This window comes from Ammospiza nelsoni, chromosome 11, assembly GCF_027579445.1.
Source record: "Ammospiza nelsoni isolate bAmmNel1 chromosome 11, bAmmNel1.pri, whole genome shotgun sequence".
NCBI lineage: Eukaryota > Metazoa > Chordata > Aves > Passeriformes > Passerellidae > Ammospiza > Ammospiza nelsoni.
In genome coordinates, this window is record NC_080643.1 from 19741819 (window position 1) to 19885997 (window position 144179).

The 144179-nt window shown below is 47.6% G+C and overlaps 1 protein-coding gene across 5 annotated transcripts; it reads right to left on the reverse strand.

The window, feature by feature from the left end:
* Positions 1-10633: 10633 nt before the first annotated feature.
* Positions 10634-110525, reverse strand: FBLN2 (fibulin 2). 5 transcript variants are annotated; one of them, XM_059480305.1, is made up of 18 exons: positions 110378-110525; positions 78594-80048; positions 43078-43189; positions 41026-41155; positions 36460-36646; positions 35509-35715; positions 33430-33546; positions 31696-31797; positions 30193-30333; positions 24787-24921; positions 23597-23734; positions 23175-23318; positions 19021-19149; positions 18109-18234; positions 16998-17114; positions 15917-16045; positions 13632-13755; positions 10634-11563 (listed from the first exon to the last, which is right to left on the reverse strand). In XM_059480305.1, exons 2-18 carry the CDS (start codon positions 79924-79926, stop codon positions 11206-11208), a joined length of 3729 nt encoding a protein of 1242 aa, XP_059336288.1. In that variant the 5' UTR covers positions 79927-80048; positions 110378-110525; the 3' UTR covers positions 10634-11205. The 5 variants fall into 5 exon arrangements, with proteins under 5 accessions (XP_059336288.1, XP_059336287.1, XP_059336289.1 ...); XM_059480304.1 differs by lacking the exon at positions 110378-110525 and adding an exon at positions 104441-104541; XM_059480306.1 differs by lacking the exon at positions 110378-110525 and adding an exon at positions 103550-103717.
* Positions 110526-144179: the final 33654 nt, after the last annotated feature.

The following is a 144179-nucleotide window of genomic DNA, read 5'->3' on the forward strand; positions in this document are numbered from 1 at the left end:
AAAAATTGATGGGACACACCAATAGTTAGAAAGATTAGGTTTGTCAGTTTAGTGAAGAATTTATTCTCCTTGTACTGTGTTTGTTGTCCTTTCTGCAAAGGGGCCCTGCAGAGAGATAATAAACACAGCTTTTATATTTAAAAACAGAAAAGGGGGAGCTGTGAGAGCATACAGCTGGACTGTGTGTGCCATAAATGGAGGAGGGGTTCGCAGAGCCAGCCCCTGACAAGAATGCAGGCAGGCAGCTGTTGGTCAGTGAGCTGGGGGGTAACCAGTGATAGCCAACCAGGTTTGAACATGGAGCATTTTGAATAGGGTGTGTGAGAGCTGTGCAAACCAATGAAGTCTCTGCTGCACAAACCATGAGTGCTGTGCTGTCTCTCTGTCTCCCCCCATTGCGACAGCCAACAAGGCACCTTTTATCCCCAAACCATTTTGCAGCTTTCTCCCAGGACGAGGTGGCCTTACATATATAATTTACATCCCCAGAAATCCATTTACACACTGCTCAGGTGGTGCCTGGAGACCTCAGCATCCATGGAGAGGAGGAACAGGGATCAGTTTCCAGTTCTGGGCTGGCCTCTGTGCCAGCATGGCCACCACCCAAACACAGGGGACAGGTCCCAGACGAACACTGCACTCCCAGGGGTGACCCCAGGCCTCCTGCCAGGCACAGGTGGGGCACCTCAGCTTTGTCTCCTTGTCCCTGTGTGCTCACAGCCATGTGCCAGCCAGGCTCACACACGTAGCACCAGCACCATCCACCCACTCTGCTGGCTCCTTCCTCAGCATTATGCCAGCCTGTTCCACAGCACCGGAGCCAGCCTGCTCCTCCGGCAGAGCCCTGCACCCAGAAACATAAAAATATCCCTCCCTCTCTTCTGTTCCTGCCAGCCTCCAGCCAGGGTGAGTTCTGCTTGGCTCCATCTTTGAGCTGCTCTCATGCCACACTGCCAGGACTTCACCTGAGTCCCATACCTGAGCTGCATTCCCTGGTCCACAGCACTTACAGACAGTGGGATGTGATTCTGGGCAGGGAGCTCCTAAAATGGAGCTTTTCAACCCTTCCTGGGGAGGCCTCTGAGGCCTTGTCTGTCACAGTGTCCCACGTGGGGCTCTGCGTGCGTGGGGGATGGCTCAGCCCTGCTGTGGGTGTGCATTGCTGTGGGTGTGATTGCTGTGGGTGTGCATTGCCCCTGCCATGGGTGTGCACTGCTGTGGGTGTGCATTGCTGTGGGTGTGCATTGCTGTGAGTGTGCATTGTTGTTGGTTTGCATTGCTGTGGGTGTGCACTGTCCCTGCTGTGAGTGTGCATTGCTGTGGGTGTGCATTGCTGTGAGTGTGCATTGCTGTGAGTGTGCATTGCTGTGGGTGTGCATTGCTGTGGGTGTGCACTGCCCCTGCTGTGAGTGTGCATTGCTGTGGGTGTGCATTGCTGTGAGTGTGCATTGCTGTGAGTGTGCATTGCTGTGGGTGTGCACTGCTGTGGGTGTGCATTGCTGTGGGTGTGCATTGCTGTGGGTGTGTACTGCTGTGGGTGTGCATTGCTGTGAGTGTGCACTGCCCCTGCTGTGAGTGTGCACTGCCCCTGCTGTGAGTGTGCATTGCTGTGGGTGTGCACTGCTGTGGGTGTGCACTGCCCCTGCTGTGAGTGTGCATTGCTGTGGGTGTGCATTGCTGTGGGTGTGCACTGCCCCTGCTGTGGGTGTGCGTTGCTCCTAGCTGTGTCTGGATAACGTGCCCATGGCAGAGGGTGTGGAAATGCCTGGAGCTGTGCTGCTTCCCTGGTGGGTACTAATTAAAAGTACATTATGAACGTTCCATTTATTGGTGCAGAGTCCTTAAAGTTTTGCACTGTTAAGGGCAGTTTTAAACATTTATTGTGCCTGCCAGCATTAGCTGACAGCAGGGCTGGGATCACTGAAGCCCATTCAGTTGTTGCTTTTACTGATTTCATTTAAAATAATGTCTTAATTTTTCCATCTGTGACCCTCCCCTCCATTTTCCCCTTCCCCCACTTTGTTTCCCTTTGTGTGTGGTTCCAATATTTATGGTGGTCCTCTCTGGCAAACTAGCAATGATCAGGTGAATAATCCCAGGGAGCAATTTGTCTGCCCCTGCCATCCTTCCACACACCAAGGAAATCCAAGATCATCTAACCTTTTCCCAGGTGTTTCTGCTTTTCCCCCTTTTGAAGTAGAAATTCTGCATTACTTTCATCCCTGAGTTTGTTGATGTCAGAAGTAACATCAGATGTGATTTTGCTCTGTGCTTTCCCAGGATAACCATGGGGAATATTGTTCATACATGCAAAAGCAGCTCACAGACATACTGAACCCAACTGAAATTGAGTCAGGTCTTCAAAACAGACTTCCTCCATACTCAAAGTAAAACACTGAGCTATCTTGAATCATTAAGACTACTAAATGCCACCTTCTCTTCCAATAAACACATACTGACAATTTCAGACACTTTTCTCCTTTTGTTCCAAGTCAAGGAGTTGTTTGTCATTTCCAAGATCATTACAAGAATGCAGGACAGTAGCAATTTCCCCAGGAAGCTCATAAAAATGCTCATTGAGTATATTCCAGTAAATTATTCTGAGGAATAAAAAAGCAAATTAGAGCACCCACCTTCCACATTTCTGTATTTATGTGTATTATGGATCTTGAGATGATTAAATGCCACTGAGTAAGCCAGGAGAGTTTTACTGGAAAAAAACCCAAGTTTTGTTTAAAATAAGTTATCTTTGACCTCAGCATCCAGTTATAAAGGGAGGATTACCAAAGACACCAGTGTTTCTGTGAAGATGGTGTTCATGAGACACATCCAGCCTATCCAACACCTTCCCTCCCGTGGCAGTGACCATGCCAGCCCCACTTTTCCTGGGAATTCCAGCCCTCTGAGTGATTGCAGCGAGCTCCTGGCCCCTTGCCACTCAGCCTGGGATATTCTTGGCAGCACTGATAAGGGCACTGGTTCCAAATACGGAGAAATCTAGAAACTGGTTTGTCTCCAAGCAAATCCACCAAAGCTCACGAGGCCGGACACAGGCGGGGGTAAAAACACCCACAAAAAAACCCAAATGAAGCAAAAGTGAACTTCTGACTGTCTGTCTCACCAGAACCAGCCAAACCTCATTAAAGAGCCACAATGATGAAATACATTGACAGTAAGTGCAACAGACTTGATGAAAGACCTTAAAATGTTTATGCTAATCCAAAGTTTCATTTTCACGTTCCATACAAGCTTTCCACACAAGAACAGTGCCAGAAAGCATGGAAGAACAATCTTAACTTTTACCTTTCTAAAAAAATTCCAAACAAAATATCAACCAAAAAACTCAAGCACCAAATCCCCAGTTTTCCATTTTTTTTCTCACCACCTGCATATTTTGCTGGACAGGTGAAAAAGAAAAGGCATTCCTCAGTTTGCTCAGTTTGCTTGTAAGAAAAACCTGTGTTGGAGCTATGAACTCCTTCAGAGTCTGGAGGAACAACGTGGAGCAGCTGGTGCCTGATTTACACCATGGAGGAACCACCCCAGCAACTCCACAGTTACTCCCCATATACCAGGGAGGCACCCCTGTGCACAGACTGAATAACTCTGCACTTTGAAAACAATAAAAACCCCAAGAAAGCTCCAGTCCCAGTTCTACTCCAAATCCATTATTTAGTCTGACTGCCCCCGCTCTATTTCCTCCACTTTGATCAACTAATGACCAAGGAAAGCAATTACCAGCATAAGGAAAATATATTCTTGGTATCTTTGAACTGCTGTGGCAAGTGTAAATGCATTCCTTTTGTGAGAACAGAGGAAATATTTCTTCAGTGGCTAAGATGAGAAACGAGGGGGAAACAAGGAGGAGGAGGTAGGGGAGAGACTATTATTTTATTAACTAATTAGATCAGCATTGAAAGAAAACGGGCCTGCAAATCACTGCATTATTGATTGTGCAGATATGGCTGCAATGTATAGCAGAGATGATGAAACACTGGGATGTGCATTTGGAAATGGCTCATCCTGCCTGGACAGGGGAGTACAACAACCCACAAAATAACTGAGCTATTGTCATGGGGGAGGGATAAATACATCACTGACAGGTTTGGGGAAATGGTGTGTACAGGGAAAAACTGCTCTTGAAGCCTGCTCTTCAAAGTCTTCCAGGGCCAGCAGTTTGGGTAATGGTGGTTGGATGTGAGGAGGTTTTCCTTGTTTTTACAGCTTTGGGTGGATAGGGAGGCTGTGGGTGTTCACAGCTCTGCCATGGGTGACCAGCTCAGACCATATCATCTGCACCTCACCTGGGTAGTCCAAGTCCCGTGGCAGGTGGTGCAGAGCTGGTTTTCCATGAAGTGTGACCTTCTCAGGACTCTGAAAGCTCTCACCATCCTCACTTCCCAGCCTCCCCACCCCTGGAAATCCAGGAGCTCTCAGTTTATTTGGTAACTTTGGTACCTTTAACCCCCAACAATCTCCACCTCTTTCTCTCAGGAATTCCATTTGCAGCCTGTACTTTCTGCAGCTGCTGGTTTTTGGGTATCTCCATGAACATCTCCACTGTCACTGTTCCAGTCAGCTAGAGCACCACGAAACACACCAGAACAAACCCAAGCAGCTCTGCAATAACTGAAAACTGAACCACTCCAGCACCAGCTGTGGCTGGGCCAGCACTATCAGAGCAGTGCCCCTGACCCAGACTGTTCCCTGGGGGGAGACGATGCTGAAGGACATAAACTGAAAATCCCAACACCCTCTCAAAAACGAACACGTGGGAGCAAATATTTAACATTAAACTCTACATTTCTACAAAAACTCTCCAAGAAAGAACAAAACATAATGCCTTAAAAAATAAAAACAAAGAGTGGAATTTGTGGAAATACAAATCATCCTTTATTAATGATTTCCCAGGGCACTCATTCAACAACACACCCTGGAATCCCAAAGGTACAGAGCAGCTGCCTTCCAAACCTGCAAGGCTGCAGTTTGAAGCTGTGGTGTAATCTACAATAATATCATTGCTCAGGATCTGGCCTGGCAGCTCAGAGGCTCAGCAGGCAGTGAACTCCTCATGCTGGTGCATCAAGTAGGATGGATGTTTCTCTTTCTGAGCTGTGCTCTTTTAAAGGAGAGAGAAGTGATGAAACAAAGATCTCCTGGCAGTGAGGTAAAAGCAGGAGAACCCAGAGGAAGCAGCTGCAGAAAGGACAGGCTGCAAGTGGAATTCCTGAGAGAAAGAGGTGGAGATTGTTGGGGGTTAAAGGTACCAAAGTTACCAAATAAACTGAGAGCTCCTGGATTTCCAGGGGTGGGGAGGCTGGGAAGTGAGGATGGTGAGAGCTTTCAGAGTCCTGAGAAGGTCACACTTCATGGAAAACCAGCTCTGCACCACCTGCCACGGGACTTGGACTACCCAGGTGAGGTACAGATGCTCAACACACCCATGGCAGAGCTGTGAACACCCACAGCCTCCCTCTCCACCCAAAGCTGTAAAAACAAGGAAAACCTCCTCACATCCAACCACCATCACCCAAACTGCTCCAGCACCCCCTCCACGCAGGGGTCAAGGCTGGCTGAAGGCTGGGGAGCCTCACATTGCATTCTGGCAGCTCTGACTCTGCCTCTTGGCTTTGGTGTCCTCCCACACTGCAGGCCTGGCCTTCACCCTCCTCTGAGCACTTCATTTACTAGTGCAAACATATGTTTTTGAGAGAAAATTCAGGTACTTACATGGAGTAATCATGTTTTTAAATGGCCTTCATCATTATTTATGTCAGCATCTTCCAGATGTGATTCAGGCAACAAAGGCAGCACATGTCATTTGTGTGTCTGTTCCTGTCCCCAGGGGAAAATTAAGTTATGATTAAAGCTGTGCCTTCACCCAGCCCATCCACTTCAATGGAGCGCTGCATCAACAGCTGCTTGGAACCTGTGGAAAACTCTTTCTCGAGAATATTAAGTCTTTTCCTCAGCAAGCATTATTTTCAAGGTGATTGAGGTTGGGGTTCTTGTTGTTTGTTTGCAGAGCTCCTGCAGTTAGCAGGAGATGCTGGTGGCACCCAGCACAGCCCAGCACAGCTGCAGGTTTGAGGCACCTGAGAACAAACTGAGCCTCAGCCACCAGCACCACCTCTGCTGTGGGAAATCCTTGGGAGAAGGGAACCAACCCCAGAGGGATTTGTTCAGCCTCCATGTTCCATGGTTCACTCAGCCTCCAGCAACAGCAGTGTTCCACCTCAGGGGTCCTTCATCAAAGATTATCAGCTTTTTTCCCATACTGAAAGTATTCCACATACATGTTCCTCCTGGCTATGAGTGCTGGGGAGGATCTGTCCCCTTCTATGGTGCATCTGGCTGCAACCAGTAACTCTGCAATCAGGGTCAGCCAAAATCCCTTCCTGGAGTGGAGCCCAGTGTTGTCTGTGCTGCTGTCAGGGGCCCTCATTGACAGGGAGAAAGGCATCTCCTCCCTCCCATTCCCTCAGGGCATTCATGTCTCCTTTTTGGATGCATTTTCCTTACATTAGATGAACTGGTGTCGCTAATATATTTCACAACTCCTTTCCAGGAATGGCACAGAGGAGAGTTTAGTGCTCTGCACACTGGACTATTATTCCTGAATAAAATTAGATTTTACATCTGTCCCCTCCACCCTTCCCCAGAAAGGACAGCATTCCACACTTGTTTTATTGGGAGAAGCTTTGACTCCTTCAGATGGCCCTTTCCATAGTCAGTGTTTCTCTTCAGAAACTCAGCATGTCCTCAGGAGGTTGAGTGCTTGAGTTACAGACTGTTAGCAATGAACCAAATCTCATGAACCTTGCACAGAACTCATTTCATTTCCCTTCCCACACATTCTTGGCTCACTAACCGGACCCTGGGTCACCTGTAAGCACAGGGCATCTCACCTGAGACCAATTCTTCACCCAGAGTGAGCCTGGGCTTTGTGTCCCACGGGGCAGTGAGACCAGAGACCCTTCTGCTGCAGCCCAGCCCCAGCATCACCAGCTCAGCCCCTCCATCCCACCACACTGCACCATCCCACGTTCCACACATCCTGCTGTGCACTGATGCACTGAACACAATCCTTGGCTGCCACACAAGAACTCACTGATGTACAAAGGCTCTGCTCCCACCCCTCCGGTCACAGCGAGCAGGGCAGGCACCACAATGGCATCCTCTTCCTCTCCTGCCCCTGCTAAAAAGGGAAAATTCACTGCAGATGTTGTCATTTTTAACCCCAAACTAACAGGAGCCTCAGCTTATGGGAAGAGAACGTGCAAGAGAAAGAACTGTACTTTAGAAGACAAAGGGCTCGAGTTTATGACTTCAGCTTCACATCATTGAAACCAGATATAATTAAATCCTGCTCTTCAGTAGCCACTTCAAAATGAATGTCTCTGTAACACAGAGAACACTGGAAGTGTGAAGACACTTTTTATTTGACCTCAAAATTTATTTTTACTCCACAATCCTAATTCTCCACAGCTGGAACTTTCTCTTCCCCCTGGCATGGGTGGGAGCGATGGAAAGACAAGGGCAAAAAAAGGCAAATGAATGGGAAAACCATCTCCCTAGGTGTGAGGCAGGTCTGCAGAAGGACACAGAGGAACACAAAGGACAATGTGTGTGTTTCTCCACGGCCAGATGTGTGCCAGGGGCTGCCCAAGGGAACAGGGCTGGAGAGGGCTCAGCCCTGCCCTCACTCTCCACGATGCCCTCAGCTGACAGAGGCACTGGGACAAGAGGCTCTCATGCTCTGATGCTGAGGAGATTTTGCAGAATGGCCCTTATTACAACTTTTTGCTATAAAATCTGTCTGAAATTTATTCCTCTCCCGAATCTAAATGATATAATTGACTGAATAACTGGTACAGAGAAATAACAGAGAACGAAAGTCTGTTTGGGATATCTTGGAAGAAATGTAAAACTGTGGGCCCATTAAGAGCTCCCTGCCCTGCTCTGGTCCCCCAGAGTGAGGAGAAGGAGCGAGGCCCAGGCTGAGCCATCCAAGGCCTGTCCCTGCCCCAGGCTCACACAGGAATGCTGGCACAGGCTGCCAGCACCTGCAGTGACCCATAGACATGTGTTTACACACAAAGACATTGTAAACCACTTCCTCCCTGCTCCACAAAGGGAACAATTTAAAATACAAGGTAAAAACATCTCTCTCACCCGTGTTCTGCTATTTCAACTCTGTTATGTACATTCCAGTCCAAGTAAAACCTGATGCTTCTTTCTGGAATAGACTCACTCAAATTTCCAGCAAACACACAGAGGAACATTTCTTCTTCTTTCCAACAGCTCACTTGATCTTGCTCAGTCTCTGGGATCACTGGATCTCCCAAGGAATACAACAGCAGAGTGCAGAGAGGTCAGATTTTATCGAGGCAGGAGCAAGTAAAGCTGAGCAGAGCAGAGCAGGCCTTGCTCCGACAGGTCACAGCAAGGCCATCTCCATCCTGGGGAACACACCAATAATCTGAGTTTTCACACATACAGAACAGATGCCCCAAGTCAGCTGTAATTATTTATGAGGTTTGCAGCTGTTGTCTTCCTCATGAGTTTATCAGCTTGCACAGCTCTCGTGTAGCCGAGGCCTGAACTCTTCCCACTGAGACCTCCTGTGCACAGACACACAAACAGGTTACCCAGCCAAAAAAAGGGAAAGAGCATTCCTGGAGGTGGGGACTGGGCCTTTGGGAGCTGGACCAGGTGAAGGAGACCAAAATTCCAGTGAAAGCCACTGACACCAGTGAAAGCACATCCCCCTGCATGTGGGGCTGAGGCTGCTCAAGCCCAGGCACAGGCACTGCCCCAGGGCAGAGCTGAGGGTGCAGTGCTGGCTGCACCTGCTCCCCCCTGAGCTGACAGCGAGAACTCTGTGGGCTGGGAAAAGGTTAAACCCTCCTCTGGTTCATCTGGAAGCAGAAGAATGTGAAGTTATCTCCTGAAATCCTTGCCCATGTTTTGACCAGCTGCACTGAGCAACCCTTTCTGAACTTTCCCAACTACATATGAAGACACCCTTCTTCCTAGCAGAGCATTTTCCTTTAATAGTATGCAAAGCCTTCTCTAAAACTTTCTTCATCAATTACCTGTCCAGAAAATGAAGAGCTGGTGCTAAGAGCTGCCAGATCCTTAATATGATTGACTGTGGCTGGTTTTAGTCAGCAAAAGGTCTCCCGGTAACAAATTACTTGTCCATTTGTTTTCTGACAAGAAGCACAGTCGAGGCCTGGCTATCATTTGTGCTCAAGCAAATCCTAATGTTGACGGAAAACTCTGGGTTTTGGTGACTCCTGATGTGCCCCAGTGGGGCTTGGAGAAATGTGTCACCCCTGAACGTGTGCAGGATGGATCTGGAAGGCCTGGAGCTGTAAGACAGGAGTTAACTGGAATGACAAATTGCACAAGCCTGCGTTTCTCAGCTGGCACTTCCCTGTTACACGGTTACAAAACTGTTAACTATGGAAAACAAAAGATGGATGGAGGATCTTTTACTAAATGGTTTTTATAGGAAAAAAACAAAGATAAGTTTGATGTAGGCAAGCTCACAAATAGGCCTTGTTTTACAGCTGGGGAACGTAAATAAATTTTCCCTGCTAATGGGGTTTTATGGTCTCAGATACAGAAAGATTTGCCCTTCATTTTAAGGACGTCCAAATTAAAGGAGTGACTTGAAGTGGTAGAGACTGGCCTGGGGATACAGTGAATACCTCTCACCATATAGGTGATGCTTACAAGATTTTTTGATACAATTTTTACAACATAATAAAATTGTTGAATATGGCATAAAAACATGTTAGATTTAATATCTCCATTTCTTTTTGTGTACACATCAATCAAAATAAGATCTACTGTAGAAAAGAACAGGATTTTGTTTTGTCAAGAAAGGTTGGACCCTTGAGGTCCCATCCAACCTAGGATTCTAGTATTATTAAACTGAAGAGAAATAAACCTCCATATCTTGTAGCTATGTTTTTCCTTCAAAACATTTTGCAGAATAATTACAGCTGAAAGGAAGCTCAGAAAATTGCAACACTGGAGCTTTTTGGGGACAGAAAAAAAAAAAAAAAAAAAAAAACAAGCCAAAAAGAAGTTCTGATATTCATTTCTAAGTTCTAATAAATACTTCAATTATATTATGCTTTGCCAGATCTGGCCTCTAACTTTGGACTTCATCCAGTTCCCTGAAGAACCAGAGGAAATCGAGCTCAAAACTTTGGTTGTGCTCTTTTTTAAATGGTAAAATACAACCCACCAATTTCACTGGCATTTTTCATTTGGCACCACCACTGAAGGCATTTTCCTGAAGCAGAGAAGCAAATCCCTTTTTTGTCTATTTAAAACTGCAAGTTATTACTCAGGGACATGCCCAAGCTTTTAAACAAGGAGCAGTAATTATTATTTCATTATTTCCATTTGGACATTCCTTTAAGAATTACAAAGCTTCACATCTGCACTTACATATCATAGAGTGAGGAACAGAGGAACACCAACACTTTCAAAGACAACTACTAAAAATGGCAACGCGAGCTTTTACCTTAAAGTGTAACATTCTGGCAAGGCCTTGGTCTTGCAAATATTCAGCACGTGAGCATTCCTACTAAAGCAAGATTCATCCATAGGCTTTTTCACTGGTGGAGTTTCCTTTTATTCATATATATATTAAGGCAACATATTATGAAAGTTGGAAGGAGGAAAATAACCTGGGAGCAGGAGGTGGGGTCCCCATCAGTGTCCGTGGATGGCCCTGGACTCAGCACCTCAGCAGAGACACCCCAGTGAGGCCGCTGGCCCGGCCAAACCAGAACTTTGTGTCAGAAAGACGAAATCATTCCATGTTTTTTTTCCCAGTATTCCCACATGAACACCTTCCCTCTCTAGTGCAATACCCTGCAGAAGTGACTACACCTAAAAATAATTGCTAAGAAAAGGTTCCAGCATTTATCACAAGGTCTGTACTGCCTTTCTAACCCTTCCTTTGTTCGCTGGCAGATGATGATGTACAGAATTGCATAGGAAAACAGAACATAAAAAGATAAAAATTAACTTAATTTACACAACCAATAAGAAAGTTTAAAGCAACGAAAGAAAAATAATATAAAGGCTAGATACATGAAATGCCAGTTCAATGGTATTAAGCTTTGGTAGAACAGTTAAAGAGCATAGCACCAATAAAATCCAACATCAGCAAAGGCTTCAGTAGGCATGAGCTGTGATGAAAATGTAGATTTTGGCAAGAAAAGTGGTGTAGGTTCCCTGGCGCCAGAGTTTCATTTCCACATCCAGCAGGAAGTCCTTGGGCTCCTTGACCTGGCGCTGCAGGTAGACGATGCCGGTGTAGGCGTTGAGCCGGCGCGTGCTGAAGAAGCCCTCCTCGTTGCCCCGGGTGATGGTGAGCGCGATGCTGTCCCCGGCGTAGGCGGGTGAGGGCCCGATGCGGAAGATGTGTGCGGGCACCACGATGTTGGTCTGGAAGTTGAGCTGGTAGTAGGTGATGCGCACCGGCGTGTTCTGGCACTCCAGGTAGTTGAAGCAGTTGATGCGCTCACACCTCCTGGGGAAAGAGGAGAGAGGCACCTTCAGCGGCCAGGGAACAGCAGGGAAAAACCTGAAAGCCTGGGGGCACTGCCAAGGATCGGACTGACTGATGTTGTGGTGTGATGTAATAGCCTGTCTCAGTCATCCTGGTCCTTTCCCCAGGTGTGCCAATCACCTCTCCCTTCCCCTCCTTTGCTCTCTGCTAAGTGCTGTCCGTCAACCTTGGCATTCCAGAAAGGGCGTTGTGTGATTGGCAGAGTTCAAAAGATGCCTCTCAGCCCTGGGGACATTGGGCCACCAGGTGTCATTTGTCCCCTGAGACTTCTCCCCCTTACCTCATTGGTGGGACCCCTACCCCTTCCCTGCCCTTCTCCCTGGGCTTAAAAGACATTGCAACCACATGGTTCCTTGGTTCTGTTGGAGCTGTTGCTGGATTCAGAGGCCTGTAGGCCAGAATAAAGCTCTGGATCGAAACCCTCCAGCAGAACCGACTCCTTTTCCTTCACCATCACCTAAAGCCTTTCCACCAGAGGTAAACCTGAGCTCCCGCACGCCTGGACTTCTCCCACGCACCCAGCTGCAGCATCCAGCCAGCCAGAGGTGTCTCTGAGGTGAAAACACCACACATCCAGCCAGCCAAAGGTGTCTCTGAGGTGAAACCACCACAGCTGCCGCCTTTGATCAAGCAGCAAGGGCCAGACAAGCCCAGGCATGTTCCATCCGGCTATATTGGTATTTAATTCCAATACCTTAGGATTTCAGCTTTTATATTTTTCATACATTTGTAATCCTGCAATTCTTTAGTGTATAACTCTAAACTCCACACCCAGTGTCAGCTGCAGCTTTCCCATTTTGGGCAGACACAACAATTCCTCTCTGGGCCTGGCAATCAAGGACACCTCACTGCCTCAGGCCCCCAGAAATGGAAACAAGTGAGTTTGGGGGGAACAAACTTGGGGTAAATGACTTCATTATCTGAAGCTGTATTTGGAAGATTAACCCCCAATATGCAAATGGACCAAACTTATAAAAGTATAAAAACCTGTGACCTGTGACTAGACATTTTGGGTGTAGCCCCTGGGGGTTTTTTTTCTGCCCTAAATGTACCTGAAGACCCTTCAATAAATATAACAGCTTTTTATTCTCTTAGTTTTGTCTGGCCTCTGTTGTAGGTAGTCCCACCAGGACAAACGGCATTCCCAGACCTCAGTGTGTGATCACAGCTGCTTGTTCTGTGCTGCCAGTGCCCAGGACACCTCTGGGTGTGCAGCTGAGAGCAGCACAGCCCGAGGCACAGATCACAGCCTGGGGAGAGCGAGGGGAAGCTCCACAGGAACAGCCAAGCCAGGCTGAACGGCGCAGAGCTGGGCTGGGGAGCCAGGGGCTCATCACCAGCAGGGCTGGGGCACTGCTCCAAGAAAACAACGAGACCCCTTGAAAAGGTACCTAAAACACCTTGGGAAACAAACTCCTCAACTGGCAAAGCTGCTCAGTTCTGTAAGGCAGGAAAAGTATGTTTTAAGCCATAAGCAACTAAATATTGTTCCCAAAGCACTGGCAGCCACCAAGGCAGAAAATGGGCAGGGAGATTTTGGGGCTCCTGAGCCCCAGCTGCTGAGGAGCTGGGGATGTGCTATTCCCAGAATCCTGTGGCCTGGCAAGCTCAATATCCTGCTCCCTTTCAACATTCCCTGAGGAACTGCAATGTGAGTATTGAGCAGGGAGCCCCAAACCCCCTGTCAAAGTGGAGCACTGAGCAGCCTGGCTGCTCCTGCTCTGATACAAACAGCACAGAAGATCGTGCTTTAAAAATTAATTATAAACAGAGCCATTTTAGAGCTGCAAGGAGAGCTGCAGGCTCTGGTCTCTGCTGTTCCAGCAGCAGCTCAGGGCAAACAGGGGCTCCAGGGCTTGAGAGAATGAAGGATAACCAGACACAAACTCTGCATGGGGAAGGTTTATGAGCTCCAGGTACCAAAGCAGCCTTTCAGAGCTCTGAGCACCCACAGTCACCCACAAAGGAAGCACCACAGAGCAGCAGAGGCACTGGGCTGGCTCTGGTGCTGCCCCAGGGCCATACTCACATGTCAGACACCTTCCTGTAGTTGGAAGGGCACTCGAAGGACAGGCAGCGGAAGCTGCCCTGGATGTTGTAGCAAGTCTCTGCAGATGAACAGTTGTGGCTTCCTATTGCACACTCATCAATATCTAAGAAGAAATGCAAGAAAAAGATGTTCTAAGTTCAAAAGTAAGAATTAGTTCCTAGTATTTTTCAGGAATAAACAAACCCCACAGGATATAATTGAGCCATGCTAAAAGACAACAGGAACTTCTCACTGATTTTGAGACTGGAGAAAGCTGGGCTGTGCCAGAAGAATGCATCTGGGCATGAAGGTAGCTCTGGATTAAAGCAGAGCAACTAAAATAAATATGGAGATAAAGCAAGCAAAGGCAAAGTGGTCACTGCTGTCCTACAGGATCCAGGAGATGTGGAACATGGGAACTCAGAACAACCCTTCAGAACAAGGCACAGAGTTCAGAAAACCTAAATAAAAGTATCTCCCCATAATGAGATGTAATTACAGAAAACATAATAAAGAGCACTTAAAAGCTCCAAAGAATAATGTGGCTACCTAAATAACACACAGCCACAAGCCCAAGCCATGGGCCTGACAATGCTGGAAGCCAGATGCAGAGACAAGGATCCAGCCTGAGCAGGAAGCATTGGCAGAGCCCTGGCAGTCATACTGTGTACTCCCAAACGTCTAGACAATGCACAGAGGCTTTAAAATGAAATAAATTCCAACAGACAAGGCATGTGGACTGTGTAGGGCCCTGCAGCTCTGCCAATTCTCACAGAGCAGAGACTCTTAGAGGGAAATCACAGCCTTCCACTCCCTCCATTCCCCTGGGATGAGAACTGATCTCACACACTGAACTGGCTGGTTTAAAAGTCTTGCAAAGAAAAGTATACAATAGGAAATAGGAGGGAATCAAAGTCAAGTAAATCCCTTGCTGGTTCTCAGCAGTGCCCGCAGGTGAAAAGAAAATTTCTTCCATATTGCAATCATTGTCATGAAAGCACTCCCTGTACCACTCTGGCTGAGCTGCAAAACACCACAGGCAGTTTCTGCAAAAAAGATCCATATGTTGGGCCATGAGATACAACTCATCTTTTGAAAATAGGGTACAAGGAACATTCCACCAGTAACTCTTCAGAACTGGTCAGATGATGAGCAACTGGAGCCAGATCTTTAGCTGGGGGGGAACCAACATCATCTCCCTGCACGAGGAGCCAACAACAGAGCCAACACCAACCCAGCCTTCCTTTGACCACATTTTCAGACACATCTCAGTATCTGCCCAAACCTGTGCCTACAGACCTGCAGAGCTCCAAAAAGGGGTATATCCAGGGGAGCTGCAGTTTTCTAAAGGTGAACTTTATGTAAGAATTTAAGTGCACATGGATATTACTGCAATCATACTTAAAAATACATTTGAAAATATTTTAAAATGTTTCTAAAGGATCTTAATTGTCATTTCATCTGCTTCACTGCTCCACAGTCGTGATTAAGTATGCTCATGCTGCTCAGGATTTACACAGAGAAAATTCACTGCCGTTAGCAGTCAGAATTCAAGCACAGGAGATACATAACCAAATTCTTCATTACATGAAGGGTTCCTGAAAGAGCCAGGGCAGGAAATGCCTGGCAGTTGGTGTAAGGGCTGCAGGAATGTGCAGAGGACTAAAGGTAATCAGATCCTCCATCAGGTTACACAGGCAGTGCATCGTTTGCAAAGGGGGGCTCAGCTCAGAACCACACAGCTGCACACCAGATGAAAACCACCCGACTCCCAGGAGACATCTCCACAATTCTGAGGAAAAGGGGTGTGTGAGGGGAGGGTACTTGTCATTTCACTAACATTTGTTAATGCCAGCACGATTAAGCTTAGGTGACACTGCTGGATGGCCAAGTTTCAATTACAGCACCAACATTTAATCTCCCAGTTTTCTGGAGAGGAAAACTGTAACTCATAAAGCAGCCACAGATTTCTGCATCTGGCACCTCTAATACCCCTGATCATTGAGTGCTGTTCCAAGGTGCACACACAGCTCACGTGAGCCATCAAGTGCCTCAGTTTGAGGGATGAAGTGGGCTCATGGGGAATTCACTGAAGCAATTAGCTCACGCTGACAGCTCAGTTACCACAGCGCTTTCCTCTAGCACAGGAAAACTGACTTTGCAGACACCAATATTTGGCAACTTTGTCGAAGACTGACTTTGGAACAGCGACTGATCCAAAACATGGGGGTCTGACTGAGCAGCTGCAATGGCTGAGCTCACTGCAAGGCTGTGAGTGCTGTTACCTCTGCAGGTCCTGCCGTTGGCTGCCATGGTGTAGCCCTGCTCAGGACAGGCGCACTGGTAGCTGCCGGGCACGTTGACGCAGCGGAAGGTGCAGAGGATGCCAGCGCTCTGCGCGCACTCGTCAATGTCTGTGCAAAGATCACAGTCACAGCCCAGCACACAAAACAGACAGAACACACCAAAAAAAAAAACCACAGATCTGCAAAGGCAGGCTGCAGGACACCAGGAAACTCTCACCTGACACATTTATAACATATTGCTAAATGTGAGCATAACCATGGAGGTCTGGCATTGCTCTGGTGCTTTCTGAAACGCTGAACACCAGCCTGCTCCCAGAAATACTGGCTGCAAGCAGTACCCACTCATGGGAAGGAATAATGAGGGGGGGCATGTCTGAGTTTGAAGCACTATCTCTCTCTGGTGCCTCTGTAATTGAGAGAATCATGGAATCACAGACTGGCTCAGGCTGGAAGGAAGCTCAAAGCTCATTCCCCTCCTTGCCATGGGCAGGGACACCTTCCACAAGACCAGGCTGAACCTGGCTTTGAACACTCCAGGGATGTTAAATCTCTCTGGTCAACCTGTGCCAGGGCCTCACTCCCCTTTCAGCAATGCATTTTTCACCAGGCTTCCCTGTGCTAGGAAGGGTGTTGGCTTCTTCACCATTCCTTAAACAGAGACTCCCCAGTGTGTCAGTGCTGGTAACTTCAGCTGAAGAGGTAAACCATTCCTCTCCATTCTGACACTCTGCTCCTCATTCACTACAAGCAGCAGCCAGAGCAAGCCTTCACTCAGCAGTGCAGGTGTTCATTGATGCAATACAGGAATATCTTCCCACCCGATTTCTTCAGTCAGCTCTGCCCCCATGAAAGCATTACAACAACCTCCCTGGCTGTGCAGTCCCACAGGTGTGCTCCACCCACTGAACTGCCCTGTGCAGCAGCTGAGGGACCTTCTGCAGCCTCTGTGGCAGCTGTAGCTCACAACAATCCTCAGGCACCACCTGCAGCATCAGGGGTCAGAGAGTTCCTGCTACAGAGAATAAACACACACCCCTGCCCTGGTGAGGCAGCACCTTACCTTTACAGGAATGCCCATCCTCTGCCAGCTGGAAGCCTTGCCTGCAGTAGCACTGGTAGGAGCCATACACATTGGCACACTCCTGGCTGCAGGGACTGTTATCACATTCATTCACATCTGCATCCAAAAACAAACATACAGAGATAGTCACAGTGCCTCAGAACAGCATCTTCCACCCTTTCCTGCCCCTGAAAACCTCTACCTTGCAGCCACAGTGACTAAGGAAGGACTAATTTGTCCCTATTTTTTCTGCTCCCTAGGCAGAATGCCAAGAAGCTGGAGCATGTCTGTTGCACCTGAATTTCATTTCTCCATATGCCAATGGAAACACACACACATGCAGACATTTGTTTCAGACTTCACAGGTTTCAGTTCACTAAAATATGTAACTGTTGCCCTAAAAAAATCATGGAGAACTCAAAAATTTTCCATTCAATTCAAAGTCGCTTTTTGTAAGTTTTGTCACTACCAAGTTTCATCTTTATCCAAATTTCAATGATTTCCTGTTTTAACTTTGTTCTGTTCTCCTGTCATCTGAAAGGAAAGCAAAGAGTACATGGGGAAAGAAAGAAAAGGGAGAAACTTGCTGACACTCATCTGACAACTCCAGTGTTTGAGGAACGTTTGAAGGAGCTAAGACTGTTTAGCCTGGAGAAGAGGAGGCTTAGGGGTGACCTTATTGCTCTCTACAACTTCCTGAAGGGAGGTTGCAGACAGGTGGGGTCAGTGTCTTCCACTGGGCAGCACTGACAGAACCAGAGGACACAGTCTCCAGCTACGTCAGGGAAGGTACAGGCTGAATATTAGGGAGAAAATTTTCACCAAAAGAATAAAGTACTGGAATGCTCTTCCCAGGGAGGTGGTAGAATCACCATCTCTGGATGTGTTTAAAAAACAACTGGACATGGCCCTTGGTGCTATAGTCTAGCTGAGGTGTTAGGGCATAGGTTGGACTTGATGATCTGAGAGGTGTCTTCCAACCTCATATTCGGTTATTCTGTGACTGCAAATCTGAGCACACAAAGGTCACTGCCTTTGTATTTCACCTCAAGGCCTCCTCCCAGGTCCCCAGTTCCCCAGCAGCTCGTTCCCCACGGAGGAGCAGCGGTACCTTCGCAGTGCTTGCCGTCGTAGGAGAGGCGGAAGCCAGAGGAGCAGGAGCAGTGGTAGGAGCCAGGCGTGTTCTCACACGTGTGCTGGCACAGCCGCCCAGGGTAGTTCCAGCACTCATTGATGTCTGCAGCAACAAGAGCAAACCCACAGTCAGCTGAGGGACACGAGCAAGCGAGGTGCAGGAGGGGATTTTTTAAAGTGTCAGAGATTGGTTTTGTAGAGCGTGAAGTGCCGAAAGCTCGGGTTGGAGGCTGTGAGACTCCGAGCTCTGATTGCTGCACAGGGGGGACAAAAGACAAAGTGCTGTATCATGGCTCTTGGGAGGACAGTGCTGGAACCTTCAGACAGACAAACTGCCACAGCAGAGAAGCACAACCCACAGGGAAGGACTCTGCAGATGGTTTAAGTGACAACCTGCGGTTAAGGCAAGCCAAGGGCGGCTGGTCCCAAATCCCAGCTGGGAGTGACAGAGCCCTGCATGTGCTGCACAGCCCAGCCCTGGAGGTGATGGCACCCTCTTCTGAGGCACTGCACAGCACAGCCCGGGCTGCAGGGGTGCTGAGCACTGCACAACATGGACTGCAGTGGTGCTGAGCACTGCACAACTCAGACTGCAATGGTGCTGAGCATGGCATAAATCAGACTGCAGTGGTGCTGAGCACAGCACAACTCAGACTGCAATGGTGCTGAGCATGGCACACCTCAGACTGCAATGATGCTGAGCACTGCACAGCTCATGCTGCAGTGGTGCTGAGCACTGCGCAGCTCATGCTGCAATGGTGCTGAGCACTGCACACCTCAGGGTGCAGAGGTGCTGAGCACGGCACAGCTCATGCTGCAGGGGTGCTGAGCACTGCCTCGGGCCCAGGCCCAGGCAGGGGTCGCTGCCTGCCCTCCGAGCCCCACGTACCGATGCAGCTGCGGCTGAAGGCGTCGTACTGATAGCCCGTCCTGCAGTCACAGCGATAGCCCCCGGGCAGGTTGTGGCACAGCTGCCCCTCTCCACACCGGTGCACCCCAGTCTGGCACTCGTCCACATCTGCGGAGCCAGAAAGGGCATCAGCATCAGTACAGTCTGCTTAAAACCAGTGTTTGTAAAGAGACACAAAAAGGTCCATTAATGGCAGGGTTAGAAACTGGACAGGAGAAATACCACCAGCTTCTCCCTCCGTGCTCTTCTCAGGGGCAGTTGAGTCAAACCTGGGAAAAGCAGAGCCTTACCTTCATAGTGAAAATGGTAACTGGACTTGCAATGGGGTTCTCCCAGTATATTCTGCATTTCAGTGTAAGCACACTTTGATTATGATCAAACCATGACATTTAAACACCCCATTCTGATGTTCTGCTATTCCATGAGTCACACTAAGCCATTTAAAGCAAAACAAGAACCAGCCAGAAATTCTGCTCATCCCTTCAATTAAAGCAATTGCTATTTTCATCTTCACCTGCCCTCTCAGTCTGCTCCTGCTGTCTACCTTTTGCTCTTTCCCAATGTTGATTTTTTTCTTTTCTCAATCAGCTCCCATTTTCATATTCCCCACGGCCTCTCATCCAGAATCCAATACCAACAAATTAGTTGCTTCTCCCCTCACACACATCATTTCCAATCTCATTCAAACATCCTTGGAGGAAGATGAGAGTTTTCAATACAGGCTGATTTACAAGACTTGCAACATAACTAAATAGCTCGTCAGCATCTAACAAATCCCTCTTACCATCTGTGACAAGAAGCATCAAAAAGTCTCATTAACCCTCAGAACTGTGTTTTACTTCAAATATTCCAAGCTCTGCCACTTTCTCAGCCAACATATCCTGTTTTTTTCCTATTGTTCACATCTTCAATTACTTTTACAACCCAAATCCCTGTTCATGTAATTGTGGAACCTCGTCCAACTGGGACTCCTGCTTCAGATGCATTTGCAGGGGGCTTTGGCCACAAGCCATGGCAGGCAGGGCACTGAGGAGAGGGGCACCTGACCAGGCCATGGTGGGAAGAGTGGGGTAATGGGAATTAGCAGTATGCTAACAGGACTATCCTGTATTTGGTCAAGTTTCCAGTTCTTGTTTCCAGCTGGCTCTATGCCTAGTTCATGTAAGGTCAGGTTCTGAGCTCACCTTTGTGATTGTACCTGTGTCCCTGTACCTGTCTGCATTTGCCCTGCCCAGGGATCTTTGGAATCCAGCCTCTGTAACCTGCACCATGTTTTGTTATTTTGGTTATTACAGTTTGTATCTTCTGGGCTATTCCACTGTTCCCATTTCTCATTTATCAGCAGCTCCTCCCGGCCGAGCTCACAGTGAGCTTCTGAGCCCATCTGTAATAATCATCAGAATGGATCTCTAGGCTGGAAATTCACCACACTGCCCTATTTGAATTCGTAAATTTGAGCACTGAATCACTTCAGAGGGCTCCTGGGCAGTTCTCCATCACACAAGAGCCTTGGAGAGGCTGCACCCACACAGTCCCTGCTGGCACCGGGGTCAGGGATGGCAGGGAGGGCCCCTCACCATGCAGGAACTCCTGACAGCAACTGAGATTTCTGCTGGAACACCGAGTTACCAGCTTTCTTTTAATCAGAGGTAGCAGCAAAACCAGGGAAGTCTCTAATGCAGATAATTTGTAAAGTAGCAGCTTTATTTGTAACGAACTGATGTGTGCACCCAGTTTGCTAGTTTGTCCAAAATTCTGCATTCCATTACATTCAGACTTTAATTAGTTCTAGGGCATTACACTATCAGAACTGTGCCATATTTCACACTTAGAGCAGTTTTCAGCTAAATCTAAGACGCAGGTTTTAATAACTCATTTGCTAAATCAGAAAATCTGAGCATTTTAAAGACAGATGAATTCTCTAAACAGAGGAGATGACCCTACAAGTGTCGTCTGCTGAAGAAACACGTGCAGATGATGTTTTTACTACTGTGAAATGAATAAATCTGATTCAGGGATCTAATTAGCTATTGTAATGCCTCACAGACACCAGTCTTTATCACAGAGAGAGGAAATTAGGACCATATGCTTTTCTTCTTTCTTCTCTGTGCTCTCTGCCTACTTAAAAAAAAAAAGCCATTCAAAAAAAAATACCAAACAACACAGACCAGCAATAGGGACAGAGTGCACACAGCAAAGACAGAGAAATCACTAATTAACATCAGTTATGTTTTCCCAAAATCAAGCTAAAGAAGCCTCCTTATGGCTGCTCCTGAAGAGTGCTGTAAAGCAGAGACTGAAGGCCATCAGGAATCACAATGCATTGTGTTATCTCACTGTGCTCTAGAGCAGAGATGCCGGAGGATTAATGGCAATTTCCTCCTCTCTCCTGGATTTACACACAGTAACTTTTGTTTTTAAGAACAGCTGGGGAGAAAAGCTGGATTCTTTCTGTCCCATCATTTTGAAATTTAGGAACATAACTTGCCCCAGCTATTAGAGAATCACAGAATCATTAAGGATGGAAAGGACCTCCAAGATCACCAAGCCCAGCTGTTGATCCAGCACCACCATGTCCACCACTAAGCCATGTCCCCAAGTGCCACATCCATGTGGTTTTTGGCCACATCCAGGGATGGGGACTGCACCCTTGCCCTTGTGTGCAGAGCATGCAGGGCAAAGGCTGCTGGCACTGCAGCCAGGACAGCTGTGCTGCCCAGGGCTGCCTTGGGGAGAAATGGCATTCAGGGAGCCTCTGGCATGGTGGTCACCCTAAAAACAACCTCGGGTAACCATGCTCCAGGTGGTGCAGCCATCCCCAGCCCAGGTGGCCTGGCTGAGAAAGGACTGATCAAAAGCAGCTGCAGAACTGTGTCTGCACAGAACTGAGGGGGACAGGGCTTTTGGAGCTTCTTTTTGTAAGAACTGAAATATCCCAGGCTGTAACAGGACAGCAAAGAACACTGCACTGCTTTGCCCTGAACTTACAAAACACAGTATTTGGAAGCTTTCTCAATTTCCTCAGTTGCACACATAACCTGTTCCTTCCAAATCTGCTACATCCAAATCTTCTCCACCTTTCCACTGGCCATGCATGGTCTGGATAGTCCAGGGGGCAAATGAGGGGAGGCAGAGGATAATGAAGAGCAAAAAGGTGAATGCAGAAATATCTGTGGAAATGGGGTCTGGCTGTACCACCGGTGGGCACTACAAGCTGCTCACCATGGCCAAATTAATGGCTCTCAACACAGTTCCCACCCACCTGCAGCACTACAAAGCACATTTTGTTAATCTGCTATCCTTCCTTTATTCCGGGGGAAGGTAGGTAAAAACCACTGGGATACCACCACTAAGCAAACTGCTGCTTTGTCATTACTTTTTTTCTTTTCCTCCACTGTCATTTCAGGATTTCCTATTTTATGTAACCTGAAACATGGGGAATCTGAGAACACCCAGCCAGCCCTGCCTTGGGCACCAGGGACTGAGCTTCCCAGCCCTTGGTGCCTCATGTGCTCATTTACAAACAAATGCTAACAAGCACTGAAATCTGCTATTCTGAGTCAGTAACTCCCTAAATACACTGTAACAAACACAAATCAGGATCAAGCTGCACGCCAGCCTATATGAATATTTCATATACTCATTCTCCTCAGAACTTTTTTCACACAGTGAGAATTTATCCTAAACACCCTCACAAGTGGATGTAATGGGGAACACCACGCGCAGAACATCCCTACAAAGAAAATCCACTTGGCGCTAGTCTTGTGAGCCCCCAAAACCAGCATGCCCTGTTTACTGCCGATCACTTCACTTCCAGGGAGGTACTACAAAAACCACCTAGGCATTGTGGTCTTGACTGACAGGATGAGCTTAAAAAGTATAAAAACACACTCTCTCCAGAGTGGAAGTCAGTGAAATCTGCAGCCAAAACCAGTTGCTGAGCATACCAAGAGAAACTCCATGGAGCAACGAGACATCAGGATCCTGCAACACAAACAAATCCCAGAGCTGCAGGGACAGCAAACTCCCACTCCTCAAACACATTCAGGAATCTGGAAGTAACCCCAAATATCTCTTTGGGAATGAAACAGAAGTTTCCCCTGGGAGAGCCCCCCAGCCCCAGGCTGCCTCACCGACGCAGCGCGTGCCCTCCTCGTTGGAGTGGTACCCTCTGCTGCAGCTCAGCGTGTTCCTCTGGCACGTGTAGGAGCCCACCGTGTTGATGCAGTTGAATCCTGGCTTACAGGGCTCAGGGAGGGATGTGCACTCATTGATATCTGGTGAAGAACATGAACAGAGCAGTGAAAGATGCTGTGTAACCCTTCTGGTCTGCTTTCTCCCAGCTGTCACTTCTTTTTCTTCACTTCAGTTTCTCGTGCTACAAAGACAAGGCTGATGAAGGTCTGCTGTGGGGATAGCTCCAAATTCAACATGCAACTATGGGCAGCAGCATGAAGCTCCCAGCAGGGTTTACAGAAAACTCTATCTCCAAGGGGTCAGTGCACAGCTGCCAGGAGCTGCAGCACAGGGCACAGACCCTGCTGCCCACACTCACCCACACAGTTGCCCTCGGGGTCCTGCAGGAAGCCATCCATGCAGCGCTGCTTGGACTCACAGTAGAAGGAGCCCTCTGTGTTCTGACAAACAAAGTTCACCTTGCAGCTGTGAGTTCCTCTCTGGCACTCATCGATATCTGTTCAGCACACAAAACACCACACTGGGGTGAGCTCAGCTCTACCTTTCAGTGACCTTCATGGACAGCTAACCCCCAGAAAGGAAATTAGGAGGCTTTATTTTAACAGACACGTGTTACCAATGGGAAATCTGAGGGTTAAGTGTGTGTGCTGCTGGACATCACTTCAGGATTTGTAAGGTCCTACAGCAAATTTGATTCAGGTCCCTACTGCCTCATTCACAGCATCTCTTGCAACCCCCAAATACCAAAATATCTGCAGTTTTTTGCAGGCTACTGTAAAACACTTTGTAAATATAATAATCATCTATAATCTAATTTCAAGACTAGAAAGTAAATTAGATTAGTAATAAATGTTAGAGATGCTCTAGAATCGGCCAACAGAACAAGGCATTCACAAAACAGCCTCTTCAAGTAAACCAAGCTTTATTTATGACAGCTGCTTATAAAGGGAGATTTCTGGTAATTTCTATTTTATGGCTTTATGTTCTACATCAAAAGCTAAGCTCTTTCCTTAGGCATCTCTTACTGCAGCTGTCAGGAAACTGTAAAACGTGTAAGTGTAAATAACAGTGAGTTTAGCCCTGAAGGCAGGGCACGTGTGTCCCTTGCACACTCCTGTGCTGCTGTGAGCACTGATGTTCCCTTCTTTGACCCCTACAGGGACAGGGGGTTGAAGAACAACTTCTTAACCCATTCCAAATGGTTACATGTAAATGTAAATTAATGGTGACAAGGATTCTGAACACAGGGAGGATGGGGCTGTCAGCCCCATCTTCCATTCAGGCTGGGAATTTTTGCTGGAATCGTCAACAAACTGCACCAGCTGAGCCAGGTAGAGGAGCTATGGGGGATTCCTCCATCAGGGAGATGTCAAATCCTAATTCAGAAGGTTTTATCCATGTTCTAAGTAATTTACAGTTATCCCTGGAAACCATTTCAAACGAGTGAAAGTGCAGGAAGAGCCTGTAAAGCCCAACACTTCTGTGATGAGCAGCCTTTTCTGGCTGCAGCAAGACCAGAGTGCTGTGCAATCCTTTCCCTTCCCTTACCCACACACTCGCCGTCCTTCAGCTCGTGGCCGGGCTGGCAGCTCAGCTCCTGCAGGCAGCGGAAGGAGCCCATGGTGTTGACACAGTGCTCTCTCCTCTGGCAGGTGTGTCTCTCTGTCACACACTCGTTGATGTCTGTGAGGAAGAGGGAACAAATCAGTGCCACAGGGTGCCGAGGGATCTCCCTCTTCCTGCTCTGCTGGAAGGAGCAGAAAGCTCACATGAAGGACACTCAATACAGGCTTTGTTACAGGGCTCTGATGATGGAAGATGCTTTTAGTCCGGGCTCTTCAGTTAGCACAGAGTGACTGAAGAAACACAAATCCCAGGGGGATTTATTTCCTCCTTCTCCCCTCTCCCCAAACGCCATGGGGATGGTGCAGGCACTGGGGACGGGGATGGACAGAACTGAGGAAAGGCAGAGTGGGCAGAGGATTGATGGCCAGCTCGTGGTGAAGGGATGGGAACTCCTGGACAAGGGAATGAGAAAGGGATTAATGCTCCTTGCTTCTCTCCAGGCTTCCACAGCCCAGGGCACTGAGCAGCCCTGCTGCCTCAGGCCAGGCTGGCACTGCCCAGGGATGGAGCTGAGGCTGCCTGTGAGCTGGGCCATGCTGACACCTATTCCCTAAGGAATCAGCACTGGGACTGGATAGGCAGGAACTCATGGAGAGGAACCCTGATAGCTCAATCAAGCCTGTAAATCTGTATTTAGAGCTTTAAAAGAGATTTGATTTCAGCAAGTGGAATAGTGAAAAAGTTCTTTTTAAGAAATCACTTGAACACACGATTGCAGAGCATGGGACAGGGAAGGAATATGAAACACCTTTAAAATTATATGTTTTGATAGGCTTGGATGAAATAATCTAAAATTCAGGTTTTGCTTATGTTAATAATGAAAGCTAGAATAGCATGATGAGCAAATACTTAGAAGCAACAAAAAGGGGCAGAGACTAGGAAGAAATTTTCTTGCCAATCTCCACAAAACCTCACACATTCCCAGTTCTATATAAAGCTAAGAATTGCTAGAGCTAACAAAAGCCAAATGTGACCAGCACCATTACCAGTCCTCTGGCTGCTCTGTGCATGAAGCTGTTTTCATACTACACAATAAAGCAAGTATTTTTCGAATCAGATTTTCATTTTGGCTGTAGAACCTCATTCTCAGATAAGTACATCAATATATGACTTCTCCTGTGGGGCACGAAAACAGGAAAAGCCATTCGAAAAGATTTTTGTATTTAAAAATGTGCCAGCTGGTTTTCTAGCAAAGAAATGAGGAGAAGCACCAAAACCCTTCAGTTCCTGGTGGGTTTGGATAACTGGTGATGTGCACTGAGTTTTGCAAGACCTGCATTACCTTGGTTACATTCCACTTCTCACTTATTCCTATTTTCCTTTTGTGGTTTTTTTTTCTCACTGTTTGCCACTGCCACTCTCCACATGCTCTGGGCTTGCTTTCCAATGCTCCTGGTTAATAATCCACAGCAAGGTCCTGCCCATCACCTGGATCTTTCTACCTGTCCCACATGAAGTCTGAGCTCCTCCACTGAGGGGCAGCTCCCTGCCTGCCCCAAAGCTCCTGCAGGGTTGGTTATGTCCCCCAATGCCTGTGCAGTTTCCCACTTTCTATTAATTGGTGTTATCACAATGGAGTAGAGTAAGAGTAATTTCACAAGTGATCTTGTGGGGGTAGCAAACCTCCCACACAGGCTGGGAGAATATGAGGTGCTGTGGTAGATCCCTCTCACCTACTTAGACTTAGTTCTTTAAAAATTTTTATTTTTTTAGAATTTATTTTAGAGGAAACCAGCAATGGATGGCCACTTAATAGCACCCAAAGCACAGCACTTTCTGCTGGCTGTACCACAGATCTGAGATTATCTGCTCTTGCAAACCACAAAAAGGCTCTCACATAAACAAACTGACAGCATCACACTGCAGCTCATGAGCTTGAGTCAGTGCAGCACACGTCAAAAGGGAAAGTATGTTTGTGACACATGAACCAAAAGGGTAGGAGGCATTCCATGTGATCAGCAGGTGGATATTGAGTAACAGGCATTAAAAAAGTTGTGATTTAACAGAGAGAAAAAAAAAATCTAATTGGATTTCATGTTTCATCTATATTTTTGATTCAATTTTCAAAACTCTGAGTGCTTGAAAAACTATGCAGAACTAGCTGGAACACATCTGAGGAAATTAACATGACGGAAACTGGCAGATTACAATGCAGTATTCTCATTGTCAATGAAGTTTTGCGCACACGAGACACTGTCAAATCCTTCAGTCTGACTGTGAGCTGGGCTGAGCTGCAAGGCCTGAACCCTGAGCCATGGCCAAGCAAAGTTCTGCTCTGCCTGTCCAGAGTCAGGGCAGGAGTCTCTGGATGTGCCACCAGGCCAGCTGCCAGCCCACCACAGCCCCCTGGCCAGTTTAGCATGCAAACATGCCTGGTTTTGTTAATTTTTCTAAACAAATTCCCAAATTTTCCATAGAATCCAGAGTGCGTGTGACCTGTCTCCCTCCAGTCCTGGAGCCAACTCCACCAGTCAGTAAGAGATGCCTGATAGAGCACTAGGAATAACAGGAGTTATGTTTGCAGTCCCAAATACAGCTAATTCAAACACTGGACCAGCTGTGGTATTCATCCAACCCAATTAAGGCTGTGAGGGAGGGTAAGATGATGTTTTCTTTAAAAAACAGGGGAAAGAGGAAAAATAACACAGTACTATACTGAAAACAAGTCACACGGTTAATTTTTGAGGAATCTACTCAGTCTCTGTGTGTGGCAGCAACATTCCTCACTCTGTGTCAGCAAAACCCAGAATGAAATGCAATCATGTAATAACCCTTTTTTCTCCACAGAACTGTTGCTGAAAACAGCAACACACACATGATCCCTGAGCACATCTGCTGCACCCAAGAGCTGGCATTCCTGCCATCAACATTTTACCTACTGCTATTTATTTCAATATGCACTTTGACATCAAAACCCCACTTTGATGCACCTTCTATTAAAAAAGTGAAATGCAGACTTTTCTTGTGCTGCATCTGCGGTTTCTCATTATTTTTTCCTCTCCAAATGGCCCCAGCTCTGTTGGCTTTATGGGACACATCTGTGCAAGGCAGGCACTTTGTTATTTTGCAGCAGCCACCCTGTGGGTGCAGGAATAAAGAGACCATATCGTGCTCCCTGTCAGGAGGGAACTGAGGTGGGAGCAGCAAGGACAGGAGCAGAGCTGTCAGTGTGCAGTGGGTGGTGGGAATGACTTTGCCTCAAAGTCACCAGAAAAGCAACAGTCAGCCTGGCTCTTGTCTCTGGAGAGTACAGAGCTCCTAGCCCAAAGGCATTTCAGTGCCAAAGACACAGAGGGGCTGTGTGAGAGCTGTTTGAACAGCTCTGGGGGGACTCCTCTCTGTGCATGGCTGGCTTTTGGGGAATGCTGGCTGTCTGCTCCTCAATGCACCTGGAGTTACAATTCCCCACCTCTGGCTAAAGGGCACTGCACAGACCACAGATTATCAGCTGCTTTGTGGCTGTGCAAAGATTGCTCCTCCCGTCCCTAAAACATGCAAAGAGTAACATCCTTAAACCAACAAGAATTTGCTAACTAATTACCAAAGGTTTTCTGCTGGAGTTTGAGACAGTTCAAGGTGGAGAGCAAGCTGTTGGGCTGGAAAGGATGCCCCAGGAGAACAAGGCAGTGAGCAAAACACAAACCACAGTGTATGCCTGTGGCTTTCCCCTTCGACTACAAAAGGTGGAAAAAATGTTAAACATGGCAAATGTTCTGGTGGCACCACACACGGAGCAGAGCTGGATGGGAGCAGGCAGCACACACAACAAAGGGAAGTTTTTTAGGTTATTTAAAAGGATACCTGTAAAAACTGCCCTGCATTAGAGGAACACAGAAGTTTGGTGTTCAGTAAGGGAGAAGAGCTTCACAAATGAGAGTTGTGGCTTCGCTTTCATGAGTAGTGCCCGAGGTTTATCTGGTATCAGCCATAATCAAACTGTTCCAATGTCAAGGGGCAGAGGGGGAACTGAGGCAAAGGAAGCACCTGGCACCTGCCCCAGCAGCTCCGGCAAGGCTGCAGACATAGGCACTGGCTTAGCTTCAGAGCACTCCTGGGAGAGGTGAAAAAGGACAGATCCATCCTTCCTGCACCGTCCAGGGAAAACATCAGGGGCGTCAGTGGCAGCAGTCGGGAGCAGAGCTTGAGCAGGGGCCGTTCCTGGAGCTGCAGGCTCCTGAGCAGGAGTGTGGTGCCTGGGCACACCCTGGGCACCTCCAGCACCAGCTTCAGCTCAGGCTGAGCTGTCTCATAAAGGCCTCTTTCCTTCCAGTGCTGCTCTCTCAGCCATTTCATTGGAATCAAATAATTTCATTCATTTCCCATTCTTACCAGTACCTCTGATTTCAAAATAAATAATAATAACAACTAAAAAATAAAAATCCAGTGCCAACAATTTAAGGATCACCCAAAAGGTGGTAAATCACAGTTCTTCTCTGGATTCTGACACTGCAGAAGTTTTCCTGCTGATGCCCAAATGCCACACGGTGCTTGTTAACCAGATGGGATCACTGAGCTTTAAAGAGAGGAGTAAAACCAAAGCTGTGGTGGTCAGAAAAACAGTGTTATACATGTAGGGAGGAGGACAGGGGTGGAAGAGAGCTCTGCATTCACACAGGACAGTAAAGCCACGGGCACTGATGCTTTCATGGATGACTGGAGGTCTCCAAGTGCTCCATTTTTCCAGGAAATGCTCCTGCTGCCACCTAACCCAGACTCTACAAAAATACCCAAAAAAAGAAACTATTTCACATAAGCTGAGGTCCTGGCTGCTGGGAGCAAACTAAATCCTCATAAATACACTTGTAAAAATTGATTGGTTTCTTCCATGAAGTCAAACAGCAGGGATGATCCAGCAGAATTATGATGCACCTTTGACTTTTACACAAAGAAACTTATGCCAGAATCAACAAAGGACTCATATGAATTTTAAAATTCCCTCCCTTTGGAAAGGATCTTTTCTAGACTCACACGGATTATTGAGCTGTATTTCTGAAGTTCTGTGGTTTGGTGGTGTCTAGAACTTGGCAGTGTTGGACTGTGCAGAGGGATCAGCTGCTGTGACCCCTGAGCTCAGCCTGCAGCCAGCAGAGCTGCTGTGCTCCCCACCCTGTGGGCCTGGGGCTCCTGCTCAACGTTACCTGCACCTGACATGGCTGGGGAAACACCAAACAGCACAGGACTCATGAGGTGAAGAGCTGAGCAAATGGGGCACGTGCGATGTGTGTTTGTGCTGGGTGGCTCTGAGATGCCAGATGCAGGGATGGTGGGAGGTGCTGCAGAGCATGGAGAGCTGGGATGCTGAGGGAGGCCGCGTGCCTCTCGTCTTACCAACACATTTCCTATGCCTGTTGAGAATAAAGCCCTCTGCACACATCCCACTGTGGCTGACACAGGAGAATGATCCCAGTGTGTTCTCACAAAACTGTCCGCTGGAACAAGCCTGAGCACCTGTCAGGCACTCATCCAAATCTACAGCAGCAGGGGCAGCCAAAAGGGAAAAACAGAACTCCATTAGAACAGTCCTGAAATGGAACAACATTTCTGTCACGCCGGGGATGCCAAGATGAAGTGTGCTGGAGCTCCCACATCAGCAGCAGGCTGCAATACATGCAGTGTTACACTGAAAATAGGGCTGGAATAAAACCTCAGAGATCATTCAGTCCTTGATCACACTCCTGTGCTTTTGCCTTTCCAAAAAGAAATATCCTTTAAAAAATCCAAAAAGAAATAGCCTTAAAATGCCTTAAAAACAGGCAGGCATTCACATAGAGACAGTGCACACTCCTTAAAAGAAACCGGTCACAGTGCACCACCACCCTCACCATCAGATCCTGACTTCAACAGAGGTTATAAATGTCCCTTGCCAATGTTTAAACTCACTGCCTCCACTGACAAATACAAATTTTTTCATTTCCTGTAGGAAAACGATTGCCTTGAAATGCCCCTTTTGATGCTGACATTAATTAATCAAATTAACTTCCACCATGCTTGGGTAAGCAGCGCACTGTGAATATTTCATCTGGTGATATTAAAATCCCATTTTCTTCACAGACTGTCTGGAATTTTATGAAAATGATTTGTTATTCAATAAGATCTAAGATTAAGAGTGATGTGGATCATTTGTGAGCAATTCTGAGCATTGGGAGCTCCTGCTTGTATTTCACTGTTATTGCTCCCTTACTTAGAGATTTATAATTAAGGTTTGTCACAGGACATGGCTTCTGACCCCCGAGCCCTCCCTGGGCAAACACATCCTTTGTGACTACTCAAGAACATCCATTTAAAATGTCTGCAATGTGAATGGTGAGGATGCAGCTTTGGAATTCACTGCTCATCTCCCCAGCAGCAAATGAACACCTGGAGCTGGCCCAGCTCCCATGGCATGTCCTGTGAAGCTGTGAAGCCTCCCTGAGTTCAGGTTTCCAAGGCAAGAGGAGCTAAAAGCAAACAGAGCAGATGCCAGGGCAGAGCTGTGCCCTGAGAGTGCCCAGGACAGCAAAGGTGACCTGCTCGCTGCTCCTGCTCCCAGCCAGAGTGCTGAGTGTCCACAGCTGTGCACACAGGGCCTGGGGAAGAACCTCAGCGGGAAGAGAAACCAGAAGGGCTGTAAAAAAGCCTACAATGTCAGAGGAAAAAAGCACCAGCCCAGGCTTGCCTCCACCTCACCACACTGTGCTTCAGGAGGTACCTGTGAGGCAGAACTGAGATTCCTTCTGCCAAATGGTCTCTCTGATGGCACTGCAATTCCCAACTCTGAAAATGAGGAACAGCCAGGGGTGTGAGGTACACAAACATTTAACCATGGCTCTGTGGGGAGCCCAAAGCACTCACCTTCACAGGAAACCCCATCAGCCATGAGCGTGTAGCCAGCCATGCAGGAGCACACAGCATCTCCGTCCACGATGTTGCACAGGTGCTTGCAGGGGCCGTTATCTGCACAACACAAAATTGCACAGTGCATTGTCAGAACTCAGTGCATCCCTCCGGGTGTCCAGAGTTGCCAGGGACCCTGTAGAGGGGCTTGGAGACCCAGACATGCTGCCCAGACCACCTGGGGATTTGATTGTGACCCTTGGAGCAAGTTGCCAACTTTGTGTGAGGACATGAAAGTCACACAGGTTTGAATGGTGTAATAATAAAATGATCACAGGGTGAAAATGTATATTTTAGGATTTTTGGTATGGGGGTTATGGGAACAAGATGGAGGAATCAGGGCGTGTCCAGCCTTTCTCCTTCTTCTTCTTGTTCTCCATTTTCTGCAGTGAGGCTGGCACTTTGGGATTGGTTTGGAATAGAAGTGCACTGTCTAACATAGATGACAGGTATTGAGAATTAAGTGTAAATATGTTATACATAGTTTGTAGTATAAAAAGACAACACGGCCTCGGGGGCGGTCAGAGTGCCTGTGGCTGCCCTGCTGAGCAGATCTCGGCTGGGCAGAAAGAAAATTTTATAGATATGAATTAATAAACAACCTCAAGACCAAAAAGTGAAGAGTCCAGACTCGTTCTTCAGTTGCACGGGCCGAAGCAGAGACATCCTGCACATCTTGGCTGAGCAAATATCAACAGCAACCCAAGAGTACATCAGGACCCCCAGCATGGATCAGCTGCAGTTCCACACTGCCAGGCCAGCCAGGCACAATCCCAGCTCAGGCCAGGGGAATCAGCCAGGAACCAACCTGTCCAGGCAGCCCTGAGCACTGCTCACATCCTGCTGCTGCACACAGACACAGCTGGACTGCAGTGCTCCCCCTGCCTGCCCTGCTCACACCTCCCTGCCTGCCCTGCTCACACCCTGCCGTGCTCACACCCTGCACTGCTCACACCCTGCCCTGCTCACACCCCATCCCCCTGCACTGCTCACACCCCATCCCCCTGTACTGCTCACACCCTGCACTGCTCACACCCTGCACTGCTCACACCCCATCCCCCTGCCCTGCTCACACCCTGCCCTGCTCACACCCTGCACTGCTCACACCCTGCACTGCTCGCATCCTGCACTGCTCACACCCCCTGTACTGCTCACACCCCCTGCACTGCTCACACCCTGCACTGCTCACACCCTGCACTGCTCACACTCCCTGCACTGCTCACACTCCCTGCACTGCTCACATCCTGCACTGCTCACACCCCCTGCACTGCTCACACCCTGCACTGCTCACACCCCCTGCACTGCTCACACCCTGCACTGCTCACACCCCCTGCACTGCTCACACCCCGCTGCCTGCCCTGCTCACACCCTGCCCTGCTCACACTCCCTGCACTGCTCACACCCTGCACTGCTCACACCCTGCACTGCTCACACCCCCTGTACTGCTCACACTCTGCACTGCTCACAACCTCTGCACTGCTGCACTGCCCACCCCAGCCCGAGGAGCAGTGGGAACAACCCTGGAAGCAGAGAGCAGCCTCACATTTCTCCCTCACGTTTCCCCTGACAATTCCTCAGCCTTGTGCCACAGCTACAGGTTAAAGCTGCACACTGAAATCAGACTGGAGGAGGGATGAGAGGGATTTTATTCTGTCTCTAAACATTCCTCTGCAACTGACACCTCCAACGTACCTTTGCACTTGTCCTGCTCTTCCTGCAAGGACACCACGAGGATGGGCTGGGAGGGAGAAGCTACTGGAGGGATGGTGGCTTCAGCTTCCAGCCTGGTCATCTGTCCTCTGTCAGGATCTGCAAGGCAAGGCAGGATCAGGGACAGCACCATCCCCACCACACACCCCAGAGCAAGGGGTGATCCCACTCATCCCACTCCATCATGGTTTGGAGAAGGAAACAAACATCATGGACACAGATCAGAGAGCCTGGCTGACAGTAACTTCTGTAAGTACTACAATATCTGAATAAACTACAAAGTACTGTTTTCATTTTTAAAACACTTGCTGTATTTTAAATACACTGCCTGTCTTTCATTCGGTATTTTATGGGAAAAAAATCAAGCTTTGACCTTATCCTGTCCATCCTATTTCAACACAGACAAACAACAAACATCATTACAAGCACAGGGTACTTTGAAATGACTTTTGTACAGCCAAGTGGAAAACATGACAGCTGCTGTTTGCCACTAATATTTTCAACAGACAGTAATGTAAAAGGTATCAGGGAATAAAAGAGCTCTGTTACATCAATAAGAGTATCAGTATCATCAAAACAGAAGCCTAAATCCATGGGGCCTAAATCCTTAAGAGGGATATGTCCTGTCCCCACTGAGTTCAAGGGTCACCTGGAGCAAAGTGTGATCCCCACAACAGTGACAGCCTTAAGTGACTAAGGGTGACTGCAGTGCAGGTTTGGGGTGTGGGAACAGTGATTTCCTTAAACAAATGAAGTCAGCACAGACACATGACAGGCTGTGGAGCAGAGACAAACAAAATTCACCTGCTTGGCACACAGCCTGAATCATTTCCCCAGGAATGCCCAAGATGGGCACAGCCACACAGGGACAAGGAGAACTGAAAGGCCACTGTGCCACGTGTGGTTCAGCCAAGCAAAGCCCCTGAGCTTCCCTCAGCCTGGCACAGCACAGGCAGCACCAGCCCTCCCTGCCCTGGCCCCTGCCCTGCCCCTCTGAGCTCCCACGGGTGTCCCCTGCCCCTGTGACAGTCCCATTCCCCTGGTGAGCTCTGCAAACCCCTGGGCGCCCCTGGGCACAGCCCTGAGCAGCACAGCCCTGCAGGTCTGCAGGAACACGACTTCCCACATCACAAAATGTTCCACCCAGAACCTCAGCACAGAGAGGCACTGCTGGGAGAAGAACAGCAAAGCAAAGCAAAACCATAAATTAAACCATAAACCATAAAAAAACATTGCTCCAGGTGAGCAATGAGGCCAGATCCTGCAGTGCTAAAATAAGAACTTCTCTTTGCCTCTTTTGGATTAGGTTCCTTTCCCAGAATTTTAATATAAGCAGAGCAGACAGCTGCCACAGGAACAGTCAAATGCATTCTTGAGGTAAATGCTGTAACACTACATTGAGAAGGATGACATACAGACTGCTCATTGTTTGGCTTGGGCAGAGGATTAGAAGCCTAAGGAGTTCTGTCATTGGATGGAAACACTGCTTTTGCTTGTTAAATAACAGAAAGCACTTGTAACTAATATGAGGTTTCAACTTTCTGGGTTATCTGACTTGAAATTGTGCCATTGGAGAACTCCACACATCAAAACAATTACAGCACAGGTGACTTTCTTTTCCAGACTTCCACCACACCAGACAAATTTGGAGTTTGTTATCACTGAAGGATGTTAATGATTTGAGATAAAAATCAAATGCTGTCTGTCTGAACTGAGTTAAGTTTATCTAAACTTATCTAAAGAAAACCTAACTGTGAAATACAAAATCACTCTGAGAAGAACAGCTATTTCTTAAAAATTCTTTACAAATCCCCTTCTGAAAAGTGCAAACAGTCTTGATTTGAACATATGAAACACCACCCTTATCCCATACCACCAAACACAAAAATAAGGTGTAACTGAGTGTCCTAAATTACCATTTTTCTTTATATTTTACAATTTCTACAGAACACATCCATGCATTAACACCCATTAAAAAAGAGAAACTGCATAGAAACTAAAGAAAAGCTTGGCTGGTGAGTGCAAGTATAAAGACACTGCCCTTCATGTGCCTTTTCTCACCTGGAGAGCAGCTGGTGCCATCCTCCTGCAGGGTGAACTCAGGGAAGCAGGAGCACTTGTAGGAGCCCACGGTGTTGATGCACAGGTGCTGGCACAGCTCCCCCCCGTAGAGCAGGCACTCATCCAGGTCATCCCCGGGCAGGTTATTGGAGAGCTCGGCCTCACTGCTGATGGACAGCGCTTCGTGGTGATCCTCCCTCTCTGAAACTACAGCAGAGCGTGTCTGACAGCTGTTCTGGCCTTGGCACAAAATGCCAAGGAAAGCCAGATCCACCCAGAACAGTTACTGCAAGGACATTACAAAGGAACCCATCCTGGAGATAACACTGTGGTGCTGGAGGGCGACCTCCTCCTTCCCTAGGGCTGCAGGGACAGATTTTACAGAGCCACTGAGAAACAGTCACAGGGGAGGCCACAAGCTGACCTTCCACATCACTGCCAACCCCATTCCCACTGACATTTGAACTGTGCTGAGCCCCAGCTGAAATTGGCCCCATACTGAATTCCAAATTTCAGGAGAAGTTATCCAATTGGTTTGGTTTCCAACATCACAATTTGTCGGCTTCTCCTATATCAGCATCAGCAGCAGCCTGGGAGCCACTGAGCAGTGACAGGGCTGTCCCTCCTACTGCCTTTAAACACCAGCCAGAGCTGGAGCACCACCTGCTTCCACTCCTGACCAAGGCTTTCTGTGACATTAAAATTAAATCCTTAAGTGAGTTTCTCAGTCAGCTTTTCCTGAACACACAACACCAAAGCTCCTCTCTCAGTGAGGTCTCAGGTATATTTAGGGATGAGATTCTTTGCTTTCTCCAACCTGCCTTAGGAAGAAGGCAATCTGTGCTAGATCTGAGAGGAAAGCAGCTGTGCCCCTGATGCCCTGCTGCCTCCAGCAGCTGGCTGAAGGCCCTCAGGGTGAGGCAGAGCCCTCAGTGACAGAAGGACACTCACCCTTCTCGGGGGTCACCGTGGGCACGGGCTCCGGGTGCCGTCTGATCTCGGGGTGCACGAAGTGATCCCCCCCTTCACAGCAGGACAGCATCACGTGGCTGCAGGGGTAGCCCAGGTTGATGTTGGACTCGCAGCTCTTCCCCTCACTCCTCAGGCGTAGGCCCAGGCTGCAGCAGTCACAGCATTGCTGCAAGACAGGGCAACATCAGCCACCAGCTCTGGGAACATTGGCCACCAGCACTGGGAATGTCTGTCAGCCACCAGCACTGGGAATGTCTGTCAGCCACCAGCACTGGGAATGTCTGTCAGCCACCAGCATTGGGAATGTCTGTCAGCCACCAGCACTGGGAATGTCTGTCAGCCACCAGCACTGGGAATGTCTGTCAGCCACCAGCACTGGGAACATCAGCCACCAGCACTGGGAATGTCAGCCAACAGCATTGGGAATGTCTGTCAGCCACCAGCATTTAGAAGCCCTGAGCAAACTGCCAGGGCAGTGGTGGAGTCTCCACACCTGGTTCAAAAAAGTGTGTGGATGTGACCCCTGAGGACATGGTTAAGTGCTGCACAGGGCAGTGGTGCTGGATTTACAGTTGCACTTGATGGTCTTAGGGGTCTTTTTCCACCTTAACAATTCTATTCTGTAATTTAACACAGTTTCAGGGATGAGCCCACACACACCTGGAACTGATTTGCAGTTTCCTAAGCAGTGGAGCATCTGGAAAAACATTTGGAGCGTGGACAGTTGTAAATATCAAAGTTTTACTTGTGCTTGTTTTTGCCATTCTGCACCAACGGGTCAACTGCAGCCACAACAAACACAAAGTCTGGCTGTGCCAGTGATTTCAGCAGCTCCACATGCCAGGAAGGCATGGTGCTGCACATCTTGCTCCCTCCAGGCCTTGCCTGTGTGTAGTATGAACAGAAATTATAAACAAAATAATAGAAATCTGCAGCTCTTTGCATTAGAGCTCAAAGCATGGTCAGTTTGGAGCTGTGTGAAGTGGAAACAACGTGCACAGATGTGAGGGCCAGAAGCATCCCAGCCTGTCAGTGCCAGCACAGACTCTCCTCTCTGCACTCCAGCCCTGCTCTGACCTTTATTTACCTGGTTGTGCTGCACAGCATCCTGCTGGGACTGCCAGGAGGGACCCCAGGGTGTCTTTGATGAGCTCTGTGCCTCTTCTTTCCTTCCTCAGAGTACCTGAACAGCAGCTTCACTGACATGCTCATCTCCCACCTCTTGCAGTTTGCTCTGCTGCAGGTGGCAGGCAAAAACTGTGTGCTGCTTTACTCAGTCCCAGACAAATCTCCTGCACAGTCAGGCCACAAAAGGGCATCACATAAATGATACCAAACTCAAGAAGTCCACACTGTGGCTGCACAGTGGATACCTAACCAAGCTGAGGAGCTGAGTCTGCTGCAGAGACAACAGGGGTCACACCTGAGCTGGAGATGCCTTTGGGGATTTAAGTGTCCTCTCACCCCTAATTTATTTATTTGTTTGTTCATGTATTTTAGCTAAAATACCATGTTTCACTGCCAGAAAAGCAGAGTCTCCTTCCCTCTGCAGCTCCTTTGACATCACCCACTAACTCAGAGCTTGCAGCCACACTGGAGGAGCCTCCCTGAGCCCAAGAGGAGACTCAGCCTGCTCAAACATTCGGGTACCCTGTGGAAAGGGTCAGACACAGGATTTGAGCTGGCAGCAGGAGCTCCAGGGACAGAGCAGTGGCCAGGAGGGAGATCCCTGAGCTGGGAAGGCACTAAGAGAAGCAGCGTTCTGAGGAGCATGGGAATGAGGAGGGATCACTTCCCATCATTAGAAATCCTAGGTGGGCATTCCCATTAATCCAGAGCCTATCTCCTGCAGGGAGATGCACCCACTGCCAGCTCAATGCTCAGGAACTCTTGTGCTGAGCCCCTTTTTTCAGGGCAGCACTGGGGTTCTGTGAGCACTTCACACTCACAGCACAGCCTGGCATGTGCAGCCAGCACTGAGGGCTGCAGCTCTCATTTTATGGCCCTGCTTCCTAATCTGAGAAATCCCCAAACACCATAAACAGCAGACATTACTCACATCTGCAAATATGCACAGCCATAAGGAGCTCCCTTCACGTGCCCAAATACATTTGTGAAAAATTATTTACACTATGGGCCTTGAAGAGGATGAATTATTTTGTACACTAAATAAGCTTAAATTATGTTTTCAAATGAATATTTAAAAAAAAAAACCCTAGCAATAATGAATTGTGGTCATGCTAGGAAAGGGAAAATTCCTCTTGCCATCCTCCCCAAATCCAGAACCCTCAAATTCGAATTTTATGAAAACAAATTCTCTTTTTTTGTCTTTTGTTTTAACTCAGTTTTGTCACCTTCAATATGCAAAATAGAAGTTCAAGATAATACATGTTTTTACTGAAGTAAAATGTGCAATATTTGCCTTGAAGAACCCAGCTTCTTTCAGTCATAATTTGATTAACAATTTATCCCATGTGCAGGCATGACAGAGAGTATTAAATCAGTCATACATCTTTGGGCACACATATTTTCCAGGTGAACAAAACTGTCTCATTTTCCAGTGGAAAAACTTGTTCTCTGAAAAGTTCCTTCTAAAATGAAAGAATTTGAATGTCTTGACTTTCTGTTAGCTGCTTTTTGAACTTCCCAGGAATTCTCCAATTGATTTAATAGCAAATATGACTATTTTTACCTTGCAATTGAGAAACCCACCTTGAGAACCACTCATTGGTTCACAGCTTTCTGCATTCCCCTCAAAACTATCTTAGCTGGAATTCTGCATAATTGGATTTACCATGGTGGAGTCTGCATGCACTAGGGAAAATCCTAAGCCTGAGCTTTTGGTGTTAAGAGTAAATAACAATTAAAGCACCCCAAGATTGGGTTGATTTAGCACAGGCTGAAATCCTGGATCTGAAAAACCAGCACTGCCACACTCACCTTGAAGCAAAAGGTGAAAACATCTTAAATGCCTGAAGACCCACGAATGTTTGTAACCTGGAGATAAAACCCTGGCTTTTGGCAAGACAGTGTAAATATCTTGCTGGGTTTTGAGGCAATTAATGAACCTTTCCACATTCCAGACAAATTTTTTTGATTTATGCCACAGGATTTACTAAGAGCAGACAGATCAGGGGAAACACCACTATGGACTGTCAGCATCCTCTCCCAGATCCCCTCTGAAACAATGTTTAACCACAATAAAATTAGAAAACCTTTCTTGTAATACAAAGCATTAAAAAGCAGTAGAAAGTTGGATTATTTTGTATTACAGCAGCACATACTGTAATGTTAAAGTAATACGAAGTCTCAACAGTCTCAATATTTATTGATTTTTTTTCAAGCAGTGGCTGCAATGACTCAAGAGCTAAACGAGCTAAATAGGTGAGCAAAGCTGCTCAGTAATTTTACTGTCTCAGACGGTTTATCTTAAAGGAAAAATCCCACTGGAACTGGCATGAGGAACCATTCCACGGGAGTATTTAGTCACTGGTTTCAGCTCAGCCAGGAATGATGGAGCTCTCCCTCCCCAGCCCTGCCTGAGGAATGGCATGTGTAATCAGGTTGACTCCACAGCCTGGCTCTGCTGGGCATGCAAACAACCCCTGGTGAAAACCTAAGAATAACAATACTGTCACATTTCAGACATATTAATGTCTTCTCCTGAATGCACAAATTCTCCTTTTACTCTAATGACAGACTTCAGACCGAAATTAGCAATGGTTCTGAGGATGACAAATCAGCACAGCTAATTAACCCTTAAAGCCTGCAGTGGATGTCCACATTCCCTGCTTTTCCAATGAACAATTATCTGGGAGAATCTGCGATGTAAAAGAACAGATAGAACTAATCGGGTTCCTGCTGAGCCCGGGAAGCTGTACTTAAGCTGAGCTATAGCTATGTAAATGATGATCAGAGGGAAATGACTTCTGAAAGGCACTGTTCTGGTGAAAACAGGACAAGCGAGCTGCTGAATCTTCAAACTGGTTTAAATTGGTTTGGCTCCACTGGTTCTCATAAAGCAAATCTCATTTATCTAAGCAGAGGCTGTTGCTCAGGATTTGTGATTTGTGCTGTCCATTAAGGGTTTGCCTTTATTTATGAACAAAAGCTTCCATCATCATCTAAATGCTTGTTCATCTAGTCCAGCATTGTGCAGAACTGGGAAAGGGGGCTACAATTCAACACTGGAGCCAAGCAAAGTGCCCAGTAATGGCTTTCACATTATATCTTCAATTAAGTTTTGCCCCATCATTTTTTAAATTCTTCTACACTATAGATATAAAAACTAAAATGGACTTTTCAGCTACTTCCAAAGCGAGGAAGCAAAAGCATTAGAGCCAGTTAGGTCTCCAAAACGGAGATGGAAATTAATTCAAACCAACATTACAGCAAAGTTTTAAAAGGGGCTGCACACTGAAATGCAAACAGCACCATTTCAGTGCCACATTCCTGCAAGTTCATAATTTCTGTGCCCCACAGGAATGCAGAAGCAGATGCCTGCTGAGGCAGGAGGACACCCTGCACACCCACAGGGGAGCTCACCTTGTAGGAGGAGCCCGCGCAGGGGTCGCTGTCCTCGGGGCCACACGTGTCCCCCTCCTTGGCAGCCACCATCCCGGCCAGGCAGCTGTTCTCCCTCACCGTGGACACGCAGCACTGCTTCTGGGCAATCCTGCAAGGGACAGGGCACTGTCACAGAGTCCAGGGCACTGTCACACACACACAGCCCAGGGCACTGTCACACAGCCCAGGGACAGGGCTCTCTGACACCCCTGCAAATGTCCCAGTGCCACCTCAAGTACCCCACTCGGAACACCTGAACACGTGCAGAGAACTATGCTGGCAGAACAGGAATACTCATTTCTTTAATGAGTATCTCCTTTGTACCTATCCCCCGGATCCCTGGCAGTGCCCAAGGCCAGGCTGGACAGGGCAGCCTGGAATAGTGGAAGGTGCCCTTGCCCATGGCAGAGGGTGGAACGGGATGGGCTTCCAGTCCTTCCAACCCAAAGCAGACCGGGATTTTACAATCTTTGGGCAGTGAGTTGAGCTGGAGCAGACTCCTGGGAGCTGCAGGAATTGCAGGGTTCCAGCACAGGGAGTGCCCTGGGGCTGGAGAGGGGCAGGGTCACCGGCCCTGCTCACTGGCACAGCTCCCCGTGGCAGCAGCAAGGTTTTGTCCTCACTTTCCAGGCTCTGAGGCCACATACTTGAATGCTTTTTTACATAAAACATTTTGTTTAGACCTAATATTTAGGGGCAGGCTTAAATCTTTAAAACAGGGACACAACTGAAATTTTACAACTAAGACAACTGAACCCCTGATCTCTTATTCCTTTTAATCTCAGTAGGTTCACAGGGACTGAAACATTTAGGATGTGGCTTTTTCATCTACAACCAGCCTCAGATGTGCAGGTGCAACTCATTCATGTACTGGATTTGCACCTACTTAGGCCGAGGCTGGGATTTTTAATCTGCCTTCACTTCACAGACAGTTGGTATGTGTCAGTTATGTCAGCCAGATCCCAGCAGAAAGGATTTCAGTCTCCCAGTAACTTCAGAAAGGTGCAGTGATACTGAATTTGATAAAAGGGATCATGCCAAAGCTTTTCAATGCTCTAAATGACGGGATCAGTCAGTGAAAATGTGAGTCTGGAGTGGGTTTGTCTCCATCCTCCCCAAGGGCTGCTCCAGGCTCGTGGACAGGGAAAGGGATGAACTGCAGCTGGTCCGGGTTACCGTGCACCCATCCCTGTCCTCCTGCCGTGCAGAGTTCCCTCTCAGGGCAGCAGGATCAGGGTATGGTCCCACTCCAGCAGAACCAGGGCCACTCACAGAGCAATCAACACACCCCTTAACACACGGATGGATAATCACTGCACTCAGCACTTGCCAGCTCTGCCCTCCCACTGAACTGCAACTCCACAGATGGGCGGAATGTCGCAGACATCTTTTCATGAAAAATCCTTTCCTCTTAGTATTTTTCCTCCTGAGAAGCTGAGAGGCCTCAGGAACAAAATGTAAACAATGGTTATCTGCCGCTGTGGAATGCAACAGGTGCATCTGTGATTGGCCATGTTAATTTGTTTGTAATTAATGGCCAATCACAGCCAGCTGGCTCGGACTCTCTGTCAGAAGCCTTTGTTATCATTCTTTCTGATTCTATTCTTAGCTTAGCTAGCCTTCTGATGAAACCTTTTCTTCTATTCTTTTAGTATAGTTTTAATGCAATATATACCATAAAATAATAAATCACGCCTTCTGAAACATGGAGTCAGATCCTCATGTCTTCCTTCATCCAAGAGCCCCTGTGAACACGGTCCCAGGCGGAAAATGGGAAATAAAAACCTGTGCTCTGCTCATGCGACAGACAACAAAAAGAAACCTTGAAAAGCTTTTGTCCAGATTACATTTTGGGCAAATGGAGGGGGAAATCCTGGCTTCTAAGTAGCCATGAATATTGCCAGCCCACAAATAATTCAGACAATGAATGACACAGTTTCCAGTTTCCTGGACATCCCATGAAGAACACTTTATTTCTTTTCAAGGGTTACTCTTTATGCTTACCAAAATGTTCAGTTTTACCTTACGTACCTGCAAATATCACCATCCATGCCACTTACAGGGATTTCTGTGCATTCCCCGTTGTCTATTGCCCACTGCTGGCCAGCTCCACAGCAGCTCTCAATCAACTCCTTTGTGGAACCTGTACGAAGCATACACACAGATTTTTTAAGATTATTTTGTATGGAATGGATTTGGTTTAACTCTGCTTCTTAATTGAGAAAATCTTAAAAATAACGATTGTTCAGGGTGAGGTTTTTCCCTTTATTTCCACATTTTGTTTGGTTAAGGAAAAAAAAAATAAAGAGACAACTGATACCTAAAACATCTGATCACCTGGTGACGTCCTTCAGGGGGGAACGGCAGAAGGAAATTAAGCCTTTTAAATGTTATAAATTACATAAATGGTTTGAAGGACATTCTATATTTGACAACTGTGAGCAAAATCCTTGAAAAATCATGCTTGGCCACTTGGCAAGTTGATTTAGTCATCATGCTGCTGTAACAGTGCTCTCACTACACAGGCTGGGTTAGCACAGAGTGCCCCAGCCTTGCATGGTTCAGCTGGCTTAAAAATACTGTGAAAAGAGTCTGGGAGCCATAACTCTGACTGTTACACTGGCACTAAGATGCAGTAAGAGAGATGGACATGGAGAATGCTGCTCTGGCTCCCACGTTTGATTCTGTGGGTTTGCACCCAAGATGTAAATGTGCAGTTGCAGTGAAATGGGATTTGCTGGATCCTCTGCACCTACTGCACAGACTTGGGGCACTTTGTTCTCTTCAAGCCTTGGGGCAGGAACAGCTCAAACCAGCCCTGCAGGTGCAGGGGTTAATGACCAAAGCCATTTGTGTCCCCCCACCCTGCCCAGCTCCTGCTCACACACGGGGCAGTGGCACCACAACAATCTGCACATGGCCCCCAGGCTATGCAATGCTCTCATTTTACACAACACATTAACAGCCTTAAAATACACTTGAGTCCTGAGAGCTCTATTAGTGTAAGAGCTGCTCTGTGACATTGGAGGGCTGATCTATGCAGTTAAACTGGCAGGAAATATATCCAGTACCAGATAATTACAACACATTGCTATAAAACAGTGAAATTTTAACATAGTTCTAATTCACTCCCTCGGTGGAAACTCCATTCATTTTACCAAGTGCTGAAATACATTTGTTGCTCTTGCTGGAACATGGGAATAGAGCAGAATTTAACTATCTACATTGCAGTAATCTACATGATTTATAATTCAACTAAAAGCGAGTTACTCATTCCTCACTGAGGATTCAATATCAGCTTGCTCTACTGAAGTGCCATACTATTAAACAGTCATATTTGCAAAATAGATTACCTTTGCTGTGATCTTATGAATAATTAAACCCAGAATGAAGTTATCATCAAATAAACAAACTACTGCTTTTTATCTTCATCAGAAATTTAAAAGAACCTGGAATAACTCATAATAGGACTCACAGACATTAGCATAGATTTATGATATTTTAATTCTCCATTAGGGAGAACAAATATATACAACTAAATATATGCACAGGACTGGGGATCACAGAGCTTCTATGCTGGATAGAGATTTTTCAGCTCTGTGTGTAACAGACTTTGAAATACAAAAACATTCAAACAGAGCTTTGTTTATTTGGGGCTTCCATGATATTAGCCGATTTAGAAGCAGATTTGCATCTGCTTATGGAAAACAAAGTAATTTTGTTTGAGAACTCTGTGATCCCGGTTTGTTTTTCTATATATACTGTGTGAATGTTTAAAGATAAAGTCACTTCACAACCCACCTGCTAATAGATAATTTGCTATTTATAGATGTCTTCACTAAGGAAAAAAATGAAGGCTGCACTAGAAAATAGCAGCAGTTTCCTCACTTGTTTGCAATTCAGACACTCACCTCCTGCAATTATCACTCTGCATCAGCCTAAAGAGGTGAACTACAGAACATTTTGGCCTAATCTCAAAAACTGGTGTATTGTCTTTTAAAGACACTTAGAAGTTAATTCAAGTATTTTAAATAACACTTTTCCTTTTTAACCCTTCCCTGCCTGTGCTTTAAGGTTGTCTCAGTGCCCGATCCAGCCCTGAGCAGCAGCCGGATGGCCTCAGGCTGACCCAGGGACACATCCAGGATTTCCATGGTCACACAAAATCCACACAGCTTTTACAGGTTAAGAATTTCAGCTACAAAAATCTGCCGTGGGTGGGTGTATTTTAAGAAGTTTCGTTGAAGTTCAAACTGAGAAAAACACACAGTTAAAGGCTACTAAATTATTTCCTGACACTGTCACAGTGAACCATAAGTTCGTTAAAGCAGCAAAGGAGACAAAGTGGATTTTCATAAACTTTCCTCCCCTTTTTCCTTCCCAGTGTTCACGAATTATCTTTCCAGAGCGATAAATCATCAGCCAGCTCTAGAAGGTCAAGAAGGGATGGAATATCTCAGTTTCTTGCCAGAGCTTTCTTGATGCTGAAGTTTTCCTGATTTCAGCTTCACCTGAATTTCCACTCAGACCATTTCACACCTTTAACACCTCCAATTTGCTTCCTCCCATTCTCACTTCGGGTCTGCAGCTCCGCAGAGCATTTGCATCGATTGAATAACTCCTGTTATGCAAATGCCCATTCTCGGAGGCAGCACTCCTGACTGAGCTGTCAGCAGCTTTATCCATCATTCCCTTCTAAGGGTTCTTTTGTCTCAGTACAAACACAGACAAACCTTAAGACATCAGCACTTCCTCACTGAGCCTGATAAAGCACTGGCACAGGGTGCCCAGAGTAGCTGTGGCTGCCCCTGCATCCCTGGCGGTGCCCAAGGCCAGGCTGGACAGGGCTGGGAGCACCTGGGACAGTGGGAGGTGTCCCTGCCATGGCAGGGGTGGCACTGGAGGGGCTTTAAATCCCTTTGCACACAAAGTGTTCTGTGAGTCTGCGACTCCTCACACGATGGGAGCAGCAAGGACTGACCCACCACACCAACCAACCCACCCAGGCCTCCCACGCACGAGTGGACAATTAATTCCCTTTCCAGTAAAATTACTCCAGGAGCTGTGACATTGAGGAGTCTCAGACAGCAACTTCAACTACAGAGAGACCCAAGTGAGGCAGACACAGTGCAGGGGCCTGGACAGAATCCCTTGACTTCAGGCAGAGGTGAAGCTGAAAACTGGTATTAACACCAACACCAACACCAACTATCTATAAGCCAGGGAAAGGCAGAGCACTGCAAGAGCCACCAGGAGGATCAGGGTGTTGGGCAGGGCACTGCCGGCCCCAGGCACCCACATCTCCTCCCTGCTGGCTTTAATTCCAGCTGTTAATTGCTGGATCAGCACTCACATGGGAGAGAGGCAAAGGGAACACTACCAAACTGAGCTGAGCTCTTGCTGTTATGATGGAACTTCCTATTCCATTCCTACACCTGAAGAAAGTAGTTTATCTTCCCCAAACCTATAGCATTTACACTTGCACCCAGCACATACACTGAACAAGAACTCGAGAAAAATAAGTTGTACTTCCTTATCAAATAACTGCCTGAAAACATAAAGCAATACCTTATAAAAATAATGACAAAAACCTCGCAGGACAACTTGGGGGAGTTCTTAAAATACTGAAAAATAACTGTTTCCAGTGAGTCTTTTTTTCTGCTCCAATCTCTTCACCATTTAAAGCTCTAATAAATAAATAATAAAGTACTGTAGCTTTACCCCTTAACAGGTTGTCATTTCCTATCTTATCAACAGCCTGAGAGGCTTTATTAAACTCCCTCCTTGAATTTCACAATCTAGGTGTGCACTGTAACATGTTCTCAACTTGGTTTTTCTGGGATGGCTGGGAAGACGTTTTAATGAGTAAGGTAAAGAGGAGAGGAACATTTATCTTGGCAAAGGCAGGGCAGGGGAGAATGACAGCAGAGCCCCAAAGCCAGCTGCTTTCACTCCAAACTGAGCTATCACTTACGTCACTGGGGCTGGTTAAGCTCTCCCAGGAGCTGTTCCCAGATAAATGAGCAGAGGGTTTTGCTCTGTGCAGGTTCCTGCAGGCTCCTCCAAGTGCCCCAGTGCTCAGGACGCGTCTGACTCTAAATCTCCCTGAAATGAGGGCAGTGCTGGAGCGTTTCCATGGCCAAACCACAGTCAGCTCACTGCTCAGGATGGGGCATTAACCCACGTGCTCTCCTCAGCCTTTGAGGCTTCTCTCCCTGGATATAATGGAAGAGCAAATTGCAGGAGAAACACAGGCTGAGCCGAGCACTCAGCACACACCCCTTGGATTCAGTTCAGTGCCTGATCCTTTTCCACCACACTCTTCCACTCCTGCCTGCCATGCCATCACCACAGCAGGGCAGGGGAGGTCCATCACACTCGGAGCAACCTGCCTTCATTTCAAACCTCTTGCTGCAAAGTGTTTTTCTGTGCTCTCCTCCATCCTCTGAAGGTACCCATGTCTCTTTGGGAATCCATCCCACCACTCATCCAGGACAAGTTCCTGTTATATTGCCTTCACTCTTTGGGAAGCATCTGCTTTCCATTTCGACATGAAAACATTCTGTTTCCTATATTACTCTTTTTTTTCATAAATTCCTTATGCTGGCTTGCTTGGCAAAACATAGAGAGCTGTGTCTGCCCCAAGGCACAATGAAAACTGGATAACCCAAGCTGAACATTCATTTTGCTGTGCACCATACAGTGGAGACATACATCAACATAGCCTCAGCCAGGCTTGTTTGGCAGATTTTGTTCAAAGTGTCAATGAATAGCAACCTAATACTCCCTCAGGCTTTAGTTCTGGATAATCCCTGTAAGTCAAAACTTGTATTACCTGTGGCAGAGGCCAGATAATTTAGACAATGTTTGGTCTTTAAGGTTTCCATGACAGCATCCTTTATTGGATCCAGGTTGACAGAAGGAGAGGGGAGGCAACTAAATAAATTCTTTAACCCTTTTCACCAGCTACAAACCCAAGCAATTGCTCTGCCTGCCTTGCAGAATGTGTCTCATTTTGCTGTATCCTTCTGCCCTGGAGTTTGAGGCAGAACAGTTCATGCACAATCATCCTTCCATCAGTTCAATGATAACTCAGAGTAGGCAGAATGTTTCTTGCCCTTCAGCCCTTCAGTCTTGGCTGTATTTCCCCCCTCAACCCTCCTTCCCCAGATATTGCACAGAGCATATTTATGCTGGCTATTAACTTTCAAAAGAGCTGAGGCTTTGGAAAGCCTGGTTCCGATTATTCCTGTAATTCCTGTCTGAAGAATTTTATCCTGGGGAGAGCAAGCTCCTTGCATGATCTGTTTTGTGGTTAGGTAGGCTCCTTTCTCCAAAGCACTTCCACCAGCCCTGTTTAATTTTAAAGTTAAAATTCTGAGGAGTAGTGGTTATCAGGGAATGTAGTCAGGGATTGCCTGTCAAAGCACTTGGGAAAATTAGGCAGGATCACTAAATCTGCTGCAACTCCAACACTGAGTAAGCCAAGCATTTCCAGGATGTTCTTAACCAATTACAAACTCAGCTGAGGTTGTAATGGTAAGTAAATTACAAAAAACAATATTCCTTTGTCTTAAAAAAATATAATGGCAAACAAACATAAAGCAGCAAATAGATGTGTGTGTAAGGCCTTCATTCAGAATATATGTTCCCCTTATGTCTGAGTGCTTATCTACAGAAAAAAACAAACATAAAGCAGCAAGTAGATGTGTGTGTAAGGCCTTCATTCAGAATATATGTTCCCCTTATGTCTGAGTGCTTATCTACAGAAAAAAATGCATTCATTTCACCATTACCCATTCCCACCCCCACACTGCAGTGGTAGGGACAGCCATCCATTAAGACACGTTTCTGCTTTAAATTTTAAAAGTTTAGCAGTGAAAAAGGTCTTTGTTCTGGACTGGGAGTGTTGATCAAGGACAAGCCAAGTTACTGCGATATTTTAAAGCCCAATTGCCTAAAACCACTACACATACTTTAATCATGCAATCCATATAAATACATTATTCATTCTCACACCAAGCACATGGAAATTGTATTTTTGTTGGAAGCCTGAAGGAGGATTGTACATTTATATCTGACTTGCTGTGGCACAGACTGCACTGTGCACCCCCTAGCAGGGCTAACAGGGGATGGGGAACTGCTCACGGATGCTCCATGAAGCCAACCCCAAAGGTCAAACATCCTAAAGGCTGCTGTTGTGAGCCTTTAGGGTTCTGAGTTTTGTAACTCTGGCAACTGAAAAGAAAATCCCTAGCACCTGCCCAGTGCTCAGTCTGCTTCCACCAGTTCAGCACACACAGAACAGGCTAAAAAATACACAGCCTCATTGTCCCCCAGGAGAACCCACTCAGAAATTGTTCACAAAGTCTCAAATCCACTGGGGAGGGGGAAGCCAAGATTTTTATTTTCCTCATGACCAATTCACCCAAAGTAGAAAAAGTGTAAAATTCACCAGAGTGAACTGAGCATTCATCTCTGTTCAGAGCATCACTGAAAACGGGGCAGATTCACCCCGGCTCAGCTCAGCTGCTGCTGCCAGCTTGTTTGCTCTGCCACATTGCTCAGCACAGCTTTCACTGCAACACCAGCCTGCACACCTGGAGAAGGCAAGCACAGAGAGGAGAGGACATGGCAGCAGCAGCCAGTGACCTGAACAGCCCCAGGAGTGCTCCTGACCAAGTATGTGCCCTCCAGCTCTGTTGGGCTGAGGGCTGTTGACAAAAGGATTCTGAATAGCAGAGGAAGGAAACCTCTGAGTTTCACTGAGCTTCTAATTAGTGAGCAGGGATGCTTAAACTGAACAGAAGAGCTGTTGTAGAGCTCCATCTCCTTATTTGGGAACCCTCCAGGATTCCTTGCTGGTCCTTGTCAGGTTTATAATCATAAATTACATTGTTCCTTATTTTACGATGATGTTCTGAAGAGATCTCTCATTTCCTCAGGCTCTCCTTTATGAAGTTTTGTAATCAGGGTTTGGGCAAGAATTCCATCAGTATTGACTGTGGCCCAGGGCATTTCCTGGATTAATGACAGGCTGAAAGAGCTGATGGCTCCCAGTTCTGCCTTGATCCACTAACCCCAAGGAGGTTTGAACTCTCAAGGATGCACCCAGTGCCAGAGCAGTTATTGTGAAGGAATTTCAGTGGGACACTTAAATCAACAGCAGGGAAACAAACCTCCTTTTATCCCTTACAGAAGTAGGAGGAAATACTAATTTGAATGGGCTGATAATGATGTTTAGATTGTTCCAGGGGAATTTAGCAGCCCTAGCAGGAAGCACAGCAGGAAATCTCTCCTTTGCCACACAGCATGGCCTCAACCACAGATGTCTGGAAAGAAGGGGGTTTAGTTCCCTAAGAAAGTAATGGTTTGGGGTACGAATTGGGCAAATGGAGTTTTTAACTTCTAAGTGAAGCACCTTGTTTGATGCCGTTACTGTGGTTTCACACAGCAGGGATTGGGTGAACCATTTTGCTCATTCCCACTTCAGACTTTGCCTCCAGCTCAGTGTAACCCCACAGCACACCAAGAGAAACACATTCACATGAACTGCTCAATTCCCAAAGTCCTCTCTCCCGGTGAAAAACCTACACCACTCAGATCACACACAAAATTCCTACTTTTGTTTCAATTCTATCTTCCTAATTAAAAGTAGTGAGTCCCTCACATATGTGCTCATCAGGATAAATGACACTCCTGGAATACCTGCCAGCACTGCTACTGAAGTCACTTTCAAACAAGGTAACACTTGAAAATAATTGTAAACTATGGCAGAAGTGGCTGTTTCCATCTAAAGTTGGGGTTTGACCCCATGCCCATGGAATCCTACAGGCACTGCCTGCTCCTTTACCAAATTCAAGCACAAAGTCCTTGAATGCAGAATCACAGATTCCTTAAGGTTTCTGTGGAAAAGACCTGAGATCAAGTCCAGCCATCAGGCCAGCACCACCACCACTAAACCATGTCCCACGTGCTGCACCCACACCTGTTTTGGAGCACTTCCATGGACAGGGACTCCACCACTGCCCTGGGCAACCTTTTCCAATGCCTGACAACCCTCTCCACCAAGAAATTTTTCCCTAATATCCAATCCAAACCTCCCTGGCACAGCTTGAGGCCATTTCCCCTTGTTCCTTGGGAGCAAAGCCCGAGCCCTCCTGCCATGGAATTGTGGAGAAACAGAAGGTTCTTCCTGAGCCTCCTTTTCTCCAGGCTGAGCAGCTCCAGTTCAGCCTGGGGTTGTTTATACATGGAGTAAATATAAATATATTAACATTTTGGCCAGTCCTTAGTGCAGCAGCACTGCTGGAGCTGCTGATGGCCACTGCTGACCCCAGTCCTGCCGAGGCACAGCAAGAACGGGCGGGACAGCGATTCCTGCAGGGAGCAGCCAACAGGCAACAGCTGCATGTGCAAAGCATGAAACAATCAGCAGGATGCTGTGGGCAGATCAGCCTGTTCTGGATCAGTATTTCAGCCTGTATCTGTCTCTACAGAAGCTGTTCCAGCTGCAGGGACAGCCCCAGTCCCTCTCCCTCCCCATGTACCCACCACTGCAGCCATCAGGCTGGCATCAGGCTCTGCTCACACTCCTCCTGCTGCCCCTGAGCAGCCAGAGACAGACAAATCTGCTCTGGGGCAGGCTCCACACCCCACATGCACAGCCTAAAGAGGCACAAGCTAAACCCCAGCTGCAGCTCCATCTCCTGCAGCGCACTCTGGCTCACATTTCCTACTTGGACAACACAGGCTGCAGCCACTTGTAAAGGAATTTACATTCCCAATCACATTCCAGTTTGGAATCAGAGATGAAGAGAGAGAAAAGGCACTGACTTGTGAAAAGCTCCAACTATGTGATTTAAATGTGTTTTGGAGCATTTGGGATAAGGCAGCAAATTCTAATGAAGGGTGGAGGAGTCTTCATCTCTCCCACAAAACTCATTACTGTTACTTTCTGCAAGAGACACCTAAAACAGAGTAAAGGAAAATATTAAAAGAGACAGAACTTCACATACCACTTCATCAATGCTTTTTCAAAAAACCCCAGTCTTTATTACTTGTGTGTAAATAAGTAGAGTGCACTTCTCAGTTTCTCTCTTTTTCAATATTTAACCACACGCCGGGAACGTCCATTCCCACACAGCACTTGTGCAAATTATAAGTGAATGATCAAAATACCAGGATGGTTGAATTTTGAAGGTTTTTACCCAGGTTAGAAACAGCTCGTGATGAGAGCAAAGCCTTGGTGCTGCCCAGGGGCTGTTGAAAATAAGATCCATATGAGGCCCTTTGTGGTGACGCAGCAACAAGAAAGGAACAAAGTGTCTGGACACTTAAAGGCAGACAAGTCTGGACATTGTGGAAAAAGACAATAACTTGCTGATTCATCAGCCAGGAGGAGGGATAGAAGTGATTGGAACACTGGGCTCTGGGTGCCTGAGAGGGCTTGGAGCACCACCAAATTTTGCACACCCACACACACACAAGCACAACACTGAGGAAGGCCAGAATACCTCACATTTTTCTCAGAATTTAATTCAATAACACAAAATAGGTATTTCCTAAACTACTCCATAGAAACAAGTCTGTTATAAACTACTCCATAGAAGCAGGACCCTGCACACTATTTGCTCTCTCCAGCCATTGTTACAATTTTGACTTCTTGCTGCTGAGATCCATTTTGTTTATGCTTGGGTTCAGTAGCTACACCTTTCTCTGCTGTGTCTGCAACCACAAATGGATGTGAAATGGATCTTTAAAAGCAAGATACAACACTAGGGAGCACTGACGAGCAAACCCATAGATCTCAGTAAAGTGCCAGTGGCATCCCCTCATTTTCCTCATCAGATGCAATTTCTTCCTATTAACCCCCCAAAAGTCCTCTTGTCCTGAGAAGGGGCTCTGACAAAGCCAGCAGCACATCCTGCAGGTGACTCCTTATAACAATTTGAAGTAAAATCTCAACATTTTCAACACTCTGGAAGGCCACTGACCCAACCAGCACAAGCTGCAGGTATCTAAGACACATTTTGATTTGAAAGATATTTTCCACTCTTTCCATAGATAAGATAAAGCTTTCTGAGGTCTAGCTGTCCCTGTGGCTCTGATGCTCAGCACAAGGTCATGGGAGAAGGTTTTCCTGTAACAGCAGCACAGTTAAAGGCTGAAGTTGCCAGGCAGGGGCAGCTCCAGAGCTGTGGACAAGAGCTGGGAGCTGCACTCCCTTCTGCAAGGGTTAGGACCACCAACAGTGTGTTGGCAAGGCTGCTTTTAGGGAGGAGTTGTTTGTTTATAAACTCAAGTAAAATGTGCTGTAACCACATTATAGTGAAAGATTGGCTATCTGACAAAAGCCAGTACAAACCACATTGGGATCACAAGCCTTCTAGGCAATTTGTTACAAAAGCTCTCATAAAAAATATGAATATTCTGTTTTCAATAACAGAAAAGTGCCATCCACATCTTCCAGGTTAGGACCCCTCTCTTCAATCTTCCTGTGTGAGGCATACTGCAGGGGCAGAGGCAGGGCTGTCACACAGGGATGGCCTCACAGTGACAGAAGCAGCAGTGACCCAGCTGCTGGGACAGACGGCAGTAACTACAGCAGCCTTACAGCACTAGCAGTCTCATCTGCGTCCAGCTGGAGTCCTGCAGCTCTCACCCTTGAAGGTTTTCCTGTTTCAGTACTGCTTTTCCTCTCTAGAGTCACTTAGTCTTCTCCCTTTCCTACCTGCACACATCATCCCTATTTTTCTTGACCCTTTTTCCTTATCTCCCCCTCAAACCCTATCTCTTTTTCCACATCTCTTCGGAACATCTCCAACAAGAAAAACCCCAAAAACCCAAAAAATAAACAAATCCATTTCCCTCCAAGTTAGGACACAAAACAACAGTCCAGCAAGGCCACCACTACTGATGCTACGTTTCTTACCCAGTCTGCCCTTTTCAGCCCTAAACCTCTGTGCACATCCACTTGCTGACTCAGCAGAGGCTCTGCTTTCAGTCAGGACCAGAGCTCAGAGCGCTCTCCAGGTGCCATTAACCCTGAGCTCATGTTCCACAGGGACTGGAGAAGAGCAGATCCATTATCCTGTTTCAGAGCAGATCCCTATGTTGTTGGAGAGCAGATCCCTATCCCATTTCAGAGCAGATCCCTGTCCTCTGTCAGAGCAGATATCTGTCCTCTGTCAGAGCAGATCCCTGTCTCGTTTCAGAGCAGATCCCTATGCTGTTGGAGAGCAGATCCCTTATCCTGTCTCAGAGCAGATCCCTGTCCTGTGTCAGAGCAGATCCCTTATCCTGTCTCAGAGCAGATCCCTTGTCCTGTCTCAGAGCAGATCCCTGTCCTGTCTCAGAGCAGATCCCTTGTCCTGTCTCAGAGCAGATCCCTGTCCTGTCTCAGAGCAGATCCCTTGTCCTGTCTCAGAGCAGATCCCTGTCCTGTTTCAGAGCAGATCCCTATGCTGTTGGAGAGCAGATCCCTTATCCTGTTTCAGAGCAGATCCCCGTCCTGTCTCAGAGCAGATCCCTGTCCTGTCTCAGTGCAGATCCCTGTCCTGTCTCAGAGCAGATCCCTGTCCTGTCTCAGAGCAGATCCCTTGTCCTGTCTCAGAGCAGATCCCTTATCCTGTTTCAGAGCAGATCCCTGTCCTGTGTCAGAGCAGATCCCTGTCCTGCTGGCAGCACCTGCCTGTGCTGTGTCTGTGCTGCAGCACCTCACTGCACCATTGCTGTGTGCAGTCCCTGGAGCCAGGGATGGAATCAGGGTAATGTGACACTTGCACTGAATCCATGCAATTGGAGCAGATGTCATTCCTGTGCAGAGGCTCAGTGACTTCTCAGTGATTCCTAATTCCCACTGTCAGCACAGGAACTGACTGGCACCACAACCCAAGAGTTAACATTTCAGGAACCTGAGAGAACATGGAAATCTGAGTTCAGAGCTTCATGAATTCCCAGCAATGTTAAAATGACTTACATTTACAGTGCACGCAGTGTAAAGCACCGCTGCCTCACACAGTGTAACCATTTCTGACTGAAGGCTAATCACTTTTCCTCACCAGCATCTGTTAAAGTTATGACCAGCACAACTCTATGGACTTGATTCATGGAGGAAAGTTAATTTTTAGGAAGTAATGTTCAATACTGAACAGAGTGAAAAGAAGCCTCCTAAATACAGTTCTGCTTTCCACATCCTTTTATCTCTACCACAGTTCCCATGTTATAGTTCCCTAATTACCTGTGAGTGGAAAAACTGCTTAGCCACTTCAAGCTTTCCAAGGCTTCATGTCAATTTACAATGACACAAACAGGCTCAATGACATCAACTGTCACCGAGAATTAGTCATAAAAAGGGTTTTGTTTTTTTTGCAAACCTCTGTACAGTAGACTTGGTACATAAAAACCAACTGCAAATGAGGAAAACACACTGGCATTTTAACACAGAAGGTTACATCAGTTCCCAAGAATCAGCAACTGCCTTCAAACAAAATCACCCCAAAAGCCCAAACTGTCCTGTTCTCTGCCAGCACCATGCAGATCCAACTGAAACACCATGGATAGGTAAAACTTTCCAAATGCTATTTCCACAGAATAGCTCCAAAACACTTGATGTGTTTAACAAGTCAATTAAATTTGATATGTTCGCCTGACATCCAGTGATGTTTGCTAAAAGGAAAGACTCAACCTTTCAAAGTCTTGATGTAGCATTTTCCCAATCCAGTCTGGTGCACAGAAACAAGTTACAAACTGAATTTAGGAACTGTGTACCCAACACCATCCAGCACCAGCCCTGCTGGAGGAATGCAAGGGATCTGACATTCTACTGAGCTATAATCACTGATAATTATTTTAATTGCTGATCGCAGGTACAACTCCAGCCACACCTCCACAAATGCCCAGCCTGTCCTGATTCCTCCACACTGCAATGCGTCCACTTTTCTAGCAACAATTTTATGACTTTAAATTCTGAGGACAGAGTGACCTGACATCAATTAAAATGGCTTCAAGCTGAGGATGCTTTCCCTTCAACATGGCCATAATTTAATTCCCAGCAGTCTAACTCACAATAATCTCTCTCTATGCACATCTTGAAAATCTCCTCAATGCGTTAAGAAATGTCGTGGCTGCTAGCAAGAGGTATCTCTAAAGATATTCCCATCTCTAAAGATATGTACAGCACAGCTCAGGTCATCTTCACATCAGACAGATCTCAGATGACTTTTTCCTTCCTTTTTCACCTCAGATAAACAAATGGGTCCATCACACATCACAGAACACTTTTTTTCCTTTTTTAAAGCAGGACCCAAGCCAACATGCATTTTTGATATGTTTTTAACTGTTTTATCTCTTAATAGTGGTAATCTTCACTTACCAGAGCTGGTACAATACAAATTCTCCCTTCCAAACCTTCTTCCCCCATCTATGAAAAAGGTGATTTTTCATGTTTTACAGAATCACAGAATCATTTTGGTTGGAGGAGACCTTCAAGATCATCAAGTCCAGCCACTACCCCAAAATCCACATTAATTTTCTCTCTGTAGCTGGCAGGATTTGAGGCATGCAGGGTGCAGGGATGATGGCAAAAGACAGAAGTGTGGCAGGGCCGATGTGCCCTGGGCTGTGGCAGCAGCAGGGAGGGCCCTGCTCCTGCAGCCAGCCAGGCCAAAGGTCCCGTTGGAGTTCTGCTCCACGTCGCTCCTGCTGCCAGCCCTCGTGTCAAAAGCCTCGTGCCAAAAGCCTGACTGGTGCCAGGCCACAGGGAGGGGAGGCTGCAGCCACGGCTCTGCACAGCAGTGCCAAAATTCCCTGGAGCCGCGTGGCTGGACACACCCGGGGCCTGGGATGGCCCTCCAGCCTGGAATGGCTCCCAGTGCTGGTCCCAGGGCAGAGCCCAGCCCCTGCCAGGCCCGGGGACACTGCAGGCCCCCCAGCAGCCCACACTGCTCCTCCAGCAGGTCAGCCCCTCCACGCTGGAGCCTCTCAGCCATCCCAGCTGAGCAGGAGGGGTGCAGACTGTGTGCATTGTTTGCCTGATTTAGCAGAGTCCATCAGCATTCCCACCTCCCTGAGCCCTGGCTCAGCCAGCTCCAGCTCACAGGTATGAGCATCTGAGTGAGCATTTACCCTCACACAGGTATGAGCATCTGAGTGAGCATTTACCCTCACACAGGTATGAGCATCTGAGGGAGCATTTACCCTCACACAGGTATGAGCACTCTGAGTGAGCATTTACCCTCACACAGGTATGAGCACTCTGAGTGAGCATTTACCCTCACACAGGTATGAGCATCTGAGGGAGCATTTACCCTCACACAGGTATGAGCACCCTGAGCATGTACCCCCACACAGGTATGAGCACTCTCAGTCAGGATTTACCTCCACACAGGTATGAGCACTCTGAGTGAGGATTTACCCCCACACAGGGATGAGCACTCTCAGTCAGGATTTACCCCCACACAGGTATGAGAACTCTCAGTGAGGGTTTACCCCCACACAGGTATGAGCACTCTCAGTTAGGATTTACCTCCACACATCTATGAGTTTATTTCAGCAGAGAAGGAAAAAACCAAAGAAAGAGGCCAGCCATGTGTCCTGTATGATCCACTTTCTACAGCTTAGCCTGACTGGGTGAAAAATAAAAATCTGCCTTGTCTCATTGCACATGGCTTTTGAATGACATTCCTGAGGAATACATTTGTAAATAAATTATAACTGGAGTAACCTGAAGGACAAAAAGGCTTTAAAAAAAGGACCATTGTCCTGGCAAGAAGCCAACACAAAGTAAGAACTACACTTACTACCACACTTCTTTTTGACTTCCTTAAAAAATGGATATTGACCAAAAAATCCCCCACACTTTACACACTATTCTGTATTTCTTTGAAAATATCTGAGAACTTGCACTGCCAAATGTGCCTGTGTTTGTAAAACAGAGAGGAAGCTGCAATTACTTGCCCATTTCTATCTCCTTAACCCAATACTCATTTTTCCCCATTTCCATTAGGATTTCACAAGATGCAAATGAGAGAAGTGAGTTTTTTACCTGTAGGGATGGATGCTGTTCATCATAACTCAGGACCCAGAGGTAAGTCATTTTGTGTACAGCAATTGTTTGTAGGAAGAGCAACCTTAAAACTGAATGACAGCTGAATCAGGGGTCCATCACCCCACTCTCTGTTCCATAAGCCTCATGGCAGCTTTCAGCCCAGTGTGATGAAATGCTGGTAAATTTCCCAGGCTGGAAGAAGAGAGAATTAGCTTTTCCTTTTCCTTCCTGGCTGAAGAGGAATGACCTTTCATTTGAGGATGCCAAAGTGCAGGCAATTCCCACAGCCCTGTGCAGGACTCCCTGCTACTCACTGCTCCCTCAGCCCATGTGTCATGTACAGGCTTTGCAGCAGGGACTTTTAATCTTTTAATTGTAAATTCTGATTAGAAAACGAAAAAAAACCAAAAAAAAAAAAAAAAAACCCAAAACAAAACAAAACAAAAAAAAAAAAAAACCAAAAAAAACAAAAAAAAACAAAACAAAAAAAACCCCACCACTAAAAGCTGTTGGCAGACCCCACTGGATCAGCACAAAGATTCTCCTCTGCTCTTCTGGCTTTTCCCCTTCCACGTGGTGTGTGAAAGAGAAATGCCCCACAGAGCTGCACATCTCTAAAACAACCTCCAGGCTTCCATTCCTCTGTGTTCCATTTGGAGCCTGGAGGAGGAACACCAGCTTTGCCTGGCTTTGCAATCCCGTCTCACTGAGAAGCTCCCAGGCTCTGGCAGAATTAACCATGGAATCATTAAGGTTGGAGAAGTCCAGCCATGAGCCTGCAACACCCTGCTCCTCACAAAGCCATTCCCAAGTGCCACCTCCACACGTGTTTTGGAACATGTTCAGGTGACTCCCCCACTGCCCTGGGCAGCCTGCTCCCAAGCCTGACAACTCTTTCCATGAAGAAATTTTTCCTAATATCAAACCTAAACCTCCCCTGGTGCAACTGGCGGCTGTTTCCCCCAGAATGGAGGAATTTCCTCCTCCCTAAGCTGCACCAAGGGAAATATAGGCTGGATATTAGGAAAAAGTTTTTTACAGAAAGGGTGATAAAGCTCTGGAATGGCTGCCCAGGGAGGTGGTGGAGTCCCCATCCCTGGGTGTGTTTAACAAAGCACTGGGTGCCAGGGTTTAGTTGAGATGTTGGGGCTGGGTTGGACTCTATGATCTTGAAGATCTCTCCAAGCCCAGTGATTCTGTGAATTCTGTGATACTCTCTGATCTGCTGTGGAACCTGTAACACACAGCAGAGAGGGACTGAGAGCCCAGCTGCTGAATTCACCTCCTTCAACTCTGCTCTGTTCCCTTCCTTCTGTTCAGACAACCTCAGCTGCACATGTGCAGTGTTTCAGCAGCACTGAGTTAAATCCCAGCTAGTCCATCAGTTCATAAACCACTTTTATTTTCCACACAGAAACATCATGTTGCTCATCCTCTGTTTTGGTCACATAAATCCTTGTCACGGAGTAATACCTCTGTTTGCCTTGGCCCTTCCAAAACCAGTTATTACAGTGTCAGAGGCATCCCCTAACAGGGAACAATTTCTTCATAATATCAAATCCAAATCTGCTCTTTTTCAGTTTAATACTATTCCCCCTTGTCCTATCACAGTCTACCCAAGTAAAAAGTCACTGTTCACAGAACTGAAAATCATTTAGTTCTGGCTGTGTAAATTCCATCTAGCACAAAATACACAGTAAAAGAAATATCTCTAAAGAGAAAGGTTCTTGTCCTTTTAGCTGGGGTATTTAAACTCAAGCTCCATTAAAACCAGTGGAAACTACCACAGCAGGCTGATACCTATCCAAGAGATAACAACTTCCATTTGTAAAAACAAAGCCCTGAAGTGACAACCCACAGTTTCAGAGTGATAGAGAAACCTGCTTATCTGCTCATTAAAAGACAATTCAGAAATAAATTCCTCATTCTGATGAACCAAATTGCTAGCAAACAGAGAGCTGTTAAATGCTACCTAATAAATCTCTGCAAGCCTCAGACTCTTATTTCTTGATTGCATATGTAATAAATACCAAGAGCTCGAGGTAATACAATATACAAGAGGACTGAATCATTTTTTGGCCCTGGGAAAGGAGATAATTTTAAAATGTTATGTAATCCTAACAGACTGACAGCTGAGGTAACCACCTCATGACAATCTAAGGAACTATATGAAGCATGGCACTGTCCCAAAAACTCCCCTCTCTGTCATCATTCATTCAGTGAAAACTCTCATCCATGTGCAACTTTTAATACTAGAAACTGCTTTCAGGATGGAAAGGAAAACTTTACCCAAATATGACCTAAGAAGCTTGAAGTACTGCCAGAAAAAAAAGTGGAGAAGTCAATTAAAAGTGAAGAGGTTGTGGTGCAGCGAGTCCCAGCTGCATCCTGTGGTACAGGAGACAGAGGGCAGCTCCATGGCAGTGCCAATTCCACGGGCTTCACCTGAGTAATGAAAGCCCCAGACAAGCACAACCAGTCATATATTCACTGCAGGGCACCCTTTACTGAACACCAGGTTCCATTTTGCTCACAGGAGGGTGAGGTTGACTTCAGAAAGGAAAAGAAAGCTCACCAACATTACCCAGGAGTTGGAGAGTGAACCTCCAGCCCAAACCTCACTTAGAGCAGCACAGAGGGAGCACTGGGAGGAGAAACAAAGGCTCATCTGTGCAAGATTCCTCCTTGCACACATCCCACCGGCCTCCTGGCAGGAAATTTTAGTGTTTCTTCAGGATCAACAAATTCTTGTAGCCTTTAACAAGAAGCAGAGGGAAGTCTTAACAGCCTATTTACAGCCAGGTAATTCTGACGGGAGTTAGAGCTGGGAACACCTGCACCCTCCTCTCCTTTAGCCCAAATGGCAGAGAGAGGCAGAAAAGGCCCTGCTGTAACCCCAGAGCTCACAAACATCTCCCCTGGCACCACAAGTGTCATGCCAGCCCTGCCCACAGCTCTGAATTCACACATGGAACATTCTGCACGGACCTCATGGCCCCTCAGAGCACTGCAGCCCTCCAAGCTCCAGCAAAAATTTCTTTGAATCCTGTGGTTTTGTTGCTTAGCTCACCACCCACCCATCAGCCTTCTTAAAACTGTATATTTACCTATAAAATTCAGTAGCAGCAGCTCAGGCCCTGTTACAGAAGTGACAGCTGAGGGGTACAGTGTCCATTTAGACCCTTGCACCCCATCACTTTTAACCCCTTGAAGTTTAATTAAAGCTGTAGAAGGCACACATCACATTTGGGAATGTTTTATACAGGCAACCATTCACTGAAAACCTGAAAGGAAGAAAGATTGGTTCCTCTCACAGATACACACAAGGACAGACACACACATTCTGCAATGTGGGCTTCTCAGCTCCAGATCCAAGACTTGAGACAGCCTGAAATTTTGACATGTGAATTTTTAACCAAAAACCTGTTAAAAATGGGAGTTAAATTTAAAAGCACAGCCAGGAGCAGCAGCCATCCTTAGGCTGAAGGGCTCTGCAGGCAAACAGTCCCAGAGCTGCACAGCAAGGGGAGGAGATGCTGATACACAGGAGCTGAGTCAGACGGGGAACAGGCAGCTTGAGAGCATCTGCAGAGCAGAATGGATGAGAGCTCTGCTGTGATGAGTCACCAGAGAGACGCAGGAAATGAGGATTACTCAAAACAGGAACCATTATCAGAGTAACATTATGTTTTATAATGGGAAATTAATGTTTTATTCAAGTGATATTTGCTAGATATAATTCCTTGTATCTAAGTGAGTCTAGAACTCCAGCTCCACCTTGGATCTGATTTTCTGCCCAGTTCTGAACTCCCCCATTTGCACAAGGCTCTTGATTGAGCTTTTTCACAGGCTGGGAAGCTGAATGGCATGAATGGGATTTATGATATATAATGGGATGTAGACGTGAATGAACGGGGGTTCTTAATAGATACAAGCTCTTTGGGAACAAACATTTGTTCCAGTACATGGTACAAAAGCAAAACAAGCACTATGAAATCTCCCATAGATTTTAGGAAGGACTGAACCTCAAAGAATATCCAGCTCTAGCCTTATCTAGAAATGTAAACAGTTTAAGGGGGTGGTTGTTGTCCACAGCCAAGGGGGTGGTTGTTGTCCACAGCCTGCAAATAATTAAGCACTAATTCTCTACCGCCTACAGAGAAAGAAACTGGAGAGGAAACATGGCACATTGCTAAGTGTGCACTTTTCAGTCAGATTCCTGCATCTCCATCCTCCTCACCGAGCCCTGCAGATCTGCCCTCCCCATCCAAACCCAGAGGTGACACCAGAGATCCCCAAAGGCAGAGGGACAGATTGTTATCTCAAAATGAGGCATTTCCAGAGTCAGCTGCAATTGTCCCAAAACATCCATCCAACCCGAGGCTAGGGAGAAACGTTCTCAATTCCCCCAAGTGGGGCTCTCATCTGTGATAACTAAATCCTTGAAAAGACCTTCATTCATTTCACCACAACATTTTCCACATTATTTGCAGTTTTTTTCACCCAAAGAAGATGAAAGGCTTAGTTGCCTTATCTGTAATTAGACGCGCATTTGCTACACATTCCACATTGGACAAATAAACCAAATTTACCTTAATAGGGTGCTTTTATCCAGCTGAACTACTTTAAATTTGCTGCTGCTTTGTTGCACAGTAACATTTTACAAAAAAAACCCAAACCCAGTGCCACGAAAGCAGCATTCCATGGCGTTTTTTCCAGCTCTGCAGACCTCCCGGGACAAAAAAGGAGGAAAGTGTTTGAAGCATGAAGGATTTTTCCCTTCCCAGTCTCCAGGCCCAAGCAGAGCCTTGCTGGAGCCACCTGGTGACATCAAACACATCCAGACATCCCCATCCTGGGCTGAATCCCCACAGTTTTGTGGGGCTCCTCTAGCCCACACTAAGGCTGGCTTTGGAGGACACACGCCAAGCTTGGCCCAGACCTCTATTTTTCGTTTTAGACCAGTATCTATGGCAACTGTGGGGCTATTTTAAACCATTCCCATTTAGCCACCTCCAGGTTGAATGTTAAACAGACACAAAACCCCAGCCCACCCCATCAGGAGCTCCTTTAACAGCTCAGGGCTTGTGACAGAGCAGGACACTCCAGTCTGTTCCTCTCCCTTCTCCTGCAGAACATTCCAGCAAGCCTTCCTTTGCCCTCTCCAGTGACTTCTGGGGGTCTCAGCAAAAGAAATGCCTTGGTTTGTCTCCCATCCCTTCAAGTTGTCTGGTTGCTATTTGGTTCTTCCTTGTTGCAGTGACCTCAGGTGCTGAAGGTGCACCCAAACACTGCTGGGAGAGATGTTCCCAAACCTGCTGGAAAGGTGTTCCCAAACCCTGATGGGAAAGATGTTCCCAAACCTGCTGGAAAGGTGATCCCAAACCTGCAGGAAGAGGTGTTCCCAAACCCTGCAGAGAGAGGTGTTCCCAAACCCTGATGGGAGAGGTGTTCCTAAACCCTGATGGGAAAGGTGTTCCCAAACCTGCTGGAAAGGTGTTCCCAAACCTGCTGGGAGAGGTGTTCTCAAACCTGCAGGGAGAGGTGATCCCAAACCTGCTGGGAAAGGTGTTCCCAAACCTGCTGGAGAGGTGATCCCAAACCTGCTGGGAAAGGTGTTCCCAAACCCTGCTGGGAAAGGTGTTCTCAAACCTGCTGGAAAGGTGTTCCCAAACCCTGCTGGGAAAGGTGTTCTCAAACCTGCTGGAAAGGTGTTCCCAAACCCTGCTGGGAAAGGTGTTCTCAAACCTGCTGGGAGAGGTGTTCCCAAACCTGATGGGAGAGGTGTTCCCAAACCTGATGGGAGAGGTGTTCCTAAACCCTGATGGGAAAGATGTTCCCAAACCCTGATGGGAAAGGTGTTCCCAAACCCTGATGGGAAAGGTGTTCCCAAACCTGCTGGAAAGGTGTTCCCAAACCCTGCTGGGAAAGGTGTTCTCAAACCTTCTGGAAAGGTGTTCCCACACCTGCTGGAAAGGTGCTCCCAGGCTCCCAGCCACCCCAGCCCACCCTGCCTGAGAGCCTTGGTGGCTGGGGAAGGACTGCAGCAGCAGAAACATGAACCACAGAACCCCAGAATGGCCTGGGTGGGAAGGGACCTCAAAGCCCCTCCAGTGCCACCCCTGCCATGGCAGGGACACCTCCCACTGTCCCAGGCTGCTTCAAGCCCCAGTGTCCAGCCTGGCCTTGGGCACTGCCAGGGATCCAGGGGAAGCCACAGCTGCTCTGGGCACCCTGTGCCAGGGCCTGCCCACCCTCACAGGGAGGAATTCCTTCCAAACATCTCATCTCAACTGTAAAGTCTAATAAATAGCTTTTAATTTGCTCTCTCTTTACAGGGTTCGTGTGTTTTATTTGGTTTTAAACATCTGAGATTTAGTTTTTCTCTCTGAGGAAAACTGTGAGTCTCCTATTTTTCTAAAAAAAACGTGTTTTAAATGAAAGTTCATCGCTTAGGACAGCCACAGGACTCCAGGGAATGGACCCTAACAAATAACCTCATATATCCAATTATTTGAAACATGTTGTAGAATTTGGCACTCCTTTAATTTCGTAGGTGATGTCCAAGGCATACATTTCCATGCTGGGAAGAGTTTATTCATCTTCTTTACAAGCACAACAACTGACAAGCAACTTTAACCTCATTCCAGATTAACACTCTTCCTTGTTCTGAACATGACTTGCTACAAAAGGCAGAAATCTGTCAAATTAATCCGTTTGCATAAGTGGCAGTTATGGAAGAAAAATGCAGCTAAACAGGAAGCCAGGTGCAGTCTGTTTACACATTCCTGTTATCAAGCTACAGTCACAAATGCATTTGCTGTGCTGTGTTTGCTTTGCAAACCAGGCCCTACTTTTCATCCCTTTGAGGATTTTCTGAGCCCTGCGGCTCAGCTCAGCTCCCCAAGCAAAGGTTTCCCTGTTTCACCTCCCCTGGCCTGACCTGCAATGGCCAAACCCCTGGGGCTCTGCAGCACCTCACTTTAGGGATGTGCCACAATTTCCATCTGTCTATATTCCAAGTGTTTACAGTGAGCTAGCCAGCATTCCCTCAGCACCACACACACACCTGTGGAGCAATTCTGCCACTTCTAAACTCCTGCTTACAAAGGTTTTGTTTTCAATTACATCAATTGTGGCAATAGCCATCACTGCTGCAGAACTGAACTCTCCCCTGCTTGACAGACTAATTCAGGGAAGGTGTAAGGAGCTATTTTAGCATCTGATAAAGGTGCACTTTTAGTCCACACAAGTAGTTAAAAGCTGCTCAGCAGTTTGAAAGTTAACAACCAAGTCTTACTACCAGGGAATAAGAGGGCAAACAAGATAAAGGCATCTTCCAATCTTAGCAGGAAGCTCCCTAGCACACAGCTGAAGTTCCTCTGCTCCTTTTTTAAGGCATTTGATACCCAACAGGCACACACACGTGCCCAGCAGTGTTGGCTGCACTGACACACTCATCCTGCACGCTGTGGGCAGTGTCTGTGCAGAACACCAGCTTTAACTCCTGCTGCAGGGCCCAGCCTGCACATCCACACATGAGGGTACAGCTCTGTGCACACACAGCCAGGCCTCTGAGCGGGGCTGAGGGAGCCCACATGGAGCCACCTTCTCTGAATTACACCAAGATACTGAATTAATAAAGGTTAAACTTTACCTTCTCTGCCCCATGAGAGGCAGGGCCCAACAAACCTGCACTGTGCACTAGAACTGATGGAGCAGCAGAAAGGGGACAGGTTATGAGAGCAGATAATTTGCTTTTCATCCTTGGGAGAATGCACAGATAAGGCAAGGCATAGCCCATACTGAGAGTGGGCTACTACACCAAAAACATCCTCAACACCCATTGCCAGCCTGGCTTCTCCTTGCACTGCACCAACACTTGCTCCCTCTCACTTGCCATGAGCTTTGGCAGCTTTCAGGTTCTGAATATGGAGCAGATTCAAGCTGCAAAAGGAAAATCTCAGCAAGGTGGCAGCAAACAACCAGCCAAAACAAATGAGAAGGGGTTAGGAAACCTCAAGGGGAGGTTCATCTTAGAGAACAGAATCAATCACCATGGCATCAGCAGCGTGGTCCCCTGGCCCTCCAGGAATGAACTCTTTCCTGAACCTTAGGAGAATGAGAGAGAGAGAGATAGAGAGAAGAGAAAGCTTGGACTTGATGATCTCTGAGGTCTTAGTTTCTAACCTTATTGATTCTTTGATTCTATTATATATATACGTATTATATATATATATATGTGTGTGTGTATGTTTCTTGTTTCTTGCCATTAAAATATAAAATAGGAAACTGCTGTGAAGATCTCTTCACTAATACCAGGACTACAGCAAACTAAGCCAAGACTTGCTCAAGACAAGCAGCATTCTGACCTAGTATGAATGCAGCGCACAAGGACAATTCTCATGCTATATACTTAGAAAACTGTGCAATTCCTCTGGGTCTAAAACTGACCAACTTACCATATGGCACAAAACCAATCATAGTCCAGATATTTATGTTCAAGGGCAGGATTAACTTTCTGTGGGAGTCTGAAGCTGTCTGTGCCACATTTGAAACAGAGCAGTGGGAATCTCAGTTCTGTGACCCTGGCAAGGGTGGGGGAAGCATATTAATCAATCAACACCAGCTCTTCTTTCCCAAAGGAATGTGTTTGGTGATGCTGGATGAGCAGGCATCACGTCTTTTCCTGCCTGTCATGGGAAGAGGAACTCACTTGTGACCCTCAGCACCGTGTGGTGCCAGGGGCCCTGTGCTATCAACTGCATGGCCATAAATGTCCATTACGCAGACATCCAGTTTGGGGAGTTTACAAACAAAAGAGACAAATGGCTAAAATAATGTATTTATATAGTGATCGGATGGTTTATGAGGTTTACTATAGATTAACTCTAAGTTCTGGGAGAGGAATTTGAGTCTGACCAGAAAATATAACAAACAACTAAGTGTTTTGTTACTGCAAATGATGCCTTGTGTGAAGTGAGAGCAACTGCTGTATGTCTATGGGAGATGTAAGGAGCTCTTTCTTAAAGACAGCATTTCATTTTTAAAATTTCAGAGGCTTAACAGTTGCCCTTCACCATTTTAAAGTAATATCAGAGGAGCAATACAGCTAAAATGAGTGTATACCTCACTGAAACTGATGGAGTTAACATGGCATTGACAAGACAGGGTCCGACCTTCAGAGTCTTTTTTCAAGGAACATTATTGACTCCATTTAAAAGCTGACTAACAAGCAAGCACTCTCCCTGAAATAGCAGGGTCGGATTTCAAAGCTGTGTAAATCTGTTCACCATACCAAGAGGAGACTTCAGTATTGCCTAATGAAGGTCAGGTCCCGTGGTTGAAGGGTTTGTGCAGACAAACAGCAGTGCTGATGGTGCACTGGCTCTCTGCATGGTCCAAAGTGAGAATGGGGACTTGGGGCTGGAGGCTCAAGGAGGCTCAGGCTCAGCCCTGCAGTGCTGACCTGCTCATCCTCCCACGGGAGGTACCAGTGCTCAGCCTGCACTGCCCTCTCAGCCGCAATTTCTCTGCATACCAAATTATTCACACGGGAAAGCAAATGTAACAGGCTGACTCCAAAAGCTCCTGATCATTTTAACTGGCTGGTTAAGTTCCTTCAGAATGAGAAAACCAGCAGTGTAATTCTTTTTTCATCTCAGCTGGTTAGCGTCACATGGTACCAGGGTGTGACAGTGTTCACAGGAGTTTTCAGATTGGGGAAGAGATGAGGATCTGACTCCATGTTTCAGAAGGCGTGATTTATTATTTTATGATATATATTACATTAAAACTATACTAAAAGAAGAGAAGAAAAGGTTTCATCAGAAGACTAGCTTATAATAGAATAGGAAAGAATCATCACAAAGGTTTGTGGCTTGGCTCTCTGTCTGAGTCAGCTGACTGTGACTGGCCATTAATTACAAACATGCAACATAGCCCAATCACAGATGCACCTGTTGCATTCCACAGCAGCAGATAACCATTGTTTACATCTTGTTCCTGAGGCCTCTCAGCTTCTCAGGAGGAAAAATCCTAAGGAAAGGATTTTTCATAAAAGATGTCTGTGACACCAGGGCAGCGAGAGTCCCTGCCGGGCCCACAACTTGTTCTTGGCCACGCCACAGCACAAACCTGCTCCTTGGGGCCCTGGCGGCCAAGGGTGAAGGAGAAAGAGCAGAGACACCACCAGGAAAATTTTCCCAGGGCCATAGGCTGAGCAAGCCAAAAGTCTGTACTTCAAGAACATATGCAAAGCACATTCATCACTTTAAAGCATCGTCCAAAACTTCTGACACCACAGCACAAGATTTTGGAAAGTCTCTGTATTTATCTTCCACCAGCAAAACCACCCTAGTCAATCCAACTGAAATTCAACATTTATAGAAGCTTCTAATGTAAAGCCAGCCATCATTGATGGTCACTATGCTTTTGATTTCAATGCCATGAGTTCAGACAATGCTTATCAACTTTGATCCAGAACCAGGAAAAGTACAAATTTTATCATTATTACATGAGACATTACTTAAGTGTATGTTATCTTCAATGAACACAGTTCGCTGGAGTGAATCTCTTAAAAATCATTCAGCTACAACACTGTAGGTTTGAATCCGGAAATGAAAACTACACGTAATACCATGCAAGGCAATTCCAACACCAGGAAAATTAATGAACATTGCAGAGAAAGGATTCTTGGATAAGAGGGAGAACCATATTAATCTTCAGCTGCTTATGGGCCATAAACAAGATGTTTTATAGACAGAGCTGCAGAATTACAGTCGGGTGTAAGGAGGTTTTAAAGACATCAGCTGGAAGTTTGGTAGCCAAACCCTGACAGCACTCGGCAGGGATGTGGGATGGGTGTAGGGCTCTCCGTGCCACCAAGTACACAGTACATTGCCTTCACACTCTTATCCAGAAGCCTGCTCACAATCATTATTAAAAGTAGAAGAGAGAAAAATAAAAGACTCCTTAAACACCATTAAACTCACTCAGAGCTTCTTGTTCTGCTTGTTCAACGCAGAAGAACTCTTTAACCTTACGGAAAGAACTGTAAGAAACCACCACTATATAAGCTCCATTTTCATGACAAAGGTATGCTTTCACATATTTTCATTTTGCAGTCATGAAGTTCACTTTTGGAATGACAGAGCAGACAAGTTTGGGCAGGAGTCCCCTCCAGACAAGCTCTGCTCTCGCAGCTCGGCCGGCCGGAGCACAGGGTGTGCTTTGCTGTTCAGGGTTTGCTTTCCAGGGAATTCTCCTCCCCACCACGGCAACTTCTGTGTGCCTGGAATGTCTTTTCCCTGGCATGCAGGAGGTTTGCTATTGAGTATAACAAATGCTGCGCTACAAACCACTGACAAAATGTAATGGGCTCCTAAGTCCCTGCAGGATGTCCACCTTAGAACACGAATACAAGAAGCACTTTAGATGATTCACTTCATACAAGATGCAGAACTCCCTAATATTAATTTAACTTGTGCTCACAAAATTATTCCAGCAAGTTGCATATACAATGTCTTTGAAGACCCAGACTGAAAATAACATAAAATAGTGAGAGCCTAGAAGAGAAGGAAACTGAGGTACAGCCAGATGTTCTTGTTGCAAGAGCTCATTCATCTTCTCAGTTCTTTTTCCCTGCCTAGGAGCCAGCACCAGTCAACCCCCAGCTCCCCTGCTCCAAACACAGCTGATGCTGCTGCTCTCAGAGAACGTAACAAGGAGTGAGTGTTATTACAGAGCAGTGCCAGACTGGAGCCCTCACACTGTGCTAGGGGGATTATTACACAAAAAGCATCACAGTGCCATTCCAAGACCAGAATATATTGCATCAAATTGGCTGAAAATTTTCTGGACCATGTAGGACATCCATGGAAAATTCCTTTTTTAATATCCTGTACTCTCTTCCTTTTCAACAGCGCTCACTGATGATCCTGACTGAGCACACACTTGCTTTTCCAGTGGTTTGGATTTTGGTAACCTGTTGACTTCCCTTACACCACTGGAGGCATGTCTGCCTGCATTTCTTTCCTGCAGCTCTCACAGAAGAGTTCCTGTACTGGTCCCCAGTGTCTGGTGGTCAGCCCCAGGCTGCAGGGTCCCCATGCTGGGCAGCAGCTCCCCCACAGCCTCTAGAAACAACATTCCTACAGAGTGACCTCATGCAAAATAAAGCTCATCCTAAGAATGCGGCATCCTTACCCATGAGGCATCCTCATGTGCTCAGTTGAGGTAACCTTGGTGGAAGGGTGTTCAGGACTAACACACACTTATTTATTCCTTGGGCAGTACAGGTCACTGCAGCTGCAAGGAGTCACTTGCCCTGTGCATGGCAGCAGAAAGGCCGTGAGATCTCATCTGATGATTTTCATTATTTTTAAGATGTATAGTTTACACACAGGAACAGCTCACAAGAGCATTAACTTTTACACCTTTTAAAAGTTACTGATGCAAATCCTCCCCTTTCAGGCAACTCTTAGAACTGTTAAAAGCTTTTAAACCCAGAGCTGTTGAAGCCATAAACATTTATTTTAGTACTTGGTAATTCAAAACTATGGTCAAACAGCTCTGAGCCCTTCTGAACACAATCGGCCTCCCTGGGATTCACAACAGCTCCACAAAAGCAAGCAGCAGTCAGACACCAAGGGGAAGGAATTACTGCTCGGGGGTTTGTGTGAATGGCCCCAATTCTGGTGAAGGAAGGGTCGGAGAAACTGCAGCCAGAAGGGCAGCAGCATGGACAGGCTGGAGAGGGACAGGCAGAGCTGGAGGGGACAGACAGGGCAGCCCCAGCACGAGCCCCCTGCCCACCCTGGCTGCCCAGACTCCCTTCCCAGCCCACTGCACCCACCTGAGCCACTGCCACCATCTCACAGGCACCCCATCAGCATCAGCCGCCACATCACCACCAGAGTACCCCAGGATGGAGGGAATGCAGCAATTCCAGCAGGCAGTGACCTGCTGCAGGCAGGTGACTCTGGAATGCTGCTGCAGGGTGCTTGGTGTGTCCCAGACACCCACCCTGGCGCTGGAGCAAGGCAGGTGGCTCTGGGAGGCTCTGCAGCCCCCTGGCAAAGGCAGGGAAGGGGGACATGTGCAGAGGAGGTTTGCTGGCCCTAAATACAGCACAAATCCTTCTTTCTCCTACCCCTCTCCCAGCCTTTGGCTGAGCATAAATATCCCCAGTGCTTTGGGATGGTTATTTAGGACTTTCTGGTGGCTTTGGAAAGGAATTGATCATCTCAAGCAGAGCAGAGACAGACTGGGAACAGTCAAGAAAACATAAAACCTGCTCACACATAAGAGGATCTTTATAAAATTCCAATTACTTGATGGCGTGTTACCTAAGAATCCCTGAGAGGTAAGAGATATTGCTCGCTGTGAGGCCTGGGATAATGAAATTACAAATCCTTTCATGAGTAAGCATATGCTGGAAAGCTACGTTTATTTGGCCTACATATTTGAAACTGTTCAAAAGGTTATTGTCTCACAAAATCTGGATCAGGAATTACTACTTATACTTTCCTTTCTCTAACAAGGAGCTACATTCAGAGTCAAGGTTTTAATTCCTTGGTGATCGATTAGAATAACAGACACATTACTGCAAAGAAGTCTCATTTAAGTTCTGTTTTCTGAAGGAGTATCAATCATGCATACCAAAAAAATATACTCTCAGATACCTTTATAAATAGCCAACAAATGGAGTCCCCTCAAGAAACCTGGTCAGCCCAACAGCCTCATCTGTTCAAGTGGGCAATTAATTTATACAAAAAATCTCCCATCTTATGTTCATACTTTGTCTGCAGCATGTTTGAATTTCAGAACTGAGATTCAATGTTCTTGTTGCAAACCATGGATGGAGCTGACTTTGTATAAATAATGATTTTTACCTCAACAGAGCAGGTACATGAGATGGGTTTTCAAAGGTATTTTGGTGCCATCCTAGGTTGGGTGCCCAACTCCAACAATTTGAGATTTAAACTATCTTTGTACCAAACCCCTGAAGGCAAGGCTATGTGAAACCCCCCGTGTTGAGTGTCCCTGTGGGAAGCCTGTCCATGCAGGCACTGCCCTGGGTTTGTGCTGCAGGGAGGATAGGTCTGCCCTGAACGCCCCAGCCAGGTGTGAATGCTCCATCCTGTTCCACTTTCAGTCACCCTCTGTACATTCCATTGGTGCCAGGCTGAGCACAATGCATTTCCTCATCCAGAACACTCCCATCCAGCTGTGAGTAACTCCCTGTGCTGCAGCACCGACAGCCTGGTGTACAATGCACTGTCAGCAGAGGAAGTCTGGCTGCACCTCAGCAGTACACGGAGCTGTGTGTGGGACAAGAAGTGTGCTCTCCAGAGGGTATTTAATGGAGGCAGAGCTGGCAGGAGCTCCAGGAACACACGTTTCTCCCACCTTGTAGGCTGTACCTGCCTGTCGTGGTCCCAAGGGATTCACACTGCAGGCAGCAGATGTTACCTTAATTTTATGAGTGACACAGGAAGATGGAGAGCCACCTTCTTACACATCTCTGTTATGAGATTGGCAGGTACTGGGGTTTGAAAAGAAAATAACTCAAGATCTGAGTATTTCTTAAATTATTTAGGTTCTTAGAAGTCGGCAGACGCCTGACTGTGACAGGCTACACAGCTTTTAGCAAAGCATGGCACCCAATGCTGGCATTCTGCATACCAGGCTTGTGCCTGCATCAGTGCCCAGATCTTTGCAGCTTTAAAAACGATCATCTAAACGATATTTTCTAACTAAAGACCACTATTCAATATACAGCTATGGCTTAAAATACTCTTTAAGATAAGGAGCAAAACAGCCCCATAAAAGCCTGACACAAAAGCATTGGTAGCCAAGAGCTCGTGACCTGTGGTTAATATCTCTGTTTTAGAAGGAAGATGCACATGAGGAATGGGAGAAGGACGGTGCTGAGGAGGGTTTGGGCTCTACAAGGGGAATTCCTGCAAAGAATAACATTCCCAATGCAGAGCCTGCAGCCCTGAGAGGCGCCCTGAAGCCCAGCCAGCTGGAAAAGCAACAGCAGAGTCTGACCCAGAACAGCTCCCAAAACACAGCCAGGTGAGCAGCAGCCATGCAGCAACATGCCCAGAGCCATCACCCAGACACAAACCCCAAAGCACGGGCACTGACCCCGAAAGCATCCCCTAGGACAGGTCTGGACACCGGGAATTCGGCTGCTGCCTGCGTGCCTGGGGCCCACAGCCCCACTCCCATCCCTCACATGGGACTGCTCCAATCCCTTATACAGGACTGCTCCCATTCCCCACATGGGACTGCTCCCATCCCTCACACGGGATATGGAACTGCTCCCATCCCTCACATGGGATGGAACTGCTCCCATCCCTCACATGGGACTGCTCCAATCCCTTATACAGGACTGCTCCCATTCCCCACATGGGACTGCTCCCATCCCTCACACGGGATATGGAACTGCTCCCATCCCTCACATGGGATGGAACTGCTCCCATCCCTCACATGGGACTGCTCCCATCCCTCACATGGGATGGAACTGCTCCCATCCCTCACATGGAACTGCTCCTGGGACTGCTCCCATCCCTCACATGGGATGGAACTGCTCCCATCCCTCACAAGGGACTGCTCCCATCCCTCACATGGGATGGAACTGCTCCCATCCCTCACATGGAACTGACTGCTCCCATCCCTCACATGGGATGGAACTGCTCCCATCCCTCACACAGGATATGGAACTGCTCCCATCCCTCACATGGGATAGAAGTGCTCCCATCCCTCACACAGGACTGCCCCCATCCCTCACATGGGATGGAACTGCTCCCATCCCTCACACGGGACATGGGATATGGAACTGCTCCCATCCCTCACATGGGATGGAACTGCTCACATCCCTCACACGGGATATGGAACTGCTCCCATCCCTCACACGGGACTGCTCCCATCCCTCACATGGGATATGGAACTGCTCCCACCCCTCACATGGGACTGCTCCCATCCCTCACATGGGATATGGAACTGCTCCCACCCCTCACATGGGACTGCTCCCATCCCTCACATGGGATATGGAACTACTCCCATTCCTCACACAGGACTGCTCCCAGCACTGGGTACAGACCCAATGGAAAGCACGAGCTGAGGGAGCAGGGAGCCAGGTCACATCTGGGCCTGCAGATTGGATACTCTGGCGACTGTTTATTGCAGAATCTGCCAACATCTACTCTGAGTGCACTCCTCTGTGTCATTTGGGTATGTTTGGGTTTTCCTTGCACCCTCTGCACATAGATCCAGGCCTGAGGTGACAAGGGAAGGGTGCAGGGAAGGCTGTGCAGCAGCAGCTGTGAGGGCATCAGCCCCCCATATCATACATGGGATGTGTTCTTTAATAGAAATGGTTGAATTATTTCCATTTTTCCATCTAAATTAGCATCTGGCTGCCTAATAAAGTACAAAGGCCACTTTTTGCAGAACAGATAGACATTTTTAAATTTTATACTATTTTAGTCTTCCTCTTTCTGCACATATCTCAAACTGCCTTATTCCCATTCGTGCTACCTCAGAACTCCAACTACCAAAGGAACCACTGAACACTACCACCCAGGGCTGTAATTCATGCTGATTCACACTTGCTGGCCCAGAGACTTCTCCTCATACACCAGTCTCCTGAGGTTTATTTTTATTCCTCAGATATCCTATTTTGAGGCCTCAAAGCTCATTTCTTCCTGTTACAGAAAGGACTGGGATAAAGTAGAGAACACAGGATTAAGCCTGAGGTAATTCAAGTAAAAATGAGACAATACTTCACCTGATAGCAAAAAACCCAAATTAATTGCAAACAGAGTTTGTTTCTGAAGGACCCTGCAAGCATTATCCCACCTCCACTGCTTTTTATGGTGGCAGTAAGAAGAACAAAAGATGGGTGAGCTCAGGGAATGCTTCCAAACCCTCACTGCAAGTCTGCTTTCACAGAGTCATAGAATATCCAGGAAGAGACCAAAAGGACTGTCAAGTCCAGCTCCTGGACCTGCACATGGATCTGTCTGCCCTCATTTCAGAAATTCAAGGTCATCTTTCTCCAAGAGTTTCAGAATCAGCAAACATGCAGCAGATGGGTGGGTTGGAATCTCAGCTACATCCTCAGAAGTTTCACAGGAGCCCCCCCAGAAGCTCCTGCCTGGGCAGGATTCACCTGCAATAAATGCCACTCTCACATCCACTGATTTCAGCTCCCAAATTGGTGCAATTTACTCCAGCTCGAGAACAATTATCTTTATCTCTAAAAGCCACCATGGGAAAAAAAATCACCAGTCATGGAGCAGGTTAAGTGGAAAAACACCTCCACTCTGAAACATGACAGGTCCAGCTAGATCCAAACTGCTGCTGAGCCTGCCAAAACCAGAATGCAAATCATAAAACATTCACAGTGAGGCTGCTTGCTACCTGAGTTACATTTATCCAAGGAATAGCACTCTACTGCCAGAGCATGGGGAAATGGAAGAAAGTGGGAAAATCTTAACAGAATTTGACACTAAGTTCTTGAAATATATTTTAGTCAGCCCTACCCTGATCAGGGTATTTTTAGGATGAGGAAATAGGCAATATAGAAATTAAAATTCCCTGCATTTGCTGCTCTTGCAGTAAGTGACAGGGTAAGATCAATGTTTGGAGAGAGACTGTATAAAGAGAACAGCCTCCATTAATCTCATCCTTTCCCATGTGAAAGCACTTAATTTGCACTTTCTCAGCTGAGTAATTACCTCAGCTGTACACTTACAGCTCCTTTAGGAATGGAGCAGCTGATGTGAACACAGGGCAATATGACAGATGAAAAACAACGCCAAAAAGAAGAAAGAAAACCACACCACTAAAATTAACCTTTCCTGAGTACCAAAGTGTTCCATGTTGTTTCCACCATTAGATTACATATGAACCAGCAAAGTTTTGGGAGATGAAAACTCAGCTACATATAAAACCAAAGTGAGATATGTAAAATACAAGTAACAAAGCCATGTTTTTAACCAAAGGCATCAGGACCCAGCACAGCAGAATTCTGGGGCCAGGATACAGCTAAACAGTAGGAACAAATGCAACAGCCACCTAACTTGGGCTGAAAGCCTCTCTGGAAGCTCACAAACTTTCCTAAACTCTGGGGGAAAAGAAACACTAAACAAAATATAAAAATAAATCTAGAATGGCCATAGAGTCACAGAACTGTACCCCAGAGCCCTCTGCTGAGAGCTGGTCAAACAGAACCCTGCACACTACCAGAGCGGCTGCAGCCTCATTAGGGAACAGCACAACAGCCCCACAGGCTCTGAAAATCAGGGACTGATGTAGTTTACACCACGCTGACAATTCCTGAAAGGAGAAAATAAGTTATTTGGCAATTCTGGTGGATTTTGCCATTTTATAGTTGGAAATACATGCACAAAATTTATGTTTTCGTTCTGTATCTGTAGGCGAGATTAATTTTCCTTTCAAGCCTGACTAGTATCTTTACTCCCCCTCCACCACTGGCTCAGGAGTCACCGAAGACACAAGATGTATGTGTTTTATTACTTGAAACATGTGGAGCTACTCCCACGAATCACAACCACGTCCATTACAGCAGCATAACGAGTGGAAGCACTGCTGTCCCTAGGCACGAGCAGTGGTCATGGCAAAAGACAGCCCTTACTTTTTGAGAGGGTGCTGCAGTTCCATACAGATCTTCCACCAATATTCCTGATGGGAATGGTGGGGCAGATGAGGGGCTGCCTGTCCAGGTCCCACCTGTGAGTGACTGTGGGTGGTGGACATGGTTTGCTGGCTCCCAAAACATGCAGCAGCTCCGTAGGGCAGGGAAGCAGCAGCCTTGGAGTTGCAGCATCTACAACCAGTCAGAGAGTTCTGTGCTCCCACGGGACATTTATTTCCCATTTCTACCTCTGCAATATTTGAAGGAAATCACAGGTATCTCAGCTAAGGGCAAAATGGCACCCGGTGATTCCCAAGCCTGCTTCTGCCAGCTGAACAATTCATGCCTGACATGCCATCCATCACATCTTGCTCCAGGCACCTCAACCTAATCCATCCCCCAAGGAGACCTGTCTCAGCCAAGCAGTTCCTGGGAATCACAGACTGCAAATCACCCAAGCAGACTCTAAAATTCAGTATTTAGTTCTGGTGCTGAACACTTTCACCCCAACAGACTTTCTTAAACCCTCTCATTGAAAGTCTCAGGGTGCTCCACCCATTTTCCTTTTTTGAAAGAAGAAGAAAAGGCAATTTTATTAAAAAAAAAAAAATCTTCTTTAAAGTTACATCAGTAAACAGGTTATTGTGTGTCAGTCTTAATTCAGGCCCATGTATCATACACAGCCTTGGTGCACAGCTCATATTTTGAGGGAGGCTGAAGCAAATAAAAGGGAAGTCAAAGGAAAAGGAAAAAGCTGCCATCTCCATCCATGGACCTGGCACACTTTCTGTTTTAACAGCCACGAGGTGCTGTTCGTGTTGGGACTTAGAGTCTGAGCTCCAAATCTGCTCTCCTCCTGTCTGCCTTAAGCTTCTCCAGGAGATGGACTGGACAGCTCAAGATTTAAGGGCTACTGACACAGCCCAGGAGAAATGCCACTGCCCAAGGACTCATCAGCATTCTCTGCAAGCATCCTCCAGCTGAGTCTTGGGAGAACATTTTGTGCCACATCTTGAAAGAGGAGGTACTGCTCTTGATTTGATGAAAAATGAATTGGAAATATGAGCTGTGTATGTGCTAATTTACAGTGATGAAGTTTGCATTCATTACAGTAATGAGCATTGCATAAAGTGTATAATCAACATTCCCTGCAGATGTCAAGAGGAATCCAGAGGCAGGGAGGAAATACGTACACTTGCCACAGCTGATCATAAACATCATAAACTTCCAGCCCCATGAAAATATAAAGAAAGAGAGAGCCCTTTTTCTCCCTGCTAGTCCTCAGGGGTATTTGAGTGTATCTCTCGAGTTCTTGAACTAATGAGCTCAGACAGCCTTTCAACCATGAGATAAATATTACAAGTGCTCTAAATATTTTTATTTAGAAAGTGAAAGCACAACTGTTTCACTTCCTTTCCAGAAGAAAACAAAAGATACAAATGTGATTACACTGAATTGGTAACTGGAGATAAATAATTAAATCCTTCTATGCAGAGGAAGAGGTTTCTTTCACATCACTACAGAAGTTAAAAGTAAGTGAAGAAAAATGCCGGAGTTCAATAAATCATCATCTGAAATAAAGTTAAAATACCAGAAAACCCCATCCACTGTCTGTGAAATCAAAGCCAGGAGGGCAATAGTGAGATGGTACCTGTTCTGTGAAATGAAACACAAACCACCTCCTGAGGGGATGGAGGAAAGGTTGGTGGTGGTTTGGTTGATTTCAAGGCCATGTGCAACAGTAAGAACAGCACAGCAGAGGATGAGCACCAATGCTACCACGAGTAAGAGTTCTCTAGACACCCACACCGGAGTCGTTCTTACCTTCTGGCAGCCTGGGGTTGGCGTGGATGGAGTTGGGGTCCCCGTCCTCCTCAGGATGGTACCGGTACAGCGTCTGTGACTGCTTTGGGGAGGACGGGCTGCGGTCTTCCTTCAGAGCAACAGGAGGAGAGGTTGTTGCACTGAACTTCACCTTGGGGAAATCATTCCCCTCAAGGCCTTCAGGGGATGATCTTGCTGAGCTCGGCTCTGTGAAGTTCACCTCTTTCAAGCCCTGATATGTGATATTCTCTGGCTCTTCCTTCCTGGCATGCTTTTTCATTTTAGAGCTGGGGGCTCTTTCTTGCTCGTGCCTCGCTTTGTTCCCTTTTGGCCTCCTCTCCAACTCCTCTGGGTGCTGGGGTGCCTCGGTGGTGGCCGTGGTGTGCTGGGGAGGAGTCCCGGTGGTGGCTGGCGCCTCCCTGCGTGTGCCCTGCTGGAGGGAGGGTGTGGTGGCGCGGGGCAGCCTGCGGCGCTCGCCGCGCTCCGTGGCACTGCGGGCCTCGGCGGGGCCCCGGGGCACTGCGGTAGTGCTGGGCACTGCGGTGCTCTCGGTGTGCGGGTCAGCCAGGGCTGGGGCTGAGGGAGCCACGCTGGCCGCCAGGTAGTCATAGTCCTCACCCTGCTCCTGGCTGAGGCTCTCGTGCTCCAGGTGGGACGAGTAACTCCTGTACTTCTTTGGAGACTCCACCTGGGTGTTGTCTCCCTCGGAGGCCTCCTGGTCGTAGCTGTAGGGATCGTCGTAGTGCCGCTCGGGCTCGCCGTCCTCGGCGTCTCCCGGGCTGGCCGTGTTCAAGGGGAACGTGTCGCAGTCCGGCAGCTGGTAGCACATCAGCTCCCCGCCGGCGTTGGGGCAGTGGCAAACCTTGCAGGGGGGCATGTGGAAGGTGTGCCCTGCCACGTACTTCTGTCCCTCGTGCAGGCAGCCGATGCGGCCGCACTGGGGACAGCCGTCCGCCGGCACCACCGCGTCGATGCAGTTCGGGGGCAGCTCCGGGCACAGCATGAACTGGCAGCTGATCTTGCCCCCTCCCTTGGGGCACGAGCACTCAGTGCTGCCGAAGTCCACGAAGTAGGACTGTCCCTCGGGCACCTTGCCGTTGACGAAGCCCACGTTGACGCAGTCGTAGTACTGGTAGCCCTCGCAGGTGCAGCCGTGCTGCAGGCACGTGGCGCAGCACTCGCCGGGCTCCAGCACGTCCTCGATGCAGTTCTCCAGGGCCTGGCACTCGGCGCCCGTGCAGTCCCTCTGCGCCTGGCAGCTGCCCCAACACAGCAGCACCAGGAGCAGGGCGTTCCAAGGGCTCTGCTGCCAGCTCCGGGCCCTGGCCATCATCTTCCCGAAGGAACGCGGCGCCGCTCCAACCTCGCACGTTCAGCCTTGGCTGCTCTCCTAGAAGGCCGGGGCTTCAGCTCCGAATCTGCAGCGGCCTCCTAAGTTAGCTTTTCTCATAGATCCTGGAGTTATGAAAGAAAACTCTGTTAAAGACTACACTCAGCACATATCCTGTTAAACATTAGAGGTCTTTAAAAGTTGGGACGAAGTCCAACATCTGGAAACCTAAGGACAAAAATTAATCATAATGTCTTCCAAGCATTAGAAGCACTAACTTTGGAGCTGGATGCTTCCCCCACCCCTGTTCTGAAAAGGAAAGGAAGAAAAAAAATGGTTGTGACTGCTCTGTTTTGAATCTGTTGACAAAACATATATATTTCAATAAAAGGAAGGCCCTTCTTTATACTTCAATGCCTTTTTGTTAATCTTTCCAGCTAAAAAGATTTTTTGGCAGGGCATAAGTAAATACACTGTTCTTCCTCTGCAGATATCAGCTTAAGATAATTATTCTTTATGTTTTAATTACAAAGACTCAAATCTTAAGGAATTTTTATAGACAAAACTTAGCCTTGGGACGTGAGAATTTGTCTGTACACATGTTAACTCAAAATCTGGATTTTTTTCTGCCTCCTTCCCCCACTGAGCAATCTCTTGTACTTCAGTCTTCAACATTAACAGTTATTTCTTTGCTCCAGCAGGGCTAAAATAGAACTTCTTTGTGTGTTGTGGTTACTTTGTGGTTACACATCACACTAACTATCCTGTAATACATATTAAGGGCCGGATTCTCTGCTCACAGAGGCTGGCACAGCTCCACAGCAGGACTGTGGTGCACAGAGGGATTGATTCCAACTTCACTGGAGGACATTTACAACAACTGAGGGTGTGCCACCGCTGGCAACCACTTCTTTTAGTTTTGACAAAACCAGCCTAGGTACTTTTTAGTGAATACTAAATACTATACTACACTATGAACACACAATATACACTATACATACATGAACTGCCATAACATCACTGTTAAAACGCCTTGAAGAAGAGAAAATTGTTTGCTTTCTAATTACTAAGCCCTTTGAGCATCAAAAAGTTCAAGCATCAATAAGGGTTAATCAGCTGTTGTCCTTTATATCAAAATTCTGCTCACAAAGCTACACAATTAACATGGAAAACCACTTACAACAAAAAAAAAATTGCCTATAGAAATTTTATAGAACCAGCAATCTGATTATTTTCCCAGGACCAGGACCCCTCCCATCATAAAAAAAAAAAAAAAACAAAAAAACAAAAAAAACCCTAAAACATTTATCTAGGGGGTAAAATACAGCCACATCACCCAGAACAATGAGCCACACACGCAACAGGGGTTGTGCCAGAAAATCCATTCAGAAAGATTACTTCTCCCATTCAAAGGGGGCTTCCAATAAGTCTGCTCAGTCCCTCTGGCAAGGGCCAGGCTGTGGGAAATGCCTGCCTGTTCTGATAAGATATGGGCAAACCGTGCTAAGAATTTCCACAGTTCTGCCCTGGAATCCCAATTACTTCAGTACCTTATACAGAAACAGAATTCTTACAAATATAGGTTTCCTACTACTAATTTGAGCATATTAGCTGAGTGTGCTAAAGAAGAGTGACTGAAAAATAAATTTATCAGAAAATACAATAATGGCTTGGAACAATTTCACTTTTTCAAAATCTCACTGCTCTCAAAACCAGGCTATTTCTCATGAAGGAGAATTTTCAATATGTGGTGCTGAAATTAATTCCTCAGAAGGTAGCCTGGGAATTAATAATTTATCCTGCTTTCAGCAGCTTTTCCAGGTAATCCAAATTTGTAATTGTTACATTGCTTTAGCTGGGAAATAATGAATGGGAGAACAACTCCAGGTGACTTCTGAAAGGGGCTCACAGTAGGATTTTGTCACATCCCCACCCATGGTACCTCCTGGCTGTGACACCTCAGTGCAAGCCCCAAGGGGAGGCAGCTGAGCTCAGCTATGCCCTGGCCACATTCCCTATTTTACATCAGGCTTCCAGAGAGCCCCAGCACCCAGAATGGGCCGTGTGGGTGTCAGAGACACAGGTGTGGCACCTCAGTGTGCACCAGGGCAGGGCCAGGCATCACCTGTGGGACAGGTAAGGGGGGAGCTGGTGTGAGCACCCCTGCCCAGCCAGCCCCAGGTAAATGGTGCCCCAAAACGCCTCAGGCACATGCTCCCAAAGAAACCCCTGTGCTGAAGCAAGAGGCAGAGAGCAGCCATCCCTCACAGGGACAGTGCTCAAGGACAGCTGAGGGTTGACCACAGGACAATCCTGCTTTGGAGAAAGGAGCTGCTCCCCTGTGCTGTCACCCCTGGCCCCCTCACCCCTACCCGTTTCCATCTGAGGGTTTGTTTGCTTGCCTGGGTCACCGCCAGTCCCTCCCCTGTTCCCATCCTTGCTCCCTTGCCTCTCACACTCTGCTCCATGCCCTGCTCAGTCCCCCATGCCTTCCTCTTCCCACCATTTCCACATCCCTCAGCATCTGGGTTTTCAGGCTTAACTGATAAGGCTGAAATGCTTATAAGCCCTTCCTCCATGAATGACACCACAACCTTCCCTTTCCTCACCTCAGGCTCACCTTCCTTCCTCAGAGGCTGCTTGGTTTTGGTGCAATGACTCCAACAAAAGGTATCTTTTCATTCCTTTAAACCACTGCGTTTCCCTGTGCTTTCTCCATCTGTTTCCCACACCCCTCAATCCCCCCAAACCATAAACTCACTTATCAAAGAAACAGCCCCTACTTGAGGCACAGGGAAAACCATCTTTGGGGGAAGCACAGACAGGGCTGCTGAGCCCCACTGAGCCCCCATCCCTGCACAGAGAGCCAGCCCCCACAGCTGGTGTGCTCCACCTTGGAGCCCTGCCCTGCCCCAGCACTGCAGCGATGCTCTGGAGACAGCAGCTCATTACCGGGGAGAGGCACCAAAAGCTGGAGCTGTAAATAAAGGTCTCTGAGCTAAGAGGGTAAAAACAATACACTAGCTCTGCAGGACAGGGGAGTTTAATACCAGCAGATGTTATTGCAGTAATTTGTTTCCATTAACTATTTTAATGCTTTCCTTGATGTCCTTTTAAACAACTGGGGCAATACACAAGGGCTCCACTAAAATGAGAATTGGTTCTTTGTACTCCCACCAATGTCCTTCACCCACTTTTACCAATGTCACTGACCTTTGCTGTTCCATTGAGTGACAAATTACGCCCTGAACACCTAAAAGAAAAGTCTTTCAAAGGCTCTGTTGAAAGCTTTACAGAGCTCTACAGCAAGGGAACCATATGCCACCCATGCCAGCCCTCATGCACTGCTTCATGTCCCAGGAGAATTCCATTCATGTCCACTGTGGAACCCCCTAATCTGTATATCCTGCTCTGCTTTGGTTCAAGGGCTGACCCTGTTGGCTTTACTGGGCCATTATTAGAGAAATTGTTGCCATTCCTGTGTCCATAATACCTCCTGAGCAAGCAGGAGTGCCTGTGCAAGAGAGGGGCAATGCTCTGGACTGAGAGTGAGTCCCTCAAATTCTACCTACATAAACATGTGAGGTAAACCAGCAGTAAATGGAGGATGGTCACCCTGCTGCAGTTCCTTATGCCTCGATTCCCTCTTTAAAAAGTATTCCTAGGAAAAGCAGAGTAAAGACACTTTATGGAAAACCAGCTTTACAAACAGTCCAAATAAGCATGAACTGCAGGCACACATTTTCATGGGAAAGGAAAGCAGATGAACCCAGTATTTATGTGATGGGACATCCAGGGCTAACAGCAGCAGCCATCAAAACTGTAACTAGTCCTGGCTGAAAAACACCATATTCCTGTCTCCTGGCAGGGGAATAAAACAAGATTTCAAGACGCTTATTTCAATTCGGTTTAGGGCCAAAAAGTTATAAATTTTGACATTTTTTTCAAAACAATATACTCCAAGTGATTTACTTCTTTCAAAGCCATAACATAAAACCAAAAGGAAGAATGTTGACTTGATTAAAATTGTTCAGTCGTATTACTCTAAAATGTTGATGAAACCAGTGTGTTCCCACAGGAGATCTAGACATTTTAAATGTGCAAGTTCTTTAAATTAAGAGGAGCATTTTATTGGGAGATTCTTTTTCCAGATGGTTTCATTTCAGTGCTGAACCAGAAAGCTTATTTTAGGTAAGCAGAGGTGACAGGAGGCACTCTCCTTCAAAGATTTCACCCAAAGACAATGTCTCTGTGTGAAGGGTGCCCCAGAGACATACAGAAGGTGGGCACATGTGGAAGAGATGCCACAGGAGGAACACAGGAGCATTCTGTCAAATGTTCACTGAACAAAAGGCAACAGCCATTTATAAACAAAAAGCAGTAATGAGAATAAATCCAGTGCACTGTAGGAGAACCCACTGATTTCCATCTTTAAGATGTACGTGCAATTTCACCAGCTGCAGATCCCTGTGAAGAGGCTTTGACAGAACAATCCTTTTCTCTGTCCCACCCCTCAGTCCCTCACTAAACTGCCATGTTCGAGGACGACAGTAACAGAAATGCTGGTTTGATCTGTATCTCCTGCTTCTGAGAGTGAGCAGGGCCAGGTGCCAGGCTGATGTCAGAGCAGAAGGTGGCAGCCATCTGGGCAGTCCCTGCCGTGGCTGGGTACTGGGAGCACACTGGTGTAACTGGGCTGCCCAGGAATCCACACCTAAGGCTCAGAGACAGAAAGAAAAACCCTGTGGGACAGCCAGCGCAGGGCTGGCACTCACTGCCTGTGCACAAAGCGAGTTCATCAGCCCACAGAGCTGCCATGAGCATTCTCCTGCTTCCCCAGTGCCAGCCAGCTGAAACTGGCCCTGCAGGTTCAGGCTGTGCATGAGCAGGGACCAAACACAGCCTTGCTCCATGCTGGTGAATCTCTCGGTGATGCTGAACCTATCTCACAGCAGTGAAAGCTCTGCAGAAAGCAGGGCAGCAGCAGAAGCACATGTGCACACCCGTCCTGAGGAGCAAGGGGAATGTATTTCCCCAGTCCAAGCATTTTCACACCTCTCCCCAGCCAGAGCTTGGGGCTGCTGCGGCTGCCAACAGCTCTCCCTGCCTGCGGTCACAGTTTAGACTGAGGGAGGAAGAAGGGAGGGGACGGAAGGAAACAACAATTTTAAAACAATCCCTTTTAAATGCAAGAGAAAATGGAAATTTGTGAGAGCATTTCAATCTTGTATGAAAACCAGAAAAGAAAACCCTAAACCCAGTAAGTCCTGACTGGGCTGTGCCAGCCCATGGATTAGATCTTCCTTTCACACCCTCTCAATCCGGAAATTTGTGATCTCAGCAGGCGCTGGAAGGGATGGCTGCTGGAAGGGAAGGGATGGCTGCTGGAAGGGATGGACTGCTGCTCTCCTCGCAGAGGGAACTGCAGGCTATTCACCGGGAGCATGAATGAAAAGGGAGGAGCGTTTCCATCACTGCACTTATGCAACATTCAGGCCCAGGGCTCATCATCTGTGCCTGCAAATTGTGGAATCTGAGCTGAGCTGAGCCCCTGTGTTGGGCAGAAGGAGCAGAGGGGTAGGATGAACCTCAGGGTGAATCCCAGTCCAACAAGCTGCTTTTTGTTATTGAGAGTAAAGCACTCTGGAGTTGTCAACACTCTGGTTCTTGGCTAAACAAGCCTCTGTTCAGGAGTCATAGCTTTTGCAGGCAGTTTTTCTCAGCTTTGTTTTCAATAGGAAATCAGTTATCATTAACCCTCTTTTCATGGAAAAGCTTTTAAAAATGGACATTTGGGAGTCTGGAGGATTTTTACTTAATTCAACAGCGAACTCAAGAGGAGACAAACAAGAAGAAAGCAGGATGGGATCAAAACTCACACAGCCTCCCAAAAGAACTCCGATGAAAACTCCCTTCCCAGCAGAAGCACCCTTGGGCAGAGATGCTCCAGAAGCTTCCCAGGACATTCCCCATGCTCAAATCCAAACAGGAACCTGACATGCTGCACTAATGGAAAAGCATCACCCGAGGTATTTCAGCTGAAGTAGCCAACTATTAACAGAAGTGACCAGGTAGCTCAGGGACTTATTCTTCCACAATGTGAAGGGTTTGAAGGCTTTCTGAAGTCCCAGAGTGCAAAGGCAGCCTTTTTCCAAGAGAATGACAGAGCCAGGGAGGGGAGAATCATGTCTTGGGGCTATTGTGTCAATGCTCCCCTTCAGCCCAGCCCAGCACAGCAGGGCAGGTACTTGCATTCCAGAGGAGTGAAATTCGGTGTCATTGGGAGTCGCAGGTGCAGCAGATCCAAAGTGACTCAGTGGGAGCACAGCAGCTGCCCAGGAGCCAGAGAGGAAGGGCTCACATGGGACATGGGGAACTTAGCACAGGGACCAGAGCAGCAGGGACAGGCCCAGGACTCTGCCACGGGGACCATGACAAACCCACCACAGGATCCCTGACAAACCCACCATGGGATCCCTGACAAACCCACCATGGTATCCCTGACAAACACCATGGGATCCCTGACAAACACCATGGCATCCCTGACAAACCCACCATGGGGACCCTGACAAACCCACCACAGCATCCCTGACAAACCCACCATGGGATCCTGACACACCCAGCATGGGATCCCTGACAAACACCATGGCATCCCTGACAAACCCACCATGGGATCCCTGACAAACCCACCACGGGATCCCTGACAAACACCATGGGATCTCTGACAAACTGACCATGGCATCCCTGACAAACCCACCATGGCATCCCTGACAAACCCACCACGGGATCCCTGACAAACACCACGGGATCCCTGACAAACCCACCATGGGCTCCCTGACAAACACCATGGGATGCCAGACAAACCCACCATGGGATCCCTGGCACACCCACCATGGCATCCCTGACAAACCCACCACGGAATCCCTGACAAACCCACCACGGAATCCCTGACAAACCCACCATGGCCAGGTTCCTCTCTGGACAATGCACAGGAGGCTCAGCAAGTCCTGACAGTGGGGCCAGGGTCACAGCTCTGCTGCAGAAGGAGCCAAACTCTTACACTGGAGTGAATATAAATCTCTTTGCTGTTGATACACATCTTTTCTCTTCTTTTTACATCACCAAGTTTCAGGTGACTACATATACTCCTCAAAAACACAATTAAATAATCCAGCTATTTCCACACCAGCCAAAGAAATCTGGGAAAAGATTAAAGCAAACTCAGCAACAGCCACTCAAAAATGTTTCCCAAGGCACAGCCAACAAAAACTTGTCAAAGCTCATAAGTTATGAACTAATTTGCACAGGGAGAGCTCTTTTGGCAGCAGGCAGGTCCCTGAGCTCCACAGCACCTTGAGCAGCCGCACACATGTGGAGACAACCTTGTGATGGGGTAGCACAGCTCCCAGGAACCAGCACCAGCTCTGGGCTCTGGGCTTGGGTCTGCACTGTCAATGCTGGAGGCTGCTCTGATAAGTGAAATAAAGAATTTTTTCTCATTTATTTAAAGAGCTGCACTCCCCTCTTCCCTCTCAGGAAGGAACAAAACCCCTAGTTTCCAAGATGTTCCCCACTATTTAGATATTTACCAACTCCCAAAACTAACCCAAGCACAACCCCTGCACAATCTCACAACTGTGCCCCTCAAACATATCCTTTCAAGATCCTGGATTAGATTTCTCTCTCTCTTCCTTCCTCTAACCTCCCTGCAGGATGCTCCAGCCCCCTGCCCCTTCCCAGAGTTTTACAGAGCTCCCATTTGCAGGGCTGCAGTGCCTCTCACCAAGGAAAGAGCCTGCTGCAGGGACATGGCATGCAAAACCTGAGATGTCACTCCCATTCCCCTCTGTGATTCCCTCTGTGATTCCCTCTCCCCCTTTCTCCTTTCCTCCATGAAAGTACTTAGAACTCTCTGTAAGCAGCACATTTAAGTTTTGCATTTGTTTCTTTTCTGTAATCCAGTCTCCTGTTATGCACTTTGAACCCCACTGCCCCCTAAGCAGTGACAGCAATACAGACCTTTTGATGGGAAATGCGTTGGTTGGAACATCTGAGCACTCCCTACCTATTTCAGGCAGCTCTTTCCAAACAGTTCAAACAGAAAATTCCCCCACCCCCATCTAAAATCCAAATTAGGCCAAAGAAAGCCTACTATTTAACTGACAGCTTAGCAAGTGGCCTTTCCTGCCCTGTGTGCTGCCATGTGGCAATTTGGAAATAATTAACAATGGTTTTCATCCCAGGAAGGCTGAAGGGAGCTGCCAGGCAGCTTTGCACAGAGTACCTGTGAGCCAGAGCTGCCTCTGAACTCCAGCTTCAGAACGGAGGAATGCATCTGAGACCCTCCAGAGGAACTCAGAGGGGCTTGCTTCAGTCTGCCAATTAATTCCAGATCAGTGTCAAAACAAAATGTCAATACAGCAAATTTGCAGCAAATAGTTTTTTCGTAATTGCGTCCTGACTTTGTCACTTTTGTGATTAATGGTGAAAGTCTAGCTGTTGGGTACTGAAAAATACCCAATTACTGAATCTGGTTGAGCGTCCGACAAAATACATGATTTTCTGGTCTGAAGAAAAGGAACTCAGCATTCCTGCACATGCCTTCTCAACCTCCATGGACTGCAGACAAGAACATATCTGGAGTATGGACTGGACGTACCATGAGGCATATTGCCAATTATAAATTAATAAAATCCATGAAAAGCAACAGTGATCATTCCCTGGGAACAGTTTCCTCTCACATGGTGACAAAACAAAGTCCATATCAAAGTTATTATATATAGCAATTAAATTCTTCAGCTAAAACAAAACTTGGTTAAAATGTTTTCATTGAAATGTTGGTTACCACAGGCATTAAACAAATGGAAATCAAAGCCTACCATTTGTTGAGCACTTTGAAAAGTTTTAATGCAAAAAAAAGTGCTGGAAAGAAACCTTCAATTTTTCCTCATGAATGAAAGTAAATCCCTGTAAATGAAGTTGCATCTATCATGCTGCTAATCAGTCAGCAGCCACAGATGTAATCCCTCAATCCCAAGTGTTCCTGCACAAAATTTCCATAAAAGATAATGGAATTAATTTGTTTTGGTGGGTACCAAGCTGAAAAGGAAAGAAGCCGGCTCTGCTATTCCATCTCGGAGCCCATCATGCAGAGACAACAATAATTCCAGGTGGAGCTTAAAGAAGTCACACGAGCATGGCCCCATCTTCCACCTCGGGCTTATCCTGCACTTTTGCCTGCAGCACACATGGAATCCTGTATCCTGACTCCCCTCCTTTCATAGGGAACAGATCCAAACTGTCCAGGGGGTAACCTTAATTTGCAGAATAATTTCCTGGAGATAGGAGCCTAGGTTTTTCCTGTTTCTGCACAGAACCCCAAGCTGGCGCACTCAGTGATAGTTTGCCAAGTGCCCAAGTGCCCTGGGACAGATTCTGCCATCAGATGCACACGTGCACTTCTTGTGTTCAGAACAACTTGTGGTTGTACCATATTCAGTCTACAAACCAGAATGAGATTAGGAAAGCAACTCTTACTTTTTCTAATACACCACAGGAAGTTACAGTGATCTGCTGGGCAAGCTTGCAACCCAGACTCTTGAATACTTTAATTTACTGATCATCACCCAATACAAGTAAACCCATGATCACTTGCAACCACAGGTGGAATATTCAAAACAGAAATCCCAGCAAACCAGATGATACTGCATTAACAAAAAATGCTGACTGAATAAGTGTATATGTTATCTTATAGACACACACATAATTTAAACAAGAATACTTTTTTTCCTTTATCATCATCTTGGTTTTGTTGAACACACTGACAAAACAGTAAATTCAATCTGATTCTCATCACAGCAAACAATACTCCAGCTAAAGTGGTATTGAGTAGTACAAACAATTTGCTTGGTCTTGGCACATTAAAATACATATTTATGTTTTGGTCAATGATCTTTTGGAAGGGAAGGAAACTATTTTATTTTCCAGCTGAGGAAATCCTATTACTGTAAAGATAATTAATACAAGGGGAAGTAAATAATTAGTACAAGGGGAAATAAATAATTATTACAAAAGAAAAAGAATGAGTTTGTAGTCCCTCCTTCCACATTAGTTATGTACAGTCCAGCACATGACTGAGAAGGAAAATTAGGGATGGAAAAGTTACTAACATGAGAGATGAAATGAAATTTCCCAAGAGTAGAGAATATTCGGTATTTTAAACAATGAAAGAAGGACAAAAGCCCCACCAAGGAAAGCAGAGGGGGTGCAGTGGGAGGAATTTCAGCTGTCCAGAGTCCCCGGTCAGCGCTCCCTGCAGCTCTGAGGCAAGAGGCACCTGCAGAGCCCCTTCCTGGGGCACGGCCCTGCCTCACCCGCCTGATGGAAACGCTCTGGCAGCCCAGCCAGACGTGCACACCCAGCTGGCTGAGCTGGAGCCGCCACGGGGGAGATTCCCACCGGGTTTCAGTAATAAACCGTACACCGAATTGGAAAGCTCAATTCTGAAAGCAAGGGGCCGATAGCACAGTCCTGGGTATCCCAAGTACAAAGAACAATAACAGAACAAAGAGGTGTGTGAGTTTAAGTTCTCAGAAGATCACTGGTGCTGTTTAGCACCATTTTTCTAGAAGTCACCTTGCTGATGAGGTTCTCTACAATCAGTGGAGGGCTGGGTAATTCTCCAGAGGGCAATTAATAAACTTGGGATGGATGCATTGTCCCTTTGCTCCGAGCTTTACCACAAAATTCCAGGCTGGTTTGGGCTGAAAAGGACCTTAAAGATAACCCAGTTCCACCTTCCACTACCCCAGGTTGCTCCAAGCCCTGTCCAGCCTGGCCTTGACACTTCCAGGGGTGGGAAGCCCACAGCTGTGCACCACACCATACAGAGACTATACATGATTTACATGATACATACCTTAATTTTGGGTGGATAAAGCTGCAGAGCCTGTGATTTTTCACTTTGCAAAGCAGGACTCTATGGGCAATATGAACAAAGCTTACAGAATTGTAAGGAACAGAAATAAACTGAAGGGGATATTCCTTCACCAAATGTTGACCACAACACTGCAGAGGCCAGGGAGGAGAAAGCAATCATTCCCTTGGAGGTCAACTGGGAGAATCCAAGCAGAGCTCTGAAAAAAAATATGGACTCCATCACTCCAGCAGTTCCTGGTCATCCAGAGGAATGGAGAAGGAAAATGGTGCAACACCCCACAACTCTGCCAATCCTCTGTTTCACCTACAAGACAAACTTCTATGAAGGTGCGAGGTGTGCATCCAGATGGAGATGCTCCTCTCAGTAATGTGGGGGTGGCCACATTACACATGGGCATGATAAGGACTGTCAGGATCTGGATTTTCATTGTTTCCATGCTCTTCTCAGAGAGCCAAACCTCTATAAATCAAACAATATATAAAAATAATGTGCTTTTGTTATACACAGTACACGCTGACCACTCACACCCTGACCACTGCCTCCCAGGGCCTGTTAAAGGAGATTTCCTGTTTGGGATGTTTCACCAAGAACAGTGTTCACCTTTAAAATAATATTAAGCAGTACCTTTCCACATTACCTTCCAAACTGTACTACCATCTCAGCCCACAGGCACTGTTCTTCCTTCAGCAGGAGATTTTGAGTTGTTTGACTTTATCTTGTTTGCTTTACACAAATGCTATTCCTTTCTTACAGATGGGTATGATCTGGTGAAGACCTGGAACATTTTATCCCATAGCAAAACTCATTCGAAAGTACCATCTGTTCTTCCTGCAGGGGCACAGTAATGCCAGAAATTGTTTAACATTCCATAAATTCAGACCATAGAATGGATAGCTCATTGTTAAAGTGAAGCAAGGCATCATTTGAAACCCGATGACAGACATTTTGCTGGGGTTTTGCCTCAAGATTAGTATCCAATGTATTATTTTTGGTTTGCTTTTAAAACTTCACATTGGACATTAAACAGCAAAGGTGGGTCACAACGTGACCTTAACGTCTGGCTGAATCCCCACTTCCAGCATGGTCCTGGCTAATAACTTCAGGGAGAAAGAGACTTGGGAGTGGGCCACTGGGTTATAACAAATTCACTGCAACACCAAATTCTGCTCTCCTTGCCCCTGGCATGTGTCTGCTGTAGCTTCAGGATATACTTCCTAAGAGAACAGAATTCAATCTTCAAGTTTAAGAGCCATTAAAATATGTTCTATTTTACAGATATTGCACTTACTGCCCTCACACACAGCTCTATACTCTGCCTTTCACTGACTGGTAAGAAACCCCATGTTCATAATGGTATGAACTGCCGTTTGCCATTCCTTTCCACACCCCAATGCTACAATATTTAATCAATAAAAATGCTGGACATGAAGTCCTGCTATGAGTATGCACCATCTGAGTCAACACTGAAACAGCCTCCATTTGCCATTCATACAAGAAAACCACAGACTAAAGAAGGGGGAAAAGGAGAATTACAGCAAAAACCCCAAAACACACACACAAAAGGAATCGGCAGTGTTTAACTGGAAACAAAGGGCTCTGCAGAATGCTGTCCCCAGAGTGGGACACAGTGGCCCCGTGCCCAGCTCCTGGGGTTTGCTGTCCCCTGTCCCCCTCAGCTGTGGGAGCCATGCTCCAGCACACAGCTCACCCTGCTTGGAGCAGGAACCAGCACGGACCGTCCCAGGGACACAAACCAGCCCACAGCCCTTGCACGCTCCCAGGGACAGCAATGATCCTCTCAAAACTCTGTCATTGCAGCCCAGAAAGTTGTCATTTCAGACCCTTTATGTAAGAGTATATAATCACTGCCGTGTCTCTGGGAAGCTCTCACACCGCTATAATAAAATCCACAGAAGCAAAAAGCACAATTTTAGCCCAGCCATTCCTAATCCTAGAGACAATGCCTGTATTTTTCCATCACATCAGATCCTGGATGGTGGGGGAAGGGCAGGAGTGTGAGGAGACGGGGGAAATGCAACTTGAGAAGTGGTAAGTGTGTCAAAATCTAAATTACTGGGAGATATTTTGCAGCACAAGTCTCCTTTATGCCTGTGCAGCTCGGTTCATATGGCTCACATTCAGCCTGTCACAGTGAATCACTGCTACTCCTTCACTAACATTAACAAAAACAAACCTAACTTTTCGCTCCAGCCTGTGAGGTAAAACTTTGAATTCCCAGTCAAAAGGCCAGAAGTGGCATTAAAAATAATTTTTTTTGTAAGAAGCTCATTTTGAGGAGAAAACAAAAAAAAAAGCCCATGAAGATCTGACTAATAGCACAAACACATGTGTTGCTTACGGAGAATTTTGCAAAAGAGCAAAAAGCTTTGTCCACGAGCAGCAAAGACCCAGCTTTAGCAGCCTTAACTAACAAAGCAAACACGCCCCTCTGTACTTAAGTCTTTAAACTGCATCAAACTGGAGATATTAAGCCACAGCTTTAGAGCCTACAGAACAGTTAAAAAGTAAATCTGGAAAACAAAGTACAAAAACCAAAGTGAAACTCAGCCAGACACAAGCTCTGCAACTAGCAGGACGCAAGGCACAAAGCAAAGCCAGCACTCAAACAAAGTTATTCTACACTTCTCCCAGCAAATTTGCAACAAATGTCCAGTTAGGAAAGATTTCTGCTGACCTGTGTATGAGCAGCAGTGCAGATGTGGCGAGTTCTCCTGTCACCTTTTGTTCCCAGCCATGTCAGCTGTGCTCTGCTCCAAGTGCTGCTCACACTCCCAAATCCCCTTTTCCAGCTCTATCTTAGGAACTGCCCAGATTTTGTAGTGTAATCTGAGCAGGGAAGTACCATGTGCCTATGATATGGTTAATTCACTTTTTACCCCCTGCAATGCTTAAGGAAGCTGCCTCACATTTCAAAGCTGAGCCTAGGGCTGCCTGACCCAGGTAAAGCCAGGGCAATGCTGGGGCTGCCTCCTCCACCCCAACGGGGCCCTAAAATAGCTCATTTCCCCCTGCCAGAGCCCAGGGGGGACTGAGGGGCCGCTGAGGCCCTTGTCTCCCTTCCCCTGGGTGCCTGGTGCAGCAGAGACCGCAGTCCCAGCACAGAGGGGACTCCTTGCTGAGGGCCAGCACCATCCCCAAAGCCAAGGCTGGACACTGAGGCAGCTCTGGTGAGGCCCTTGAGACCCAGCAAAGCCCTGGGCATCTGGTCTGGGATCTTTGGCAATGAAGATGTTGCACATGTTGGGATGGAAGAGGCCCATCTGATCCTCTCCAGGGTTGCCATCAGCTAAGCAATTAACAGCGTCCAAAACCCACTAAACTTTATCAATTAACTCTTCTGTTAATATTCTTCTATTGTTATTGATCTACTTCTGGTTTGAATTTGCAATTGCCATCATGCTTGACAAGAACACTACTCTGAGAGGAGGAGGAAATGCCTCTTCTTCCCAAATTGTGCACAGGGGAGAGTTACACCCGCTGTGGAGCTGCCAAGCATGAATGCACCAGAGAAGGTGCAGAGGGAGAATAGTCCCCAAATCCTCTCCCTGCTGCTGCTACAGCCCCAGCCCCACACTGAGGTCCAGCCCCAGGAATAACAACCAGCACCAGCCTGATGCAGGCATTTCCTGCGTGTTTGCTCAGAGAAGGGTGAAGTGCAAACTAACACGGGCTGTGCTATTGCCCAGCTTTTGTGCAAGCAGATTCTGTGTTATCCCAAAGTCAACATGGTCAATGGCCCAACCACTGCTAAATCAGGTCAGGGAGGCCGAGGCAGTCCCACTTGGCAAGGGGAAGAGAGGTCTCTGCTCCTCTCTCCACCCACCAGCCCTGGGCAGATGGGGAGCTGCTTTTCAACAGCCAAGAGAGGGCCCCTAAAAGAGATTAAAGGGAAGAAACAGTCAGGGATCCTGGAAGAGGAAAGATGTAAGACAAAAAGATGGCAGAAAACAGAAAACCTTTGGGGGATCTTTTAACTCTTGGCCAGAAGGCAGGAAAGCAATTTCATGTAAAGAACCTGCGTTTTAAATCCTTGCCCTGATATTTAACATCTGCAAATACCTTGTGTGGGATTTCTAACAACTGCATTCTTCATCTTCGAGCTTTCCTGTCTTCAAGCTCTTGACCTTTACTCTAAAGCAAAGGTGAGAGCTCTATCTTCCCTATTGCATAATTTACCAAACCCAGTTTGAAATTAGCATGTTGGAAAGGTAAAAATTGGAATAATGTAATGGACTATTTCAGAGAAAAATATATATTCTTCAAGGGTGAATTCAACATTGAGCTCAGAAGTTTGATCTCGACTGGGGTGACAATTGCTTACAAAACAAAAGCAACAAAAAGGAAGTGAAGTGACCTCAAAGGTTAGGAATGGAGCCAACAGTTGTCTCTGTCGATGGCTGTGTTTATAGCACAGTGTCATGGAAGGGTTTGAGTTGGAAGAGACCTTAAAGCTCATCTTGTTCCCCCCCTGCCATGGCAGGGACACCTCCCACTGTCCCAGGCTGCTCCAAGTGTCCAGCCTGGCCTTGGGCACTGCCAGGGGTGCAGGGGCAGCCACAGCTGCTCTGGGCACCCTGTGCCAGGGCCTGGCTTTGGGGAATCCCGAGCCCCAGGCAGCCCCTGCCCTGTGCCCAGCAGCACTCCCTGCTCCTCACCACCACCCTGGGGTGCCCCAGCCCTGACAGGTGAGGGTGGCCCCGGTTTCTGTGCCCCTCCAGCTGAGGCCACGCAGGGCCGCAGGGCCAGGGCAGGGCACAGCTCCAGCCAGCTCTTCACTGCCTAATTCCATTAGCCTGCAGAACGGGCTGTAATTTGCTGAAATGATGATTAATCTAACCTTATTTTTCTCTAAAGCAGCTAATGAACAGCCAATTAAGTGTCTCAGTAACTCTCAAATAACAAAGGAACACTGAGGGAGTGACAACTACCAGCTATTTAACAGCACGGGCCCAGCAGTGAAAGCCAGCCCGGCTGGAAGGGCAGGAGGTGTGGGACCACCACAAGGCCCCAAAGCCACCTTTCCCTCCCACTTCAGATCTCCACCATCCCCCCGACCCCACTGCTTGCTCCCATGCCTTGTGCCCACTGCTGGGGAGGGACAGGGAGCCCTTGGGGTGCCACAGAGCAAGGGAGTTGGGGATGGGGTGCCAGGGGACAGGAGATGGGGTGCCCAGGGGACAGACAGGGTGCCAGGGGACCCCACAGCACCCCCACATCGAGCTGCAGGCGCTGGGCACCCAGGGCCTGCCAGCTCCGCCCGTCTCGTGGTTCAGTTTCACATCCTTTGCAGACTCCAAACAAATCTGTGAGTGCTTTGTTTTGATCATATCAATCAGGGTAAGATTAAGATACATAAACACAGCGCGATTACCCGAAAAGCAAGGAATGACACTTTAAAAAGAATCCATAATCTTTGTTTTTTGAAGTATTTCTTCAGTGGGAATTGTGCTGGAGCAAAGAATGCAAAACCTAGAAGCTTCCAAGAGGGGGTCATGTGAAATTACTCTATTTCAAAATTTTTCCAAATCACTAACATTTTGACTCTGAATATATTTGTAAGAATCTGCCAAAAAAACATCAAACCAGTCAATTTTTTTTGCAGTTCGTAACTGTGTCCTTTTTTCCCAGGTCTTAAAAATATGTTTTTGTAGAGAACTTATGTCATTTCTGTAGAAATTTCTGCAATCCACAATGACATTGCATATTTTTTTTCAAGTAAAAACAAGCCTCCCAATAAAGAACAAAGAACATCCTTTGTTTCAGACGAAGAATTTCAGGAGAAACCACAAAATGTTCAAGCAAAACATGAAACATTTGATTTTCCACCCATTTTGCCAACAGTCTAAGTTTTCCCATACTTCTAATATCAGTGTCACTGAGGAGGGGAGGGGACGGGAGGCAGGTCAGATGGATGACAGTCACTCTGCAACTTAAGACCTGGTAATTAAACAAAGATGAAAATAGGAGGTTTTGCAGAAAGCATTTATCTTCTTTCACTTAGCTTTTCTTTTTAATGAGGAAACAAGACCTGCTTGATTTACCCATCAGGAAAAAACAGCATTGAGGGAAGACTGGAAGTTGTTACTCGAGTTACTAGAGAAATCCTCAGCTCTGCTCCTGAGAACACCCAGCTCTGCAGCCCTCTTAGTCACCAATGTGAGAGTCCTGCCCATTGTTAAGGCCCAAACATTACTCATGGCAGATGTTATTTAGACTCTTTAAACGAGTTTTTGAAAAGCAGGCTTAAAATCAAATGGAAACATTTAATTTTGAACCCATTGGAGATTATGTGAAACACACACACGCTTGCCTGACACACTCCACTGCCTGTTTTCACAGGATGATTTGGGTTGGAAGGGACCTGAAGATCACCCAGATCCAACACAATTATCGAGTTCCAATTTCCAGTTAGTGGGGGGTTTTCCCAGTGCAAAGCCATCCCCCAGCTGTGACAGCAATATGGAACTTTGTGCGGCTGCATGTTGGAGTGCCACAGTGCCCAGCACTGCACAAAGACACAATTTACACAATTTAAGTGCAATTTACACCCTCAGAGACAAGCAACCCCAAACCACACAAACATAACCAAGAATTACATACATGAGCTGTCTGGTCGAGGCATATGCTTCATCTTCATGGCAAACATCATAATGTGCTGATTTATTTTTTAAATTGTCACAGAAAGAGAGATTTTAGTAAATTTAAGTAAATCCCAGTGAGTTTCTTTCACTTCACTCTATTTAAATGCAGGAATAGAAGTGATGCACTCAAGTTAACCTGTTTGCCCAGACTGGAGAGACATTATTAAATGTTCTTTTACACATCCTAAATATTCAGACACTTGCAGCACCCCAGGGCATAGTGTGCTATGTCAACACCTTGAGAAGAATGCAAACATCTTAATAAAAGCGAGGAGAGATTGCTTATCGTGCACTCTTGCTGTTAACATCTGCATTTTAAAAAAGCTCACGAATTATTACACACACTTTCCACAGGACATATCCTCCTGGATATGCAGGCAGCCATGCCAGGAACCAAACAGCATGTCAGAAAGCAGACTGCATTTTTGGTTTTGCTCTAAAGGCAAAGTGTTTCTGAGCATTCTGCAGCTCTCCTGAGCAGAGCCATTTACTCTGCTTCACCAGCTCAGAACTGAGTGGTAAATCCCCCAAACCAATCTGCTCTGTATCACATTATATCCTTCCCAAACAGCCATCCAAGTGTTATACATTAATCATGCCCAAGATCCTTCATTCAGGATCATCAGACTGGATGTTGTACGGACTGCAGGACAGAGTTCCACGCGTGAGCAGAGGAGATCGGAACAGGACGTGCCGTGCCACCAGATGTGAGTGTCCTGCTTATGGAAACTGAATAAATAAAAAGTTGGCCTCCACAGAGCTGGCAGAGCCTCTGGGCAGGCTCAGCAGCCCAGCTCCTTCAGGTGGATGGAGGAACAGCCTCTCTCAGTCCTCGCTGATTCACGTCAGGAAAAAAAGAGACAAACCCAAAAGGCAGCAGGATTATCTTCAATAGTCTAATTAGTGGCTCGAGATAATCCACTTGGCTTTGTCCAAAGCAAATTAGGGAGTGCTGGAGGGAACTGTGCAGAGGCAGAGGCCAGCAGGGCCGGGAGCATGCAGTGGTCAGTGGGCTCAGGGCTCTGCACCAGCTGCCCACCCTGACTCTGGGCCCAGCAGAGCTGCTGCCATCTTCTCTGCCAACTCCACTCTGAGCCGCTTAGTTTAGCAAAGCAAAACTAGATTAAAAATAAAACAAAATTGGGCTTTGCTATCAAAACTAAAATCTGGCAGCCTGTTCCCATGCAAAATCCCTCACAAGTGATACATTTGTGGAGGACAGCTGGAATAAATCCATGACATTTAATGACATACTAAAAGCAAACCTTGAACAAACAACTTTAAATCATTTGAAATACTACTGTGAGTAGATGAAACTCTGCAGCACTCACATGCTACAATAATTAATCATTTCTAAACAGTAGAGTTTAATTATTTTTTAAAAAATCTTTTGCAGAAGTGGGTGTTTTTCCCCATTCCAGACGTATATTTAAGTAACACTCTCCTGTGAAAAGGTTTCACTTCAGAATTTTAAATGCATTCTCTCATTCTGGTCTGATTCATGACACCAGCAAAAGAATTTTTCCAGCTTTCACCTTAATTTTTTTTATAAGTAACCTCATCTCCAAAGCAAGAACATAACATGGAAAAGCAGCAGTCCTAGAAGTTTTTTTCTATAAAACACTTCAAATATGATTGCCACAGAAACTGAGACAACACATTGCCTTATAAACTTAAATGGGAATTCAGATCCCATAGGCATCCCCTAACCCCCATGCAGCATCATCCTAAAAGGTTCACAAATGCTCAGGCAGAAGAACAGGTCTGCCATTCCCTGGGTTAAAGAGCTGTTCACTGATGCCCAGAAGGATTTCAGCTGGCCCACCCCGAGCACCAGGGACCTGTGGAATTTCCCATGAGACGGGGGCAGGCACCAAGCTGAGATGATTTAGGACAGCGCAAACAGTGCAAGGGGCACATCTCAAGCAGCTGCTGGCCAAAGAGCCCAGCTCTCATTCAGTGAAGCCGGGGACACACAGACGGTGTCTCTGGCCCTGGCCACAGCAGGAGCTGGCTGAGGACCAGCAGCTGGCTGGTAGTCCCCCACCACACGTCTGGCAGGAGGGACAGAGGGAACATTCACTGTGCTAGTGCAGACTCAGCTACTTCAAGTCAAAAACAAAGGTGGTTTGAGCTAACCTGGCTGGATTTGCAGTGAGGTGGATTAAGAACACCCATAAGACCCCTTCTGCCAGCCCTGGTGGGGATATAATCTTTGCTGGTTGTATTTTCTGTTTCCAAAATGTCATGTATGCCTGCCCCAGGAATTGCTTTTTCTCTCTCCCTCTCCATCAGCAGTCTAGACAAAACTGCATTAAGATCCTTTCTTGACTTATGTGTACAGGTGTAAGGGGTTAGCAGTTACTAAAAGGTTTTCTGGATACAGGAAAAAATGAGCTCCTTATCTCCGAGGTATTCTCAGTGAATAGAGTCAGGAGCAAAAACTAGAACTAAACTAAAAGAAGTTTCCTGCCAAGGATCACAAATGAAAAAAAAAAAAAAAAAATTCCTACCAAAATAGGCAGAAAGTCTGCGAAGTGTGGAGGGCACTTCCTCAGCCTTCATGTCACAGAAAGAGCAGGAGGTACCTGCTGGGGTGCCTGAGCCCAGCCCATGGCAGCTGGCTGTCCGTCTGTCTGTCCGTGCAGCTGTGCCAGGGACCCACAGAGCACTCCTGGCACCGGGCTGGGCACGCCCTGCCTGCCTTCATTCATAAAAACCAGCCCAGGCTGGGAAAGCCCCAGGCTCCAGTGCACCCAGCAGTAAATGCCAGCGACATCTCTGCTCACACACACTGCCCTGGCCTCTCTGCAGGCTGCAGCCAGTGATCAGTGACAGGGCTGAAACCTCCCCCTGCCTCTGCTCCAACCCACAGAGCTCGTTAGCAAACAAGACAGACAGGAATGTACGCCTGCCGCAATGCAAAGCAAGGGATGCAATTAACACAGCTTCATTTTCATGAATAATGGGTTAGGTTTGTAATGCACTAGAAGGAAAACGTAGCTCAAATTGTCTGGTCTTGCTCTGGTCATGTTCAACAGGAGGAGGAGTGGCCAGGCCATAAGTGAGCTGCATTTCTTCGTACCTAAGCTTGTTTTGACTGTTTGATTTCCAACAGAAAGACCACAATAACATAAGCAGGAGAGAACAAAGTGCTTTTTGGAAAGCCCTTTTCCAAGTCTCTTCTGTTTAACTCCTGATCTGTACGAACATGGAATTGGAAAGGACTTCTTGGGATATTAAATACAGGCCCCTGTTATTAAAGGCAACATGTCACTTCCAGCAGAAAGAAAGGTTAATGTTATGCCAGTGAGCTGGAAGGAAATCCAAATTTCTAATGCATGAGAATGGGGGGAAAAGCTAAACAAAAGTGAATGCATGAGCCCATATCACGAGATCAGAGCCTTATTCTAAACATATGGGCGGGTGGCACATCGAAGAGGAGATAAGAGGCACAATAATTAAGAGTCATGGTTCTTTCTGTCACTAGAGATCTGCATACAACTAAGAAAAACACCTCAGCACACTCAGCCCTGGGACCGAGGAGGAAGGAGAGCTCCCAGGGCACTGTGAGGCCACCTGAGATCACAGTGGCCCCCAGGTCAAAGGCCCATGGCAGAGGCAGGCAGGCCCCAGCCAGCAGCACTCTGCTTTCCTCTGCTCAACAGCCAGAAGGCAGCTGGAGGAAAGTGTGTGCCCACGGCAAGTCTTTCAGCAGCCACCAGAATCTCTGCAGAATGTAAGAGACACTTCTGGTTTTGGCAGAAGCAGCTAAATCCCACCTTGCACCCACAAACTACGGGAAGAAACTCCCAGGCATGGAAGCGTTTCCAAAGAACAGCTTGAAAGGGAAGAGCAATCCTGTAAAGATTTCTCATCTCCCTGGATTAAGGAAAGAAAGCAGCGGAGAGAGGCGAGGCTGGCAGGAGGCTTGGTTTGGTTTACATGGGGACACAGGGACGATGGGGAGGGACAGCCAAGGTCCCTTCCTTCCCCACAGTCTCCCTGCAGCCTGAGAGCAACAGGAGCCCTCAGAGCTTCCAGTACACACAAAAAAGGCACAAAATCACAGTGTGGAAGCAGCCTGGAGAAGGCCTGCAGCCACTCTGCTCCTGCACATCCAGAGGAAGGGATGTCCCGCAGTGCTGGAGAGGTTCTGGCAGCGTGGCAGCCCCAGCAGTGTCCCCTCCTGGAACTGAGGAACTGTCCAGCAAAGCAGTTTCCAAGCAGTCCAACACCAGGCCTCCATCCCAGCTGGGGACAGATGATCACATGCAGAAGATGCCACCTCCTGACTGTGCTGCTGTTCCACTGCCATCACCACCAAGCCCCAGGGAGCAGCCTGGGGTGCCTGGGGGGCTCCATCTCACACACCTGCAGCAGTGACTCAGCAGCACTTTGTGAGGCTCCCTGGCACCTCACGAGCCTCTCCCAGTGGGATCCAGCTGATCCTCAGCCCCACTCGCCCCCAGCCCCCTGAGATGGGGGATTGTTGTTGCCCTCCCACTGCTCATGCCTGAGAGGGACAGAAAGAGCTTTGTTTGGAATGTCATCTTTAATGCCACCCAGCACTGCGGGGGACTCTCTGCCCAACATCACCTCTCAGAGGCCACCTACACTCAGTGCACAAAAATGCAGAACACCATTTCTTCCAGCTTCGAGCAGATCAGAGAAATTTACAAGTGTATAATATCAAATAATTATCTACTGCAACTGAAAAGGTATTAAAATGGATGGATGGAAAGTAAAGAGAGATCTCTTCAGTCACAAAAACTGACTTAAACTAAAAGAAAACCATTTTACTTGGTATTTATATACACTGCAAGGCTACTGTTTACTCATTATTTATTCCACTGCCACTTGCAGAATAGCCTGATGCAGTGTGTTTAGACCAGCAGTCCCACAGAAGTGGGGCACCTGAGGAGCTCTCAGAGCTCCATGGCTTTGCCATCAGTTTCTTGTCTTTAATGGAAAAGTTAAAGGTCCAGGCTCTACACTGAACTCAATAAACCCTGCTCAGAGCACTGCCTTCATGACAGAATACATTGATGCAATTAAAATAACATTGCTCTTGAAGAGTAAGGCAGCACTGGGAAAGCTTTGCCAACAAAGCAATGCCAATTAAGAGTGTGATTTTTGGAAGATATTTTTGGGCCGACATCAGCCCTATTAATGCTGGTATAACTGTCTTCAAAGTGATTTTGAAGGTCCAGCTGATGCCACTCGGGAGAAGAACTAGTTAAAAGACTAGGGTTTGGCCTCTATAGGCTCCATTCTGTCATTAGAGGAAAATCTTTCATAATAAAACTAATTTCATCCATTCCACTAATAAGGGGGGGTTTACGTCCAAAATCTTCTCAGACGATTTTACACCCATTAACTGTATAGCACGAGCTGTAGTTTTTGTTGTTAAATGACGTAAGCTACAAGTAAAGACACATTTATGGGATGTATCCATAGCTTGCATTTGCATCTGAAAGGACCAGGATGCCTAAAGCAAGAATGTGTCATGAGGAGCAGGAGGAAAGGAGAGAACCGGGGTGCTGACGATCTGTTAGAAAACCACACAATCTCCAAACACCGCCCCTCTACTCATCGCCTATAGGTGCAAAGAAACCAAACTCGACGCTAATATAACTTGGCAATAACGGCGACTTTCCTTTCCAAAGAAAACCCAAGGCTGAGAGAGAAAATTCGATACCAGTGGGGCACACACCAGCTCCAAGGCCCTTCCTGCAGGTGTTACGGACCGTGTGCCCAAATCCTCCTCCTCTGACCTCATCCTGGGGCGGCTCGGCTCGGAGGGACCGCCAGGCTGCTGCTCACGGCTGCGGGCGATAGGGGAGGAGATAAGGCGAGGGGAGGCTGGCTGGGGCTCAGCCCTGCACGCACACAGCGGTTCTGCAGCTCGGCTTCCCCTGACCCCACGAGCCTGGTGCCCCAGCCTTCCCCGGCACATCCCTGCCCTGTCCCGCACAGCCCCCGGCCCGTCTGCACGCCGCTCACTCCACAAATCCGAGCGTACCAACGAGAGCAGGCACAGAGCGCTTTTCTCAGCTCTGCCATCTACCTTCTCCTCTTCCTCTCGCACTCCCCATTGGTTTTCGCTGGGCTCAGGAGCCTGCCCGGCTCGGCGGACGCGTTTGAGGAGCAATGCGGGCAGCTCTCCCCCAGCGCCAAATGACATTTGCTGTGCAAACACTCCCCCCGCCCCGCTCTCGCCTCCACCCAGCGAGTTGTTTTCAATAAACCGACAGCTCCGAAACATCCACAGCAACTTTTTTTCCTTTGAAAAATTGCCGCTTTCAAACCAACAGGGAAAAAAAAAAAAAAAAAAAAAGAAAAGAAAAAAGAAAGAGGGGAACAGCACAAGGAAATATCCGCGCATTTGTCCCGGGAAGGGCTCTGGGTGAGGGGCTGCAGCGGGCTCGGGAGCGCCCGGGCTCCGCGCCCCGCACTTACCGGGCCGGGCCGGGCCGTGCCGCTCGCTCGCTCGGCGGGGAAGGGGCCGCGGGACCCCGGGGCCGGAGGGAGGGACCGGAAAGCGGCGCCGGGGCCGAGCGGCGCCGGGGTTTGTCCAACCTGACAGCGGCCGGGCGGGACGGCAGCCCCGCGGAGCGCGGCCCCACACGCCGGGACAACGGCATGGAATGGGATGGGCTGTGCGGGGAGGCTCACGGGGACCGGAGCAGCCCCCAGACGGGCTCCGGGGCACCGCAGCTACCAAGGAAAAGAAAAAGCCGGGGGTGAGAGATGAGCGCTGCGCCTGTCCCGGGGCTGAGGGGCCTCACCTGGCTCTACCCAGGTTAACGCCGCTCTGTCGACCAAAGGTGGTTTCGAGGTTGTACTCTAAGGGCTTTTCAATTTCTTTTTGTCCCACAGCTGCTTACTGAGATGTAAGCAGCCCCAAACTCACCTGGCCGTAAGCCCTCAGGGAAGCGCTCGGTGCTCGGAGCCCGATCTGCTCATCGAGAGCGTCCCGTCGTTGTCGTGTGACAATAGCGACTGTTTATAGAAACCCATCCTGGGATAAATTAGAGACAAGTCCCTGGGACGAACCAAGTCCCCGCAACAAACACTATGTCATCGGGAAAGCATCCCTGCTCAGAGGGTCTCGGGAGTGAGGCAGGAGCTGCTCCCTGCCAGACACGGCCGTTCCTGTGAGCCCAGGGGGCTCAGCCAGAGGGAGCCGCCTGTCCTGGATCCAGAGCTCTGCCACCTCCTTAGGGCACCAGGCTCGGCTTCACCCTGCCCTTCTGTCCCCTCAGTACCTGCTGCTTCCAGCCGGGCCCTCAGGCCAGCCCTGGAGCTCTGAGACACTGCTGGGATGTTCTCACACGGAAGGGCTCCTCTGTCTTCCCGGGCATTTGGTTATGGGAAGGAGAGACCCTGTTTGGTGCCCGTCGGAGCTGCCCAAGCCAGCAGGGCAGAGCAGCAGGAGCATGGCAGTGTCCCACCGAGGCCACCTGCCCAGCCCAGCAGCACCAGCCTGGCCTGACCTGGGCCTGGGCACAGCTGCAAACAGCTGGTGGAGGCACCAGAGCATCCATGGCCCGGCTGCCAGATTTGCATCCCCAGCAGCCAAGGCATGCAGCAGAATCCACTGCTGCAGTCAGGGCCGGGAGCTCCCTGCAGTGCTTGGTCACCTTCCTCCTCCTCCTCACAGCAAAGGCAGCCTGGCCCGATCTATGACACTGTAAATGCAACATTTGAGGAAACTTTGGAGCTGGTCCTGGCTCTCGACTCCCATTCACAGGCAAGACTGAAGTCTGCACAGACAAAATGTGCATACAATTAGGGAAAAGTAGCAGGGTAAGAGTTTCCATTTCTGAAATGTGGTATCCTGTCTCCATCACAGCCAGTGCTTGGGAAAGTGGGACTGTGTTATTGTGTGATGCTGCAGTGTATGTGGGAAGGGTCCTGCCGATTGCTGCTGGACACCCTGAGGGATGGACTAACTACACAAAATCATTGTGTAACTTTAACCAGGGAGAAAAATGCTATTTACTTTGTCAGCAAACAATCAGCCCTCCCAAAATGTTCCTACACAGTCTTGAATTTCATCTGGAAGAAAAATGAAAGCACAGAAGGAGCAGAGGACTCTGATTTCTCTCTCCACGAGTGGAGATGCAGTGTGAGCACTGCTGCTCTGAAAGCAGAGTCACAGTCCCCTTAAATTGTGTGAATTGTGTGGTGAGCCCGTGAGTGCCCCTTGCTGGCCCCACTGAAGCGGCAGGAGCAGAGCTGGGGCAATGCTTTGTCTGGGGTTTGCACTGAGACTGGGACTGAGCTGACAGCAAGCCCACACCTGCCACCTGTGTGTTCCTTGTGTGTCTGAGGAACACCAGGAGAGACCAAAGGAGTCAGGACTGTGATAAAACTAAACCAGGAATTACAGGAGACTCCCAAAAATCACTCCAGCAGCGGCTTTTCCTATTAAAAGCCATGATGCCCTAAGCAAGGTAAAGTCTGTAGGTAGGTTTAAATTCTCTCATCAGACCAATTGATGCACATGGGAGATACTTTCAGGCTCCCAAATCCTTCCTCATATCAAAGAGGGGGTGCAAGCTGCACCTCACCAGAGCACCACACACCTGGATAAATTCAGGAAGTCCTAAACCTAACCCAAAAATTGGAGCCCTATGCTGGTGGCCTGTGCTTTCACTTAATTTGTCCAAGAAAAAAAAATTACTCTGTTTCTGAGCCATATTTTTAAGAACCTAAGATCACTTAAGATATTTTGCATTGACTTCAAGTGACACTGAAGAACTAATACATCCAGGATTTAATGAAGTGAGGCTAAATGGAAATATCCATAATTTCTGAATGAAAGAAAACCGACAACGTTGTCTGGGGACTGAAAGGATAAGGCAGGTCATGTGAATCCACACAGCCATCCTCATGGGTGGGATAAGCACATACCCACTCAGGGACTAGCTTTGGAAAGCACAACTAACTCTTTGGAAATCTGATTTCAGGAGAAAAGTTTGGACTTGAATCCAGCCCTGTATTTTTTGTTGCATCTCCAACTCTCCTGAAGCTCTGAGCTCTGCACTGTGCACCAAAGGAGAGAGAGGGTAGCACTGTCCCAAGGGACAGACAGGGAATCAGAGCACAGAGAAACCTCTGTACATGGGGTGGTTAATCCTTGACCCACCTAGAAACAACTTATTTCCCAAACAAAAGCCCCACAGAAGTGGCACCAAACCAGAAGAGAGATGTGCCATTTTAAAATTCCAGAGCTAAGAGATGATTAAAACAAAACAAAACAAAAAGGTCTCTAGTGATTCCTAAGCAACAATTTCCAACTTGCAGACCAGTGCAACAACACCACCGGTGTCCTCTGCCCCTTTCTTCTGCCCCTGTAAGTTGTAGGACCCAAATTTGCCACATCTTTTCCTCCCTTCCACATGGCTCTGGCATTCCCACTTTAAAGTGGTGCTGCTCTGGTTGAACGGCCATGGAGCAGAGCAGGCTCAGACTGAAATATTTGTTTGCGTGTCCTCATCCAACCACGGTTTTTCAGAATTTGGGAAGATGTCACAAAGCCACAGAAAACAATGCCCCCTTGGCCAAAGTCAGGCCACTCCACAGCGTGCCTTTCATTGCAGTGTATGGTTGAGAAACATAAGAAATGCACAGCTCACACAGGAAAAGCTTTCAGCAGATGTTGCTGCTTTAGAATACCAGAGAGTCACTATTCTAGCACATTTCATACAAGAGAAATGGACTAGCTCAATCCAAACAAATCCATTACAGTCTGTGCATACTCTGAGGCCGTGCAGAACAGCTCACACCATTCTGGGGATATCTCATCACCACAACCTGTAAAGGTTTGCTGGGACCTGCACAGTTGAACTTGTGACAGGGAAAAGGTAAAGAAGCTGCTCCCAGGAGAAGATTCCTGCAGTGTGAAAAGTACCCACAGTAATTACTGTGGTTCTGAGCCATATTTTTAACAACATAAGATTACTTAAAATATTTTTCTTTCACTTCAGGTGACACTGAAGAACCAATACAACCAGGATTTAATGAAGTGAGCCTAACTAGAAATACCCAGCATTTCTGAATGAAAGAAAACCACAGTTTAGGAGGGAAACTATCTCCCGTTCTTTATCATCAGCCAATTTTTCTGCAGGTATTTGGTCACATTTACTCTCTGCTACACCCATTCAGTGCCCTGAGAGGAAAACAGGTCGTACATGTGAAACAGAGTAAAGTCTAATTCTTCAAGCCAGGAGCGAGCATGCTTGACAGTGACTTGCCATTAATTTAATGTACTGGCAAGGCAAGGGCACTTAAAAGCTGCATTTGATAAAGTATTCTTTCAGCTTCTTACATTTTACTGCCAATGTCTGAGAAATGTACCCAAATCTAACATCAAAAGGCTCTTCAAGGGAAATAGCACAAAAATTATCCCCGTCTTGGAACCTGACTTGAAACTGCTCCTGGTTCTCAAACTTTTCCACCACTAGTAATTGATGGGAATCAGCATGTGACACCAGCAGATGTCACCTCAGTGAGGAGGTGGCAAAGGCTGCAAGGACAGCCAAGGCGAGCCCTCCTGCTGCCCCATAGCTGCAGAAAGAGCCCCTCTGGCAGGGCTGGTTACCTTCAGCTTTGTCACACGTAAAGCTGCCAAGGAACCCCAACCAAGCACGTCAGACATGCTTTAGCTTGGACTGATTTCCAAACACACAGCAGAGGCTCAAGTCTGACAGCCATGCAGGTGTGCAGTGAGCAGGCAGAGTGGTGGTTTTTCCCAGTCTATCTCCCATTTCTCCCTGGCCATCCCAGTTCCTCTCACTGGATCCTCTGTACCTGAACATTTTGAGAGTGAGAAGCTGAAGATGTAACTGAAACAACGCATTTCTTCTTATTGTTTTCTCTTTTGAGACTGTCAGTATTGACCTTGAAAGTTTTCAAAGAACAGGGGAAGCTCTGGTTCTTTCCATGGTGGATGAGCTGGCTAATGCAGACTGTCAAAACCCACTTTAGATTTGCTGCAGCACATTACACACAGGTTGTAAACAAAACAAATATCCAAGATAAGAGTGACCACCAGCAGGCTGCATCCCGTGGAGCCACCGTGACTGCCCTTATGACTCTGAAACATGCTCCTAATTTAGAAAGGATAAAGCATTGAAAAACCATTTCAGCAGAACGTTACAAACATTTAAGGTTGCCAGCCAGGACCCAGAGCCCACGGGCTCTTTCTGTGTGGGCTGTTTTTATGTGGCTTTTTTGTACCCACGCCCAGCTCTGCTCCATCAGCAGGATCCTCTGTGGGTGCAGAGATCTGTCAGCTGGGTATGGCAGAGGGTAGGGCACAGGAGAGACTCCGGTGGGAAAGCCAGAAGGGATGCAGAGAGGGGGGAGATAGGAAGTCTAGAAATTTGTAAAGGCATCATTCTGAGCCTGGGTATTCCCACCTGGATTCCAGCTGCGAGTTCCCCTCCCCTGTAACACACTCCATTAGCCACCCAAAATGAGTGGATTGTGTTTTCATCCCTGAGGTGGGGTGTGATTTCCATCTGCTGTTTCTGCATTTCACTGCACAGCAAGTCTCATCTCCAAGCTCTGCTTTGCTGTCTGGAGTTCCCTGATGCCTTTGCCCACTCACTGAACTACCAGAAACATCAGCCCATAAAAACCACTCAAATCATGAGCAGGACTACCTCTGTCTCATCCCAGTGCTCACAAACACAGAGGGAAACCCTGCTTAAGCCTGCCACAGCTCCCTGCTCTGCAGCAGGATCTCAAATCCCAGCAGCACTTCACAGCACCTCCTTCATGAGGCTGTGGCTTTGTCTCATTCCCTCCAGCCCGGGTGCTGCTCTGTCCTCCCACAGGACTCACACACGAGTCTGTCCCAAGCAGCACCTGCATTTTGGAGAGGAGCCTGCTGTGAGCCCAGCCAGGTGACACACAGCACATGGAGGGGCTGTCACTGCTGAGATTTCCAGCTGAGCCCACACAGGCAGAAACCTGCTGCCAGTGAGTGTGGGTCGTTGGCAAGCTGGAAGGTACAGCAAGGTCCCATTGACAAAGGAGTGCACAAACCCTTAAAATTACTCGTCACAGATAATTGTTTTCCTGGTGAATGGCTTAAATAAAAATGTTTACACTGAGGCCAAGAATGCAGGGTCTGAGGCCAGGCAACATCCTGCAATGGTAATAAATACCTACTACACAAATAAACTACCAGAATGGCTGCTTCCCCAGATGTCATGAAGTTATCCCGTGCATAAGCTGCTCTTTGATGCTATCCCAGCCTCAGGCTTGCAGCACCTCTGCCACAGAAAACCGGTTTTCTGTTAAAATAAACCAACTGGGATAGAAACTGAAGTGGTGTTATTGAATATGCAGTTATTGTCACCACTATTGCCTCACTTCTTTGAAAATGCAAATGATCCAAAGCAGAAAGCAAAGCCATGTTTTGAGTGCTGTGGGAAAAGGGGTGACAGTCACCGAGTGCTGGCAGACCAGCTCCCTCCTCCAGCCAGAAGGAAGGCCTCACATTAGAGGCTTTGCAAATTGGATAAGGTGTGGAGCTAATAAAAACTTGAACCGGCCTGGCAACCTGATGATTAAATCTTGGAAAGCTGAAGGCCATGTGAGGTGGTTAGTTCTGACTTGTGCTGTGATGGATCTCTAACAACATGTGAAAGTTATCATCTCATGAGGCAAACATCCCTGTTGTTGGGCAGCACAGACACACAGACAGCCAAGTTCTGAACAAAACCAGCTCACAAGCCCCACAGGGACTATTTGGACATCTCATCCTGCACAAATATAGCCAGTTCACACAAAATCATCTCTGTTCAAAGTTAAAAATGACTCCTAACGTTACCTGCTCTGGAAAGCCCAGCTGCAATGTTTCATTTTCTGCTTTTCCACCGTAGCTGAAGCTGCAGCACTGGGGCTAGATCCATGTGAGAGGCATCCACATACAGCACTTAATTCCTTGCTGAATTTATGGATGCTGCTGTGCAGGAATACAACAGGGCTGGAATGCTGTGCAGCCCTGGTTAGCTCACGCTCCAAGGCCAGCCCATGATTGCCTTGGACATGGCTCCCATTCCTGCTGAAGGGAATAGCTGACCCCATAAATCAGACTGCAGCAACGCCCCTTTCACAGCTGTCTCCAGGCTCCCTCCTCAACTTTGGCTGGGTGTTTACTTTGAGATTCAGAGCACACATGTAAACTGTTTAGGGATATTCCTATATCCCTGTTTCTCATTAAAAGTGCCAGAGAGAATGAAAAATGTAGCCCATTAGTGTTATAACCATCAGAAAGAAAAAAATAAATAAATAGGGAAAAAAAAAAAAAACACTGTAGTGAGGGTTTGACCCGTAATAGCCCAGTCTGCTTCCCCAGCACGTTCCAGTTTCTGGGCCAGTGCTGCTCTGGAGAGGTTTTCAGGCAGCATTGGGCAGATCCCTGCTGCCCACAGGTCCCACTCCAGGGGTCTCCAGTGTAGGCCATGAACATCTCTGGGAAAAATAAAGGGTCATGGAGAAATCTGTGTTTGTTTATTGTTGTCCTTAAGGTGAGATCTGAACAGCCCTGGGGTAGCTGCTCATCAGCACAGACCCCTTCGGTCACGCTGCTTTCTTGCTTTTTCTTTGGAAACACCTTCAGAGCAGCGTGGCAGTTTCCATTTCTTATGGTTTCCATACACAAAAATGATCCCTTTCCCCTGTTCCCGAGGCTGAGGGAGCAGAGAAAGGTTAAAATGCCATGGGGCTGTGAGGAAAGAAGTCTCAGAAGCAGCCCACTGACGCTCAGGAGAGAGGAGGGGGCAGAAGGTGATTTATGTTTTTGTTTCTGACCACCTCTGTTTTAATCAGCAATAAATTAAACTGTTTTCCCCCCAAACTGCAATGCTAATGCTTCTGTGGCAAATTAGCACCACTCACAGAGAACCTGGAAGAGATAATGGCTATTTCCCTCTTCAGTGCTATCTACACAAAGAGTAGCACAAAGTGTAGTCAGGAATTAAAAGCCTGGTGACATTTGTGATGAGAGTGGCCACAGCTCCTCAGTCCAGACAAAGCCATTCGGGGCCAGCACTCTACATATCCCCCCACCCCAGGGGATGCCCTCAAGGTGTGGGGAATCCCTTCTCTAGCACAGAAGGGAGCTCAGGTGTTCAACCAGAGCTTGGGAGCAGCTGGGGGATCCTCTGGAGCCAAGGACACTCAATTCCCACCCCTGCATCCAGGAACTGTTTTGCCATAAGTGGTCCAGCAGAGGCTCAGAAGGGCTACATTTAACAGCTACCTTGCTGTTAGTTATGAATTCTTTTATTTCTTGTTTTAATGAGTCTTATCTGTGGGCAAAAAAGCTCTTTGCAGAAAGAGTGTGTGGGTTTGAGGAGTGGGAGAGAGCTGTGAATAGATTCAAGTCCTTCAGCAATAACCAACAGTCTGCTCGAGATGTAAATTCATCCTTTTAGCACTGAGATCTTTAGAACTTGTGGAGACCTGAGCTGGTACTGGCTTTTTAAAATTCTGCGTAAACCTTTATCTTCAAATAATAAACCACCACTTTGCCTTATGCAAGGCAATGAAGAAAGAGTGAAAATATCCTTTATCACCTACATTCTTGTTATGTGGCATCAACACAGCATTTAATAAAAAGCATCTTGATATAATAATAGCTTGAAGTTTATTTTCCAAACAGAACTGTTTGCCTATAGTAATGTAAATTTGTAGTTCTTCTTTACACTTCACAGATGACAGGAGAAAAAGATCTTAGGATCTCCCCAAAGGAGAGATTTAATTGTAAAACAAAGCACTAAGTATGGCATTTAGCTGAGGCTGTAAAGGCTACAGTAATTAAAAAATACTAAAACATATGGTGCACTTCATGAGGCTGGTTAATATCAGCTCCCAAACTGAACCTTTTGGGTGCGTGAGAAGAAACAGGAAAATGCAAATATTCTCCTCTATCCTGAACCATAAAAAAGCCTTTGCTGTAGTCCTCATGGAGCAGGAATAGCACTCCCATCTCCATTCCCTTAATCTGGAGGAGGGGGATTTCCTTTCACCTGCTAAAAGCGAGATATGAGCAACTGTTGTGATCTAATAATGCATTTACCATGATATGATATGATATGATACGATATGATATGATATGATATGATATGATATGATTGATATGCTATGATTTGGTATGATAAGATGAAATTATTGATATATGATATGATCAATATGATATGATATGATATGACATATATGCTATGATATGCTGTGATATTATATGATTGATATATTATATGATCAATATGATATATGATTGATATGCTATGATATTGATATGATTGATATGATATTATATGATTGATATTATATGATAGATATGATATATGATTGATATGATTGATATGATATGATTGTTTTGATATGATATATATGATATACAATATACGATATACGATATACCATCTATGATATATGATATGATGGAAGGGAATGGCCCTCCATGGTGTGTACTGGCCTGGCAGCCCATGCCAGCATGGGGCAGTGCCACACTTGGCTGGAGAAGGGTCTGATAAGCAGCACTCAGGTCACCCTTGGAGCACGGTCCCTAAGCCCACGTGCTGGGTCATATTTCAGTGATTAGAGAAGCACTGTGGACCACAAGGAGCCCTTTGCAGCAGGCACCAAGCTGGAGATGTTGCAATATGGTCAAATCCCAGAACAGCAGAGATAGAAACAAAACAAACTCAAACCACAACAACAGCTTGTGTAATCAGATCATGCAGAAGAGCTGGGAGCCAGGGCCCTGGCTGGTGCTAACCAGCATAGCTCTTTCTACACTCAGTTTCTCCATTTCAGCTTCAGTTACTATCATTTCATACCTTTAAAGCTCTACCTTCCCACTTCAACATTCAGGAAGTCTATCAACAGCAGGCTACCAGCCTGAAACTGTGTTTTTTTAGGATCTCTGCTCGGATGAAACCCACAAATGTCTTTTCCAAGCATTTCCATCTCTTGCTGCTGTGGGTGCTGGGTGCAGAGTCTGTTTCTGTCAGCTGTGCACACCTGCCCAGTACAGCCTCCAGCTGAGGGGGCACTGGCAGCTGCACTCAATCTGATGAGCACTCACAGCTTGGTGCCCTTCAGGAACATAGTCCAAAGGGAAGCCAAAGAAAAGGGTGTCTTTCTTTTTTCTGTTCCCTGAAAGGGTGGTCAGAAAAATAAGAATATCAAAAAAAGACAAAAATACATATATGTGGGAAGAAAAGCAGATTAAAAAACACATCTGACTGCCCTGGAGCCAAACATTATTTAGCACCCTCAGCTTGCTCCCATAACCCAGGTGTGTGGTATACTGTAGAATTACAGAATCACAGAAGGTTTAGGGTTGGAAGGGACCTTAAAGCCTATTTGCCCCAAATCCACAATTCAATTCTCAATCACAAGCAGCAGAACCCATGAGCCCTGCTTTCACAGCAAGTACATCACCATGAGTAGCCCAAACCTTTCCCAAACGAGTGAAAATTCTCCCTGAGTTACACCTTTACTGAAAAATAATAGCAAGCTCATTAATGCTGGTGATTTGTTTCTCTTTTCTTTTTTTCTCTTCCGTACAAGGAATATGGAAACAGAAGAAAGAGGATAATTTCTCTGGTACTGAAGTGCTTTCTGACTGAAATTATTTCTGGATTCCCCAAACCCAACATTTGCAGTTTGATCCCAGGAGAAAAAGATGTAGTTTGCATTTTTAGGAGAAAACCCCCTCCGATTAATTTGTGCAGATTTGCATATAAATGACTTTCAGGCTCAGCATCCATCGTGATGGCAAGTCTGGTTTGTGACTCCCAGCTGCCTGTGGTCTCCAGGAATCATGGCAGCCTCTAGGAGTTCTCTCCAGTTGGGTTTGCTTTGTTTGCGTCTGAGCTCAAAGGCAAAATATGTTCTCTTCTACCAGATCTTATTCAGATGTGATTTACATACGGGAGAAAAGCCTGAGAAATATCAATATTTGCATTTTAAACATGATTTCAGGATGTCTGTCGTGGTTCATTCATCTGCTTTTTGGCTCTTGCATGCATTTAGTTCACTCTTCTTTGACTGCACGAGCATATGGGTCTCATTAGCTTAATGACACGCTTATTTATCCTTCATCCTTGCTGGCACTTCTTACCTGCAGGACTGGGGCTGTTTGGTAAGCTGTGTTGATATTTACAATTATCCTCATCATGGCTAACCTGATTAGCAAGTCCCTGATCCCAAGGAGATTTTAGGGGATGGTTTCTCCATTTTGCTCTTTCCCGGCCAGACGTGGCACCTTTGTGCCAGGCAGAGGCTTTGGACAGGGAAGGCATCGAGGACAGCTGAAGTGTTGGCTGAAGGACTCGTGGCCTCCAGGCTTTCACGTTCTGGGTGGGTTGTCTCGGGTCCAATGGGGCTCCCAGAAACAAACATCCCTCCTGCTGGATGGGAGCGCGTCCTGCACTGGGCAAAGCCGGAGGGGAGGGAGGAGCAGCCTCCGCAGGTGCTGGGATCCCCAGCCTAGCACGGGCACCACGTGTGCTGCTCCCTGTCCCAGGGGTGTCTCAGGTGCTTCCCTGGAGCCCAGGGCCACCCAGAGCAGTCACTCTGCAGGTCCCATTGATAGTGGAGCCCTGGAAAAAGTTAAAGATAGAATCTAAAATGTTAAGCTTTGTGTTTTCCCAGATCAACTGCACCTGCGTAAGCAGTATGATAAATTACATAATTGTTAGATGTGATGATTGTTTAGTAATTAAATATACTTATTATATAACCATAAGAAGAATGATGAGAAACTATGTTGGAAATTCAGAGGGGGGCTAAATCTATGTATACAATAGAACAATATAAGTTTAATAATTAACATGAAAGTTATGTAACGATAGAGTATAAAACATGATCATTTCGGATGTATGGTCGGAATCAGATTTGGGTTGAATATACCCCGATTCCCAGAGGTCTTTAATAAAAGCACCACGTATAATCCCTATGTGATTATGTGTTTTTGAACGCTAACAGCATGGCCACCTCCAGCTTTGGTTTAAGCTCCATGACAGTTTGCCATCGATGTCTCTGCAGGTTGCCTGATGCCCTCAGTGAGTTCCACAGGATGATGGCTCTGATAGTGACAGAATAGCAGATATTTTACCTCTTCCCTGAAGGAAAAGAGCTACAGATACATAAAGCCATTAAATGACTAAGCCAGCTCCTGGGACACATTAAAAATCTGTGTGCTTAGATATGTTCAACAGCCTCAGAGCACACAGAGAGAAGGTGGGGAAGGAAGAAGAGATGCTTGAAAAAGCTACTGAGGAAACAAAGCAGCTGTCTGTGCTAAGGAAGTTCTGCCACAGCCATTTAACACTCCAGGCTGCGCCCACAACCCTGGAAATATGTGGGTAATTCACCACTTAGCAAGTCAGAGAGTCATAAAGAGTCCTCAGTGGGAAGGGACACACAAGGAATGTCAAGTCCAACTCCTGGTCCTGCACAGAACCCCCAGGATTTCCAGCAGAGCTTAGAGCACTGTCCAAACTCCCTCTGAACCCTGGCAGGCCCGGTGCCCTGGGTGTTGTGTGCTGCTCACAGCCCCAGACCTGTGCAACATTTGCAGGAACACTCCCAGCATGTCTCATTTTTCACCCTAATCCAACTGATAAAAACAATAAAGCAGCTTTGACCTTCCATATAAATTGTTTACTTTACTGCTTCCATGGCTATTTGTACTTCTCCTCTCGCCAGTCCTGCAGCCTGGGCGATGACAGATCTGCAGGCAGGACCCCTCCACACCACCCTGCACCCCTGGGCCTCTGCTGCTGACACCTGGCACAAACTTCTTCCTCTTCACAGCAAATCCTGTGCTGGTGCCACCGTGGAAGCATTAACGCCCACCTGATATGCCAAAGATGAGGAAATGGTTGAAAACTGCAGCAACTGAATTTCCTGGCTCATCAAGTGGTGCTGAGCAGCCTTCCCCTCCACCTCCAGATTTCACACTGGAGTCTCTCACCTTATCTTTCTGTGGCTGCATTGCTGCTGAGGAGCAACTGTGCAGCAGGTTGTAGTGATGGAGAGTTGGTTTAAAAGCTCCACAAACCCCCTGCCACTGGGGCTTTCCAGCTTTTCACCTGCCCTCATTGTGCCTCCCAAATTCCATCTGGTAAGTCTCCAAAATTATCTTCTGATTTAAAGTCTGCTTTGTACATGATTCACAAGAGCATCATTTCTATAAAAAAAAAAAAAAACCAAAAAAACCCACAACTTTGCAGCATAAAGAAAAATAACACATGAGAAGGATTAAATAGAAAACTGGTTGTGTTTCAAGAAATTGGTGCTGTGACAAAGAGCCAGCAGCTCCCAAAAGCAGAGATACTTTCCTTTCAGATTTCTTCATATAGCCAGCAGGGATATCTATATAACAAGTAATTCCACTAAAATATATTAAAAGAAAAAAGAAAAAAAAAACACACCCTCCAAATGAAAGTCTTCTAAATGCCAGGGCAAATGAAGATGATAAGTTTTTACAGCAAAATCCACTCTGCTGCAGAAGGAATGTCCCTGGGGCCCAGGGATTACATGGTTTATCAACCTGCCCTACTCCCTGCTGCCTCCTGCTTCTGCATCTCCCACCCAGAGGCTCCACCAGCTCCGGGTGCTCACAGGAGCCTGCAGTCCCGTGGGAGCTGGGCAATGCTCAGAGTCCATTCCCACCTAGCTCAGAGGGGCAAAGCAGAGTTCTGAGCATTTCCTCAGGGGTGGCTGGGTTTGCACACATCACTGCTTCCATCCTAGGCAGATCCCAAAGGCACAAGCTCTCCACTTTTGGGCAGGCAGGCAGCTCCTGGCAGGTCCCATGTGCTGCAAAGCTCCGGCTTCCTGGGCAGAGCAAATCACCTTTAGCTGATTTCCCCTCATTGCATACATAGCCCTTGCCATTTTTGTTGCTTTCCATGTCCATCTAGGGCTGTAATTAAATAGGTATCTACCTACAAAGCATCTAAAAACTGGAGAAAGTCATGAAATATGACACATTTCTGGCAGTAGTAACGCATGCTGAACTCACAGCAGCCTCTCCCTGGGGTCCCTTCTTCTGTCATTTACCAATTCCACGTTCCATCTTAATAGATGGCCTTAAAATGCAGGGGAGAGTTTCACCCATGCAGAAAAATAACCTAATGAAGCAGTTGGTTGCTGAAACGCCCCCAACTTCTCTCAGTTCTGAAGTGTTGTGCACAGCCATCAGTTTCACAGGAGCTGGGACATGAGCAGTAAAGCAGTGGGTAGCATCATTATGGACCAACATAGAGAAGAGAGGAAATGAGGCTCACTTGACATTCTGTTTGTGCTTCTGGCATGGCAGCAAGAAATGCAGTGAAAGTGCCAGGGCAGCTCTAAGCCTGGAAAAGAGGAGAATCTCACCAGAATGGCAGGAACTAAAACCCAGAGGTAGCGACTCTGCAGTGCCAATCCCATCAGTGCTACGGCCCCGTTCTCTGCAAACTGAGGCAAAGTTAGCAGTGGTTTTACTTATAGATGGAATGCCAGAAAGAGCATTAAATTGGTCTGCTGTGACACCAGAGGCAATGTGAGCAGCAACAATGAGATGTTGCAGGTGGGGCTGGTCAGCCATGCACATGTGCAGCCTGCAGTGCGAAATGTGTGAGCACGGCCAGGCTCCCCCACTCCAGCAGCCCCACCTGGGGCTCTCCCTCCCCTCCTGGCCAAGGGTGTGTCTGACATCACGGTTTAACCTGAGCAAGCTGTTCTGTGTCTCTTTAACGGAGAGTATTAGGAAATGTTCCCTTAATATTTGGAGAATTAATGACACATGAGTAATGCAGCAGCCTGATCCAAGAAATGTTCCAGTGTACTCTCATATTATCAAGTTTTTCCAAATGCCTAATTTCACGGGTGCCCACAGAATACTGGAGGTGCCTGGTGCCCATTGAGGAAGCAGTGGCTGTGGCTGGAGCAGCTGAAGCTGTCCTGGTCCCTGCAGGCTCACCTGGAGTGTGACAGGGAGGGTCCTCACCAGGCATCTCTGACACACACACCCGCTCACGGGAGGCTGCACAGCTCCTGAAACTCACTCACACAAGTTATTTGTGTTGATTTAGAATTTGCAACAAAACTTTTCCCAGAGAGCTGTCCACAGGCACATTGACAGTGTCTGCACCTCCAGGCACACCCCGTGCAGTGCAGCTCTGCCTGGGGACCTGCAGCCCTGCTTCCTTCTGCTCTGTCAAACCACAGGATTCCTTCTAACTCAAAGCCTCCTTCTAATCAAAGAACCCCTCAGACTTGAAGCGGTTTTGGAGCTCAGAAGATCATAGGGGGTTACTTAACGAATTGCATGTTTTGTCTTGCTCCTGCTGGTTTTTGGTAAGATGACACTCACCAGGCTGCCCCACTGGCAGTGTCTGTCAGCTGGGCACCCCCCAAGGTGCTCATGTGGTTGTGTCACAGCACAGGCAGCTGCCACACAGCTGGAGGATGGCAGCAGGTACCTGAATTTTAGCGTCTGCTGTGCTTTCTTGCTGAAATAACCAGAAAAAAAAGAGCCATTACTTGCCAGTGACTGAACACTCACCTGCATTTCCCTTTCCCTTCACAATCATTAGTGTGGGGTCACTAATTACTGACATTCTGTGCTGAGGACACACACATGAATTTGTATTAGTATTTCCAAAATAATGGGTAAATTTGGGCCTTTTCAGAAGTATTTTGCAGCCGTGTATTTTGTGCTGTGCAGCCCCAAAGCTGGGGCTGCACAGCACCTGATCCCACAGGGCCCATTGTGCACAGAGCCTTTGGTTCAGCTCCAAACTCCTGTCAGTGACTGCTTTTTCCCAGTGCAGTTCCAGTTGGACACCGGGAAGCTGGCCTGATGGGGTTTCATAACGCCCTGGGAATCCATAGGAAATGATAATGCATGCTCAGTTCACAGGGGCATTGTTGCCTTTTTATTTATTGCTAGGACTACAGACTCAAATCTGGGATCTGAAAGCCAAGCTGGATTCTTTCCTGGACATCCCATAGCTGTAAAGATGTATAGAAAAACCTTCCTTAAGCCTTTCTGTGTAATGAAAACCATCCCAAGCTCTGTCTGCAGAAGCTCTTGGGGCTGAATTGTTGGGAGGGAGGAGAGGACAGGGCAAGGGTAGGGCAACCACCATGGACTGGAATTGTACCTTCACCAATGGGCACCTTCAGAAACTAGGCAGGGCTTTGAATAAACTTAAATATTTTTAATGAATTTAATTAAATTAATACATTTCAGCAATGAAAACCAGAAACTATTTCACATGAAAATTCAGGTGATGATTAGAATTGCAGCATCACTGTTAGGTTTCCACAGTTATTTAGACTGACTAGATAAAAGGCAAAAGCTTTGACAGAGCAAAACCAAAGGCTTTGTTTGGTTCTCTCATTTCCCTGCTTTAGCCCCAGTCTCACTTTCCAGCCTTTGCACCCCTCCTCAAGGATTTTATCTTGGAGGCTGATCTGAATTTTTGGTTTTCTCTAATTCCACCCAGGTTCCTATAGTAAGTCTCTCAGACATTTATCACCCTGAGCCTCAGCCCTCTCTTCTCAATCCATTCTAGGCTTTTCATGTATAAAATCCTCTTTCAAGCACTTGCTGCTTAACAAAGGTAAATGCTGTGGCTCTGCTTCCATCCACCCTACTCCAACTGCCAGGCTGACAGAGCAGTAAATATGCAAGTATTTTGCTTGGCAATCCTGGCTGCAGTAAGAACATTGTTTCTTAAACTGAATGTAATGCCCAGAGAAATGAGTTCCTGTTTATAATGCAATATACAGTACACAGGAATGTAGGCTCAGATTTCTGTACCTGTTATGGAAAGAAAACTGCTATAAAAATCCATAAAAATATGAAAGCGATGTATGAGCTGGAGGCATTGCTCCTGGAACATGAGGGACAGGCTGGTAGCTGCAGTTTGGATATATACGTGTGAAAATCACACCTCATTTTATTCATAACTAAGGAGATGAGATTATCTGAAGAGATCCCTGAAGTGCAAAACAAACTTACCCTTTTCTTACTGTAAGACAGAGATGACAAGTCAGTAAACAGTTGGATTTTAAAGAGCTGTGCCAAAAAAATGCCGAAACTGCTGTTGTACCCTTGACAGGCAGACACGACCACGTCAACATTTCCCATAAATTCTTACGTGGTGTGAAAAATAAATGTGGTTTGTCCAGCTCCTGGAGAGCTACAGAGAAAATTGCTCCACCTCCATCCCAGAGCAGCTCGCCATGCTGTTGTGCAATGGAAAGACATTCCAGCACCATGTCAGCTTGGGACTGGATTTCAAAAATGCTGGGGCCTTCCTTCATGGTTCATGCTGCTGCTATGCAAGAACAGCAGTGGGGTTTCACAAGAGACAGTAGTGACCCTCTTGCCCATCCTCTGGTGTAACCAGTCACAAAGAGTCACAAGGCAAATTTAGAGTGGAAGGCAGTTTAGCAAACAGAGAACAACCCACAAAAGTAAATAAATAAATAAACAAACCCCAACACTTTTTCACTCATCCATAAGTGTCTCTACCTTGTACTTGACCGGAATACTCATGCCTTCAATAAAGTCCAGGGCTGTCAGGTCTGGTTCTCATTTCCAAGGAACCGGCAATCTGCAAGATCTCAGCAATCAGGCTGTGCTTGGAGTAAGCTGGAGAGGAGAGGCTGTTGTGAGGCAGAAAACAGGCCCTGGCAGTCAGTTCAATATCTCATTCCCAGAGCTGCTCCTGCCATCCCACCAGAGCCCTGTGCTCCTCACCCTGACTTTTCCCAGCTGAGCAAGGCTGTTCTGAGACCCCCTCCAGCCCTCAGGAGAGTTCATTCAGCCTCTCCTTTCCCCAAAAACAATCCCTCTCCCCTGCTCTGTGCCCCTCAGCTCATTGCCCTCCAGCAGCACACACATTCCCCACAGCCTCCCTGGCTGCAGGCAGGGAACTCATCCCTTAGATCTGTTCCTGCTCCCAGCTCCAGCCCTGGGGAGGCTGCTGGAGCCTCATTACACCTGCAGCATCTTGGCCTTCAGTTTTGCACCTCTTCTTCCTCACTGCTCAGAGAAATTCTGCATGGTCAGCTCATCAAAACAAGCACTTTCAAATGCGCTTTGGGCACTCAGGGCATTCGACCTCATGTCCCCCTGCAAATCCCGGGCACACTCACCTTCCCATCTTTTCCTTGCTGCGGGTTGACTGCATGGCGCCCATCCTTGCAGGCTGGACTGCACTGTGGGCACTACTGGGACAACACAGCCACCACTGTCACTGCTGGCAGCTGAGGCAGCCCTAGAAATGATGAGAGTCTCCTAATGCAGCCTGAGGAATGTTCTGAGGCCACCAATGACTTAATCCAGCTTGTCTGAAGGTCTTAGAGCTTGGCTTTGTGTGTTTCTCTATGTGGTGTGTGGAGGAATACAGAGCAGTGTGACCATTCAGCTGGTTCTGGAGCCACCAAATGTTCTGGAGGCAGGAGGAGGCTGGAGCTCTGCATACAGCAGGCTCAGAAATTCTCCTTTATCACACTCACATTCCCTGCTAACAGCAGAGGCATTTCTGACACAGCAATGGCCAACTGGCAAGGCACACACAGAGATCAAAGGCTTTCCTGTGGTCCCTGGCTCCCCAGCAGATCGCTCTCCGCAGGTCAGGCCAGAGCTTTGTGCTGTGAATTGTGTGACCCCCGTGAACCTGCTGAATCGGGGCCAAAGAAATGTTTGTCCCATCCTTGCATCTGTAAAGCCTACAAAGAGCAAAGCTATTTTTCATTAATTGCTAACTATTCCTCTTGGCAAGCCAGTTTGCCTCCCACTTTCATTCACTTTGAAACAAAACCTATCAAGAGCCCTTTTAGCCCAGCACTACAATGGGCTGATAGTATATCCCTAGTTTCTTTTCCAAATTCCCATACAAGCTATCAAATGTTGGCTCATTACAACTCATCCAGCCTTTTATCTGTTGAAACTTCTGACTGGTTTTTGTCACAGCCTGATATGTCCATCAATGAAGATGTTTCTAATACAAAGCTCACACGTCCTTTTTCCTTAATGTCATGCACATTTGCCTTTTTACTTTATGCAATTAATTTCTTCTCATTTGTATTTACAAATTTGAAATATTTGTTCTGTTTCAGTCATCCTTTAAGCTCACGGTTTGTCTTTAGTTAGAGAGGGAAGCAGCACAGCCACTGCCTTGTTGTCACCATCAAATGAGCTTGTCAGCAAGGTGCTCGGGCAGGCACTACCCAAAAATAACTGAGGATGGCAGCAGACCCACAGCACATGTCTGAAATTCTCCCCTCCATTTCTTCTCAGGTGTGAAGATCCTTCCTTCCCCCAGCAACTTGAGTTTAAGTTTTGATTGTGATTTAATAAATTTGGGAGAAACATTAGTATTTTAACTTATAAATAGTCTAGCAGAAAAAAAAAATAATTACTGCAAATCCTGAGGCCCCCATAAAGCACCCAGTAAAATGTGGCTCCCCAAGGTGAAAGATTGGCAGAGCCAACTCTCAGCCTTTTCTGGGCAGCTGAGAGAGCTGCTCTTTTCTCTGGTTTGTCAATCCCAGAAAAGGTCTTTTAAAAAGCAGTGACCCAAAATAAACTTGTAATTAGAAATGCTGTCTGTTTATGAAATGTTATTTGATATTCCTGAGACTCAGAATAACCCAGTTTTTTAAACACCTATTGATTTTGTCACTGACTTGAACATTGGCCTAGCAATAGAATTTGCGTCCCATAAGTGATATTTTATCAGGGTCCATCAGTAGGAGCAAAAACCTCTCCAGATTTTTCAAGACAGCTGTAAACAGAATTCCTTCAGTACGTTCATTAAATGATTGAAGCAATCCAAGTTGGAAATAACATGATACCAACATAGAGCAAAATTACATAGAGAAGACATTAAAACTTTAATGCGAAACCAGCATCACTACCTAAGCCCAAATCAGCACAGCAGTTTGTAAGAGCACAGTGGTGTACATGTGCATCAGTCTAACCTGCAAATCTCTGGGGAGAAAAAGGTACTGGATGGTATTTCATCACTAGCCACTACCTTTGGGCAATCTTATATGTTCCTGTCAAGTTTTACATCAGATATATTGTACCTAGAGAATGAAAAAGATGTAAGAGAAAAATCTTGATGATAAAAAAAAAGTTATATACTTTCTTTTGAGTTAGTAGTTCAGAAAATGCCTTCAGGAGGAGGTCTTCAAGGAGCTCAACTTCAGTTCTGTGGTACAGTGCTGGAAGTTCATGCAGCCAACACTCCATGGAGCCCCAAGTGGTGTTAGAGTCCCCAAGACAGCACTTACCAGGCAACACTGGATTTGGCCTTTCTGTTTTCTTCATTTTCCTCATTTCCTTTCTGTTTTTCCCCTCATAGCCATGGGATCCTCTTGGCTGACCTCCTATTACTGCGCCTGAGTGGGTCGCAGCTGGTGAGAGATAGACGGTGAATCTTGTTTCTTGAATCAGAAGGCTGGATTTATTAAGATATTATATATAATACATTACGACTATACTAAATAGAATATAGAGAGAGGTTTTGCAGAGCAGCTAGGCTAGCCTCAGAATAGATAGAAAGAATCCATAACAAAGTTGTGTTCAAGGACTCAGTCCCCTGGCTTGCACTGGTGATTGGCTCTTAATTATAAACATAGAACATGAACCAATCACCAATCACAATAGGTGCCCCTGTTGCATTCCCCAGCAGCTGATAATAATTGTTTACCTTGTCTTCTGAGGCCTCTGGCCTCCAGAAGATGCAGAAATCCGAAAGAAAGGATTTCTGTGGAGAAATGTCTGCGACAGACCTCCCCCTGCCCCAGGGCACAGAGGAGCTGCCCAGTGACCATCAATCAGCCCCTTCTGCCTGGAGCTGCCGATCACCAGGTGCTGCAGCCCTGCTGGCAGAAGCAGGGGCTGCTCTGGCAAGAAAGCACAGGGGAATCTCTTTATCCACTGGTATCAGCAACCAGCTCTGCTGCAGCCTGACAAAGAGCCTGGGAGGTGAGGCTGGCTCCAGGCACGTGCAGCCAAACAGCAGGAATGAGCAGGAGGGTATTTCACAAGGAATCCCTGTTGTTGCAGTGCTCGCCCTGATAATGGCAAGGCCAAGAGAGGTTTCCATATTCCAATACCTGCAAGTTGTTTTGGGTGCTGGGGTTCTCAGAGCTGCCAGGGAGCTGCTGCAGCAACAAAACATATGCATATGGATAAACCTTGGGATGAATCATAGAATCATGGAGTGGTTTGGCTGGGAAGGGACCTAAAAGCTCATCTCATTCCACCCATGCCATGGGCAGGGACACCTCCCACTACCTCAGGGTGCCCCAAGCCCTGTCCAGCACTTTAAGGGATGATGCTCAAATCTTCTCTGCTCCTGCTCACTATGGGTGTAGGACAAGGTTTGTTCTTTAATGGGACTGTTGCTTCTTTTCCATCATCTCCAGCCAAGTTAAACTAATTAGACTGAATGCAGATTATACTGGAGGCATATGGGTTTGGTTGTTTTGTGGATGGTATTTGACCCTTTTCTTTCTCACCTACCTCCTTCATTGCATTGCAGAACTAGGGAGTGCTGCGTCACACCAGATCAGAGCTTTCACCCCCCCTCACTCTTTATCCACCTTTGAAGTGGTTGTGATGCTGCAGATTTCCCCAGAACAAAGGCATTCTCATCCCTTGACACGCTGCACTGCCAAGGAATTTCATCTCCCAGACAGACTGCAAAGGGAAGAATCACCACAGACTACGTGCAATTTATGATTTCATTAATTCCTGCCACCAGCCACACTAACAGGCATTTTTCAGAAAGGAATGCATGATCAATTAGTCACAGGAATAAAAACGAAGGAGTAGACTCTTGAAATGAAAAGGGGATTATTCCTGCTTAAACATCAAAATGATGCTGGCTCCTCTGTGGATGATTAGGTGGAGAATTTATAGGAGATAATGTTAAATGCTCAAATGTTTCCCACTTAATTGTGGGAAAAGTGGTAGTGGGTGCTTTTCCCACAATTAACTGGGTACTATGAGACTGCTGCCAGGGTGATACATTCTCCAAAGATTTAAGCAATAAGCCGGAATTGCATTGACCTCTTACTGCCAAATAGCCATTAACTGGTGCAGGTATTAGGGGGAATTTCAATGTAAAAGGATGCTGAAGTCCAGCTCTGGGGCAGGCAGAGACAGCAGCATTTCCTAATGGGCCAGGTTTCCACAATCCTCCCTCAAAAGAGGCTGTGCTCAGGTTCTGCTGCACTGCAGGCACTTCAGCACAGCCCCACAGAGCCAAGTGCTTATTTTAGACCCCTCAGCTCATGCACAGCCCTCAGCCAGCGTCCCTCCCCTCTGACAGCCCCTCTGTGTCCCAGGCAGAGCTGGGCTCCACACACACGCGCTTGTTTATCCCAAAGGTTCTGGTGATTTCCGCAAATTGGACCCAGGGCACGGCGTTTCCAGGTTAAAAGATTGTAGCTATAAAAATGTTGATATGAGAGAAATATTCCCTGTGGATTTTTCAAGCATTACAGAGTCTTTCACTGAACTATGGTTTATACTGTTTTCTTAATGGAATGCAGCTGGCTTAATGAATAGAAATAGTCAAGAATAATGTATTCAGTGACTGATGGTGGGGGGGAAGCATCCCAAATAATTTATTTATATTCTATGACACTGATCTACTAATGAAGGCATTTATTAATAAGAAATATGCTCAATGATGATGGTGAAAATCAGTCAAACATATTATTAGCAGTCATTATTCCACCATTTTGAAATGAGACGTAAAATTTCCTGTAGTAGCTGTAGTTTAGCTGTAGTTTCTCTATAAAGTGTGCAGTTCAGGTAACAGCACCAGAAATAGTTCACATTTCAGAGACAAAGGATGCATAAAACAATACCAATTAAACCCAATCTGGCTAAAAATTGCAATATTTACCTTGGGGTTTCTGCTACTTTCTAGTTATTTTACATTATTAATTTGGAGTAATGCTTACACAGAATACCAACAGGAATTTGACAGGAAATTAATGTAGAAACTCTCCCCAGAGATCTTAGATGTTGCTAAGCCCATTTTTCCTTAGCCAGAGTTAATGAATAATCATCTCCTTGGCAATGGTTCCTGGAGTAGAGACTTGTACTTTGGTTCCTGTTAAATATAGAAAAATGAAAAGTGTCACATAACGTTGGCATCAGGGGGATTTATCTAAAGCAACTGGGTGAGTAAATACCCTCCATGCACTGAGTCACTGCTCTGAACCACCCCCATTGCTGCAGCTAACTTCCCATTTGGGAAAGTTTTCTCTACAAAGAATGTTTATCCCTTTTCAGTCTAAAGATACTTTGATGTCTCTTTCACATGCAAAAGCAGCACTCCCTCCTTTCTCAGTCCTACAATCAACTCCTAAGTCCAGGGATTTCTTTTATTTTTCCTTCTCAAGCTGCAGGACAACTTCTTTCAGAGGTGCTTTTCTGACATTTCATCACTTAATTTATTGCCGGCACCAAGGTGAGGGCTGGAAGTCGTTTTCCTGCTGCTTTTGTGCTCGGGAGCAGCTGACCTCTGGGGCAAGCTCATGGGGAGATTTCCTGGAATAACCTGAAACCCTGAGCTGGAGCTCAATGTCCTTCAGGGTGTGGATTCAGCTGCCCCAGTCACTGGAAACAGGGGCTGCTGCTGCTGCTGCTGCTCCTTTGGGGCCAGCTCAGCTCTGCCCTCCTGGACACACCATCCCCAGCCCTGGGGCTTCCCCAGCCAGGCTGGGGCTGGTCACACTCGGCCATCGGAGCTGTGCGTGGCTCCTGACAGGACTGGGAGACCAGGAGGGAACTGGGACTGCAGTGGGAATCACAGAACCAGGGAATCACAGATTGGTTTGGGTTGGAAGGGACCTTACAGACCATGCCCAAGGGAGCAGGAGGCAGTAGGGGGAGGAATAGCAAAGGCCAGCAGTGGGGAGTGAATGCTCTTGCCCAAGCCCGCGCTGCCTTTGTGGAGGATTGACAAAAACCAAAGGTGTTTCCAAGTTCAGCCATCCCCCAAACACAGCTGTGTGTAAAGCAAACCCTCTCGTCAAGAACAGCAAGGGCAAAGGAAATCAATCCCTCTAGCCCACTGGGACATGAGGGCACTGCCCTGCATTTGATAAGCTCTTACTGACGTCATTAAGTCCAGGTTTCTGTTTGGAGAGTCTGGGCTCCTCCTCAAATACATACCAAAATCTTAACAAAAAGGTAAATGTGCAAAGGGATCTGGCTTATCCTGAGCTCTCTGGTGGGCACTGAAGATCTCAAAACACTTTAGAGGGCAGCTCTCCTCTGCCACACACACAGGGAATCATCATCTCTGCAATAACTTCAGGTAGTACTCTGGTATCTGTCTTGCAAATATCAGCAGGTTCAAAGCCCAAACGGTTCTTTTTGCAGGATGAAGCTGGCAGAGCTTGCCAAGATTCAGAGATGAAACCCAAATAAAAATGAGGCCCTTGAGGTTGCTCCCACATGTGACTGAGGGCATTGCTTAAGCAGAAGCTATCCATACTCTCTGCAAAAACATTCATCACTGAGAGAAACCAGGTTTCTGAAATAATTTGGGGAAAATCTTGGTCATGAAGCTTCTCCACCAAAAGTGGGGCTTTCCAGGTGATATCAGCACACTTTTCAGGGTGGGCTGATGCATTTCTGTGCAGAGAACTGTCTCCCAACCCACTGGGCCTGAAGGGCATTTACTCTACAATAATGCCAAGATTTCGGCTGCAGCAGGAGGAGAAGCTGTGCTGAGTGAGAAGCAGAATCAGAAGCTTCAGAGTGCTCAGAATGTCCTCACAAATAGGTACCTGTCAGTGGGGATGTGGATCATTCCTCTTGGGTTCTGGTGCAAACTGGGCATTTTGAGTAACATTTGCAGCCTCTACTGGCTCCCTCAGGCCTTACGCAGACCAAGGCAGCAAAGGAAGACTTGGAAAAAAGACTTAATTCCATAAAAGTGGTGTTGGGAAAGCAGGAGATAGCAAAGCACTGCTGAAAGCACGCAGTGTATATGATGAAAAATTATTGTTTAATTGATATACTGCAACATATTGTTCTAATGGTAGGAGGGAAAAGAAATAATGATCAGTTATCTCATTAATAATGTTCATTTTCTCTTCCAGTATTGTCAGCGGGTTGAGTTAATTATTAGGCATGACAGTTGGGCTTTAATATATCAGCTGTAGATTCCAGTCCCAGCAGTCTAGTTTAATAATTGGGTTTCTTTCTCCCTCATTTTGACTAATAGCATACTTACAGCAATTATTAAAATTCATCATAGCACAAAAATAAACCATTTGAAACCTCACCAAAAATGGCAGCACAACAGAGCTCTGCTTAGCATTTAGTGGAGAATTCAGAACCGTTTCTTGGAAAGCAAGGAACAGCTTCTCTGGTAATTCAACAGCCGCAATGTGAAGGTGGACACTCCGTGAAAGCCAAGAGTGCTGCAGGTGAGCCAAGGCAGTGTTGAATAGGCTGCTGTCACTAAAAAAGCGCATTCAAACTTCTCGGGAAATTCCCTCTGAAAATGCAAATTCATTTGTGGTTCTTTAGCTATAGGTAGTTCAGCCAAGCCATGGCAGTTTACCAGCACTGGCAGAAAGTTGTTTTAACACTGCATCATCAAACTGTTCTGGAGACTTCACAGTCTGCCTTGGAATGGCTGTTGGTGCCAAGTGGACACAGCTTCTGCTGTGAGGAACTTAAAATCCTCCTTACTGCTCTTCCAGACACTTTAAAGACAAGGTTTAACTTCCAGCATGAGCACAGCTCTGCATGAGCTCATTGACCCCAAAACCTATAGGCATCAAGGTACCCAGAAGAAATCCTGCACATTCCCACCATGCCAGAGAGAAATGGGGCTTATTCAAGGACTGACAAATAGGCAAGATTTTGAGGGGTGAGAGTGGAATGAAAATAGAGGACTTGAGAAAAGCCTGGTGTTTATAGTTTCGGGTGAAAGGGCAGCAGGACTGTAAGCTGCGTGCTCACCATCTCCTCCTCCAGGTACACACAGGGATGGAGCAGCCCCAGTGAGTGATTTCAGGCATTGAAACCACTGCAGACTTGGAATCAATTCACAAGTGAAACTAAAGACAGAATAATCACAGAATCCCAAACTGGTTTGGGTGGGAAGCCCCTCCAGTGCCACCCCTGCCATGGCAGGGACACCTCCCACTGTCCCACGCTGCTCCAAGCCCCAGTGTCCAGCCTGGCCTTGGGCACCGCCAGGGATCCAGGGGAAGCCACAGCTGCTCTGGGCACCCTGTGCCAGGGCCTGCCCACCCTCACAGGGAGGAATTTCTTCTTAACATCTGACCAAGTACCTGGTTACACAGACACCAGGAACTGTCTCACTCTGCAGCAGGCTGCAGTGAATGTCTGCTGAAATATGACACACAGAATCCACCACAGGTTCCTCCTGCACGCATTGCCTGCACTCCTCTCAGGACACAGCTCTCAAAACCAGTGCCAGAGTGCTCCTGCTGCCCAGGAGGAGATGGGAAAGGGCTGTGCCCTGGCTACAGCCTTGGCAAGAGCTCAGCAAGAGCCATCGGTGTCACCGCAGCCCAAGAAACAGGACAGGGAGAGAATTTCTATTTGCCCTTTGAAGCTGAGAAGGGACCAGTTTGTGTCTGAACAGCATTCCTTCACACCTCCCCATATTATCTAAAAGTAGGAGACTTAGCAATTAAGCAACCCTCAGATGAATAATTGAGAGAAACTAAAGACTGGAAAGATACCAAAGGCTTCCCTCACAGGACTGCAGAGTGATGCATTGCTTTGGAACTGCAGATAAACCAGGCCACAACCAACCTCATCCTCTGGCCACTGTTTAAGAGCCAGGAGGAAAAGACTGGAAGCAAGAAAACACCAGCTTACTACAAGTTTTGCCCTGAAACTCCATTGGCACAGGAGCCCCAGGCTTTCCTGCATGATGCTTCGTGACTCCACGATGCCGTTACAGCCACGCTCAGCTGCTGCACAGCCCATCCATCGTTCACTTGAGCAGCCTGAGCCTGGGAACACCAGAGAGTATTATCAGAGCACAGGGAATGCTGCCCTAACTGTTGGTTTGCAAAGTTATGTGGATAAATAATCATCTGGGGAAAGCAACGTGGTGTATGTATAGTTAATCTACTTAGAATTTGTTGTAAATTAATCATATTGAATATTAAAACTATTCCCTATTCTCACGTTAAAATAACTCCTCAGTATTTTCATCTGATCTTACCAGAAATGATGAAAAGCTGGACTTTGCTGTCCACCTCTCCCATTCTTACCTCTTGCACTGCCAGGAAAGTGCTACATAGATGAATTGCCAGCTCCCTGCAGCAGAGAGCTGATCTTCTGGGCCCTGTGACACACAGATGAGGGACTCAAACCACAGAGGTCTTTGGAGGCTAAAATCCTGTGTCTCTGTGGTGCTCACAGCAGCTGGTCCCAGGCAAGAGGTGAGCAGCTGCACAGGTGACCCGAGGGCTGTGGGGAGTTTGAAATCCCACATATTTTGTTCATGTGCCAAATCTGGGCTCTGTTTCCTGTGCTCTCCCCATAAGCTCCATAGGTGAACTGACTAAAAATGGCATCACAGAGATCCCTGCAGATCAGCTAAGTGCAGATATCAGGTCAAAGACTGGACTCACTTACCTTGGAGATCCTTTCCAGCTTTTGTGATGCCTGACTCTATAAACTGAAGCTGGCGTTTTGCTCACACTGCATTTTTGTCACAGCTTCGGAATCAATCCCTTCAGAAAATCCGCTGAACAAGTATTGCTCTCCAGGCAGCTTCTCACACAGTAGAGGGATGGGCAAAAGAAACCAGAAATTTTTTTTTACAAAGGTTTATTTGTTCTTTTCTAGGACAATTTTGGAATTAAGTGCTGTAGCACAAACATGTTTTTTCAGGATTACAATAGCCTCTCACCTTTACTGGTTCCGCAAAGCAAATTCGGTGCTGAATACCACTCACACATGAATTAGTGGCCAATTGGCCAAAACTTCTCTTTCTTGTCTCCAGCCCAGCTTTAGCCATGACTCTGCACATTCAGAAATCACAGGGCAATGGAAGATTTGTCCTCTTAACAGCAGTAATGCAAGATGACTGCAGATGAAATTTTACATTCTAATTAATACTTGGTCCCCAGTGATGCTCCTGAGTGTCCTGGCTGTTCAGAGGTGTCCCAGCTTCCTCAAACACAACTGCACCAGCCAGGATATCTCATTTCATGGCCCATGGCAGCAGAAATGCACCGCTACAAGGCTCTGAGCCAGTGGGCCGCACTAGAGAGCAGATAATCTCCAGCAGGGGTTGGAGGAAGAGTTCTGCTTTGAGCTCACCTGAAGATGATCAATAGCTGCACCCACCAAATTTGTGTTATTGCTGCCCATCAGAACTAAGGAGAAGAATTTCTCAGCAGCTCGTGCCAACCATTGCCATCAGCTATTTGAACTCATGTCCTTGTCCCTTTCCCAGGTCTGCTGTGTGAGGAGGCACCTCCACAGTGCTGCCAGACACCCTGGGGCCACCAGCCCCTCGCTGGAAGGGTTCCAGCCAGGTACTGCCAGCTCTGCGTGTGCTGGGGATGTCACCTCCTGCACACACACCTCGTAAACGCCCTACAAACCCCTGGCACTGGAGTGGTGCGTGTGAATTACTATCAAGTTATGTCACTGCTTCCATAATAAAATTATTTCAGTGGGTTGTAAGTCAGGTATAAAACTCTCTTTGGGCTAAAACTTGGCATGTCCACATATGCAAACACACCCACACAGCCTGATTTCTGGGAAGAGGAGAGACTGTGCATTACTCCTGAATTCTGCACAGGAGCAGAGGGTATTCTCACGGGGAGAAGATGCAGAGCACCCACGAGGCCAGTGGGGGAAGGCAGAGATGGCTGGAAATGGGACGGCCACAAACCCACCCATCACTGCCATTCCAGCCTCCTTTCCATCCCCCAGCTCCGGGCAAGGGGGACAGCATCTTGTCTGCTCTTGGGGATGGTTAGCAGAGGGTTACATGTTTTCCCAGCTCTGTCTGAAACTCGGAGGCTACAGGGACACTTCAGAGCCCCCTGCATAGGCTGCTTCAAAGGAAGAGTCCTTGGAAGCTCACCGGCACTAAACCCATCCTTTAAACAAGCTTTGCTTTGCAAGAGTTTGGATGCTCCTTGACTGTTCCTGCAAACTGCAGAGGGAAAACATGTTTGCAGTGCCAGGACTGTCCTGGGATGTTGTGTTGTTTCTGTAGAAGTTGGACTTTTCTGTTCCCCCCATCATGTAATGGCTCTGCCCTGGTTATCTTCTCCTTCCCTTGTGCTGCCAGTTATCCCAACTCCTTCCCAGTTGCCTTGGAGACTATGCACCCTTTCTCAAATCCCTGCCCGGTGCCCTGTCCGTCACTCGGCGCTCCCACCCTTCTCTCTAGAAACTTCCAGCGAGAGCGTTGCGTGATTGGTTCAGGGACCAGGGCCCCACCCTCAAGTTATCCCCATTGGGGTTCTCTCGAAGTCAATCTTTTGTATCCCCCTCCCCTCTAAAACTCTATTCGCCAGAGGGTGGACTCCTCCCCTGTCTCCCTCCCTGCTTAGAAGCTGTTGCAAGTGTCTGCCTCGTTCCCTGTGCGGCTGTGGGTTGCCCGCAGCTGGAGAGCGCTCTCTTGTTTGTGCTGGCTGCAGCCATAAGCCATGCCACGTCCTAGCGCAAGGTGGGGCTGCTGTCACAGCACAGGGCGTTTGCCTCAGGCGCTGTCCCGAGCCACGGAGACCGGGATAGTGCTGCCCTGCTGCTGGCGGTGCTGGATAGCTGGCGGGGCCGTCCGAGAAGGACAGTCCTTGCCCAGCTTGACCGCTTGACTGGGACATGGCCGCTGTTAAAGAGTGTAAATCGCACTGCTCACAGAGGTCCCTCGTGCGGTGCCCTGCGAGCTTGGCACTGTCACAGGAAGAAGAAATGTGCTTCTGGAAGCTGCATCCAACAGTGCTTGCAGAGTTAGTGGGAAGAGAGGAGGGATTTTTAGGAAGCATAAAGAAAAGGGGAGCATAGAGAAAAAGGGAGCCTCCTGCTGTCTCTTGAAATCTCCCCCAGCCTGAAGAAGCTCTCTTTGGGGCTGGAGGCTCCCAGAAGCAGAATGGGGCAGTGGCTGCTGTAAACACAGCATCCTTGTGATGTCTGCTGCTGCAGGTGTTTGTAGACTTGACCTTTTGTGATAAAGAGTAAGGACATTTCCTTCATACTTAGTTTGCAAGTCTTCTAGGAAACACACCAAACTCCAGGCAGTCATTTGCTGCAATGTTTTGTTCCCTGAATAACACAAAACTCCACTTTTATGTCAGCATTGCTCTGGTTTGCTGGGTCAAAACCCACGTCTGGCCTGAGGGAGATGAGTCATTTACCCGGGTGCTTGCACTCCTGCTGCAGCCCTGAGACGGTCAACGTATAGAAAGCAGAAATCTAGGGAAAGAAAGATAACAACATCTTATCATGTAATCAGGTGGTAAAAAAGGGGAGTGTGATTGAAAGTAAGGGTATTGTTATTTAATTTCATGCCACTGTATTTAGTGATATTAGTGGTTTGAGCATTGCTGTACATCCTTCCTACTAGAAATTACCTGCTTCTGCCATGTGGCCTCAGAAGAATGTAACAGCTCCATCTTTTCAGGGAGGAGGCAGCACTAGGACCACAGTGATTGTTTCACACAGTAGACCCGAGCACACAAGTTTGCTCCAGCTCGGAGCATGGGCTCATCCCAGCCTAAGAACTCCTGAAGCTAAATTATTAGAAATAGCATTACCACAGGATGTATGACGGCTATCATGAGATAATCATCACACATCTGGATTTTTGAGACACAGAGCATAGTCTGGTGCTTTCCAGTCCCTGCTGACATGACCTAATAGCAACACGTCCCTGGAGCTGCACTAGGGCAGCACTCTGTGCTGGGGGAAGGAGGCACTGCTGGGCTGGGAGAGCACACAACTGGCAGCCCATGGCTGTGATTTACACAAAGCTGTTTGTGTCTTGTAAATAGATTTCTTTTCCTTCAGTGGTAGGGAGCCAGGAGATGCATTGATCAGCAGCAGAACAGGGAACATCTTGGTGCAGAGCCAGGAGCAGGGGAAGGACAAGCCTTCCAGCCCAGAGTACTCACATGGCTTTTGAAATGAAGAGCCGCAGCAAATGTGGAAGGGTAAATAAGGCCAGGAAATCTTTTGCTGTATGAATGAACTCCCTGGTATTTATGATGCAGAGTTTCCAGGGATGTTGCTGTGGAGCTGGGCTCCTGCTGGGCAAATGATTCTTCCCAAACTGAGGTGGGTGCCATGTTGTCATTCCCTGGCTCAACTTGTCCCTATCTGGCTGCTCCTCAAAGCTCTGGCCTCAGCTCAATCTTTTGCCTTCTGAGCAGCAAGATTTAAATGGTCCTTATCATTCAAATGACTTGACTTCAAATTGAAATGATTTGATTATTTTAACAAGGGGTTAAATCAGCTCCCTCTGATCTAATGGTGTTGGTGTCTGGGAACAGTGCAGCCAGGACTGAGATGCCATTACAGGCTGCAAAGCCTGCTGGAAATGCACGACAGTATTTAGGTTGTTTATGACACTCACCTCCCATTTCCTCATGCGGCTCCTGCACCTGTACTGGGTGGGCGAGGCTGTGCATGCCCTTTGAGCAGAGATGAACTTTTGGGGTCAGCTGCCTAATGGCCAGGAGGTGCCAAACTGTTGGGGTCACTGGTGTCCTCTGCCTGCCCTGCAATTCATGGCCACCATTTTTCTCACCTCTTATTTCTTCTCCCTGGTACCTCTGCCACTACTTCAGCTTCTCAAACCCTTTTTTCTGTTTCTGCTCTCCTCTGGAAGTTGTCAGATCTTCTCTTCCCAAGGAAGTGATGTGGGCTCATTTTCCTTCTCCAGTCTTCACACCTGGTTTGTTCCTTCCATGTGCTGAAAGATGCATTGGCAGATGGATGTGGAGAAAACATCAGAGAGTGAACCAAGTCATTTACACCGAGAGAGATTGGATTATGTTATCACTGGGTTGTTTAGAATCATGGAATCAGAGAACCCTTGAAGTTGGGAAAGACCTTCACAATAATCAATTCAACCATCACAATGTTCACCGCTAAACCACATCCCAAGTCCCGCATCAACATGTCTTCTGAGCTCTTCCAAGGATGGTGATTCTACCAGTGCCCTGGGTAACGTGTTGCAATGCTTTACAACCTTTTCCAAGAAGAAATGTTCCCTAATTTCCAATCTAAACCTCTCCTGGTGCAAGTTGAGACCTTTTCCTCTTGTCCTGTCCCTGTTCCCATGGGAGCAGAGCCCCACCTGGCTCCACCCTCGTGTCAGGGACTTGTGGAGAGCCACGAGGCTCCCCCTGAGCCTCCTTTTCTCCAGGCTGAAGCCCGGAGAAACTCAAACCCACAGTTTGAGTTGATTCAGAGGAACCAACAAATCTGTTTTAGGAACTGTTAAATGATGCTGGCTGCTCTTAGAAGTAAAAACCAGAAAACAAACGAGATATGCCCAGCAGCTCAGTGGGGTGAGTTGTGCTAGAAAAGAGCCCACTCCAGACTCCAATGGCACAAGCATCAGCACCAGATTCTGCCTGGGATGACCTCTGTGAATTTCTCTCTCAACTTATGCAGCTGAAATAATAACTGATCCACATGAACCAAATCTTCACAGTGGGTACATTTTTTCCCTGCTGTTTCCAAACAAAAATCAAACATGAACAGTGAGAAATTATTTCATCTCTACTAATGAGTGGCAGCATGAGAACTCAGCAATATGTTAAGAGAAAATCTCACTGGTACACTGAATTACACTTTTCCTGGAGTGAAGCAAGAACCCTTGTGATTGAAAAACTCCCTTTCCAGACTCAGAGATTGTTTTTATAAAGTATTAAAAAAAAAGTATAATGTTCCAAACCTCAGCCAGGAAAGCAGCGGTTATAATTCTACCCTAATGCCTCTGAAACTAAGCTAGACTTAGCCTGAACTTTTTCAATTTGGAGTGTATGTATACACAATATTGCTAACATACCGCTGCAGTAGATGCGTGCAGTGTGTGCTGCACTGCCCAGCTGCTGGCTCTGTCCCAGCAGAAACTGCTGCTCCATCCCCACGGGCTGCAGGCCCCCATGGGCAGGGCTGGGGCGTGGGGGCTGCTCCCCTGCACGGCCTCCCCTTCACATCCCTGCCAGAGCCATGGGCAGCTGCCTGTGGCCCCCGAGCGCGCTCAGGAACTGACCACTGCTGCTGGAGGTCTGGGTGCTGAGCCCCTGAATCATCTCTCACTCGGACATGCTGACAAACAAAGGAGGAACAGGGCCTCAGTGGCCCAAAGAGCTGCCCACAGAACCAGGAGGACCTGGACGAGTGGGATTGCAGAAGCGGCGTGGGGAGAACATCCAGGCAGGCTGCCAGGGGCTGAGGCTGGGGCAATGGAAAATCTGCAGTGGGAAGGAAACAACACAGCGTCTGGTATTTCGAAACACAGCTAGAGTTTTCCTGTGCATTCTTACTAGGAGTCAGCAATGGTAGGCTGTGAAATTCCTAATACCTGTCTGGCCCTTGGGGCTGAGCTGTGGGATGAAGCTCTGGGAGGAGACCTGGGAGCGATCCTAGAGTGAGCCGGGGTTCCCCATATCAGAGTAGAGCCAGGAATAGCGGGAAGGGACCCATGGCAGCCTCGACCCCTCTCTGCCATTTCCGAACCATGAGCCAAAATACATGCTGAAGCACATGGTGAGAGAACTGCTCAAAGGGAATGGTGGGTACATTCCCTTAGCCGTGTCCTAGGGCTGAGCAGCCGGGGCCTTTGGCTGCACATCTGGACACGCCGTGCCCGGAACAGCAGGAAGGGATCCATGGCAGCCTCGCTGCCCTGCTGCCCTTTCCCCACCATGGGCACCCCGTGCAGCCGCTCCCAGGTTTCGGGACGTGTCTCCCACGGAGGGAGCCCAGCAGGACAGCTCAGTACCCGAGTGCCCTGAGCCTGCTCGGGACAATTCCTCTGGGCTGTGCCCATCTTGTCCGGGCTGTGCCCGCAGTGCCAAGCAGCAGAGAGGGCAGCTCAAGCCTCAGCAGGGCTCAGGCCCAGAGGCACAGCAATTACCTCCTGTGGCTGTGCCTGGCATCGCCTCCCTTCCTGCAGAAGAGGCTGCCAATGAGCCCCTGCTTCCTCCAGGAAATGCTTCCTTCTGCACAGCCTCTCCATCTGCTTCTGGAGAAAAGAAAAGAGAGAGCTGGATGAGACTGGGCTGTTCCCCAGGAATGGATGCCACAACAGCAGGGCTCAGCCTGTGGGGTCAGCAGGTACACACTACTCACCCCTGTGATGGGAGCCAGGCTTCTGTGTGGGAATCAGCAAAGGGTCGGGAAAACTCTTCCATGCAGACACATCTGTAAGACAACAGCCACAGAAGCTTCTGTCACCAGGTTTCTGGCAGGTTGTCAACAATTATTACTGTGTAGGACAGTGAGAACAAACCTGCAGCAGGCTCCAACGGCTTCCAAACTTTATTCAGCCAATCTAATGGAGAAGCCTTTGCAGCAACTGCATCTCGAAGGGAGCACAGATGAGAACATTTTTCAGGATGTGTTGGGATCCCCGTCTGCCCCTGGGAAATGGGCACTGCAAGGGGCTCGGGTAAGGCGGTGGGAGGCAGACGTGAATGGACATGGCCAAAGCTGCACAGGGGCCTGGGGAGCTCTGGGCAGGCTCCTGGTCACTCTGCACCCTCTTTCCATGCCCGGTGCAACATCCCTGGTGGGGCGGCTGAAGCAGCTCAGGCCCCTGGGTGCTCTCACTCCCACAGCTGCAACTCTTGCTAAATCCCTGGGGCAAACTGAGGCAGGCAGTGCCACAGCTATGCCCCCGTGCCCCGCCGTCCCTCCTGCCCCTTCTCCCTTCCTACCTTGTTCTATCTCTGTGACCCTCTGTCCCCTGGGACACATCCCCCAGCACAGGGGCACGTGGCCAGGCCCTGTCAGGACCCACTGGAGCCTTGCTCTCCCTCTCTGCCCTTTCCCCATCATGGGCACCCCGTGCAGCCGCTCCCAGGTTTCGGGACGTGTCTCCCACGGAGGGATCCCAGCAGGACAGCTCAGTACCCGAGTGCCCTGAGCCTGCTCGGGACAATTCCTCTGGGCTGTGCCCATCTTGTCCGAGTTTTGCAGAAGTAAACATTAAGAATTTAAAGCAATTTTATTTTTTATTGTCAAAGTGTCAGAAGATTCTAGGTTTCTGTAAAACTAGGTAACTGTAAAACTACTTTGACAAATAGAGAACTGTTGGAGTGAAGGGGAACAAATATCTGGGGTCTGTATTCTATGAAAAACTTTTCTAAATGCTACAAATGAAAGACATATCAAAATGTTTCAAATGAAAAACAAAGATAACATGAGGGTGCTGTTGGTCTCACGAGCCCCATGCCTGGCTGCTGCCTGCCCAGCCCTGGCTGTGCCCAGACAAACAGCTCTGCCAGTGCTGGTGGTAGCACAGAGACACCTGAGCTGGAGCTGGACTCAAACCTGTGATAGATGAGTAATGTGCCATTTGACTCTCTCAATTAAAAGACAAATATAATGTATATATGTTAAGAGAAGTTTTATAGACTTATTGTTATGTTTTACCCCCCCTTGCATTGTTATCATGGGGTGACCTGAGCTCCGGACATCAGGAGGGTCACCTTGTTATGACAGCAGCACCTGACCTCCAGTCGAGATGTAAGGAATCAAAGTGCACCACTGGACAGCAAAGAATAGGTCAATGGACAGAACTGTAGGAAGGGCAAAAGAGTTAAAAAGTGAAACCTCCCTTCTGTAGATGAGCATATGGTGGGAAAATCCTCTACTCCTGGTGCTGTAATAATTTCCTATTCAGTCTCCTGTGATATTTCAAATAAATTTTTAATAAACCTCTTGAATTTTTAGAAGAAAGTATCAATTTCCTCAAAAGCCACTCCCTGGCTTGTAGGGCTGCACCTCTTGCCCTGACAGGAGATCACGGCCAGTCCCTTTGGGGACAGAGGGTGCTGTTCTGCGTAGTGGTTGCAGGATGTTTCCAACAATAAGCTGGTAATGCACCTGAGGAAGGGACAATGGACACTGGCACGGAGATGCAAGATGGCAGGTCCAGTTCTCCCACAGTGAAGTCCTCGGCCGGACTTGTGAATCTGCAGAGGCGCTGCTGTGAAGAGAGGAGGTGGCTGAGGCCCCAGCTGCCAGTGGCACACAGGGAGCCTCCTGCACAGCAGGGCCCAGAGCTGGCAAGGCTCCCCAGCATGGCTGGAGCTGCTGGCACAGCTTGGCCCAGCTGCACAGCTGCCCCTCAAGGCCCCGGCGAGCAGGGCACGGCTCTGGGCAGGCTCCCTGGCCAGGAGCGGGCCCCAGAGCGCCTCTGCCTTTCAAGGGCAATCTCGTCCCTGCTCTTTCTCCTCCCCACCGTGCTTTGCCTCTGCCCTGTGCCCCTGGGGCTGCTCTTGGCCAGGCAGCCTCAGTGGGAGCCAGCACTGGCTGCAGCCCCAGCGGGCCCCCCAGGAGAAGGTCCGGCAATGAGGAGGCCAATGAAAGCTCTGGGCAGCAGCAGAACCCTCAGCAGAGATATTTGGACAATCATGGAAAGGCCACAACTCCACTGCAGCCTCACTGGGAATGTTTCCTGTCTGCAGTAGACTTTCAAAAGAAGTTGTTTGAGGGAAAGATGAAGAAAACACTCACCCTTTTCTCTTCCAGTAATTCCTAATTTGGAAACAGCATAAAATAAAGATAAGCTCCACAAAAAGTAGGCCAGCCATTAATCCCAGCCAGCAGCCTCTTCCCTTACAGACAACCCCTCCAGGGCCCTCCTGGGAATCAGCAACATGTGCTGTGGTTCCAGCTGCACCTGTGGGAGCAATGGGGAGCGTCAGCCCGTGCTGTGCTGCACTGCTGAGCTGGCAGCACGGTGGATGCGGGCAGGACGTTCTCCGTTTCCCCCAGAGCTGGGGCCTGCAGGCACCTTGCCGCCCCTTGGCACAGGCTGTGCCACCCAACAAAGCCCAGCAGGCCGGGAGGAGAGCCCGGGGGCAGCGCAGCTGCTTGGGCAGTGGCTGCTTGGAGGGACACGGGCCAAAGCCATCCCTGAGCAGCCACTGCCAGCCCTGGCCCTCCCTGCCCCGTGACAGCTCCCCCAGCCCCAGGGCACAGAGTCAGGCCCTGTCAGGACCCGGTGCAGCCCCTGCCCAGTCGGGAGCCAAGGCTAGCTCTGGCCCTGGGCTCGTGCCAGGCCTCCTGCTTGGGACTGCTGCTGTGCCTTGGGCCTCTGGGCACTCAGGGCCAGCTCCAGAGCAGCTGCAGCAGGAGGGACGTTGGTGCACAAATCCCCTTTCCCCGGGGCTGTGAATGAGCTCCAGAGGCCTCAAGGCCTCCAGAGGCGCCTCCAGCTTTGGCTGCTGCCAGGCCATGGAAGGGCAGGCCCTGGGGGAAGAGCTGCTGCCACACAACCCTGTCTAGGGCTCAGCCTGGCAAAGCAATTACCTTCTGTGTCTGTGCCCGTATCTGGCATCTGCTCCTTTCCTGCGTCAGGGGCTGCCAATTGGCCCCTGCTTCCTTCAGCATATGCCTCCTTCTGTACAGATATTTGGTCCATCCCTTGATAAATGGAAATGGACAGCTGAATCAAATGGAAGTGTTCCTGATTTGGGTGCTGGCATCTTCAGGATGTCATGCTTGCCAAATATGGGGAAAGGATTCAGAAAATGTGTGGGCTTTTGGGGCAGGGCCATGGCTCTCCCTGTTCCAAACAGCCACCAGGCCTGAGCCGCAGGAGCAGTGAGGGGATTGTGCCGGGCGAGGGCACACACGTGCATGGCTCTGTCCTGGCACCTGCAGCGATGCCTCCCTGGCCGAGCTTTGGGCTCTGAGCTGGCAGCTCTCCCTGGGGAAAGGCCTTGACCTACCCTCACCATCTCCCAGAGGCTCAGTCCTGGATGTTGTTTGGGAAGCCAGTTCACCTTCACCAATAGGCTCAGCTGCAAAGAAAGGCAGGACAGAACAGCTCCCGTGGCACTGTAGGAGATCCTCAGGCTGCAGGCAAGGCTCAGCCCCGGGGCACAGCCCTGGGCCCAACCCCTTCCCTCTCTGCTCTTCTATGTTTCTGCACAGAGCACACAGAAGGACACAGTGGCATTGCACATGGGAGGAGGATGGACAGCTAAATGCTCCTTCCTCCCTCTGACAGTGATCCTGTGGGATCCCTCAGGGCTCCAGAAGGGAGCAGGGCAAGGTTTCCCTGAATCCATCAAGCTTGAGATGGTCTGAAGGGAAAGGGCGCATCTATGAGCTCTTGCCACCTGGTCTCTGCAATTGTTGTTAGGAAAGGTACATTGAGAACTTGCCTCCAGCCTTTCCTAAGAGATTCAAGCCGTACTCCAGCAGGGCTTGCAGATAATCCATGTCCTGATCCCAATCTAGAGGTTAGCAGAAATAAGATTCATTTCCATTGTGTGTTAGAATCCCTGTCTGCCTCAGGGAACTGGGCACAGCAAGGGGTTCAGGCAAGTCCCTAGGATCCAGATGTGAATGGACAAGGCCAAAGCTGCACAGGGGCCTTGGGAGCTCTGGGGTGACTCCTGGCCACTCTCCACCCTCTCTGCAGACCCTGTGTAACATCCCTGGTATGGTAACTGGACCAGCCAAGGCCCCTTTTGGTTCTCTCAGCTGCACAAATGAAACCCTCCTTTAATCCCTGGGGAAAACTGCAGCAGGCTGTGTTGCAAACTCCCTCCCTCCTCTCCTCCCTACCACCCCTCCTTCTGCTGGGACACCTACCCCAGTCCAAGGGCACACAGCCACGCCCAGTCAGGACCCAGTGGAGCCTTGCTCTCCCCCTCTGCCCTTTCCCCACCATGGGCACCCCGTGCAGCCGCTCCCAGGTTTCGGGACGTGTCTCCCATGGAGGGAGCCCAGCAGGACAGCTCAGTACCCGAGTGCCCTGAGCCTGCTTGGGACAATTCCTCTGGGCTGTGCCCGTCTTGTCCGGGCTGTGCCCTCAGTGCCAAGCAGCAGAGAGGGCAGCTCAAGCCTCAGCAGGGCTCAGGCCCAGAGGCACAGCAATTACCTCCTGTGGCTGTGCCTGGCATTGCCTCCCTTCCTGCAGCAGAGGCTTCCAATGAAGCACTGCTTCCTCCGGGAAATGCCGCCTTCTTCACAGCCTCTCCATCCACTTCTGGAGAAAGAAAGAGGCACCCCTGATAAGGTGGGGCTGTTCCTCTCTGGGAAGATGGCATCTTCAGCAGCCAGTACTTTTGAAACATATGGTTAAGTATCAGGAAACGATAGAAAATGTCTGGAGAGGCCAGGGCCCACTTTCATCAAAACAGCCACCCATACTGATCAGCCTAGAAATGGAAAATCACAGGGGATCTCATGCTCTTGGTGCGTTTTGGGCTGCCTGTCAGCTGATGCCCAATGCCTTCCTGCAGAGGCTGGGGAGAGGCTGCAGCCAGGCCAGGCTGGCAAACAGCCCTGCAGGGCATGGAAGCAGCAGCGGGGCAGCGAGGCTGCCATGGATCCCTTCCCGCTGTGCTGGGCACGGCGTGTCCAGATGTGCAGCCAAAGCCCCCGGCTGCTGAGCCCCAGGACAAGGCTAAGGGAATGCACCTACCTTGTCCTGCCTGAAGCATTTCCTTCAGCATTTGCTGCATGACTTTGAGTGGATCATGGGCTTTCTTGTCTCCTTTAGCTTTGTTCTTTCCCCTTGGAGGACCTAGGAGGAACACGATTCAATTTCCCATGAATGGATGCCACAAGAGCAAGGCTCAGCCTGTGTGGTCAGCAGGGACACACTACTCACCCCTGCGACGGGAGCTGGGCTTGTGTGCAGGAACCAGCAAAGGAGCTGCAGAAGTCCTCCCTGCAGACACCCCTGTAACTCAACAGCCACAGAAGCTTCTGTCATTTCTGCTCAGCTGGACGGGCACTGCTGAGCCGCAGGAGCGGTGAGGGGATTGCGCAGGGCGAGGGCACACAGGTGCATGGCTCTGTCCTGGCACCTGCAGCGATGCCTGGATATTGGCACTGTTAGGAAAGGCACAAGGAGAAGTTGTCTCTAGCATTCTCCAAGAGTTTCAAGCCATCATCCAGCAGGGCATCCAGAAAATGCAATTTGCGATCCCAGTCTAGAAGGCAGCACAGATCAGACCCATTTCCATGGTGTGCTGGAGTCCCCCTTTGCGTCTTGGAAATGGGCACTGCAAGGGGGTTGGTTAGGGCCGGGGGAGCCAGATGTGCATGGACATGGCCATAGCTGCACTGGGGTCTGGGGAGCTCTGGGCTGGCTCCGGGTCCATCCCCATTCTCTTTGCAGGCCCTGTGCAACATCCCTGGAGTGGTGCCTGGAGCAGCGCAGGTTGCATTGGGGCTCTCTCACAACCAAAGCTGAAACTCCTTCTAAAGCCCTGGTGCAAAAATGCAGCAGGCAGTGCCACAATCATCCCTCCCTCCGTCCTGCCCTCCCTTACTCCCTTCCTGATTCCCTCTCTCTCTATTTATTCCTCTTTCCTTCGAAATTGCTCCCCCAACAGAAGTGGAC

Excerpts from the sequence above, each read along its gene's own strand:
- FBLN2 (XM_059480305.1), bottom strand. The coding sequence starts at position 79,926 with ATGATGGCCAGGGCCCGGAGCTGGCAGCAGAGCCCTTGGAACGCCCTG. Across the intron at positions 24,922-30,192 it reads CAGGCATAGGAAATGTGTTG|ACATCAACGAGTGTGTGACA; the intron begins GTAAGACGAGAG and ends TCTTCCTCACAG. Across the intron at positions 11,564-13,631 it reads TACAGGAAGGTGTCTGACAT|GAGGTGTGAGCGCATCAACT; the intron begins GTGAGTATGGCC and ends CTCTTTCCCCAG.